At 39.5% G+C, this 140605-nt stretch overlaps 2 long non-coding RNA genes across 5 annotated transcripts; one reads left to right on the top strand and one right to left on the bottom strand.

Moving 5' to 3' along the window:
* Positions 1–19391: 19391 nt before the first annotated feature.
* On the bottom strand, positions 19392–74195 carry LOC112987886 (uncharacterized). 4 transcript variants are annotated; one of them, XR_010392324.1, is made up of 5 exons: positions 74134–74195; positions 47069–47214; positions 31251–31363; positions 23109–23592; positions 19392–19850 (listed from the first exon to the last, which is right to left on the bottom strand). It is a non-coding gene; the product is annotated as an uncharacterized LOC112987886 (long non-coding RNA). The 4 variants fall into 4 exon arrangements; XR_010392323.1 differs by lacking the exons at positions 19392–19850; positions 23109–23592 and adding an exon at positions 28512–29561; XR_003260402.2 differs by lacking the exons at positions 19392–19850; positions 23109–23592; positions 74134–74195 and adding exons at positions 28512–29561; positions 48597–48737.
* A 1207-nt stretch (positions 74196–75402) lies between these two features.
* Positions 75403–76570, top strand: LOC135329331 (uncharacterized). The gene is made up of 2 exons (XR_010390699.1): positions 75403–75669; positions 76370–76570. It is a non-coding gene; the product is annotated as an uncharacterized LOC135329331 (long non-coding RNA).
* The last annotated feature ends 64035 nt before the right edge of the window (positions 76571–140605 follow it).

Genomic DNA, 140605 nt, shown 5'->3' with positions numbered 1-140605 from the left:
GGAGAGAGGTTACAAGGATGAAAAATTATTAAGTGACATCTTGCACATCATTTTTAGGATTCAGCAAGTTTTTAGTTTCCAGAACCATCTCTTTCCCTTTTTCATAAATGCCAAAAACTTTATCATTTTGTACTCATCTTGTACCTAATTTCCTCTTTACCTGTGCATTATTTCTTCCCTTTTTCTGAGTATTTGTAAAACACAACTTCACAAAAGCTCACTTTTTTATACACACCAGATAGATTGTAAAATACAAGAGACAATTGTAGATTGTTTTCACAGATACAAAGATTGACCTAAAATTGAAGTAGAAAATATTGAATGGCTGAGTTGATTTTACATGTATAGGAAAATCTCATTAGACTAGAACTCCGATGAAAAATTGTCCTGCTGTCCTTCGTAGATATATATTGTAATTAATACAGCATATATTTAGTTTTCAAAATACTTTTCCTATGTACAAAAACCAAGGTAGAATATGAATATTCAGTTGCTACATAATGGGGTGACATGATTATAAAATTTTATAAATATAAAACAAAAAAGCTACATTCAGAAAAGTATTGTTCATCTAAATGGATGAGTTGATAGATATTATTAAGGCTAACTTTAATGTGAACTGGTATGTGTATGATTAAGAACCCATACAAATAGCCAAATTAGATTTTTAACATGACTATGCAGAGTTTGTAACCTGATTGTTTTGGTAAACAGTGCAGGCCTGGTTTTACTAGTCTGTTGGCTGTACAGCTCCACTGCTCACCACAGGTTTACATGGGGTAGAAGGGAGGCAGTATCTGCGTTCTTTTATATGACTAAGCTATTCTGTCATGAACCTAGTATACACAAAGGTGAAGGACAAGATTTTTCATTCCACCCACAAGAAGGAGTAACTCATTTGCAGCAGAGAAGTATTTCAGACATAGCTTGAAGGGGATTCTGAACTAGCACAGACATGTCCATTTGGTGACAAGCAGTCCTTTAAGGTCTACACACTCTTGCAAAGGAGAGAATTCTGTCTGCTTGATTTGGCAGACTGGATTTCTTCTTCAGCCTACACAGTGATGGGAACTGCAATGATATGGCACAAAAAATCTGCTTCACCAGGAAGCAGATCAAAATCTCTGCAGAAAAAAGAAACCTGGCCACTAGATGATTGTTGCAGTCAAAGAGCAGTGCAATGCTGTAGTGCAACTAGTCTTTTTTATTTCATGTTTTAGTCTCTCATCATAGAAAAAAGAGCTAATGAATGGGCTCTGCCGCCTTCAGACAAATAGGGTCAGCCCCCACCAAAACTATTCCCATTTATGAACGTGTTCTTTCTAACAATATGATTTCCCAAATTTCTTCTGCTATCAGCATCCAGCTCCGTCTGACCTATGCCATGACATTCTGTGGCCATATATGGGATGTGGTAACAGCTCATCTGACATGTTCTTTTTCCTTCAAAAGTAATACCCAATTTAAATATACAGAGGCCAACTCGAACTCACAAGTTGTCAGCAGCCAGCAAATGAATAGCAACCTACACTTCAGCTAATTGACAGTCTTATGCTTTGCAAAAGCATAATTAGTCTGAGACCACTAATGCCTACAGCTAGGGAAAATAACCACTTCAGAGTGCTTTTAAAGAGGGATGCCAATAGCTTCTGTAGAAAGGCACTCATGTGAGGAACATGTGGAACAGGGTTTCCACACTAGGTTCAGCCACCCCCAATAAAGTAGCACCCCCAAAAGCTGCTTGGGAAAGTCAGCCTGATTTTAATCTGCATTTGTGAGTTAACATTTAAGACTTTTTTTTCCTCTCTCTCTCCCTCTAAAACCATTAATAAAAAGTATTTACAGTTTTAGGAAATAGCCAATAAACAGACGAGGCCAGGAATGGGGTTTTTCCATTTCACAGAAAAATTCATGTAAACTTTCTTCCCATTTCAACATGATACATTCTCTTTTTCTGAACTGCAATACATTTCATACAGACCTCAAATTTCTTTGATTTTTTTTAAATAAAAGCATGATTTAAAAATTTCTTAAAATGGTCCAAATATTCTTTTAAATGATTTAGTTTTCCTTCAAACAGATTTCCATCAACTTATTTTTCAAAGCATTTCAATTTTGACAGAGATAATGCTGCATTAAAACAATAGCTTAACGAAAAAGAACCTCTAAACAAGCTACACTAAAGATCACATCCATTGTATTTTGGCATACATCCTTCTATTTCTTTTCCTAAATTTGCAATTCTTAGATGGTCTCATCTGGAATAGTAGCATAAAACAGTAATGGCAGTCATTCTGGAGGGCCTTAGTTCAAGTGTTTTCTTATGGCTTCAGCAGTTATTTCTTTAAAAAGATTCTTGGTAATGTTACTCTAGTACCTATTTATATCTGAATGAAAGATGCCAGGAAAAAAAAATGCCCCAGCTGCGCTTGAGTGAATGTTAAAATCCATAGCATTTTAGACAGTCAGGGGAGAATGGTGAACCTCTGAAAGGAATCACTAATACACTAATATACTGAAGGTCTTTCACATGTGCTAAACCAAATGTGCTGTGAGTAAGATCCACCACTGGATACAGACACACCTCTGATTAGCATTGTAAATTCAGCTTCAAACCCTTAATATGCCAGCCTTTTCTTTAGAGCATTAGATTCCATCTCTGTGAGAAGGGTGGTACTGAAATTCTTGATGCAGCAAATTTTCCTTAATTGAGAAACTAAATTCATGAGATGAGTCAAAACACAGAGCTCTAAAATGATTGCCAATGTATACATATTTATTGTTCCTTAAAAGGATAGCTGTTGAACTTCAGTCTTGTATTTTACCTTGAGGAATGGTTGATCATTTTCTGACTTGGTCCAGGGACTAGCCTTGCTGAATAAACTGCAAATCTCTCAACTTAGTGGGCTCAGTTAAAAAAGGTGCATGTCCAGCATTTATGCAGTGTTTTGACAGACTTAATTTTCTGCTTTTGTGATTCAATTTCTGCTGGATACATACGACCTTCCTTTTGTTATGCACAGCTGTAATTGCCCAGAAAAGTGATTAGGTCATCAGGTAAGTTGTGATACATTCAAAAACAAGTCAGTTCAAATAGCCTTAAATAAATAAAATATTCTGTAAATAAAATCAGATTCTCACCTACTTTAAAAGTTTGTACTTAGGCTGCCAGGCTGACTGAGCAAATAATATAGTATCTTTTAATAAAAAGATACATTGATAACAGCAACCAAAAGAACTTAGCCATTACATTCAGAATAGCCAGAAGCTTTCAGACTTTCATACCAGCTGAAGTTTTCAGACCTGCAGAAGTTTTTTTTTCTTCTCTTCTTTGTGTCTTAATCGCTGTAGGACATTTTATTGGATGAAGAAGATGAGTGCTGAAGAATATCAAGGTCCAGATACTTAAAACACTCTGTTGCAATGAAAGTTCGTTATTGAATAAAATGATACACCAGTGCAGTACAAATCAAAAAGAAAAAAAGTTACAGGACTTCTTAACAGAGACTCTCCAGCACAGAGATGCAGAAAGTCAGCTCTCGCCTAGAGAATTACCTAAAGTAAATCACGGTCAGCGGGTGTACTATCTTTCAAAGCTGTTGGTGACTTCTCTAAAGTCCAATTTTCAGCCTGCCCAAACTGTGAACTTGGAAGGACAATCCCAGATATGGGGGAAGGTGCACCGACAACTTCATATGCCTGAGCAAGCCCAGTGGTGTACATACCAACAGGCACAAGTGAACAGGCTCCCGGAGGAGAGCCGAGGGTATTCATGCCTTCTCCCGAGATCACTCTTCAAGCCTACAGGCACAGTCAATGATTTCTGAATATAAAGCTTATCATCCACAGCTGACATCCAAAACCAGAACAAAACACTATTCAGAACTTACTATCATATAACTTGACTGGCATAAGCATGAGCAAGGCGACCAAAGTACCTTAGCCCAAAATGTCTGATACATCATGTCCAATAGTCTTGAAAAACAGAAGTCAGGTATAACAGAACCAGAGAGGGAAGAGAAAAGAAGGACTGATATACCTGAGACTAGCTGGCTTGACTGGGGACCTGCAAGCCAGGTATTTGGCCCACAAGATGGTTCTGTCTAACCTACCATCTTTCCTGCAGCAATTCTAAGGAGACAGGGAATGACAGCAGGTGAAAACTGATACCTCCTTCCGTGCCTATGCCTGGCACCCTGTAAGGAAAGTCCCAGACCTGGTAGCCAGCCTCTAACACTGAAAAGCTTGGATCACCATATGCAAGTCGACCCCTCACACACTACCATGGGTATTGATCTTGTCTCTCTCACAAGCCTCCTCTGAAGGGTAATACAGAGCATCTGAGTTAGATGTCAGGTCTGGAATTCCCTGGAAGATCCTATTTCTCTCTGTTGACTACAGAGGGAGTTTTGGGAAACTGAGTCCTAATTTAGTTGACCAAAATTAGTCACCTGAAACTAGGGAATGTGAAGTCCCTACCTCTTCCTCATGACACTTCCCTTGGGCAAGGCAGAAAAAATCTCAATGTTTTTTAAAAAAGTAATGTTTTCTGATAAATCAGTATTTGCGATCAGCCAGCTACCTTTACGTAATTTCCAAAAATGTTGATCGACAAAAACTTCTGTTAGCAGGAGTGGAAGATACAAGCAACCCAAAACTCTTGTGCTGAGCAAGCAAGCTATAACCTCTGGTCATTTCTTAAGTCTTTGCCATGACCCTGTATCTCTTGGTGTAAGCATTTTTCTCTGCTGATGTTGATAAAACACTTAGCGAAAATTATTTATGCTCTTTATTATTGGAATTGTAGCAGCCCCATTCTATGTGGATGCAAGAAAAGGCTATCATCTCTGCACGAGGTTAGATTTCAAATAAAGTGGGCTAAAAAAGCAAAACACTACCATGGTTAACCAGTTTTTTAATATTATCATGGCTTTACTGTATTATGCTACACAGAGGCTATAGTAACACAGTTGCTGAACGCAGCTTTGTTTATTGTTGACCAATGAACTTAGTAATGGGGGGGTGGATTTCTGTCACAAGGCAGGATATAAGGAAGGAAAAATAACAATGTATATTTGTTGTTGTTTTCTGTAATATTCTGTATTATCCAAGTAGCTGGTGATGCTTTTTTCTTGGCAAGAGAACAAGGAGCTATTGTAATTAGAAACTAGTCAATTTTCATAACAAACGTGCAGTATATGTTACAGCTTTATGAAAGACTGCTGCAAGATTCAAGGTTATAAAAGAATACTGTAGAGAAAGTATATACCAATGAAACAAGGAAGAAGGACATACTGATAATTTCTTCAGCTTTCTCATGGACAAAGTCAGCCAAGTGACTTTTGGTGGTCTTATACATTGTGCTCTGATGATGGTGGTGGTGTTATGACTCAGAGTCACCACAGGACAATTTTAAACTTGACATGGCTTGATCATGAGATCAGCCATGTCTCCTCCTGGCATCCGTATAAGCTCCTCAGTCTGTGAAGGGTCATAGCAATGCTAGACCTTGGCAGTCTTTACAACAGTATTTTTTATTTCCCAGCAGTCTGACATTTCAAATGTATCTTCTGCCCTCTCTTTTGTCATTCTCTCTCTTTCTTCTGTCCCCACCCTCTCTGAAAATGGATACTTTGCAACATATTTAAAAGGGAAAGTGGGAATGACAGTTGAAAGGTTCTTCTGTAACTGTGGAGTTGAAATGAAAAAGACTTATCTTTGTAAACTTTTTGCTTAAGCATACAGCTTACAGCACAGAAGAATATATCAAAAACAAGAGTTTGAAATGTTTTCTTTTTTTTTTTTAATTGTAGAGTTATGTCATGGTTTCTTAAGAGGGCTGTGTATCTCCCATACTCTAGAAACAGTATCTAGCTAGCTAGATCCTGCTACAGAGTAGAAAGATAGCGTTCTTCAGGAGCACTAGTCTTAGCCCATCCAGAGCATCATGCTCTTTGCTAGGAACTACAGAAGATTAGCTGGCAAGCTTACAGTGCTTAGACCAGATATCTGAAGCCATCTAGAGTTAGTACATACCTTTAGAATCAAAGCAGGCATTATATGTTCTAGCTTCATACCAGCAAACTGGACAATTCATTCCCAGATAGTTCAGATTCATCTCTAAAGCAGTGAACACACTAATAATTTATGGCCCAAACACTCTGAGTTTTTCAGCAACCTTCATCATATCCATTCAATATTTATGGAAAAAAAGCCCGATACCTTCCATTCTAACTCCCAAGTACTTTATCATTAACATGATCATTAGCAACATGAGCATTAGCAACTAGAGATCCAGTTCTAACCTCTGAGGGCAAAACAGCCACAACCAATCAAGATTATCATCCAGATGTTAAACTGCAAAAGTAGCCTCTGTAAGAAAATCTCTTCTCCCCAAGCTGGGCTACATACTACCCTGAATTACACAGCAATGGATCCTGTAAGTGTGTATACATTCGATTATTTTTACAACACCTAGATGTTGCTACAGGGCAGCTTTTTCTTTGCTCTTTTCCTCTGATTTTCACTAACAAGCACAGCTTCCTATTGGTCCACCAAATCAGATTTTGGGATACAAATAATGTTTTTTTCTGAAAGTAGATCGACTACCTGACCATTTTAAAAATCTAGTTACTAGGTGATGGAGAACGTATATTTCCAGCTCCTTTTAATGCTTCCTTTACTTAGGACTTTTGGAGAGGAATATGTTTGATAGCTCTCCAGAACGATCTTCTAAGTAGTAAGAACAGGCTCCTTTGTCACTGTAAGATGGAAGCGCTGGGAAAAGTAGAGCACTTGTCTGTGCCCCCCATTTAGTAACAGATTTCTGATACACTGAAACTGTTATTTTATAGGAAGGATGTTGCAATGGTGACAGCAAACAGAACCTTTTCAGGAGTAGGATTCACACTAGGAAAGTCTCTTCCTCAAGAGATGATGACTATAAATCTCACTGCATGCAAAAGACACACTTAAATTCTCTCATTAAGATCTTAGTCCTTTGAATAAGGTTTCTACTAAGCTGTTCCAGACACACACAAATGAACACACACTATATAAAGTTATTTCCTCACTCCTGTACAAAGGAAAAGGAAAGTGATATATCAAGAATTTAGAAATAGCACTAAGATGATGTGACAGTAAATCATGCTACCTGAATAGATATAGCTAAGATTGGTCCATTCGCTCCTCAAACAGATCTGTAGGCTGCCCTTCCATACATACCACCGCTCAAAATGTGAACTCTACTTAAACCTTAATCACGTATTATCTATCAAATCTATACATTTCAGCTATTGCAAAAAACATTTTTGAATAAATCTTATTCTTTCCTTCTCTTCGCCATCAGTTTCCAGGACCCTGTCAATGTATGCCAGAAACTACAGAATCTTTGGCAACAGATGGAACAGCAAATAAAAATCTGGACTTTTTTTTTACATGAATGTTTATTTCTGGAGTTATTTTCTAAGCATACAGAATAGGAACCACCACATACTGCAATATAGTAACACTCCTGATAGTAATAACTTAGGAATGAATATTACTTGACCATAATGTGAAATGTCATTTGACTTAAAAGAAATTTAAAGCAGGTTATTTACCTTGACACCATACTTAACTCATTCTACTTCATACGCCATACTAAGAGATCCATCTACCTTTTTTTAAGATATCTTCAATGGTGGTGATCAAGGTGGTGATCTAAAGGATGAAACATTCAAAGTCAGTCCTGTCAGCTGAAAGGAAGGGGTAGGTAGTCTCTGGGAATAGAATTTTTACACAAGATGGACTTGGGCTATAGAAATTAAATTCTATGCTCCTAAAAGAAAAATATGCCTTATTAATGAGCATTTACTATTATTAATTTGTAGCAAAGGAAGAAAGAGGATTCAGACAGACAAGTTTTAGGTCAGCAAGCCACACTAATTATTAAATGAAGACATAGTAGCTACTGCAGCATTGGAAAAAGATAGCCAAGTTAATTTTAAGCTGGACAGTCAGGTATTAGAAGTTCATACTAGGAGTCTATTCAAAGCATCATGAAACTTAAGTGTTAACCAGTTTACCTGCCGAGAAACAGTCAATGACCCCATGTCAGGATCTTGTATTGCCACTTCTGATAGCATAGAGGCTTATTTAAAGTTAGTTCAACTACTGATAACTCCAGTTTATTATTATAAATAATCTTTTAATTGCAGTTTTTGAGATGGTAATGCATCTGCACTAACAGAACTCCTACACATTCTCTCTCTTGTTTTGAAATAGGTCCCCCAAATTAGGAGGTATCAATTGCTGCAGAGCAAGAAGCATTTAAAAAAACTCTAAGAAAATCAGATTATTCAATCTTTCAAGTTTTGAATTATGGTTTTTGAAGGGTTTGTTATGAAATGTATTATATTTGCATTTAAACAATCTCTTTATATTTTAAGTTATTTTCACACTGCACCTGCCAAGTTAATTCCTGGTGTTAGTGTAATTTAGTCTATGGTGCAGCTATCACTGGATGCTTTTTTCCCTTTTAATCTAAGAGAACTCAGAACTACTTGCAAGTCATGGGATATATAAAAAATTGTTTCCAACTGTCCAGTCCAACTAAATCTGAACTTCCTCAGAAAGAGGAATCGTCATATTGTTGCGTCTGCATAGCACTAAAAACAAGAGTGTCCTAATTCTTGTCAGAGATCCTTAGAGTAATGCTACTGAACACATACGTTATATTATAAAAAAGGACAACATTCCAAATCTCCAAGTCAGATGTTACCAGTAACTGGAAAAGCAAATAAAATTTTAAGAAACAGAAAAATAGGAAATTCCTTCTGAGATTCCTTCTTTGTACCAGTATGCTTCCAGTTTCTCTTGTGCAGTTAAAGCTGAGCATACATCTACTGCTTACCTATTCTTCTAACCTAACACAAGTCATTTAATATATCTCATAAGGTTAATATAGTTTGGATACGATTTTTGCAAGTGATCACTACCTGCCATTCCTCTAAAACACAGATCTCCAGTATGTGAGATTTCTAAGGAACCAGTCTGTGACATGATACAATTCTTGCTGTAGGCTGTAGAAGTGGAAGTTACAGCGGTATAAAGAAGACAGGACTTGTTCCTAAAACATTAAACCCTAAAATAAAGCAAGGACAAGAGCAGAGACATTCTGGTGAATCAGAACATCTGGAAATGTTGTCAAAGTACTGCAAAGTAGACACAAATGCCTGCAGCATCCAACAAGTCTCATATACTCCCCAAAATAAAACCTGGGCAGTTCTAGAGGTCTTCTAAAAAGCAAGCCTTCACTACAAGGTACTTATTGCCAAATTAGTTGTCCCTTGAGGAATCAAATTATATGCCTAAAGATCTATATTTAAACCCTTGCTGCTACATAATCAGGCTATTAACACCATCCACTCACACATTCTTTGAGATTTGGGACAATTCCACAATTACTACAATCTGACTCGTGCTGAATTTAGGAGTCATTTACTGTGTATTAATTGGTCATGCCATACTCTCACATGATGTAATCACTTACTAACATTACCCATAGTACATGCATAGGACATGAGTGACAGATTTTGTTTTTCACGCCATACTCTGTCTGATAGCTAACACTGCTACAGTTCTGGTGATTTCTAAGTCAGGAAAGAGCAGTCAGGCAAGAGCAGTTAGTTTACAGTGAGCATTAATTTTAGCTTTAAGAAGTATTCAAGATAAAGAACATCATATCAAATCTCATTATTACTCTACCTCTGGCTTTTACATTCAACTTCTGTTCCATTTATTATCTGTTCCACGCTGCCCGTGCTGTACATTTCTCCTTTTCTTCTCTTCTGTAGGGGACAGTAAGAACAACGAAGAGTGACTGGGAATGACATGGAGTATACAGTATATAAAAAGGGGGATCTTGAATAAACCCCGGCCTAAAATTCCTCTTCATTGGTGTCTTGCACATCTTTGCATCTTCTCATATTTTAAGCAGCCAATGCAAGCACTTAATCATGTCTCTCAGCTCCTTGCCACTGAATTTAATAAGAATACTGGAGTCCCTTAATTTGATTCACTGAGAGGATACGAAATGGAAACACTAAAAAAAGGAAAAGTGTAATGACTTTTTCCTCTCTATGTCACATTCATAACAGCATGTCCTTACCTGTGAAAGGCTTCAATATTAATGTCATATTTTAATAATCAAAAGGAACTCTTTACACTGTCAATGATTTTTTTTTATTAAGATGAAAATCAAGAATAATCTCTGATCTTCTAGCAGAGCCTGAAAGCACTTTGTTAATTAGTCAAGCTCCATCTAACATCTGAAAAGACTTCCCTCATCATAGAAAAACCGACTTTAAAATTATCTTCTGAATTCACATTCGTGGTCAGCAATGAGGAGCCTGAATTATATATAAGCCATCAAAATCATAACATAATTTCTAATTGTTGCTAAAAATCAGCATATGTTCTCTTTAAAAATACAGAAGTTGAATTCTTTGGTTTAGTAGTTTAATCAGTATTTCATAAACCAGTTCTGACACCTGAATTCCATTAGAAGCTAAAAAGAAATATCCTCTGCTAGACAAGCAAAACAGTATTTCACTGACTCATGAGTCTTTCCTAACTGCTCTTTAGATGAATTTTTCTTCATGCTTTCTCCCTCACCACTTTATAGGTTTGACAGTATCTTCCTTCATCTTTTAAAAATATCCTTTAGAAAATATGAGTCAATAAAGCACCTATGGTGATTATGTGATTACCACACCCCCCTTCACCTGTTGCTGACATCTTGTCCATAATTAACCTTTAAAGTGTGTTATTGCTATCTCAGCTCAAGTAATAAAATTCTTAAGACAAGCACCATGGCTTGTCTTCACTTTTACAGAGCTTGCTTTTCTAGCAACCAATAACAGACTAATAATAAATTGTTAATATTTATGTCCCTTTAAGACATTCAGTTATATTGGGCAGAACTTTGTTATAGCCAACAGATGTCTACCATTCAAGCTGAAGAATAACTGCTTCTCATAGTAGCAGCTTTAAGGTCGTCTTCATGCATTTTGTCAGGCTGACCAAGCATGCCATAATTACAAGCACGATGGGAAGACCTGACCAACATAAAATAGATGTCCATGTTTTCCACCCACATTCAAAAAAGCAAACTCTCCAAAGTTGTTGAACACATGCTGGTCTTGATTCAATAGAGAGTTCTCTTCCATACCAAATTTTCAATTTCCACAGATTCACTGGGACTGCTCAGTATCTTAATTTAAAGCTGGAGCCTGAGGAGATTTGTTTAAAGGACCTAATCCAGCGAAACAATCTTTCAGCTGAATGCGCTGATGTGTGGAATTTACACAACCTAGCTCTCTAAATTTACATCTCCCACAGGCAGTCTTCTAATAGTACCATAGTGTAAGATTATATGGCATTACTAGAGTATTGCCTCACAAATCTGATGCATTTAATCTTTTGAATTAAATAAAGTAATTACAGGTCAACAACTAGCTGATTGAAGCTTATGTTGGAACAACCACCTCCATCTAAATTTTAATAATTTTTATTTCCATGGCTTAGATACCTAAAAGATAACAGATTATAATCTGGCCATAACAGTCCATTTAGCAGTGCTCTGTCATCTCTGCTCACTACCCAGACACCAGAAAGTATGTGGGGTTTTTTGTTATTTCTTAGGGGTTTGAATTTGAATTTCCTTTCAGATTTCTTTTTTTTTTTGGTACCACCAGGTATGCTTCTCTTCCTACAGAGGAGTGTCTCTAACCCCAGCCTTTCCATAGTGAAATGGATAAACTAAAGTTGCCCATTTCACTTTTTTCAGGCAGATTTGTGGTGATGCGCAGCCCAATAGATATCTTACCACCAGCTGCACTTCCCTGACTGGAGGCAAGATACTGATGAAACATTGCAGCTCCTCCTGAACAGGATTTGAACAATTCTGCCTCATGTAATCCATTTCTGTATTTCTGTCTCCTTTCCTTTTTTTTTTTTCCAGACCCCACCATATACACTGAACTTTTAAACTGCTCCCTTACAACTTCAGAACTTTCCATACTCTAGTCTTACCTCAGACTGCATTCTTCCCAGGTTTATCTCCAATCTTGTTAAAAAAATAAAAAATTAAATTAAATTAAAAAAAAAACCACCAAACCTCCAGCTTCACAGCAACTGCAAACCTGCTAATCTTGGGGGGGGGGGGGGGGGAAATGTTGCTCAGGGTTGGTTGTTTTTGTTGTTGGGACCAGGAAGGTTTCTGAAACCGTTACTAGCAATTTCCCCTCTTTCAAGTACTGCTGAGATCTCTGTAGCCTTCAAAAATCTGTATAATTCCATCCAAGGTCATATTGACAGCTCTAAAATACATGCTCTTAACTCTACCTAACGTGCATTTAAAAATGTATGGTATTTTGCTGTTTATAGTTTGGAAACATAGTTGGTCTGTAAAAAATACAGAGCAAGCACTGCATTATCGATTAGATTTGCTTCCATTTTGTAACTGCCCAAAAGGCTCTCACCAGAATATGAACTGTTACAGTTCTTATGCGCCACTTTGAATTTATAATGCATGCAGCTATAGCGGCCTGTTTCCTATCACAAAATTTGCGACAGCTGGCGTTTTGCTTTACCCCCTCTCCCTCCTCTAGGAGGGCAAAAAACTCCCGCACCGAGGAAGGGATTGGTGCCCCCATCCCGTCCTGGCCGCTGCCGCCCCCGCGGCCGGATAATGGCCAGGTCGGGCCCGGGGCGGGGGGGAAGGAGCGGCCCCCGGGCAGTCATCGCCCCGACACAGGAACGGCCCCCGGCTGCTTCAGGGAAGGGGATGGCTGCGGCGACCTGCCCCCTGAAACCCCGCACACGAGCGAGCACCTCCCGCTCTCCGCCGACACCCTGTCAGGCCGCAGCTAAAAGCTGCCCCGCGGCCGCGGCGCGGCAGCGGCACCTGCCGGGCGGCCGCGGGCACCGCCCCTCGCCTACCGCTGCCGTTTCCCGCGCGCGCGCGCGGAGCAGCAGCTCGCGCCGTTAAAGCGGCTGCTGCTGGCGCCCTTGCCGCCACTGCGCAACGTTTGGAGGTGGGCTGCTGCGTTGTGCAGCCGTGCCGTTAGTGGCCCCCGCAGTGCAGGAACCTAACAGGAGTGCTAGTGCGGTCTGCACAGTGTTGGTTAGCATCACCATGGGGCTTTCCAATGTGCTGTAAAGAGGGAACAGGTTTCTCATCACCCAACCAGCAAGGGACAGGCCTTTCAAAAACTCCTGGGCACCAGACTCAGCACCAAGCTGGCCTGGTACTTCTCATTGCACTTCTAGAAACCCATCTCTGCTTTGTGCACATCAAAGTGCAGCCTTTAGCCTCGCCACATGCTCCTCAGGTGAGCATCAGCGCTTCCCTGATGAGGTGGTGGGTCTGTCAAGCCTGCAAAATAATTATGAATGTAGAAGCTTCCAGGAGATGAGTCCTGATTTAGAGGTAGAGCCAACAGAGAAAGGACATTTTTTGGAAGAAAACTTAGAAAAAATCCACTCATTCAGGAGAATCATGTTAGTAGAGTGGTCATGTGCGTAGTTGATCATTTTCATGAAGTTGGGAGAAAGCTTATGGAAATGGCTGCTTGCATTGGTACCTTTACATTTCCAGTGAGGTTAGTAAAACCTAAGAACTGCATGTGTGGAGGAAGGTCAGTATGGATTGAACCCAGCATATTTTTCTTTGAGAAGCATTCACCTATCTGTCATCAAACATAATAGTTTCTAGGGAACTGTTGAGACCCTTGAGAGTCAAATACATTTATAGATAATTCCAGTAAGTCAATCCACCTATTCCAGAAGTGAAGGAAATATTTCTTAACACAAATTTAAGACTTTCATAAGTCAAATAAGATTTACAGCCTGCCTTACAGATCATAAGGGCAAAAGTGACGGTTGATCAGCTAGTCTCAGGTGAAAATTTACTGAACCCAAAGGGAAGAAGAGAGCAACAATTTAGTCTACGTCCTACCTTCCTGACACAGGGCTGGCATTACTAATAATCCTTATGTGGTGCTGCAGCTTCTTGCCAGCTCAGCAAGTGAAATACAAGCACTGCCAGTAACATAGCAAGGAAGGATGTGGTAGAAGGCAATAAAGACCGAGCTGAAACCTTTACTTGTGGCTGGAGCGGTCTATGGTTGCCTGCTTCTCTCATGTCCAGGTTTGCCCCTAGCGCCATGTACTAGCAACAGTCCTGTGCTTGGTAATGTTACAGCACAGAGGCAAGTGCTAGGGATCTTGCTGTGCCCCATCGCTGACCTTGTATGAACTACTCCAAGCCACCTGTTGACACCACAGTGCAGCCCAGGAGTTTGACCTTCTACAAAACACACTCTTCTTGGGTCTCACCCCAGGGTATTTGTTCACAAAACTACAGTTTTCACTTAAGCTAACACAATGTCTTCAAAAATACAGAATTTTTACTTGGGATGGGGAATCCTACGTAAGTTGTTTTTCTTCCTGTAAAGATAAGCAAAACAAACTCTTATTTTTGTTTATCAATATGCATCCTAGCTCCCACTGCATTTTATTTCACTTTTTCCCTCTGGAATTCCTCTGCAACCTCAGCAAAGTTTTCTGTGGGCAAATTCAGCATACACTCATTGATACAGTTTTTCTTTCTTTCTTGGGCCTTTCCAGATACATAGTCATTCTCACCACTGTTTTCTGAGGCCTTCCCAAATTTTTCACTATCTTTTCTGAAGCATTGATGTCAGAATTGGACATGACATCCGACAGTGATCTCGCTATTGGTGCAGGAAGAAACAACGTCACCTCCTGAATCCTCTCTTTCTTAGGGCAGCATGGAGTGAGATTGACTATCCACTCACAGGGAAGGTATGCTCCCTGTCAATTTTCAACTTACTGACCAGCGCAAGATTGCCTTGTTTAATGTAAAACCAACTCAGTCCCAAAAAAGAGCCCTTTCTTCTAAAGCCCTCCCCGTAGTCTTGATATAGAAAACCGTAATCCTTTCTCTCACAGTGACCTAACCATATGGCCCTCTAGCAGAGTTCAAATTTTGATCCCTAACTCACCATACAACAGAGAACTTGCCAGTGTGCCTGACTTCCTCCAATAGCTTCTTAAGCCTTTCCTCTCCTGAGGTTTTAGACACTGCTAGAGACTACACTGATTCTCACAGTGCTAGTTAAACCATAGCATACACCTGAGATGAACACTTTACAGAACACTATTTCATTAACATGCCTTTTTCTAACTAAGCTGGTGACCTTGTCAAAAAAGTTGTATAATGTTTGAGTGACCAGATCAAATTTTCATTTCAAATTTTATATTTATTGCCAGTTATTTTTCTCTAATGCCTCGTATAGGCTAGAGTTACTATGATTTTGACCAGGATTTGTGGCAATTAGACTTCTTAGCAACAGCCTCCTTGTCCTCTTTAGCTGTTAGACAACTTGCTTTTCTCCTTGTCCATAGCTATATATTAACTTAATAGGGGCCTGATTTTGCTACGCAAGTGCTTAACATTCCTTTGTGCATCACAACAAGAGCTATGAGGAGAAATAATTGATCATAAATGTAGACATCTGGTGTAACTTCATATGCCCTAGGCTGTCTGACATCTACACATAGCTGATAGATGTAACATGGTTCTGGTGGGAAACCTTCCAAGTGACAGCAGAGGCCACACAGGATACCACAGGGCATTTAAAATGGCAGTAAATTCCTGAGTTTAAGCCCCTGAATCTTTCCATGGTGTGGTATAGAGACATGTGGACACTTTTAAGAGAGGTCTGCTCAGTCTTCTGCACTTCACTGCTTGCAAAGCATCTCCATTCACAAAGAGACAAAAGGCAAAGGCTTAGGGAAATCTATTAATCTGTCTAAACTAAGACTGCAATGAGCTTGTCGAGTGTATTAATCTCCTAGCTTTTGCTCTCATTCCTTAACGTCTGCAATTGTGTGATGAAGCTTATCAACCAGTGCGAGTTTTGTTGGGACCAACACAGAATAGCCTCCATTTGTAGACATCCTGTCAATCATAAGAAAAGATGTAGTTCAAGGTAATCAAAACTAAGGAAAGACGCAACACTTCAGTAAATAGCCTTCAAAGGCCATGCTGGAAATACTTACACACTGTCCAGAAAGAAAAACCATACCAAACCTAGCGGTCAATAATAGGGCATTCACTTGATGGAATAGGAAGAGAGCCTATGTATTTGTACATACGCATCTGTATATAGCAGACAGCTGATGAGAATGTGTCCTCCTTGGGAAACAAAAGAATCATACTCATTTTTATTACGCCGAAAGTCATTCCTTAAGAGAGCAAGTTTTCTGCTTTGACAAGATAGGAGGCTAGGAGATTCTCTCTCTCTTTCTTTCAACTTAGTGGCAAAAATGTAGCAAGAAGCCTAGGTAGCACTTTATATTTCTGCACATGCCAAAATACAAAGACAGAACATTCTGGAGAATCCAAGCCTTGCTTACAAGCAGGAACTATCTAGCATGAGTACTGCTTAAAAAGAACCTAAAACACAAAGAGAAAGGCAGACAAAAGAAGAAAACAATAGTGAAAAGTCTGTCCTAGGGTGCATTAATCTTCAGGAATTGGAACTGGATCTTTTTGTTTCTTTTCTGGATGAGCAACCAAGCTATGCTATTTCATCTTTGCCCTTGCCTTAAGCTCTTTGATTAGTATTATACTTTAAGGAAGATCATCAACAATTTCAATTATTTATGAATGCTACAAAAAAAAGAAACATCAAATAAAACATGGAATGCAGGCAGTAAGATGACGCACTCACAGCTTCAATAATTAAGAGACAGGGTATTTCATCGGATTTTTTTTTAAAACAAGAAAGATTTTTCTTGGCAAGTCACTACCCAGTAGAAAGGCTGAACTGGGACCTTTCAAACTTTGTATAACAGACATTATCCAAAGCAACTTTATAAAAATCTTCAGTAGTCTGGTTCAGTTTCCTGGTGGTAGAAAAATAATCACCAATAGTAGAACTCATTTTTTCATAATGCCCTAGACCTTATGCATGGTGGATCTTAACTCTTAATTTTAATTTCATCAGTCCTTTGAGAATAAGATACCAAGTAAGAGTACAGTATATGTAATCTTCTTCTCATTTCTGTATTTTGGCTAAAGCTATCATATGGAATGGTCAGATGAGCTGTGCTGCACGCAGTGGATCCAGGGCAAGATGTTATCTCCTCATCCTCCCCCTCCATCCACACTGCAAGCCCAGTGGAGATTTCACCTCTCAGTATTACTGCTTTAGTTGTCTTCCTGATACCAATCCTAACTTATAGGTTAAACCAGATTGAAAACTGCTTTTCTCATAAAAGATAGCTTTTCAGTTTGTCATTTTTTTAGAACTAATTTAGACCCCGGTCAAATAAACCTGAACAACCCAGAACAAAACAGAACATCCTCCAATGACAGGGATCTCTGGCAGAGGTAGTAGAGGTAGGAACAAGCAGCTGTGTGTGGGATGGTGTCAATAAAGTCTCAGTTCAGCTCTGCTGTAACCAGAATAGTTCTTCTGACCATGCTTATAGTCCTTATCTCCTACTCCATCATATTGTCTGTACATGACAAGTGATATATCTTTTGGGTTACTTTCCTTGTGTTAGTGTATGATGAAAGACTAACAGTCAACTGAGGGAGGAGACAGAAAGGAGCAGCTGTTACACCTTACATTCACCCTGGTAATATATGACTGGAAGACATCTGGAGGCACAACTCAAGCAAACATCAAAACAGCCATTATACAAATGTGTTAAAACATCAAAGCTAAAGCTCATGTACCATAGTTGATTTCCATTGCAAATACAAAGCTTACTTATTTATTTTCCAGTTTGAATTCATGATTACTTGAATTTACCATGTTTGTTCTGAAGCAGCTGCCATGTTGATACCATGGTGCTGTGTCACACAAACTGTGGCCTGAGACACCCCAGCCAGGCATCTCAGTGTCAGGAGAATTTATTCATACCTCATGCAAGATGTAATGTAAGGGAAAACTTACAGTGGTATTTTGGAAAATAGCAGTATCTGCTACCCTGGAACGTTACAGATACTTTAAGAATCACATATGGGCATATCTAGTCTACTTTTTCTGAAAGTGGTCAGAATATACCTTAGTGGCAGATGCAGAAATCTCAGAATGCACTTACTGGTGTTAAAGGCAGACTGTCTGTAGAACCAGTTATCCTCCCACATGAAAAGAAGCTGAAAGGAAGCCCCTGGGTTACTGCTGGAACCAGCATTGGTGCTAAGGTTGATGTCTCACTGAAATTTTATAAGAGCAGTTACAAGTCTGTTCCAGAGCAGCAGTTCTACTGGGTTCTTGAAGAGGAGGTCACTATCAGCTATAATCATGAAGGACCATGCAAATATACCTTAGAGTAAGACACCCCCTTAGCTTTATAACCACTGATTTAACTTCAGCTGTTGGCTGTTTACAAGCACCTCACAGGTTCACGGAAATTAGAATTGGAAGGGGCTTTAAGAGGACAGCTGCACCAATGATGGGTCCTGGCAGACCTACCTCTCATCTGTTCCTAAAAAAAAAATGTATTTAATGATGGAGAGAACACAACATCTCTTACCAATATATTCTGCTATTGGAACAAATTACACCTGAGAAGTTTTCCTACTGGTTATTCTAAGTCTTATAATGTGGCAGTTTCAATAAATTCTTGCCCTATGTGTCAGGGAGCAGGGAAAGTGGGGCCGCTCTCCAGGAAAGGATGACTGCTGCCAAGGGTGACTGCAGCAGAGGCAGTGCCCTCACCAACCAGGGCACAGCCTCACAGCCACTAAGCAGAGCAGGCAGGGCTGGAGGCTGTTAACAGGGTCCATCAACAGCCCCAGACACAGCAAGGGGATGAACCAGGGCTGGGCTCCATGTGGGGCCCCATCCAGGGGCAGTGGGAGATGGGGCAGAGCCTGGGGCTGAAGACAGTACTGGAGACAAGGCTACAGCGTGAGCCTGATGTCCACCCAGGAAGCCCTGTCAGTGAGCCAGGGCAGGATGGTTCTGGGTGGTGGGGGTTCCAGGTAAGGCTGGTCAGGGCAAACAAGACATATTAGTGCCCCTAGGGTCCTGACGCTGTTCACAGTGCACATGGTCATCAGTTATATTCTTTTCTTTTCTGTGGAAGATGCATCAGTTGTTTTTATCCTTTCCTTTGAAGTGGCCTTCTTACACTCATAGAAGGAAAACGGAGAATGGTAAAAATGTATCATCTAAGATCATCTAATTCAAAAATTCAGAAATGTAAGATCATCTAATTCGGTTCTGGTGTTTGGTGCTGTTCTATCGCAATACCTTCAAGAGTGAGGAAAATACTGATCTCTTTTTCTTCTTTGTCTCATGTCAAGAACAAGAAATAAATTCTCTTTTTGTTTTAAACACTTTACTCTCAATTCAGATGTATGAAAATTTTCAAAACACAGTCCATGAGAACTGTGCACATGCTCACAGCTTCCAGTGATATTACTTTTATCAAAACAACTGTATAAAGACTATTTTTTCCCAGAAGGCATTATCAAACAACTTGAGGTTAAAATATGGGAAATGTGCAACATCCTACACTACACTTGGCCACAGTTCCAGTTAAGATAGTTGAAAACCCAGACCTCTGTCATCTCCTTCAGCTTATGCACTAAACTATTGTAGCATGAGAAATGTCAATACTGCATCTGAACAGTATATCATCTTCCATATTTTTAATATATTCCAGGACCAACTGCTTTCTATTTGCTCAGTGCTATAAGTGCTCATCCCATCATCTTCCAAGCCAGCAAATTGTTCCACTTTTCTTCCAGACATTACCTGTGGAAAATTTAACAGAGGATAGAAGACTCTTTAAATGCTGAAAATGTGAGAACCATTATAACATGCTGAACTGAATAGCAAAATATTTTTTTCAAATATTTCAAGTAAGTGAAACACCTTGTAATTTGTAGTTTGCAGTATGTTTCCTTGCATTTTCTTTTCCTCTTTCAAAGACTACACAGAGCTATACCTAGACTCACTATGGGATATTTCACATATTGTGTGAACAGTGCACACACTGAGGTATTTAATAAAGGTATTTTGACAAGGAATAGCTGTGTACAGAGAAAATGCATATATTTGGGGAACAGATCCATTTACTGTGCTAAATCTCAGCTATTTGCCACATTTTCTGCCATATGTTTTATTAAGCCGGGAACTTTTGAACCCTTGTTCTACTTTGATACTACTACATAATGGATGCATACTTTACTTTCCAGAGTGTGTTTTTTAGCTAATACACTTTTCAAGCACTGTAGAAAAATCATCTAAAAATTAAAATGTGTGTCAGTCAAAATGGTAGAGATTAATAAAAAATGCTGCCTGCATGAAAAGCCTAAACTAGGTTTCCAGCAAGAAGATACTTTATTAGCGGAAATAAGTTCTTTTCTGAATTCATTCTCATATGATAAATTAACTTCTCTCTTACAGCACAGACATTAAATCATTCTAAGTTACCTTAGCACAGCTCTCAAAATCTGTGCCTTTACTGAGCTTCCTTCAGTGCCCAGCAGCAGGAGCACTCAGCTAGCTGGCAATGAAAATGAGTTGATTTATATAAAAATACCGAACCACCTTTGAACTGAGTAAAAGTCTCCCTGTACACTGCATATATCATCTGGATCATTGTCTGTTATTATTTGTTTTGTGAACCCCTCACCTCCACTAGTTTTTGTCTCATAACTTTTAAGACCCATAACATTTTTCTGTGACACTTTCCAAACCCAGATTGCTTACCTATGTATTTCTTCTTTTTTTTTTTTTAAGACTAAACATTCATATTTTGCTCAGAGCATGTATACCATCAAAGTTTTCTCTGTCATTGTAACTAAATAAGACCATCCAAACAGAAAAGAAGATGATCAAATTCATCTTGCCTACTCCAAAAGTTCAACTTTCATTGATTTTTGTGCAGGGGGGAACATTTCCTCATTTGTTGCCAGGGATTGAATCTTGGGTTTGCATCACTTTTCAGCAAGTGATCTGAGGATGATAGGACATTCTCATTCTCTTTTCTTTATAAAATAAATAAGTAACCAAACTGTTGATGATGCATGTTCAGAACCCCGCTCTTAATGCATGTATTTTACTTACATATTGCAAATGGTTGATGTACTTTATGATCTGATAATCAGATTCATCTGATGCATGAAATTTTTTCTCATTATATACACCTCATCTTGTCCAAACTGCATTATTTATTAATCATATCACTGTACTTTGTCAGAACCTTGTTGTATAAGACTGATGTGCAGTTTAAACAGAAAATCAACTGAAAAAGCAATTCCTTCCTCAATCTCAGTTTAAAAAGAATTACAAGTTTTTATGGGCAGTCAGACTAGCGAAAGCAAAGAATGAACATAGAGCTGGTCAGCATGATTAGCAGTGATCCGATGCTTCAGGCCAAAGAAGGTTTCATTATTTACTTTGCAGTAAGCTCATACTTCTTCCTCTTAAATCTAGAGGAAAAATTCCTATAACTGTGATCTTTATAGATCCTCTCAGCAGGGGCTGCAAGTTAAGAACATGAGATCTGCCATAGGAGGATCTTCCATTTTTCCTTCCAGTGCAACATAAAATAGTTTGGAAAAGTGCAGCCCCACTTCAGAAAGAAATAAATTACTGGAGGGGGCTCCCCAGACAGTACATTCTCCCAACACTAAGTACAGAGACACATGCTCAAACCATTTAATATTTTTTGCACTTACTCTGAGCAACTGAACTGGAACTGCCTTATGAGGAAAGATTAAAAAGAACTAAAACATACATAATTGGCCAGAAGTGACTTATGTACAGATATAATTATGGGCTGCAACTATCAAGGAAAGGTGCTGTTTAGCATGGTCAAAGGGGCAATTTCAATAAAGAGGTGATAATATTTTACTTAGAAATTCTGTGTTACTAATAAGCTAATCTTTGTCACTGTATAATTTTTTCCAAATGCTGTGATATAAAGCACTAAATAGTTTTAACAATTACATTGAAATGTGTGAAGTTTAATGTACTTTATATTTTTTCTGAGTTTATGGGTCCATTTGGATACATAAGGTTTTATTAACTTTTGGATACTAGATCACGTATTGAGAGAATCTGCAAAAGGAAAAGACAGAACAGACAAAAATCGTTTATGTTAAGCATTTCTGAAGAAGTTAACCTTAAATTATTTCTGTTTTAGAAATGTACTTCAGTAATATTTTAAAGACTGACTAATTACACTGTTTCCAAAAGCTCCTTCTTCAGGTTTTCTGGTGTTTTCAGACTTTATGTGGTGAGGGCCTAACATTTAGGGAATAAATTAAATTAAAATTTATGAATTGTTTGCAACTATGATACATTAAGTCTGTTTTATTTTGTAACTAGTGAAATCCAGTGCCCTCTCCACAGAAAAAGAGACTGTCCTTCCCATCCCTGTCCTAATCACAAGTTTTCTCACCAGTTAGCTGGCACTCACAATTGCACAGATTGTGCAGATGAAGGAGGCTAGTGCTCTGTATTCTTCAGAGAACACCTATACAAACATATACACAAGCACTGTCTGCACAAGACAGTGCAATCAAATAGAATTAGAAATGCATTTAACAGATCAGCACAATCTTTAGTATATTGAGTACCATTAGTATCATCATGCAGTTTACTGGTGTTTTGTGTAAGGATGGATTGGGTAAACTTAGCTTAAGCTGATTCCTTACCAGTTTAAACTAAGTCATTATGAAACCTCAAATACATCTCTGCATCAGGGTGTTGCCATGATTTAACAAAATCAATTTCTAAACTGATCTTCTCATGCAGCCAAAATCCAAGCTTGGAAATAGCCCAATTTTCCAACTCGACTATCAATTGACATATTAAAAATTTTTCTACACCATCATAAAAACCTTAATCTGCTCTCATTTATAGTGTTGGGGAAGAAGAAAACTGACATCCACATAACAGGTAAAACTGTGCTCAGCAGAAGAGCCAGGATTCATTGCATGTGGACTAAAAGGACTCTCTAAGACATGATTACATACTGAAGGGTGTTCCAGTGATACATACCACACAATTACTTTGTAGCATGTAGTGTCTCCTGAAGGCCTCATCCAAATCCCTCTGAAATTTAGATTGCTCAGTCTTGAAGACATGCATAACATGGGCTGTTCTTCTCTGACTTCAGTAGTTGCTAATCCACAGACTAATACTGGGACTGCTGAAAGGAGGTGTGTAGCAGCAACATCAGCCTGTCTTCTTTCTGAGGAGAAAGTGGACTGGAGTAGGAGTGATGAGGGGCACATAAGTGTCATCGGCAAATCTCCCACTGAAGCTCAGTCATCTATAGTCAGTTCTCCTTGATACTGAAAATTGATTTTCCCTTCCTGGGCCTCAGTCTAGGAGCATTTGTAGAAAAGTTGTCGTTCCAGGAGATGATGGCAGGAGCAATACAAAGTGTGAAAACAGAGCTGATCGCCTCTGCTTCTAGGACATGAGCAGTCAAAGCTGGTATAATGCTTATCTTTCACCTGGGAAAACCCTTCCCATAAAACTGAAAGAGAGACCAGAAATCAGCTTTGCTGTCTCTAGATAACTTGGTCCTCTGTTTCTAATACTGCCTGTGACAATGCTGGGTTCATAGCTTGCTCCTTCTTGTCCAAACCTCTGGTACATGTAACAAGCAATCCCAAAGCCCCAAGTGCAGGCTACACTTTATGCTGTAATCTAATTTAGTCTCTTTTTCGTGGTCAGTTCTTCAGGGAATCTGTGGTAAAAAGCTCTTAAAGTCTCTTAGAAGCAGAGCACAACTGTTGCTCACTGGACTTCAAAAAAATTGTGATACATTTTCTATAATTTATTCAAAGCATTTGAAGGTTTTTTTCCAATCTGCTTATGTAAGTTAGATATACCTTCCATTTCTAATGAAATGTTAAGCTTGGCATAAGCTTAGTAAATTAAGCTAATGATGGGTCAGTGAAGAATTGCTGTTATTCCTACTTTCCAAATGGGGAGGTGAGGCCCAGTAAAGATAGTATTTTTAGAGAAGCTTGAATGAGTGAAAACCCGTGAATTGAAAACCCAGTGAGAATCCATGAGGATAGTACTGTGATTTGTTACCAACTAGAAGTTAATCTGAAAAGGCCCCGTAATTTATGGTAGGTTTCTGTTTTCTGATTGGCTGAATTTTAACCCTAATGAGAATACTCAGGACAACAAATGAGACTGAATGCACATTACCTCTGTCTCTGCACAGCCATCCAGAAATGCCATCTGCTAGAATATTGAGAGAAGTGAATGCAAAATATTGGGAATATAGTTGAAGGAAAATCATGTAAAGAGTGTAGTTATATATTAATGGATTTATCTTTGACAGTATTTAATATTGAATAAAAATTTTCCAGTCTGTACTTATTCTGACATTGTATTTTCAATTGTTCAGATGCTTTTGCTCAGATGTACAAGTACAAATAGCTAGCCCAGACGAAAATGGAAGGGGGAAATAACATAGGTATAAAACTAGAAAGCAAACACACGGGAACACCATTAAAGATTATGTCTCCTAGTACTTCAGCATTTGAGAAATGAAAGAGAGTGCAGTGAAAATTCCATCTTCATATTCAATTTGTATAATTAAACAGTGCTCTACAAGCAGTATAACATCCTCCACACTGCAGTTCAGGCTTTGTTTACTCCCAAAACATCTGAATGTAATGAATAAGGAGAGACATTTTAGTAAGCGTGATTGACGCACACAGACAGATCTTGCTGTTTGCCAAATTCACTTTATGCCCTGTAACTGAAAAGTGGCCAGAGCTGCATGGTAGGGAATATACTCTCTGCCTCAGAAATTTTCATTGGCACAGTGCTGCCAGCTCAGACATTCAGAAATCACAGCTCAGGCCTCAAAAGGAGGAACTGGCTTAAAAAGTATGAGATATATTTAAAGTAACACATTTTGTGTCTTTGCATTTGCCTTTTGGATTTGGAGACTTCACCTTCTGCAAGCTTTCTTCTCCAAGCATGTGGTGGCTTAGGATGTTATTTTTTCTTAAAAGAAAGCTGAGATTCTTTCAATGTTTTATGGTCCAGCAGCTTGTCTCTATGAATACTTCTAGAAATCATGAGGCTTAGGGTAAAGTTGCACGAGTTGGCAGTATGTCTGGCACAGTAAGAGCTGCACACCACACAGGAAATCCCCTATCAGGTGTGAGATAGATAGAAGACAGGTAACAATATCAGAATGAGGAGAAATATGCCAGAGATTAAGAAGGGAGAGGATGAACTGAACTGGTTTGGCTTTTCTATTGACATGAGCATGAGTGCTGCCTCCTGAACCCTGTAACTCCCAGAGGGCTTCCACAAGGGGAGGGCATTCCTGCACCAAATCAGGCTTTTGCCATCTGTCCTGATCCCCCTATCCCCCACCTCTGTGCAATGCAAACAGGAAGGGTGAATGTAAAAGCCACTGACACATTATTAAATGAAAAATGTTCAGGAGAGGTCAGGAACAAAATCTCAGGGCTGTTTAAAGTTGCTCGATTGCTGCCTGTGTAGCAAATAAGGCAACCATACAAAGGTCACTGTGTCTCATCCTATTACATCAGTGCCCTTTCAAAGTACATTGTGTCCCTTCAAGTTGAGTCACATCAAGAGTTGGTTGAGTGCTTCATTGTGACTAATATTCATTGCTAATTTAACTTTCTGTTACTGGTACATTATTTGCGAACCAATTCTTGTTCCTGGAAACACATTATTTGTTATTTGCAGGAGTGTTTGAACAATTTGCAGATGTTACATCTGATCGTTCATGCTATTAAGGATGGTCACCTAAAACACGTGATTGCTTCTCTTTCTTGATTAGATGACTATTTTTTCAGAGTAGAAGAATAAGATTACCAAAGCATTCATGTATTTATTCACTCCTAAGTAGCCTTAATCTCTTTTAAAAAATATTTGTAAAAAGAGTCAAAAACATTGTCAAACCAATCTGTAGGAATTGTAGCTGACAATGAACATGAACATGAAGGATTTTAAATATCAACTGTACTTTCAGTACATGTTTGTGACTTGTTTTTTTTATTATTTTGCATTATGAAACCAGTTAAAGTCAAATCCTTCCAGATCTCACGTTAGGAGTAGAACTCAGAATTCTCCGCTAGAGGACTCCCTCTTCTTTTAAATGAGATGTTCAACTCTCAAATAAGGAATACAAGCCCCATATCCTTTGGTCCTAGCTATCCAAGTGGTTAGCTTATAAAAATGTGTGAATGAGGTCAATGCTGAGGGACTTGTGTGAAGTCTCAAACGTTCAGCCTTTAGCTTAAAATGGAAGAAGTTTTTTAAAGCAGCAACCAATTCAGTTAACCAAGCTGTGAGACTGAACTGAAGTGCATCAAAAATCTCACTCTGTTCTGACATAGGCATAATATTGTATACATACTGTTGGATGCTCAAAAATATCTTCACCTCTTTCTATCATTCACACTCCAAAATTTATCAAACATGCTTCTCACCTACCACCTGGGCACTTCTGTGAATGTGGTAAGGTGTGAGGGCTTAACATAACCTATTGAAACATCAGGGAAATAAAGGGTTGTTTTTTCTTAGGGTCCATTTTCAAGTTAAACCTACCCCAGTTTAATGGGTATATGCTAATGAAAGGTCTAATGGCCTCTATCAGTCTGTTTGTACCTGACTGTGTGTTCCTGCTGCCTTCCCTCTATCAGAGGTAATGATTGTGCAGCTGCAAGGTGAGCTGGATTAATCAGCTGGCTTGACAGAAAACAAAACCACCAAAATAGTCAGATAGGCAAATAGTGTCACATCACAAGGTCTAGCAAGGGAGCTGGAGGTGCATAACAGCTGGCAGAAGGATGGCTGGGAGGGAGTAAGACTTTCAGCAGCAGTTTGCAGTTGCACCAGATAAGGTGCAGCATGAAACCACAGATTTTCAGGCTACTGAAAATGTCATGCAAACACCACTTTCGTTTTTATTTGTTTTGCTTCTGAAACTGAAGTTAGGTCAGATCCTGGCTTCTGATTTGTAAGGTTGAATTCATGCACTTTCCTGGAGTTCACTGGGTTCACAGCTGCTCTGTTTAGAGGCAGATACAGAACAGGTGGCCTGAGAGAATTAGGCCAATAAAATGTGTGTAAATAAACTTCAGTTTACTTTTATTATTATTATTATTATTATTATTATTATTATTATTCATTCCTCCCCCTAGTATTGTAGTGGCATGACTTTCTCTAGGACAGTACAAACTCTATTACTGAAGTGATATAGTCATTGAAAATAACAAAGACAATTTATTAGGAGTCTATTGGTTCACAAAAACAACTTTTGTAGTGCCTGATGGATAGATCTGAGACTTACTTGGACAATATCTACTATCTGTGTTCAAGCTATAACATATTCTTAAATATTCAGTACACATGTTAAAAGCGAGATCTTCTCTCACTAAGAATAGATGTTGAGAACACAAATGTGGTATGATGATTTGATGTTTTTCCTGTGTCTAACAGATTTGTCATTATGCCCTACCTGGAATCAATAAGAAAAAATGATAATTATTAAAATAAAACATCTGAAACTAAAAACCATTGATGGTTTAGCATACTGTACTTTTTTGCCATTGAAGGGTTATATTTTATATTAGTATACTTTGCAGATGTTTATTCATTTGGTAATATAATCAAATGTTTAAAATATTTACTACCAAACATAATTTTCTGGCTCTTTGTGCTTGCTTTTGAGACATACTAATAAAAAGCATACAGGCCTTTGGTAGACAGACCTAAATCCAGGGATGGCAAACAAGTATGCAGAACATACTACACTTGTTAAAGCATCTTGCCTTTCTTCTTGATGGATTTATGAACAGCACATCTTTCATTGTAAAAGGAGACTGTTTAACTCAGTGTTAGCTACTGGATGCTGAATGACATTTATGGTTTTAATATACAATGGCCTATATCTTAAAAAAGACAGTTTGTACGGACAAATTTTATGAAATCACAGAAGAAAAGAGACAGAACAATGAACCCAGTTTTAAGACTTTTTGAGGGTGAAACCTAAGAACCACATGTACGAAAACAATTCTATTATCTACCTTCTTTTGTATCAGCAGAGAGTAACCTAAATTTAACATTCTCAATTTCAAGATAGACATCTCAAGGACATAGAATATGATGTGGGCTGTCTACCCATGCAAGGGAGTGGAAACCCTTTTATTTGTATTTGGGATGGCTCTTATGAACTTTGATCCAGGCACAGAGTTTTTGCCTCTTTCTCTTTTGCTGGATGAGAATGAGGAAGGAAAGGAGAGCAGCAAGTCTGAGCTGTAAACTTCCATTTGGTGGCCAGCACAGCTGATACAAGGAGAGAAGGCATCATGATGAACTGCTAACATAGGCCCACAGCAGGGATGTGTCTTAGTAATTCTTCCTGTGTGACTCAAGGGAAAGTATAATTAGTAATTCTTTCACTAGCTCCCTTTATCTAGCTTTAAAGCTCCATACATTGCCACAGTAACGATAGGTTACGTCTATTCACTCCATGATGAAAGGTTCTAAAAACATAACTTTTTTGGTGATGATTTGAGCTGGAATGCAGGTAGAAATAATCACAGCTCCTGAGTGCTAAATTAAGATAGCAATAATGAAAATTAATTAATATAAAGCAAACTATTTACACATAACAGACCATTCAGTATTATCAAAGTACACTTCAGCTAGATAGCTTATACTCAAAACTGCAGTCTTCTAAGGAGATGTCTGCCAGGTATGGATGATATTTTTATTATGGAGTAAAACCCAAGCAGTTCAGCAAGTATAAAGGAATGACTGAAATTAAGAGAAGCATGAAGAACCATCAGTGGTTTAACAGCAACCTCTAGAATTAGATACAGACACAAAAAACATATAAGCAGAACTTAAAAGATGCCAGTATTTTGGAGGAAGGTGTGTCTTTTGTTAGGTGAAGTGATGTAGTTGGATAAAATGGACACGCTTTTGGGCTTGGCATCCCCTTATCAAAGGTGCCAAATTCCAAACATAATCTTTTTCTCAGTATATTAGTTGACCTAATAAAAGACATGTCCTCTCCCTTGCCTCATTCATGTCCTTAAATCATCATGGTTATAAGGAACACTATTCCTTTTTGGTAAAATACTACAAAGTAGAACAAAGATATCTTCTACAGTGATAGGTATCAGAATCAAAATAAGAATGCACATTCCTGCAGGAAGTAATCTGGTCATGAGCTAAGATTTTATTTCCTCATCTGTTTTTCTTCTCTTTATTTTTTGAGATGAAGGCATCTTTGTTTCTGCAAGGCATGTACATGGATAGCAAATGAAGCTCTTTCCTGACTATAGTAAATGGTATTGGTTCCCAAGGGAAAGTTTCCGTTCTTCCTTTAGCTTTGGAAGCAATGGTCAGTGTCAGGCCTCAGCTGGCAGTGGGCTGACTTTAACTATGGTAACTTGTTCTTATCTACCAGTATGATAGTCTTGAGGTCTACAAAAGGTAAAACAGAAACAAAGGAAAAGAACAATTATGACATCTAACAATAAGTACCAGCAAAAGGTCAGCTTGTCTTCTGCTGTCTGTGCTGACCTCCAGTAGAATTTTGGGTGTCAAATTCAAAGTCTTGTTCTTTTTCATTGATGGTAATCCCAGGGATTGGCTCATGATATGTAAACAATAATCCAATATACCAAGATAAAGACAGATTGGCAACTTCAAGCGTCCGGCACAATGGTGATGAGAGCAAAGCTTTCTTGCAAGGCACACCAGCTTAGGAAAGTGCAATTCCCCAGAGTCTATGAACCATCATATTCCTTCATCACCTTCTGCTCTAAGTGCATTTCTTTGACCTTCCTCCCCTCCCCCATATAAATTTATAACAACATGTACACTAATAAACATTTTAAAAGCAATCCTCCTCCTCTATCTTGCTCTCTATTAAATCCCTCTATTAAAGGCTCCTCTCTCCACAGGCTCCTCTCCCTAGGGGCAGGTTGAAAGGAGAAACAAGTGACAGATGTTAGCTGTTTTGGTTAATGCACTATTGGAAAGCACTCAGAAACTATGGTGATGAGGGCAGTATAAAAATCTATGTGGAAAGGAACGGAATAGGTGCATCACATGTAACATCAAAAGCACAATTGGTATAACAACTCCATACTGCTTGTTTTCTGCAACTCGCTGAAGAATTGTGTATGTTTGCCAAACCATACCATTTGTTCTCTCCCACTGTTGACAATGGGATGGAGAAACATTCAGGGTGAGCACTCTTTCAGAGAATGTATATTCTGTCTTGCATGTCCTAAAGCACTCAAGGGATTAAACAATAGGAATCACAGGCAGAATTAGCATTTTAATGGGAACAACAAGTTTGAAAATTCCCATAATTTGGCCTTTGAGCACCATCTAAAAAAAACCTGCAGGCACAGGGAGAGAGAAAGAGACAGAGAATGTATTCTGACCAGACTTACAAGAAATTCAGAGTGTGTTTTAATGAGGGATGGGTTAAAGTAAGTCAGTGCAGATGACCTTGCTGGAGACACATTTTCCTCATGCAAAATCCTGACATTTCAGACCTGCTTTCACACATTCCATGAATAGATGTCATTACTCATTATCACATTTATCATTACAAGTATAAAACAATGAGGTGTCAATGAGGGGAAAGATTAAAATAGATTTTAAAACCTTTTTTTTAAAGTACCTGGCACAGGTTATTATGTGGCAACATGTTGTAAGAGGGGAAAAAGAACCTAAAGTTCTGACACTGAAAAGCATTCCTCAGAGAAGTTATACTACTGAGACCAAAACTTTTCATTTTCTTAGTCCTTTCCAGACTGGCATAAGACATCAAGACAAGACATAAGACTCAGAGAGTTAATAGTTGTCCTTCTCTTTATTGGGATTTTATTCTCTACTTCAGTGTAGGTAGAATCAAGTGCACAGTGCACATCTTTCCTCGAGTTTTAGAGGAAAGTCAATGCTGTTTCATGTATGGCAATAAAACACGGTATAAAGAACAACTTGACAGTCAATTTCTGAATCTATATGTGGCAAACCATCATGGGATAGCTAGAGTGAATGGAAAATGACATAGTGACTGAGGTGTAACTGGGTGACTACCTGACATGCAAAACTAGAGAGATTGAAATTAACTCCTTACAGACATCACTTACTAACCTTAAAGAGAGTCCAACAGCCTTCTTTCCAAAATGTGGTGATGCCCAAACCATGGTTTCACAACCCATGCCAGATGGCAGAATTTCTGCCCACCCTGCCTTATGTCCATTGCCCTGCCAGAAAACAGATCATGGAAAAGAATTTAGAAAAGAACACTTCTTTTTGGGTACTTTTTTTCTTTAAAGCCTGGTGAGTTCAGCAATTCATTTCACAACGTGGCAACCCGAAACAGCCATGCCAGCGCACATGGAGAAGGCAGAGCACCGTGGCACCAGGCAGAAATGAGCAGGGACTACGAGAGAAGAGGGTAGTTAAGAAAGATCAGAGAGATATTGCAGTTGTATGGTTTGTGTAGTGAAGCCAGCTCCTAAGTGTATTCGAGGATCCTAAGTTTGTTGATATATGCCATGTGCTGGGAATGGGAATCATGCATTTAGAACAGCTTTAATTATTTTCTTTTTTTTAATAGAAAGAAAACTGACATTTCACAAAAGACAAACCTTGCTATTTGCAAATGAACTTTTCAAAAAAAGACATCAGTTAATAGAAGTCTCTGTCATTTAGCCAAATGTAAACTCAAGTGAATAAGATTGCCAATTATTAGTAGAATTTTGAAAGAAAGGTATGCAGAGCTAATGGTATGCTTCACTTGGATATCCAGCTTCTATTGATTTATGTTTGCAGTGCCATTTTCTATTTAATTGACAGTATTATGGCTTTTCTACCAAATCTTCTCATTTGAAAAAATTAAAGCCCTAGTAAAAAAAGTATAGACTCCCCAAGTTAAATCTGCCAATTACCTTTTGACACCACTCTGTAGTGACCAACGGAACAGTTGGAATGACTGGAAAACAGCCCTGTTGGAGATGGTACGAAAATTGCTAGTTCTGTACGTGCGTATAGTCTTCGTGTCCAGTGGGGAAAATATTACTAACTTGCTTATTTCAGTGAAGCAAAGAGCCTGATCCTGCTGACATCAAAGTGAGTGGTAAAACTTCTCTAGCTATGTGAAAGCTGAATTAAAGGGTCATAACATTGCCTTTACTCATGTACTCCTCAAGTGCAAGCCTAGAATCCACAAAGCACTGAAGGATCTGTTTTGCTTTCTCTAGGCCTTGTGTTACTCAAGTGATAAAGTGCTATATGCTATACTGATAGTGGAAGGATATCTAAGATAGGTTATGTGATGCAAATACGATACGATATGCCTGGGATGCAAAAAGCTTTCTGTGGAAATGGATAGTGCCTACACACATACAGAATGCCATATTAACCTCTGTATATTTTACAAAATAAAATGTCAAACGCGCATGCCACAATGTAGACGAAATGAAAAGACACATTGCCTGATTTTGAAAACAATTTCATTTCCATTTGCTGATCACAGATTCATAGATTTAAAAGTCCAGAGGGACCATCACGATCATTTTGTCTGACCTCTTGTATCACACAGGCCAAAGAACCTCACCCATTAATTTCTGCCTCAAGACCATAACTCCTACTTGTGTGAAAGCAATTCTTTTAGAGACAGATTGTTTGAGTGCCTAGTCCCATCACTGTAAGTAAACAAGGACTGGGTAATTATGTGCAAATGCTGTAACCATACAGTGTGGGATATATTTTTTTTCTGAGCTTTGTTTAAAACTTCTGAATGGTTTTGCCATCATCTCTGACAAATGAAGTCCTCCACTTAGTCTGTCAGCAACTAAAAGCACAGCAATACTTGCTTCTTCAACACCCACCTAACCCTTGGCCTCTGCCAATGAAGGTGCCAGGCTTGGTGGCAGTTTCTGTAATATGGAGAGTTTTCAGCTCCAAACTGGACAGACTAGTTAATTCCCTTCACATGGACCGCTGCACAGCCATCAGGTGATGATAAATTTCAGCTGCTGTTCACCTGGACTGGGTTCACTTTTGTAATTGTAAGTAACTGAAATATTGTAATGTTCTGCTCTCAGCTTCCTTGCTGATATTTTTTAACAACTCATTTTCCCCTTCTAAATTATAAGCATAATTTAGTATTCTAGATATTTGTTAAAATAGAATTGAGATGTTCTTTACCATTTGACACAATATACTTATGTTATTTCACAGTAGCACCAAGAATAGGTAACTTAATAGCTAAACTGCATAGCATATGCCATGGCATAGATCTTGCAGTACATTATATGATATAGCTCTTAAGATAACTCCTGTCACTATGCTTTGATACTTTATTTACATTTCCTGTAAATTAATCTTTAGTTTCCAACTGTTAATCTATGGAACTGTAATGTACAAAATAAATGGGATCTTTTAAAAATAGCACAGTAATATAATGAATTAAAATGACAGTAAAGAAAAAAAAATGTTACTGTTGTGCCAGAAATCAGTTCAATATGCTGGCTTAGTCTTTTTTAAATGAAATTGAGTTGATGAAGCTAAATGCAGTTCTTGCACAGAAAAATTTGTATGATAAATATTTATGTGGTCAGCACTTTGGAAATAACATATGTTCACTATATATACCTTTATGGTCAAACTTGGGGTATCCTTATTATTTTTTTGCAGGATAAAGATGAGCATAGAATTACAATGATGTGAAAAATAGAAGAGTTTTGTCCCATATGAAGCCATATTTATTAGAACATAACTCGTTACCTCTTTTGTCTGAAAGACTAGTTAGTTCTCAGGGCTGTGGCTCGATTTAATTAGATAGTAGAATAGTTATCTTTGCTGTTAATTTTGTTTATTTGTGTATTTTACACAAAGCGTGTACCATAGCCATGTGCTTGCACAGAGGAGAATTCAAACAGGTGATCTTTCTTCACGTTCTTAGCCCTCTGCTGCTTAGCTCTCAGCCTAGAAGTCTCTCCGAAAACCTTTCTGAAGGCCATGTTCCCAGTGCTTATTTAAGCTATCTCTTTGTATTTTCTGCTGCTGCTTTCTCAGTTTCTCTGCCTCTCTTCTAATTAAAACGTTACTCAGCAAAATCTTCCTGATCATTTCTGCTCTTGTTTTGAGGAATGGTAGCACTAGCATTTGCTTAACTGCCTCCCTCAGCACTGGGGTTCCATGCTGGAAAGCAATGATTTCTGTCTACCCCTGTAAGCAAAGACAGTGCTACATCCTAAGATTTTCAATGAAGTGTGAGAGACTCTATATTAATATTTAACACTTGTTCACCACTTTACATTGTGCCCATGAAAGGAAGTAGAGAAAAGAAGAATGAGAAACAGCGCTAGACAATAAGGCATAGAACAAACACCACACAGAGCCTTCCACAACACTTTATTTCTGTACCTACTAACGTTTTCCCTTTATTTGCCACTGTTCTCGTTTAGTTGCTGGCTGAACAACTTTAGCAAAAAAATGACTCAGTGCCCTCTAATACCAATGTTCAAAAACATGGATACTAGTCCTTACAAATCCTAATGACCTTTCTCAGAATAAAAGGCCATAGGACTGAACCTTTGAATATGGATGCCATGTATATGCTTAGCTGGGTTTCTTTATTACTAGCATCCTCCCAGGAATTTTGTTTCATTCCTGACATAGCTGTCCACCCCAGGTGCAGGTGTTGTGTTTGGGCTCTGATGCTGCAGGGAGTTCAACTCCACAGGCTTTTGAAGAACCAAGGAACAGTTCCCAGCAAAAAATGTGCTTGGGAGGACCCTCCTTTGCCTGTTAACAGGTTCAGGGACCTGCCTGGGATGGGTGGGATCCCTCTGTAGGATCTAGCCCATAAATCATGAGTTCAGTTTTTGGAGCTGTAGAAGACCCCTCACCTTAGAGGCCAGGATACTTTGAAGAGGAAGACCCTGTGAATATTAGATGTTTTGTGCTTGAATTTGCACATTTGAGGCCACATGTGCTATGAAAATTTTGAATCAGTGACAACTGCATTAATCCCACCCCAGAGGGAGTGTGTATAGGAAACACTGGCAGAAAATAAATCTGTCTGTGTATTTTTCTAAGTACATTACAATTGGGAAAATGTTGAAAGTGCTAAAGTCACTGAGGAGCACGATACCCATTGAAAGCTGGACACTTTGGCTTTCTGAGGCGGGAAATGAGAATTTTCACTTAGGTTAACTGAAATGTGGTAAATAACACAAAGTAATACCCAAATGAAGAGAAGGTAGTTTGTAAATGTGTCACAAGTTAGGAAGATTAGGTAAATTACAGTTGGAAGACTGTGTTAATTATCTTGATCAGCTGAAAGTAGAAGTCTGAAATCTTCCATGCTTACAAAGATCTCATCTTGGATCAGCAACACAGTATTAGCTAAAAAAAAAAACACTTTTAAAAGTTTATGTGGTCTTTGGATGGAATTCATCTAAATTTAACTGTCTAAAAATTAACTGTCTATTTTAAGCGAGGCTCAGCAGAGACAACAGTACCTTCAGCAATGACATACCTCTCTAAACAGCACCTGTTTTTAAGAATGAATTGCCCTGTGGAAGTGCCTCTATAACTCCCTTACCTATAGAGTGGAGCCTAATATACTAGCTTAGACTACATGCTTAACTTTGAGAAGATAAGATGAGATGTATACCAAAGTTGGTGTATATTTTCATTGCGGTCACAAAAGCAAGTTCACTCGGGTCTGCGAGTAGTCTGCATGTGTCGTGCATTTCTGATATTCTGAATTTGAAGACTTAGAAGGGTAAAATTCTACTTACCTTGGATGAGAGGCTGCGCCCAGGAGTGGCTTTAAGCCACTAATAGTTATTGCAATAGCAGGGAGTGAATCTGCAGTCTGTATTAATTTGAAAACATTGCCTTTGATTTTGGTTGCAAGTTGCTATATCATTCAAAGCCACTACTGGTCAAAAATATAACTTCTGGAAACAGTTTTGATATTACTGAGATAACAATTAGCTTAGGAATAACAGCCAACTGTAGGCAAAAGTCAGGAGGAAGACTTTAGAGTAGAGTCATTATTTTCTGAGAATTTTCTTAGCATTTCATGCGACTGATCATAGTTTTGCCCATATTTTAGGGAAAGCACCTATTTAAACACCTCATCTACAACAGGGCATTTTTCCTCGTTCTTATAACAACTCTTAAGTTATTTGTTTGTAGTCATAAGAATTGGTAAAAAGAGGAGGGCAGCAGGCATCAGAGCTGATATATGAATTGTCAATCAGCTTTCAGATAATTATTTTCTATGACAGCAGTGGGAAGGAAGAAGAATGGCGGTCGCAAATTTATTTTAATGTGTCCTGGAACCTTGTGATTGATTAGAGGAAAAACAGATTGTTTCATCCTTTTTCCACAATTGGATTTTCTGGTTAAATCCAGAACTGCCGAAGTGCAATAAAACAGTCTCATGAATGCAGTAATCTCCCTAAATCTTCAAATTCTCCCCAACCCCCACACACCTCATTTCATACACAAACACGGAACAAAATGATGCATAAAAGCAGCAAAACTGATTAGCATCAGCAGAGTTTCCTTTTTAATGTATTAGACCTTTAATCTTTTCTTAAGTGTTGGCCATTAAAATTATTAAACTACTTCTCCGCCTCCTGCCAATGTATATTTTTTGAATGAATTGACTAAGGTATTTAAAAAATATTACTGCATTATTTCCACAGTTCTCCTGGTCTGCCTTTCAGAGTAAATTTTGCATGGTTTAATGAAGTGCCCTCATCACTTTCTGCAAAGCCAGTGGCTCCTGTCAGCTGCAGGAACTGTTTCTCCCCTCAGTTCTTACTGGGAGCCTAGGGATTCCAGGAGCACCTCCAGACCATGTTGAACAGACAAAAAGACCCTCCTCTCAGAAGTCTTCTGCTGGGAGTGGATATGCACACTTTTTGTGGCCACCTTTTACTTCCCTTCCAAGCCCATGAATTGAGTAAATATTGGTTTTAAGAATGTCCACACCCAATAGGTTAACTACTGGCTAAATAAACATTATGACAGCTAGTAATATAATTATTTACACACTATTTGCAGAACTACAGCACTGCAAGTCCCATGGGGCAGTAGAAAACAGTAGCAGATGAGGCAGGTCCTTTTCTCTACAGGATAAATAAAAAGATTGGCCAAGATGTTCAAGAGTGCTGAGGGGTCTAAGGAAACCATTCTGAAATATCGCAGGGAGGCACTGGCTTTTCATAAGGGCTGAGGACCTACTCTGAATATCAGGCTGCCTGAGGGAATCTCCTTGATGAGGGTAACCCAAGTGATTTGTAATGTTCAAAAATATTGGCCATTAATAAACTTCTTAATACTATTGATCTGAAATACGCTGTAAAATTAGTGAGGTTGAGGATCTCCAGTGCCAGACTTGAGAGCAACTGACAAGCCTTTCTTCAGCTTTTCATTTAGTATAAATCTAGTGCTTATGACTGATACATTAATAATACTTTCTTGAAATATGAATAATAGAAAATGAGTAGGATATTCTTTTACTAAATAGACCTTACACTAACCACAATGACATCTGCTCTGTGCTGTCTTCTCTCCCTGAACAGTGGTGACTAAGATTTGAATACTGTGGGAAAAATGTCTGGGTGTAGCACCTGAATTTCTGGATATTGTGTTCTGATCTTGCGAATGAGTAACTTTCTGCATATGAGTAGCCCCACTGAACAGAAGTCATTTCATCCTTATATGTGTGCAAAATCAGGGGCATAGAGGTACTCAGCTTTCTCTACAAACAAAATTTAGCCATTTACTTTTCATTTGTTACTTTACATTTGTTACTGTTCATTTGTTTATCTTTAATTTCACTTAAAACAAGTAATGTTCTTATTTAAACAGTAACTGAGAGTGTGCCACATCAGTACATTGACAATTAGCCAATCCAGCTAACACAGTGCATGAGTTACAGTAAGCATACATGAAAAGTTGCATCGGTCATTTATTTTGAGCAAGTTCGCCAACTTGGCCCATCTTCCTGCATAGTTCACTTGTTTGATACAAGCAATGAAAGACATTCCACTTATCTTAATTGCTTTACTCGTGTCTTGTCTTCCATATTCCTTTAATGGTACTTGATTGTTCAGCCTTAGAAATTAAGTGTATTGTCTGCGGTTATTTCTACAGTTACCAAATATGAGCAGTTAGGTAGTATCACTGGTAGATATATGTTATCCTTTCACTTTTAAAAGCCTGAAATTCAGTTTTTGCATTAGATCAAAACTACAAGCAATGTTGGCTAGATTAGTTTAGTTGCTGGTTGGCTCTTATAACAAAGCAACCGAACTAAACAGGCAGTATAATCAGGTAGTATTAACTATATTGATAACTGCAGTCATTGTGCGTAACTTTTATGTAGATGCCTTATGTAATGGGAGAAAGTTTATTTTCAGTTCCTTTCCCTTAATCTGAGCCACTTTGTTTTAGATCTTTCTAAAACAGGCAGGCATTGCTGATAAAGTTATTCTAAAGCAGAAGGACTAGGTGATTTAAGTATAGCTAAAAAACCCTCCAGCAGCCCCCATGAAAGTATGTCATGGTTGCTAAGGCAAACTCAGAAAAGGTAGGAGAGGCTAGAATTAAGACTGATCATGTAGCCTTACTATGGCATTTTGTACATACACCTCAATTATATCGGCCTTTGGTACCTGAGCAGGGTGACTAAATAGAATTGTGTAGGGCAGGGGAGTTTTGATTTTTATAGCCTTTCTCAAAGAAAAGGTTGCCAGGCCATTTTAACAAGATTAAAACAATGCATTGCATTTGGAAACCCCCATGTTATTTTAGCTGACTTTTTTCAGATCAGGCATACTTCCAGCATCTGAACTCCTATCCTGCCTGATGGAAGCCCAGTGATGTTATTAACAACATAAAACTGGGATTTGTAATGGAAAGTCTGTGGCATCCGTAATGACATGATGATCAGGAGGAATTTCTGTCAGGCGCTGTGCTAACTTGGGTGTTTCCATGCTAGATTACTCCAGGATCAAGGCTTATGGAAGGGTTTTCCAGTTGTTTGTTCTCATCTGTTTCCCCTGTGCCACAGTTTATTAAGTGCTCAGTTGTACTGTGTGTGCAACTATGCTTGAAATTGTACCATTTTTTTTCTGTTTTTTTTTAAAAAGACTGATTTCACTGATTGATTGGGTTCAGACAGTGCCTCCACAATGGTTTACAATATCTCAGCTGAGAGGCCAGTAAATTGTGGTGATAGTTGGCATAGCGAGTGTGAGACAAGGAGGAGATCAGGAATCTGTTAAGCTGGCTTTTCTGCTGGAAAAAAATATAATGTGGAACAAAACATTCATTTTTACTTGTGCTTTCACCTGTAACTTGAATTTATATCTCCAAAGATACAGTACTCTGCTGCTACTCAAATAGCAGTCTCTCATCTAGCTCATGAGCAGATTTCACCTGGACCTCACCTTACCTACAGGCAATCCTGTATTTTTTACTACTAGCCTGGTCTCTCAGAAAGTGGCTGAAAGTCAAGCAGGCAGAGCTGAAACCAGTGCATTGCTTCCTGCTGATCACATCTCAGCAAGAATTAACAGACCTTAGAAAAATTTCCCAGCAGACCTCAGTAGAAATTAATTAAGCACCCCTTCTCTACTAGATTAACCAAAACATACTATTTCATTTAATAATAGGATGGTATTGTGGTAGGCAGATGAGGTGCCACAGCCCTGGGCCCCACTGAGCCAGGCCACATCCCTGTCCCACCCCGGGGGCTGCCTCCCCATCTGGCTCCACAGCCCCAGGGCAAAGCCTTCTGCAGTGAGCCCTCGTATGTCCGATTTCATTAAGAAACAAGTCCATTTTGCTTTAAGATCAAACTGTGGCTGAAGCGCTAAAAAGTGCACAATGCTAGCAAACCACTTCTACAGCTAATATTCCATTTGAATGATGTTTTCCATAAAAATGGGGACAGAGCTAAATGAGTTTGACTTCAGGAAGTGTGAAGAAGGCAAATACTGTGAGCAGTGACAGGTATCAGCTCGGTAGGTGACATTTGCCAGCTTTTGGAGAGTAACAAAAATCAAAGTCAACCTTGTGACTTCCTAGAGTTTGTGGATCAGCAAAAATAGATTCTGACTCCTCATCCTCATCCTCATGTCCTTTGCGTCATGGACATCAATTCTCTCCTTGATTTCCAATGCCATAATGGCACTTCAATCTCTCACAAGTCTCCTGCTGAGCAGAAGCCAGAATTGAAGGGAACCTGGAGGAATAACACTAATTTTCACTCCCTTTTCTGGAGGGTTGCTACCAGGGAATTATGCACTGCAAAATGTTTCCTTCTTAGACTTAGCTAACCCTCTCTAGTCCTTTGAGCCCCGAGCACACAATATCAGTACCAAGAGACTTTCATGGGAAGGTGAGAGGAGGGCAGGAGGTTTCTCTCTGAGGTTTTACCTTTCCTTTCGGCTCCTATTCATTCTCATCTGTATTACAGCGTAAGGGAACACAGAGGTCTCTTAAAACACTACCTAGAAAATTCACTATTGTACACTGGCAACTAGAGAAAAGAATGCCTGATTCATCACTGCAGTGATGACAGGTGTAGGACAATATAACACCATTGAAATCAGCTGGGATAAAGCTGGATTAGAGCTGTGGTGAATCAATGCAGAGAATAAGCAGTGATCTTGTTATATTTATGCTTGCAGCCCTTGTGCAGCAAATGTGCTCCTTGTACTGCAAAGCAGCAGCATGACACTTTTAAGTACAAATAAAACACCTCTTTGGACCGCATGACCTGCTTATAACAAAAAATACAGTAGTCTAGTTTTGTGTAAACAGGCTGGTTTTCCTTTTCAGAGCTGTGGGCTTGTAACACATTGCTGATGACTGTCTTTATTCAACAAGAATAATGTCAAAAGCTCTTCTGGCAGAAAAAAATGCAGACTTTGACCACACATTAACCCCATTAGTATGGTGTTAACTTTTGACTTTAGTTCTGGCACAATGTTAGAGATATTTAAAAGCAGAACAAAATGAAAGGAAATGTTAAACACATTCCTCTCTCTGTTGAAAACTAGAATGATAATTCAATGCTAATGTCATGAGATGGCTGAAAGGGTTTCATGGCTCTCTGTCTTGCATGGAGTGTTACTGGAGGTAACCCGGGCAACTTGCAAACAACAGCCGAAAAAAAAGAAACCCGTAACACAGCTTTTAGAGGAATTACGTGTGTACTTTACCCAATGCAGTCATTTTAGATGCATATCTTATGAGGAGTAAAGCTATTACTTCAGTAACACGTGTATACTAATTGATGAAAATATGGTGATCAAAATGATATAATGAAAGAATCACATTAATTATTAAATTTCCTATATTGTAATATATGCCAACACTTTACATACAAAGAAATCTTGCTTAATCAACATTTGTTAGGGAAGTAAACCTCTTAAAGAGATATAATTTTGGTCTTTGAAAGGCTACATACGCTGCCTCCAAAAGTTTAATATTTGGCATAATGTAATTTGCAACTTCAGCTGCAAAAAGTTCTCTGAGAAAATTAGAGGCCATAAATTACTAATTATATAAAACTTACAATAGCCAAATGACGACTGCTTCCAACAGTGAGATTACTATAACAAAAGCCAATACTCTGATTTCCCAAGATTGCAGGATTCTAGATGGATAAACATGAGGCATACAAAGAGAGATGTGCTCAGCACTCTCTTAAGGTAAACCTGAATTTTATTTTTCAATGGTTGCATATATTTACTGAAGGAGAAATGTAGAGTCAGCTGTAATTGCATGGAGAAACCGTTATATCCTATGGCTAGTAAACTCCAAATACACCCCAGGGGACTGAATGGAAGTTACCTACAATTCTCTCATTATCACAGCACTTTGCATCTCCTGTGACTTTTGTCATGGTAAGCAGATTGCAGAGGAGTGAGCGCAGGATGAAAAAATCAGAGCACATGAGAATATTTTATAAGATACCCATACTTCATCTACCACAATGAAACACAGGCGAAAGCAATCTGAACTCATCTGACATAGCTCTGACTATTTTTTCTTCCTGTAGTGGTAATGATAGCTAGTTTTGACAGCATTACCCCACTACGTATATTCGTAGGTGCTTTACAAATGTAAAAAAATGATCTGTGCAGAAGATCTTCTCATTTCCTTTAGTAATTGAATGAGGGTGGGCTTGAGTTTTCTGAATAATGTACACATGGACAACACATACACAATCCAACAGATTGAAAGATAAGGCAGTCCAGCTCTTTGAGCCCATTACTGAGATATGAGAATGTTTCCATTGACCACCAAACTAACTGCTTTGGTCATACTGTCTAGTCCAGGCTGAAAGCTGTGCAGATGGCATGTCCATGTTGCAGTGCACTGGGGCACTGACGGCTTGCCGCTTTTGCATGTTGCTGAAGGCAAAGCTCAATTAGGCCTACAGGAAGGGCAAGTAAATGAATGATCGATGTGGGTATTATAAGACTGAGGTTTCTGAGATACGCAAGCCCTATTTTTGTGAAAGGAGAATATCTAGCCACTATTCTTTTCTTTTTTTTCTTTTTAATTGTATGAAGAGAACCATTTGTTTGAGCTTTTTTATGCACTAGGAGCAGGCCATGGTACTTGGATGTTAAAATTAATGCAGTTCTGTTCTTTGCTGTCAGCCAACATAAACTGCATTGAGATTTTTCTGAAGTTTTGCATCACTTTTGTTGTAAATTATTTTAAATAGCAGAGATAAGAAATACGGTATAATGCAGCACAAGAATCTTAGAGGAGACAACACAAAAATAATGAATGTTTCTTCATGTTCACAAAATTTGTTACAGTAGTATAATTTATACTCTAGTAAATGAAATATTATGTTATATTCAGAATATCATTGCATTAGGCAGTGTACCAATATACTACAACAGATTTTCTGTGTCTTCTTGAGCTATGAACTAAAAGACTTAACAGATAGATTAAAAAACAGTGCAGGAGGGAGAAAAGGCTGACAAAAATATCTCAACAACTGAAGTGCAGTTCATAGCCAAGCATTAAAAGCAAGTATCTCATCATTTCTGATGTCTTCCTCTCTTCATGGGTGCCAAATCAATGTGGTCAGTAAGAATTCCCTCTGCTCCCTTTTCTCTGGCCAGAACTGAATCATGTACTATCAGCACATGCCTGCCTGACAGCTGAGAGTGCTTGCTAGGTACAAACCAGCAAACTTTTCATTACTTTCTTCTATCAATGACTTCTGCTACAGTCACTTTCAAAGACCGAACATCATAGTCCATCATCCAGTACCTGCAATATTTCAAAAGATTTTTAGAAACTAGACCAATATTTATAAATTATTGATTGGTTCAGAAATGGAGGTAGTCCAACTGCTCAGTTCTTTGAAAATCCCTAGATAGCAAATGTTGACTACAGAAGAAACATTTGCAAGCAGTTAATCCCTAACATGGGCACCTCCCTTAGGGGCTAGGGAAAATGGCTATAGTAATTGGATACAGTAAAAACAGTAAACATGGTATAAATTGCAGCTACCTTTCCTAAAGACATGTATTTCCTGTTTTTTTGCCCTAGCTTTCTTTTCTTTTACTTGCATTTATAAAAGAGCAAGTAAATATTATTTAGCATTCATATAATAAATAAAAGGCATTGTGGTTAAAACCTCTAGATAAATACATGTTCTAGAAATAAGCTTTCATAGAGAAGCAATTCCAATATATAAAATGATATTTCTTCCAAAGAGACAGTTAGTATGTGTCTTTCATATGATTGTTTAACCCTAGCATTTTTTTCCCCAAAGGTTAATATTTTATTCCATTTTACCTTCCATAAATTCTTAAGGAGCACACCATAAATAAGTGACAAGAGGTATCCAATTTCCTAGTAAGAAGTCATGGAAATCTTTGCAGGTCTGTTGAATTAGCTCCCAAGCACTGATTTTCTAATCATACTTGGAAGCATATCCTCATTCTCTTCATTAGCATGAGTAATTAGCAATTAATAGAAATATGCAGCCTCTAAGAAGGAGGTGGAGAGGACTAGTCTTTCGCAGCGTTTAACTGTCTGGAGAGCTCCTCAATGCAAATATAAATACTGATTAATGCAGTCTCCCTTCTGGTTCTCCCCTGCCCTCTTTTCCGCAAGTGCTTTTCATGTGGCTGCTCTCCGAATCCACAACTTCACCAGCTAGTCACATCCGTGCCTGTTCCGCAGAAAAAAAGTTACTCACATTGACTGTACATCAATCTCCTAGCAATAAATGTGTCAGAGCCTGCTGCTAGTAGCCCCATGCACTGCCTGACACAGAGCCTTTCCTGGTCCCAGGGATTCTCAAGGGCATGTGTTAGAGCAGCCCCCAGGCCGTGGTATGATACAATGCGTTGTCACCGTAATGTTTATGCCTTCACAAGAGGATGCTGCTTAGCGGGGATGCTGCCAATTCTCCAGCACAATGTGTACTCTTAATCACAGCACACAGGTCCGTTCTCCTCTAAAATATGAATGTAAGAACATACACTAAATACAATGCAATAAGCTGAAAGCAGCATTTATTTTCTCTCGTTTTTTTTTTCTTTTTCCTATTCTTTTATTGTCTTTCACCAGGATCTCCCTACTTCATCTCTGCTACCATGCTCTTTGATCTCTATCATTTCTCCTGCAAAGATTTTCATGTCATATGAAATTCCACTGTACAAAGTGTTGGTCCATAAAAATAATTCAGGTAAGCTGGCAACTAATCTATGGGTCAGTTGCCAGGGAACTATGATTACGTAACACAGCTGATTAGGAGTCAAATTACCAGTAAGAGAAGGAGACTGGCAGCTATCAAAGAAAGCTTGAGAAGCCATTTTAGAGAGCTGAAGAAGAGATAATAAGGCAAGTGCCTGAATGAGAGGCGATTCCATGGTCTGGAAGAGAAGCCATGTGCAAGAAGGAAAGGGGAAACCTCTCCTGGAAAATCCTGGAAAATCTGGCCTCAGCCCAAAGCGTTCTTCACAAAGTGAGGGAATGGAGGCATGGGAATACACAGAGAACCTGCATTATCTTATCTGGATTTATTCTCTGTCTCTTGTGGTGCTAAAAGAACAATCAGTCAAGAATCTCTTTTGAAAGGCCTTTGTGTTACGATCTTTAACTGCTATGTATCCATAGAGAGACCAATGCAAACTCAGACTGCTCACGTGGCTGGAGATTTGGGACAGGGAAACCCTGGATTTAGCACCTCTTCATGGGACTCCACTCGTGCAGGGGACCCACTACCAAGAAACTGCACATTGGAGAAGATAACGAATTGGGGTCTATGATAAAAGTCAGTGCAAGTTCAGAGTGGCTTAGATGCAAATAACCAATGGCTTGCTGGCCCTACTACAGCCAGTGGCTGTGTGGATGGAAATTAGAAGCAAAAGTAGGTCAGGACCTTCCAAATAGTCAGTAGCATGCAAATGGTACTGCAAGACTAAAACTTGTTATGGATTCATTTAGCATTTTGAACAAGCTGCTAGTTAGTAACTGTTCAACCCTTTGAACAGGCTATGAAGAGATATTGGAGAAACCTTTGCCCCCATTGTTCTTCCCATTTCTCGTTTGGTAGATTGCTTTCCAAGCATCTCCATCCATAAAAATCTGTTTTCCTGCTGATATTTTCCAGATGTGCATTTCAGACTTTTCAAATCCAGTTTAAATACTTGCTGAACTAATGCTCTTATCTTGTTATAATGAACTGCAAGGTTGATGTATCAGCCTCACAGAGTTCCAGCTGAAGTTAGATCCTCTCAGATGTGTCTGTGTACAGGATAGAAATTCAAATTCTTTAACCTCAAGAGTGGTCTTTCCTGAATTAAAGGGTTGTGCAGCTGACTTTTTCTTCATTACCAATAGGCCAGGTTCATCTAGCTGATTGAATCTGGCAACACCTCTTCTCAGTATCTTTATGACTATTGTTATTTACCACTTAATGTTCCTTCTGCCAGATTTGTCTCCATGTGATCAAACTTCATGCCAACATGAAATATTTTGTTAGGAATTCACAAGTACTGCAGCCAATACACTCCTAAATCCAGATATACTACTTTCATATTTCTTGTCTCGGCTCTCTGCATCTTGTATCTCAATTACTGCAACACCACCTCCTTCAGCCTTGACAAATGTGATCTTGCCCACTGATTTTCACTTGGGATGCTTCTCTTCATCCTAACTTCCGTCACCACTTCCTCCAGTGTTCTTTCCCGCTCTGTTAAAAAGCAGATATTTGTCCCTGTTCTCAAAGGGCTTCCTAGCATGTGTACGCTCTACCTACGACCTCCTCTTAGTACTAAGATAATGATGTGGCACCCCCACCCCCAATACACACCTCCCCTCTTCAGTCAACCATGTTGCCAGTCTAGTTCACCTTGTTCGGTGAATTTGTAGACCTACACATTTTTACTTTTATAACTGCCACTTGTATTTCAGAGGAGCTTCTCATAAACACATCTCTGAAGACATCTTGTCTCTAACCACCCTCTTGTCATTACTGTTACCTTGGTATTCATTACATTATTAATGTGTTATGACCATTGCCTAGCAAGATTTCCTTGTTCTCTCTTGAGTCTGTATATTATCTGTTGTCAGACACTTGCCATAAGCTGTTTGCATCACAGAGTAGCTTTTTGCCTGTTGGTGTGGCATATAAACCTAGGAAAATCTTGTCTCATACTTGTGGAAATAACGAAATCAGCTACAACATATGTACCTGTTCTGTACTTTGGTTAAAAAGCAGTGGCTAAAACTGGTCGATATGATTTGTTTTATGCTGTCTTGGTGCCTGGTGGAAGCTCAAGTACAGAGGTTCAAAGCCTTAGTAACATTTGATAGCAATTATTGAACACTAAGGATTTTCCTATTTGGACTAGCAAAACAGATTTTCTCCACACACTTACCCATCATCTTTCATAATGAAACAATCCTTATTGCATTGCATTTGGCCAACAGTTTCTGAGACATCTTGATCTTCTTTTTATTCATTGGTCATCACTTTATTTTCACCGTGACAATACTTCTTTTTCATTCCTGGAACACAGCCATACTGAAAATTTGATACATAAATTTATTTTCACCTGTTCAAAATATTTTAATTCCTAATTACCTTTGAGACTTAGTATTCTTCAAGGTACATAATAAACCTGATTCTCAGTTATGCTAAGGCTTCTTTTCCACCACTCTTCTATCTAAAAGCATCTTAAAATTCGTGGAAACAGTCCCTTGAGAATAGCTCCTGCACAGAAAGCCCTGTAAGCAGCACAAGAGCTCTAACTCCTTGGCTCTGCTGTCAGGGAGAAAATACGAAGACAGGAATTTGTTGTGCTGTACAAGTTCTTTGCTTTGCATGACTGTTAGTAGGTCATGGGAATCAGAGCCCTTGGGTGCCTCATATTTATGGCACAAGTGTATTGACTTGAATGCAGAAAGTACAAATGTTTCACATTCAGAAACAAGCACATGTTGCTGTCAGGTCCCAAGTTAGCTGCTGCAGACTTTTCTTCTTATCTTTTTTCTGAAAAAGCTGTCATTTGTAGGATGATTTTCATAATCCTAAGACTGTCAACACAGAGGTATCCCCTTATTTGTATTCTAAAAACATGGAAATGCCTGCTTTTATTCCTCAGATTGGTTTGCTGGCTGTAAGGCATCCAAACCATCTATTCAGAACACCGTTATTTTCTAAGAAGCAATCACAGTCCTTAAAGTTTAATAAGAAATGGAAGACTAATGGCTTAAGGTATGCCCAAGTTTGTTTCTGTGACTGCAACTGTCCTAAGGATATGAACATGGTCTACATTTATTTTCTCTTGATTTCAAACTCTTTGATTTGGAAGCAGCTTTGCCAGGCTTTAAAATTCCTATTGGCTGTCATGCATTTTGCCAGCATGCCTGGCTTAAAAGACCATCACCCTATCAAAAAATCTACAAACATAACAAATTTAAAACATAGAAATTTGTCTTGGCTGCTCCATCATATTCCCTCTGGACCTACTTGGATTCTTTGCTAGCTGAGAATAGCACTGTCATGCATCCAAATACCATGATGATAGGTGCATACAAATATTTTAAATGAAAACAGCCAATACCTGTAGCCAGTGGTAGAAAAATATTGAAAAAGAATGATATGCTTTGGCCAATGATCACAGGAAAAATTCTACTGAAATGTTATGCAATTTCTAAGATCAGTGGAGAACAGGGAGAGGGAGTCAGTGTTGGGGGGGGGGGGTGTTTTAAAATTTTGCCTAAAGGATGAGTATTGCAGCTGTCAAGACAGAGCTTACAGTTTGTGGGCAGACAAGTTAGTGTGGCTGAGACTGAAACCTCTTGGTCCACAGCAATGACATGTTTCAAAGCTATATTATTCTACCCCCCAGCAGGGTAATTAATATTACCTATAACAGAAGCAAACAAAAATTCAAAACTTACTTCTTTTAGTGCCTTCCCCGCCAAAACTTTTGAACCACACTTGAAGATTAAGAGATCATTGCATTCTTATTTCCCAAGCAAATTCTATTTTGAGCTGTAAGCAACCCAGTTCAGGTGATTCTGCTGTCACGAAAAAGATCAACAATTTCAGACAGCTTTTTCAAACAGTACTAGAATGCATATTTACTAGGGAGGCAAACTGTGATTGCACAGCCAACCTTGATTGTGTCGTTTTCCAACTTTTGAGTACTTGACTTTGCAGCTTCAATTTTAATTACACTTAAATTATATAATTTGGGTGTGTTATTTCTTAGCAATTTTTAAAGGTAAGGTTAAAATAAATTATAATTTGTATGTGATGTACATGCGCAAGAAAAGGAAGTAGGTTAACTTTAACAGGTTTTGCTCAGCTGTAGTAGAAGAAAGTTTTACAGAAGACACTTCTGAAGCTTGAGGGCATTTCTTTTGCAGTATATCAAAGACTTGTGGCAAACAGTGAAGCAGTGAGAGATTCTTAACAGAAAAATCACAAGACTCCTTTATCATGGACAGTATTAACTAACTTAACCTAAATACTAGGGAGGATACCCATTTCTCTATAATAGTCCTATGAAGGATACCTGAAGAAAGAGTATCAGCCTAGTACATATATCATGCATATGAAAAAGTTACTGAGCTTCTGAAAGTCAGTATATCAGTTCTGTTGGGAGAAAAAAGCTCTCAGAGCCCTTGCAGGCCTTATCAGGCCTGATGCATTTCATTCCATGAAATAAATATCAGATTTTTAACCTGCTGGATCATCAGGCGATGCAGATTTAAGCCAATTCAGAAATCAGCATAAGGCATAACCAAACTAGCAGGAGCATGCAGTGGTGATTTTCTGCCAGCACGTGTCACTGGTATCCTAGACAGCTCTCTGCTTGCCTGCCCTGTGCATACCAGGACACCAGCCCTGCTGCACAGCAGGAATATTTTGGGGCAGTTCTCTTAGACAGGGCCAGCTTTCTATTTCCAAGGTCAACTGTTGACTCAGGAAACAGCTTCATAAAAAGTACCATGCCACTGTCAGGCCAAACTGTCCCAGGAATCTTGGCACTACAAGCACCATGCACTATTTTTGCCTCTCCCTTGAACAACAGAAATAACAGCAGCAGTGTGTATCCATGCCTGGCAGGAGTGGGCAAATGATGTAGCTGTATCGAGGCTCCCCAGGCTTTCTGCTCACTCTGGACCATATAGAGGTGGCTGGGGTAAGGGGCAGAGAATGGGAGGCATTGACCAACAAAATAGAGCACAGTGAACAGCTGGCATTTGTGAGAACTTCTCCAAGGCAACAAAGGCAGATGTTAAGCTTTTGCCTGCAGAACTGATGCGTATAGGCATCTGATATGGCTCTTTCTGGCCTGGGGCTTGGTTCTGGCTGGACAGCAAAGGCATCTGCTATAACCCCGCATGTGGAGATAATGGCAAAGTCCAGTGCCAAGGTACAAAAAGAAAAAGATGCCACAGGGCCCTGAGCCTGCATTGAAAGGAAGGCAACAACTTTGGATAAAAAGGGGATAAGGATGGAAGGCCAAAAAGGCTGGTGAGCTTGTTGTGGGAGTACTGATAGAGCAAGTTAGTGTGTCAATGTCCTCTGAGCACATCTGACCTGCCAGTATGAGTTTGTACAGGATAAGTGCCTTCTTTCATGGTATTTTTGGCATGATAGTAGGCACCCTAAAACTGCGTTTATGTATTAGTGGAATCAAAGCTGTAGCTGAGCTGTCAGTGCTCAGTGCTGCTTGCTTCCTGAATGCTGGGCTGGGAACTCATACTGATGGAGAACTTCCAAATATTTGTTTCTGCACCCTTTGCTATAAGAGCGTTAAGTTAAGGCAGAAGGCTGGGGGTACAGTTGGGCTGCCATGGCTCAAACCACTGATCTGACAGAGCTCACATGTATACCCTCTGCTACAAGCAATGCAGGAATATCTGATGTGGATTTGTTCCCATAAATATGAAAGCCTAGGAAAAATAGGAATAAGAACTGTTCCAAATCAGCTGTTCCCATTGAAGAATAATAAACCCACCAATCCTGATCACAGGATCAAAGATCCTATGTAGACTATTAATATGGCTAGAATATGAAAACATTAAAGTTACTGAAGACAAGCAGAGTCCATTTCTCCCAGATTTACAAAACAGAGCAGCTTAATTATGAGCTTTCTGAAGCCTAAATGTCTGGAAATTTCAAAATTAGAGACATTAAAGTTGTGTGCAAAATATTTAGAATTGTTGTAGGAATACCAGTGTTTACAGGTCCTATTTCTGATTTAAATAATATTTAACCATAAAGCAGGGCAACACCAAGTATGACTAGAGTGAAAGTCTATGGTCCGACGCCATTGTGGGTCTACTGTCCTTGTAGTATGGCACCCTGGAGAAGCATGGGCAGAAGAGACATTGAGGGGGAGGAGAGAATGTGAAATGCTAAACTCTGCTTTGCATGCTATGCCTTGTAGAAAGCCTGTGACATTATACAAGAGTTGGGGACCTGGCAAAGTTTTCAGGAAAGAGTTAAGAGCTATTTTTGTATGTGAAACAGCCAGCAGGGGACTTAAAGAAGGGACTCACTTTTCTGAAGAGTTAAGAAAATCAAAGGGGGAAAAAAATCCGTGCCAGAGTGGACAGGTAAAGGTCTTTCCTTTTTGATGCTTATGCCCAGAGGTGTCTGGACTGTTAAGAGTTTTTGTTTACTTGATGGTCATTTTCACTCTTAAGGTTTTTTTAGATCTAAAATCATTAATTTCCTGTCAAATTATACCCTTTTTTTTACTCAATCAAAAATATCTTTGCATTTCTGACATTGTTATAAACAAATTTTTTTTTTGGAAAACAAAGGGCTAGGTCTGTAAAAAGTTAGAGGAAGCAGTGGTCGTCCTTGTAACTAGTTACAATAGTTATGGTAAGGATATATTCCTAAATATATACACATACAGTTAGGCTATTCCCTGGACTAGAGGTGATTCAGGTTTAGATTCTTATCTAAGCAGGTGCCAGGACTAGGATCTCCTTCTCCTGTACAGGAGCTTCTAACTAGCAGGACGCAGAGTGTTTCTCTCAATCTTTAATGTCAAAGCTGTTTCACTTTGTGTGCAAAACGCAATTTTTTGTCAAGAGAGTTACTGATTCCTTATCTTGGATTTTATGGTGCTCAAGTAGGAGCTCACACTGAAGTTTTACCCCTGAATCTCCCCAGAGGTCCTGATGGTTCAGCTATTTCTAGACTGTAGCACATCAGCTAGCCCCAATTGCCTGCCTCCGGGACCTGACCAGGGCAAGCTAAGCACCCTCATAGCCTGTGTGCCTGAGTTTCCTTCTTGTGGAAACAGGCCATGGGGACAGAGATGGAGAGCAAATGCTAGCATTTCACCACAATACTTGGAATATAGCTGGGGGCATGCCTGGGGCTAGGAAGGAGTCCTGAATCCCACCGAGCTCACTGTCTTTGAGCCCGTTCCTCATCTAATCTCAGTCCTCAACGTAGACATCAGGAATGTATAACAACATTTCAAGGGCAGACGCAGCCTGATCTGAACAGGAGAGTTAAGCCCTGGATCCCTCCTCTTCCCCTTTAGCCCCTTTGCCACACTACATGACTCACAGCAGGGCTGCCCGGGTGACCAGACCGTCCCAGCGTGGACCTGCTAGCAGCAGCCCCTGTTTCTGGTGCTAACACAGGGCCAGGCTTCAGACCACCAGCAGGCAGCTGTGCGTGAAGGGAAACAGGAGGAAAGTGGGAGAGAAAGGGGACCACGGTAGAGAGGCAGAGAAGGAGGGAAAAGGAGGTTGCATCCCCCTCAGCCATCTTGGTAAATCCACACCTGAGTTTCATTACATTATTGCCATACAGCTGACATCTAATTATGCAAGCTCACAAAAGGGCTGGACTTTTGAACTGAAGAGCAAAGGTCACTTCTTGCTACTAAATCAAGGTGGCAGAGAAAACATGTGTTCCATTTTTTTTTTTTTTTTTTTTTTTTTTTCCCCCTCCTGAGATTTACTGAAAAACATGAATTGCTGTTCCAATTTTGGGGAGCAACTGTCTTTGCATTTACTTTCTCTGTATCTGGTATCAGTTAGATTTCTCTTTAAAAAAAAAAAAGCTTTTATACACATTCTTCTATTTAGATAGCTGTATTCTGATTTTTTTTACTTCAGAGTGTCTTTTAAGGCATAGTCTCTGAAATTGTCTTCTGTTGACCTCTGCCACTGTCCTTCCCTGCAAGGCTTTGGGGATTTAGTAAGTTTTCATCCTCTTTCCATATTCAGGTGTGATTACTTTTAGTTCAGATCCTGCACTGACATGGTCAGGAGATGAAAACATGTGAGGGAAAAAAAAATGTAGGTGAGCTAAAAGTCCCCTTCTAAGTAATTTGTATGCTCTTTCCAATTAGCTGTAATAGCATCAACTCTAAGTGATATGGATACTGCTAAATTTGCTTTAATTAATGTCAGCTTTCTGAGTAATAAATCATTATTAATTCTGAACTTGTTTTTTTGAAAATGGCCTAGACTTTTTGGGCATTGCTGCAGTCTGTCTGGAAATTCTCCCACCTGTGGAGTTTTGCCTACTCTTCTAATGGCTGTTCTGATATTTTCTTTGTCAAGGTGAGCACCCATCTGGCTTGAAGGTACGTATAAAGTTAGTCTCACTTCCTTGACAATGACCTAACTACACTTCCTGCTGTGCCTAGTCTTCTAATTCCAAAGGTAGATGCGATGTTGGAAATTGTTGCAGCAGAGCCTTTCAAAAGACAGGATCATTGATTAATTATTGTTTTCTCATATTAGTGCATTACTGCAATTCAACAATACTATTGATATCTATGGAGAAAGGCCAAGCAAATCACTAATTACGTCTTCATAGCTTAAGCTGTTCCTTTTAAATGAAATACAGCCACTGATTTCACTGGGACACTGGCTTCCAAAAGGTAATGAAGGTGAATAAAATATTCAAATTACTTAGCAGCCCGTACATTTTACTAGTTGTTGCCTCTCCAGTGGCTGTTTATCAGGCCTGCCTTTAATTTCATTTGGAAGCTTGAACTAGTTTGTCTGCACTGTTTTATATATATTGACAAATTTCACTCTTGCTGGAGGGAATTCATTCTTTAGGAAGGCTGTGATTCTCTTAAGGTTTCAATTTTGATTTCTATTTATACACTTCCCTTAGTTAACATTATTCAGCGGCCCTGTTTGCTGTGTCATTTGTATGCAGATGATATTCAGATATCCTCTCAGTCCCTGCAGAGCCTATGAAGAAGTTTGATGTTTTGTATAATTGCCTTTGTGATATTTAATCATGGGTAGCTTCAAATTTTGTTAAACTTAACACAGACAAAACTGAGTTGCTATTGATTCGTTCACTGGCGTGGAGGTCTCAGGTGTCATCTGTGGTAGTTTCCATTTGTGGTAGTTCTTTTATCCTTCAGATAATGCTTGTGACCTTGGGGTCATTGTGGATTCTGTGCTTTCTTTTGAAGCCCACATCAATCATGTAATTAAAGTGTCTTACTACTGTCTTTGGAATCTAGCCGGGCTGAGACCTATGCTCTTTCTAGCCCGCTTGCTAAAACTTTAATACATATTTTGTTTCCCTGCGTTGACTACTGCAGCTTTTCCTTACGCTCTCCTCTCTTTGCATTAGGGACACAATCTAGCTGTTTAGGAATATGGAGTACCACACTCAGGTATTAACAGATGTTCTTTGACTTCCATCTAAGCAGCAGCTTTATTTTTAAAACTTGGTTAGAGACACTGGGTATCACTTGGCTTCTTTTTAGCTGGGGGCTTTTAATGATATTTCATTTAATGGGATCGTCTTTCTGTACAGACCAGCGGATTTTTTACATGAATCATATCAATTTGCTCTGTTACTTTTCATTCTGTTTCTGAGTGTGAATAGTTCTAAACCATTAGAATTTTAAGATTACTGTCACTTTATATTATTAAATGCTATCTATTTGGCAAGTTTCAGCAATTTCGGTTATGATTCCATTACAATCCTATTTTTACTTACTTTTCACTTGGGGGCTAATATTTTCCAAGACGGTATCTACTGAAAGATGACTTGTTTCAGTTTCAGCAGAATTTATTTGAAACAATCCTTTTCTCAAATAGATGTTTTTGCCAATACAATGTTATAGGGCAAATTCTGCTCTTAGTTATGTCTACAGACTTCAGTGGGATTGTACAGGATTAACAGAAGCCTTGACCATGAAAGAGAGTTGTAAGACTTTTAAAGAATCCAGAGAAACCAATACAAATATCTATGTAAACACTTGCTTAAGTTTAAAATTGGTTTAACTTTATTTAGTTCAGGGTGATTCCCCATAGTCTTAAGCCACACTGAAACAGGTAAAAAATACAAAGCTATTGCAAACTACTGACCTGGTATAAAGATCATGCTATGGGTTTGCATTTTTGAAACTTGTTTGTATAAACATAGCTTAGCAGCAGGCTGTTGCTGCATACATATGATGATAATTGATACCTCTTCCATCAGATGAAGCACATGAGATAAGTATTCTTTTCAGCACTGTGGAAGACATTAGTGCCCCCCAGACCATGTTATCCTACATAAAGTGAGTGCTAAAAAAGGTAATCCATGGAGAAGCAGGACAACTACTATCTATATTTTAAATGACTCCCCTTAAAATGTCCTATCTGGTGAAAGGAAGAGAGTAACATGGAGCACCAAGTGGATTAAAAGCCATGTGCATGCCAGGGGATCAGAGCAATGCACTAACTACCTTTTTGCCCACCTCCACTTCTATTACTTGACACTAAGAGTCATTCCCGAGACTGCGGGAGACAGGAAGTTGTCTAGCATTCAAACACAACAAAAATTACAATGGTACAAACATTTTTTTATTTCAAGCGGATTCTGTAAATAAGCCTGAAACTATTCATTAGTATTTCTACATGCAGACTCAGTGTTTATAGGGCAGCTGAGTGGGTGAGTTACACTGCAGCAAACTGCTACAGGAAGATTCATTTACGAAGAATTAAGTGTTGTAATCTATTGTCTGCCTTTGTTATGATGCTCTTTGTCTACATACCCACCTGTAATCCAAGGCTGTATAGGGTATACTTAGATGTGCAAATCAGATGTATGAGATAAACCTAATGTTTTATTTATAGCAAGAATATTAATAGACAGCACACTATGCACTATGTGAAAGGATGGTCTGATGGTCTAATGGTGTTCTGGAGCAGCTTGTTCCTAGCTGAAATGTGAACTTTCATCTCTGACAAAGAGGTACTGGAACACTACAGCTTTCTGTGAGGTTGGATGCTCTTCCTGAATCATTACAAAATTGTCTGGCAGTCACTGCAAGTGTTAATTGCTGCAATGAGAAGATAACTTCACCTACCTCTGTAATTAGCAAACGCACACTGACCTAATGCCTAAAGCTTTGTCTCATCCTCTAAAATGGATCCCAGCAGTGACTAGACCAAATTTTCAGTACCTGAATGGCACTTCTTGCTTTTCCTTTGTCCCTCTGCAACCTCTGACTAGAGGCTACCAGACTTGGAGAAAAAGCAATGTCCTCAAACTGTAAGGAGTGAAAGAAATCTGAAGTTAAGGAGGAAACTTTTGAGACAAGAACTTGCCTGGGAAGGTTATGCAAAAGTCTCTAGAGAGGTGAAGTTTTTATCAAAGAGGCAGAGCCTCATTTAAGGCTTGCAGAAGCAACCCAACTTTCTGAACTCACGCAGCTAATTCATTTTAATCAGCCACACATTTTCTCCAGGGCATATAACAAAGGAGCAAGCATTGCTCCAAAACATTATTTTAAAGATATTATCCCCTTCAGGAAGTATTGCAAAGTCAGTTTCTTCCCTTTCCGCTTCAGCTCAAAAAGTTTGCAGGAGCCATCTTGAAAACAAAAGAGGAAGTTGCAAACTTTTTCCCACCACATATTGCAAGGGTCAAACACAAAAATAAAGGGGATGTAACATGAAGAAGTATTTGTTCTGCATTATGATGTGCTGCTTTTTGGCAGCAGTGGAAGTTCAAAGAGAATTACTTTATCTCTAATACGGACATGAGTAATAGATGGCAGAATGTACTGAGACTTATATAGGCAGATTTATGAGGCATGCCAGAAAACAGTGGCTTGCTGAGTTTATTTAAAGCCATAGGATCTGAGCAAGTCTGCAGCAAGGACTACAAAATTCATTGCCTTTCTTGCAGTAAAACTGTCTCTAGCTTTCTAAGGTGAGTGTAACACCACTGCCTCCTACCAGAAGAAATTGGACACATTCAGTAGTCTCAGAGGCTCCAACAGCCAAATGAAAGTTCTTTTTTAGTGAGAAAGCAGAGACTCTCCATTTTAAATCTGTGGCAATGTTTTCAAGAGACTGTGGTTGACTGTGCACTGAAACAGAGCTCTGCATAACTACATACTTCATTAAAATAGATTTTTAAGATGGCTTGCTCACTTCCATCCAGTGTAGATACTTGGCATTTAGTCTGTTGGCACTGTGATGTTTGTGTCCTCTAGTTAGCAAAAAAAATTTGTGGGACTCCAGAAAAGCATGCCCCAGGATAGTGTGAGAAAACTTCAGGATCACTAAGGAGGAATCTAATGTTCAGCTGCTGTATAATGAAGAGAAGTGGAACTGGTGGTGGAGTTACCATGCAGTAAAATATTCAGAACTCAATGTTTCATGGAGCCAGTGCCCCTGGGAAGAGAAATAAACTATTTTCTATGGTAAAGCAATAAATATTTATATATCATATTGCCCAAAGACCTCCATCAGAAGGGGGTCTGAGTATGCTGAGCTTGTAGAAAAGAAAAAGGAGCAATCCATCTCCTCTTGCATTTGCAACCTGAAGATGCAGACAGACAGAGAGGAAGAGCTTGTTCATATCACATACAGAGAAACTAGCCCACTGGAGAATTTTCAGAGAAACTGATCACTAACTACAAGCATTACAAGAGCATTGCTTTTCCCTTCCTTTGTCCTAACACTATTTAGGAGCAAATCATACGTGATCTTTGAATCAACACAGCTGAAATATTAGCAAATTTTACTTTTTGATGAGGAAAATCTGATTGTAATTGCACTCTATTCCTGCAGAATCTGAGTTATCTGAGGAACTACTTAACACTTAAGGACAAGAGAGAAGGAATCAAACCCCTCTTCAGAAAAGAACATTAACCTTCCCAGCTTTCACAAATGCCCATTGACACAGTCCCTTCTTAGAAAAACATAATCTGCTGAGAAAAAGAAGAGACTCAAAGATTATAGACAAATCTCCCTCACCCACACAAACTGTGTTAAGGGTACTTTGCAAAAGTACAAACATCATGTACTTAAATATAACACCCACAGCACCTATTCATAAGACACCACATGAAAGAAATGTTTCAACTTGATTTTCTACTTTGGGGAGTTCAAGCTATCTCCCTAAGACATCAAAGCAGCCAAACGACAGCCTGAAGTCAGACAAGAGAGGTTTGGAGATTCACAGAGCATCACAAACAATACATCTCTCATTGCAGGCATGAGAAGAGAAGCTTTACACACATCTAATGACTCTTAAATGCTCCTCAGATATTAATGAGATTGAGAGGTACCATGAGTTATTCATAATTTACAGACAGGGAAACTGAGGCAGCATTATCATGATCCCTATCAGTCTCTGCCTAATACATGCAGGCATTGATATTGGTTTTCCATCCTGAGCCAGCCAGAGTGTAAAGTTGGCTGGGAAATTTCAAACAAAATGGGGTTTATTTTGTTTTGCTTTTCCATTAAGCACATCAAATTGTCAATATCAACATGTTTTGCAGAAATGTATGAATTTAAATGAGCCTCTAAGACAAAGAAGTCCAATAGAAACCACTTTGTTTCCTGCCTATAAGCTCCTAAGGAACACAGCTTTCTAGGGTCCAGACTACTGGGGCAGTCCTTTTATATGGACTACCACAGACCAGCAACCCACAACGTTTTAGGATTCCTGAGGCACGGTTGGGAGCCCAGAAGCCCAGGCAGTAGCAGAAGCTTTTTAAGATCTCAGTTCTCTAGTTTCCCAGAAGCCTGGAAAGGTCTCTGCTTAAACGTCAAAGGCTTTTGGTCTTCTACAGGAAGCTCAGGAAGAACTGGGGAAAGCAACTGCAAGAAAACATTTACTTTAGTTTTTATTAATTAGTTTTGAGGGGATTGGAGAGTGGGAATACATTTTTTCCAGGGGGGGTTAACATGTGCAGGTTTTTTTCCAGTTTGGGACAAAAAATTGTGAAGTATCAGAATTGCTTTGCAGAACAGAAATGTTCCATTTCAATCTGCTATTCCCTGTTGCTGCTTTGCCTTTAGGGGGAACTTGGCTCCCCTGCTTTCTTTGCCTATCCAAGGACTGACTTTGAAAATGCTGGACACTAAAAATGCCGAGTAAAGTCACTAGGATTTCCTGTTCCAGGTCTCTGTGGTATACGTGATACCAGTGCGACAGACTGGGCTGGGAGGCCAGAGGGGGCCCAGTTTGCACTGGGAATATGAGTGGAGGGACTCAGAGAACTGGAGACAAAAGCCCCATTAGCCTCCCTAGTAATCCTGACCCTTCACTGTTTCTAGAAAAGAGAATCAAGAATTGAGTTATCCTCAGATTTGGGCAGGCAGAAATGTGGACTCACTGAAACCGGTGGCTGCTTTTGAGAACGTTCACCTTTGTGACTCACCAAAGTTTACAAATGTCAAAACAAAGCCAGTGGTTTAGTCTACACTAGCACACCCCACCATGTGGGAACAGGTTTCCTCCGAGCAGAGGGCCCCCCAGGCCTCAGGGACATGAGAGGCGCAGCACCCTGCAGGACTTATGGGGTGTGCTGGCTGTCACCTCGGGTGGCCTGGGGTTGCTTGAGGCACTGCAAAAGAGGCTGTCTCTGACATCTGGGGCTTTATCATATGTGTATGAATATTTATCACTCCGAGCAAAGCATTATCCAGTTTTCTTTCTGGCAAGGTGTTATCCTTTTCTGAGGTGTAAGAGAGTGGCTTTCAGCTGGGAGTTGGTGATAAGCAAGTGCAATGCAAAGGAGAACTGTAAATTCTACTTTCTAAAGTCCACTCCAAAACAGTTCCTAAAACCCTGAGTCATTAGTGACTGAATCACATTATTCCTGTCAGTGAGATCTCTTCTCTAACATCATCCTCTATTTACTGTACATTACCTCATGGGCTGCTTCCTGGTCAAGCTGTGCACCTTTACACAACTGTGAGGAATCCTACTCATTAGGATGAGTTTGACATGATGCGAGGTTTATTTTCTGATGCTGATTAGAAAACAGCAACTCAGTTAAAGGATTTACTTAGGCTCACTGTGCACACAAAAGGAGCTCTTCCTAACAAACAGGTCAAATAATAAGCCTTGTTTTCTGTTTTTCACATTTCACTTATTTGCTGAAGCTCACAGCCGTCTGTTACAAGGGCAATTCTAAAAGTCAAAAGGTTACAGAATAAAGCATCACCCTCCAAAATTCATCATTTATCTGTCGAACAGTGACCTCGTGGTGACTCTCTCTCAGCTATAACGCCATTGATTGCATGGCCCTTCATTCTCCTGTAAATCCTATAAACAAGCCCCTCTGAAATGCCAGAAGAAAATTTAACATGCAACTCTTCTCCCATATTAAAATAATGATGCAATATTAGATTAGATATTAGGCTAATTACCACATATTTAGCTCTTTGGCAACAGTTCATCATATAAGATTAGGGGATAAGTTATCAGAAAAAGATATTGTTTGATTAATTTTCAAATGTTTTAAAATTTGCATATAAAAATGTATACAATCTAAGTAAATATAACTGTAGGCTTACTAATATGACAGATATTCTGTCAAGGAAATAAGCTCCTCCCATACAGAGATGAGTATGAATTTTACCTCCTTTAGGCACAGAGATGGTGATGTTGGAAAGGCACAGGATTAGAAAGTTTAAGCAAGATGAAAGATAAAAATCAAAATTAAGTGGAAAGTTACTCTGGTTCATTTGTTTCAGTGATTAGAGAGACCATATTGTTAAAATAGCAATTCAGTTGTTTAGTGCTGCTTATGACACAGCTCCTCAAAGGGCAGAATTAACTACCCCAAATCTAGAAATTAGAGCTCTACTCTTTGCTGAAAGACAACACTCAAACTTGCAATCAAACAACTATATTTATAGTCTCAACCATGGCAAACATCACTGGCAACATGTTTCTCTTCAGTAATACTCCTTAGGGATCTGAAAGTCAAGCTGGTCCCTTCCCCTTCCCCTTCCCCTTCCCCTTCCCCTCCCTTCCCCTCCCTTCCCCTCCCTTTCCTTCCCCTCCCTTTCCTTCCCCTCCCTTTCCTTTCCTTTCCTTTCCTTTCCGTTCCGTTCCGTTCCGTTCCGTTCCGTTCCGTTCCGTTCCTTTCCTTCGCAGACACCACCTTCTGCAGCAAAAGTTCTTTAAACAAAACAGACGCCTACATTACAGAAGTGCAGCCTTATTATTGTTACTACATCCCCTCTCTTTTCTGTAACCTCCTGTTGTTTCTGGGGATGATGAATAAGAGTGAATGCCAAACTCTGAAACAAGTTCATAGGGTTGTTGCTCAGAGTAAAACACAGTTCAGAGCATCACTGAGGCAAAGGCTTAAGTCCCAAGCCAGTTTGCAACCACATTGCTGAGAGACCCTTACTCTAACCAGCCTCTTAACCAAGGATGTTTTTATTGGAGTTGTACTTTTCCCTGATCCCAGTGATAGTGCTCCTGAGGCATCTGGAGGATAATACTGTTAAAAGCAGTCTTGCTGGATCTACAGTTTGGAAATTACAATGCTGGAGCTACTCTATCAGTTCAGACAGCAGCTGGCCTCTGGCAGTATTTTTTTCCTTCAGATTAATTAACATTTTCCCTCAGCCCCTTGGTTACAGGCATGATCCTAAAGTCTGTGCATGTTAGCAGAAGTTGTGTCGGATATGTGCACCCAGCTAGCTTCATGGCACTGTTTTTCTACCCCTGCACAATTTTTCCTGGTGCTTCTGAAGGGTGCGAAACTTTGGTGCTGAACGGGAAAATGGTCAGATCTCAAAGGATTAGGTTGAAAAGCTGTCAGATCTTCCCATTCCTCAAATAATTTGTCCCTTCCTGGATAATTACCCTTTCATAAGAAGGAAAGCTGAATTCCCTGTCATCCTGTGCAGAATCAGGTTTTAATTCTCAGAAGTTAGTAACAACCTCCTATTAACCACGCCACAGTCAGGATTATACAGGTTACTTGAGGTAAACCTTCCCTTCTGTTTTGCCATCTTGTTGACAAAATACATCTCAGCTTTTAAGGCTGACAGAAAATGTCCTACTGACCACTGCTTCAGCAAGGCCTTGCTGGTCTCACTATTCCTCAAAATCCATTTTTCTTATCAAAAAAATCCTATCCCTATGTTACTCAGAAATAATCTTTCGGGAAGGTAGGATATCATGATGCAAGTACATAACCTGTGGTGCACATTTCTGAGTACCTTTTAACCATTAGCTTGCTAATATTAGAAGTTCCAGTGGGAATGCTCATGGATGTGAACTAATATTGCTGGGACTGAGGCTTGCAAATAGCAAAACTGCTGCATCTTACAAATGGTTTGCTTGTCAAATTTCTACAAAGTTGTTGCACGCTTTCACTCTCAACACAACATCAACTACTTGCTCCCTCTCGTCAATACTAAAACCTCCGAAATAAACTAATAATAAAAAACTACGACTAATTTTTTTGCTGTTTTGAATTTTAAACTATTGCTGATTGAAGCTGAGGAGAACCTTGAAAACATAAACTTCTGGCAAAGGAGGGAACAGATCTTGGACATAATAATGATTGCACACATTGCCTCAGTAGTATGATGTTCAGTATGCCCCTAGCATTATACAACTGCCAGTGCTTTGTTCTTTAGATCAAGGTAACAGCCTTCCCTTCCTATTACCATCCTGGAACTTCTAGATGCATTGCTCTGGATCTTGAAGCAAAAAGCACTCATGAAATTAGAAGCAAAAACTGTATCAGGTAGCTTGAAGTGTGAAATCTGGGTACATGGGTATGGTGGCTAGCCTCTGGGCTACAGAGATATCTAAACCAGTTCTTGGAAAATCTCTTGGAGGCCCTTGATAAGTAATAACTGGAGGGTTTGTCAGAGAAGAAGTCATTAGACAAAGCCAGGCTCTTAGTATATTAATGAAATGTTCACACTATTTAGCTGCATTTAAAAAACAGAACACTGAGGGCAACATAAACCCTATATTCGTGAATAGGTCAATATCAAAGATCATCTGTAGATCAAAACCTGAAAAATGCAAAATGTTCAGATTAGTATGCAAAATAAAACATCAATGTGGAGAGTGGATTTATCTGATTATACTATGAATAATTCATTAGCACAAGCAATACAATTAGCTTTTAAAAATGATCTAACTACTACACTCATGTTTAGCAAATCTAACATATAGTAACATCAGGAGGTAAAAGTTCATAATGCAAAAGAAATCAAAACAAATTCCTTTAGGAGCCCAGCTGCCTTATTACTAAGGGGGGAAAGGGCAGTGGATTAGACGGGTTAGATCATGCCCAGAGAGGTTAACTTGCCTGTAGTCAATACCCTTGCATTTGCAGGTGTGCCCTCAACTGACCTTATTAATACGTGCAACCCTTGCTGGAAACCTGATTTCAGAAACATTAGGCTCTGCTTGTTTGAAGTGCCTCTGACTACGGTGAAGTGTTTCTGGAACTTGTAGGGGGGTTTTTTGGTAGGAGGAGGGAGAAGAGACAAAATATTTTTCATGAGAGAGGCTTTTCTGCACTTCCAGTAGATAGAAATCAGAAGGCTGAATCAGACAGAAGATAATGCTATAGCTGGCATACTAAATCAATACATTACTGGCAACTGTAGCTAGTTTTAGCCGAACCTCTGCTTTCCAGAGCAATCACTCCAAGTCCTGACTTAGTCACTTTCAAGATGAAATTGCATTGAGCTCTTAGATCTGTATGGTGCTGATTTGATGGTAGCCAGCCTGATAAGAGAGAGGGATTTCCTGGGTGGCTGACTCCGGCGACTGGTACCCGCTCAAGAGCTGAGGCAGGCGTAGACAGACAGGAACTTGCCATAGCAAAGCCTTCAAGCTGCTGCTTCTTCCCTTTATCCTATTTCTGCAGCTGGTTTATGTAAGGGAACACCGATGATGCTTACCTACCCTTCAGTATCTTAAAATTACTGTGTATTTGTGATAGTTGTACTTTCAAGAATGAAGAGTGCCACCACTAAGTGACATTATGAACAAGAAGCCAAAAGCTGATACAACAATTCAAAAGCATACAAATTAAAGTCGATTGTAAAATGGATTTGCTATTCCATTAAAAATGTCAGGATTGAAAAATTTTGACATATAAAAGTTCATATTAAATATTCATATTAAATTAAATTAAATGGGGACAAAACCAAAAAACACTAAACACTGTGCAAAATTAAATTCTGAAAATAATTGCTAAAATATTTAAATTAAAACAAATACTTTGTTTCCATTTGGTTTCTTCCTTTTATTTTCTATTTTAAAATTAAGAGTAATAGTTGATTCTGAAATAAATCAATTCTTTTTGTGCAGAATATGTCGAAACCAAGGCATTGCAATGCTGTGGTGTTTTGTTCCTTTCAATTGTTACTGTTACTATTATTGTTATTTATTCAAATAACATAATTTGTTTATTGTTATTTATTCAAATAGTTTGTCAAAATAAAATTTCTCTTAGTAAAATACCTTTAATGAAAACTTTCAACCTACTCTAACACTACTTTAAATTAAGCATTACAGCTCTATTGCCTGGATCAGGAATAGGTATAACTATCCATGACTGTTATGGTTGTCTTTTTGAAAATATTATTGCTATCAATCAGCTGTGTGCCTAGCCCCAGATCTGCTCATTTAACAGAGGTAACAGTTATTCCATTGATAGCAGTGGACTGTGAGTTTGGCCTTCAAACAGTTTGGATGCGTCTAGATACCTAAATAAAAAAGGGCCCAGGGAGCAGTACCTGTCCCAAAGGTGGGGTGGTACAGACTGGCTCACACTGGGACTGCTTCGGGCTAATCCCCCCTAGAGCAGACTGGCTGTGCCTTCACTACACCATGCTTGGTCCGCTGTCTCCTACCCCATACGATGCCTCTCATGCCTACTAGTATTTGGGGATGAGGACATCAGTTCAACGTGTATTAAGCAGTGCTGCAGCCCAGCCGGGGTGCCGCCTTTCCCTTGAAACCGGGAGCAGGCTTTGCATGCCTGAGGGTGTACGTAACACACGGGCATACAGGAGGATGGCAGGATGCAGAACCTCTTGGGAGGACTGTGTAGGGTGGAGGAAGGCCAACTGGGAGCAGTCTGGTCCGTGCGTTCTGTCAGGGGAGATCCCTGGAGCGAGCTCCCCCCCCCACCATACCCAAAGTCTTTCTTGGACAGAGCTGGCTAGAGACGTCCCAGGCAGAGCCAGACGTGAGCTAGCAGCGAAGTAGTGTTGCCAGTCTGGAGACTAGGGCTTAGCCTGCTCCCTGGCCCTCTTCTACTCAGTAATATAAACCCTACTTTAATAAGTGAGGAGAAGTGTCTACATGTTTCCTTTCCTCTTAAAGAATAGAGATGGGCCCAGCTGTATCAATATATGCACATCACACTGTGCCTTTATTCTCCAAACTGTTCTTTGTCCGTATTAGAAAGCTCTGTCAACAGGAAGGCAGCCAGCACAGTGTTAGTAGCATTTGTTTGGCAGAAGATGTTCACGTTTGCCTGCCTATTGGTGTTAATGTTTTTGTTCTCACTTGGCTGTGGGATGGTATCTCCATGCTTCCTGCACTTCTGTCCCACACTATGAGCAGATTTTGTTGGGTAAACATGTCTTTCTGCACCCTTTTCTCAAAGAACAGTGGCACTTTTGAGCCAAATTCACAATAGTTTCATCTTTTTCATCCCACCAACTACTCCTTTTCATGCCATTTTCAGACACTGCTGCAAACACAAATACAGCACTATTCAGCAACTGTTTGCCTGTCCATTTTAAAGAATGCTACATACCAAATGCACCTGATTAAAAAATCAAGTTAAACTGCACTAGCTGAATGCCTTTTCTACTCCTTCTTCCACTGCAATGTGTACGACCCATAACTGGACACTACTACCGTAACCGTGCTTCAGCAAGCACATCTTAACAATCCATCTGCAATGGGTTGTAGGTATCTGTGAGCTCATCTGAAGTGCAATTTGTTTTCAGAGGAATAAGAAGTTATCCATAACAGAAGTTTTTACCAGAGCTGCTGACACAGCAGCTTGGAAATGTAGCTGAAGACATGGGACAGAGTTATCCTTAAACACTTCACAGCAACTTCAAGGCTGGAAGAAGGAAGCAACGTGCTATGACCCCAATTTTGAGTCTGAATTACTAAAGACATAAAGACAGTTTTGTAACCTAGCTGTAATGAAGAGAAGGCAGAGCAAGAGAAATTAAGGTGACTTGATCATAATTCACAATCACCCACACAAGGAAGAGACTTCTGATAGCAGCAGCTCTTTTATCTGGTAGGAAAAAAAATCATGAAGACATGCAGTGACTGGAAGGTAAAGCTAGGTGAACATTGGCTGGAAGTAGAAGGCATTTTATTTTATTTATTTTATTTCATTTTATTCATAAGGGGTAATTAACCACCAGCAGAGTTTACACAGCAACATTGTGGATTGTTTGGAGAGTCTGTCCTGGCTGTGACTCATATCATGGTCCCTTCCTCTTGACACATTTTTCCACATCTAGGCTTCTGCCTTCAGTACACTCTGATATGTAAACAATAACTCAACGTTCATCCAGTAACTCAGCTGCACATTTACGAATTTTAATCAACCATTGACACACTTACATGAAGTGAAACAAATGAACAGAGTTGACAAATGGGATTTCTGCCTAGAAAGGATTTTAGATCCATATTAATATTCAATTCCTCTCTAGGACTCTTGACATGAACTGTGTTTCAGTGCTTGTATGGCTGCCTTGAGCCCACATGATTATTTTGTATAGCCCAAACAGGGTGCCCATTGTGCTAAGCATATAATAAAAAGACAGCTGCAGTTTCTGAGCACTCACAATCTAAGGCAGAGAGAACAAATGGCTGGTAGATGATGATAAGGTAAGTTTGAACTACATTCAGGAAGGTAAGCAGCACTGCTGATATACCAGTTAGCTAGCTGCTGGAGCCACGTAATTTAGAATCTGTTCCAAAGATGGAGCAGGTTTCTATATATAACTGAATCCTCACAGTTTGGATCAGATTTTTTACAAGTGGTGCCTGGTTTGTTGGCTAGTGCAGTTTTCCCTCTCCTTTCCCTCTCTGCCTCCCCTGAATTGCTCCCTGACCAAGCTCCCCTCAGGTAAAGGTCTTTGTGCCTTTGATTATTTTATGGCATTTGCTGCAGCCCAGTTTCCATCAGAGGTCTTTCCCAGCAGACTAACAGCCCCGTGAATGAAATCAGCAGGGAGGCTCTTCATTATCGCAATTCTGGCAGTGAAGTCTCTGTACTTTTATCACTGTACTGGTATCAATTATTTGGAGCCACATTAAATAAATGAAGTCAGTAACATGAATATGTCGTGCCCAATTCATACAGAGGCTCATGAACTCTCTCTAAAAAACCCCTCACTTTTATGCCTGCTGCTTTCCTTATGAATTTTTTGTAGGTCCTGACCTTAGACATTTCTCAATCACTACAAGCACACTTAGTTCAAGGCAGAATATACACCCATTTTATATGGGTTGAGGAGGACAAAAATCTTGAGAAAAGCACATGGCATTAGACAAAATGACTTTTCAAAGGAAGTTCAATGACCTCCATATAGACACAACATGTTAAAGTCACTGACTTCTTTTTAACTCAGCACTTGCCTATATATATTTAGTATTATATAATGTACTTGTAAGGGCAAAGACTCTTCGGTGTTAGAACTACAATATTTATTGCAGAGTTCTGACTCACCTTCCTTGGGTGTAGCCCAGAGTTACCGTAATATCAGTAATGACAATGAAATGGGACTGAATTGGCGAGTGCCCTTTCGTTGTTAGATGGGTCACAGCAGTATACTGATGGCAGTTTTCTGCAACTTCAAGAGAACCTTATTTATTTATTGATCCTGCTGAATCAGAATTAGGCTTGGCAAAGCCTGTTCTCCAAAAAAGGAATCGAGAGCTGTCTGGGATTTGTAGAGTATTTTTCTAAGGCATTTCTAACCAAAATATCATATTTTGATCTTAAGTAATACAAAAATTAAAATCTCTCTAATGCATAGACTAATAACTTTCTGAAATCCTTAAGCCAGTTCATTTTGTTTATAATTTCACTGCTCTGTTTAAATAGAGTAGGAAGAAGCAGGACGGTGATGGGAAAGGAAATCTTTTTTTCTTGGACATCACTTTGCACATAGTCAGAATAAAAACTCCCTAGAACCTTTGAGCTTACTGAGAGTAGATTTACACATAGATGGAAAGGGTAATGGCTAAAAGCTTTGTGGGAGTGTTGGCAAACTCTGAAACTCTAATTCAGCCACATTCAAATATGTTTCAGCCACTTTTCCACTAACATTAATCAGAGTGGCTTTTGTTTAAAGGAATGCTAGAGAAAGGGTATTCTAAAACCAAATACTCTTGCAAACACGCTTCATTGAAACCTCTCTGAGAAGTGTTTTCTCTGCCTATAATTCAGACATGCAACCTGGGAGCAGAAAGAAAGGCATGGTTCTTAGGTGGCCAATTACACACCCAAAATAAGGAAGAGTGAATAGATAGAAAACATAATTATAATAAATATAGCATGTAAATAAGCCAAATCTGATGAAATGATTATGCAGTTTGTGCTCCATGTTGCAAAGGTTTGCATAGCTGTTGGTGCTTATGCCCTCCACTTCTATTGACATTTACAAAGAGAAGTCCTGCCCTGTTACAGACAGTGAGAAAACCATTGACCTCAGGATTTTGGAGAAAGCACTCCAAATTAGGTCTATGACTTCACTAGGACTGTTAGTAGTGTGCAAATGCAAATCTGAACAGGTGTTTGCATCTTGGCAACACTAAAGCCTACCTTAAAAGAAAGAAACAAGCAAAAAAGCCAGTTTTTGGGAAGTTATCAGAAAAAAACAGGGGGTGGGACTCAGATAAGAAATACGCAGCCAATGATCAGTAAAAAGAAAATGAGTACAAAGAACCCTCAGGTTTGGGTGTGTTTTTTTGTTTGTTTTATTGTTAACTGATTTCTTAAAAATAAAGTAAACTGGGAAACTACTTAGGTATCACCTTTGCAAAAACCTCTCAACTGCCAACTCAGCAACAGTAATAATTCTGAAGTTACTATCAACTCAGAATTTCAAAACAGACCATAACATATATCCCATATATCTCACTGTGATATGGCAATAAGCAAGAGTGTAAGTATTCTTTGCCCAAAAAGCAGAACTAAAGCATAGAGAGGTTCCTTTTCACACTCTTCTGTCATATGAGGACCAATTGAAAGAGTTTAAAATATGAGGCAAGAGTGGTGTGTTCCAGTTTATCATTCTTCTGTCTCTGGATTACACTCCTACTGTTTTCTGTAATGCAATTTATACATAAAATACTTTCACAAGTGGCATTCTAAGTGGCATTTAACAATGAGATACACCATTTTTGATACTTTTGATACTGCAGAGTTGCTCAACCGTAATGCCTATCACTGATACCTATCAGTGCAAACCTTTGTTTGTTTGTTGTAACACTTTGCATGTGTTGTCCTGGCATCATCATGTTATGAAGTAAGACTGTCAGGTTTACACCCACAATGACAAGAGAAAATGGGATTGTGCTGCTGTTCACGAGAGAATGCAAAGGACAGATAAGCCAGCTATGTAGCCCTCTCACCAGAAATTGCAGGTGTCTCTCATTTTGGATATATTTCTACATATTCCCGAACTGTTCATTATCATTTACTACATGATTGCCATGCAAGTGATTGTCATCACTGCAGGGGCAACCCTAAAGTCAACCTTTTGAAAATGCGTGAATTAAAACAAATAGGTAAATGCAATGCTATGTATTGTACGTGGAGTGACACATCTGTCAGTAAAGGTGAAAAAAATTTCCAAAAGACCTTAGTGCAATGCAGACTGCCACTTCTATTTGTTTCTGATTGCTATCATACTATGCAGATATGATGATTGAGAATGAAACTTGAATTTGGTGCTAGAAGTCCACTGTAACATCAATCACTCAAAATAAAAATGTCATGCTTATGATTCTTTGGAAAATACTGCACTTAACTTCCAAACTGTTGCTTTTAGAAAAGGCTAATTCAGGGTTGGGTACATTAATGTCAATGTCCTATAAAAGTGCCAGCTAAAAAAAAAATGTCAGCAAAGACATTTTTTAAGCCTGTGTCAGCACAAAAGGGTGCCTCAGTTGTTTCATCTCAGAACAGCTGCATGCTTTCATTGACATTCGTTGCCCTTTCTTTGTGCACTCATCCTGACCTCGTAGGTTATTTCCTGGCCTCCCTTCCGTGACCTATGACCGATGTTGACCTTTAGCCAGAGAATGTGACATTTTGTTCTCCTCTGGCTGACATGTGATGCCCTCATTATTCAAAGGTATGTGAAAATAACGACCTGCACTGACCTCTCTGTTTCCTTTCATTTATTGGTCTACACTAGGTGCTTGTTCAGCAGATTGCTATGACTAGGTGGTGGGGCGTACAATTGCTTTGGAAGCAGGAAGATCATGAATTGCACCAACATCTTAGCTTTTTGTGCCCATTGCTCCATTTGACAAGGTGAAGATGAGGTGGTGCAGTTTTGGGAGAGAGGACCTTCAGGGTTCAATTCAGTCCGGGTAGCGGGAGCATCTTTGTAAGGCTGGCAATCTGACCAAGGACTTGTGCCCTTCTGGAGTGGCAGCTGAGTGCCAGGCAGCATAACTACCTTAGGGCATCTCAAATAGTAGCAGATGCCTGTGTGTGGGCCACTGATTCAAGTCTTATGTTCTCAGTCATCTGAGAAAATGAATGACTAAGTAACCTTAGGAATTCAAAACAGAAGTGACTGTAGCTCTCCCACCCCCAAGACTTCTAAACTTTCCCCTCTGTGACCACAGTGGAGATGTAGTCACAGTTACGAGAAATATAACAATATTTGTCTAACACGCCAACAGTGCTTTCTTGGGTAAGTCGCCTTTTGCATTTCAAATGGTGGAAGTTTTAGTGTTCTTCAGAAATGCAAGCCTGAACACATGAAAATTTTTGCAAGAAATAGATTTTATCTCCTGTGAGGTGAGACATGCCCTCATTGACTATCATAAATATTTCAAATGCTGCAAGTCTAAAGGAGAAACAAACCGCTTTCATGTGGGAGATTGTGATACCAATTAACAGTTTATCCAAGACTTAGCCAGCTTGAATATTTAAACCTCCTTTCCTTGCAGAAAGGATGGTTACTTCGGGTCAGGGATAAGGGCATGTATGGAGCAGCATGAGGAACAGATGGTCACTAAAGACACTTTTTGACTATGAATAGTTCATATGAAGAATATAAAAATAATCAATTAAGAACTAAATTTGCTTTCTGTTGCACAAGAACAGAGCAGAAAAAGAAAATGTTAACACGTGTCTGAGTGTGTGTTCCTGGCTGGGAAAGAGGTACTAGGCCCTTTCCCACTGGAAGGTGGGAAGCTCTACTGGGTCTGAAGGTTAAGATGGAAGTTTGTCAACAAGCCTTCTTCCAGGTCTTTAGACAAGCTTTTAGATATTTGGCATGCAGACCAGGAAATGTCTTGAAAATCAGGAGCAAGATTTTGACCTTATCTCAGCACTTTGTGCGAGCTAACGCAGAAACTAGGGGAAAGGTACTAGTAATGGCCTTTATTGGTAAAGAGAGATGCCACAGCATTCTCCACTATCTGGAGTTTCTAAAGAGCTTCATGTAGGAAAAAGTCCAGCTAAAGGTGTGAAAGGTATCAGTAACTGACACTGAGATGTAGACTCACAAACTTCAAGGTATGACCTGGAGAGCTGGAGCTTCAGTCCAGACATTCATCCTGAAGTGTAACTCAGATCATTAGAAGTCCAGGCTGACACCTCCAGGATTGCAGTGGGTTGGAGAGGGGGCTCTAGGCTTAGATTAGGCAAAAAAATGCTGCCTGGCTTTGGGTTCAAATTGAAGGGAAAATTTATCTGATGAATAAAACAAAAAGTCTTTTTTATCTGATGAATAAAAAAAAGAATAAAGTCTTTTACCTATCTCGGTAGAGAGTGCTACCTATGGATACCTCTATGTAAGAAGCCTAACTATGGGTATGACTTACCTGTTGTGGATGTGTGTCATTATCTAAAGGAAGCATAGCTGAAAATTTTATAAGTACTATTTTTCTTTCTACCCACATCATCTTTGCCTTGCTTGAACTTAGTTTTTTTGCCGTCAGTCCCAGCAGCAGGTCTGGGCAGAAGGCTGAAACTCAAGAATGGCGCAATGAAATGGTGCCTGTGATATATTGTTTCTATACTGTTGGTCATTTCACAAATGCCCCTGGTATTATATTTCTGAGAGCAAGCTACAGATGGATTAATTGAAGGAATAACAACAGTATATAAGGGGGTCCCAGCTGGTGCCAAACAATCCTCCTCCCCCTGATCAGACAGTGCTCTAAAACCCTGGCACCAAGCAAGACTGTTACATGAATCCCCATATTCCCCTTTGGCTGACAGCAGCATTCACACAACCCGCACATGGAATGCTTTTAAGAGGATTCAGCTAAGGAGTAAGACATGCTTTTATTTGTGACCCAACCCCAGATCAGATGTCAGACTGCTTATGACCACTTACATAAATGAACTAACCTACCATGACAACATACCTCTGGAAGGTCTCTCAGAGAAACCTTGTAGAAATATTTTGTATTAGGTGCTGAAAAGATTGTGACACATGGAACCATAAGTAGCTCTTAACTATTTAGGCTGAGAAAGCTAACTTGTTTGTGTAACAAGAACATGAGTTTAAGAGAATAGCACTAAGGTAAATTTTTAAACCAAGAGACTTTATTGTCTTTGTTTTTCCCTACAAGCACAGTCTCAGAAATACTCTATTTTTCCTCTCCTCTGTCTCATTTGCCTCTCATTGTTCAGGAGCTCATAGGGTTTTACTCCTCCCAAGATCTATAAATCATATGATTAACTTTCAGTCCAAGACTGTTTTATACGAGCAGAAGAAATCTAATTGGAATACAATCACCCTCCTACTGCTTTTCACAGCTTTCTTTGCATCTCAATGTGATCTGAATTTCAGATATCTCTTTCTGTGAGATATTTATTTTTCCCCATCATGCACTGAACCCAATTGTGCTGCTATCTTTTTCTGCCCTTTTCAGCTCTGGCTGTAAATTTAACCATTATGCACCTGAACTAAGTTCCTTTAGAGTTCATAAACAGTATTTCAGCATGATAGCTTCCTGACTAGTTGCACAGGAACGGACTATCTAATCCCCTAAACATAAGGAGTTAATGCTAGTTTCATTTCCTGCTCTCTCGACATGGATGCTTAGGGGAGAGGCTCTCTTATGAGGTGGGGTACTGGATGGATTGAAGAAGAGGACATCTGTGGAAAAGCAGAATACCATTTGCAGGTGCTGGATGAGCTCCAGGTTGGGCAATCTTTGTGTTATGTTTATTCATTTTGATTTGTGCTAATAGAGATTTAGTACAACCAAAAAATCCTGCTGATTATGGACCAATTATTGCTTGGCAATTTACAGGCTTATATTACTCATTAAAAAAAATCAAAAACTTTTCTTATTAATTTAGTGTCTAAGGAAGCTGGCAGGCCAAGACTCCTGAATACTGAGATGCTCCCTTTAACCATGCAACCCACAAGCAGCACAAGCTTTCCTTCAGTTTCTCCCCTCGTCCACTCCAAGGCCTTCCCCAGACCAAGCAGGACAAGTCAATGAGAGAAGCTAATACTCATGGTTCATGAAAAGCTTGCCTTCTTTTCTCAGACACTGTTGCTGAGGTGATTTTTTTGTGTATGTGCTACAAATAAAGGCCTGAGAAAAAAAAACTTGAGATCTAACTGCTTGTACATGTACAGGTATCAAATGGAAACAACTTACTTATTACCATATGACCATGAACAAAGACAGAGACAAAAGGCATAATTCCTATGACTCCATGAAAACTGCAAGATAATGTATCTTTCTGTCCACCTCCTCCAGTCATTTACGGGGGGGGGGGACTTGTCAGAGAGCATTGCAGCTTCTTCCCTCCCCACTCTCTTCTTTCCAACACACACTAGGGTGCCATGGGGGCCAAAGGAGCATGCCTGGATTTCATGCTAATACAGAGTATAGACATGGAAAGGTGCCAGCTCTACGTCTCACAGTTTAGACATAGCCTATCAATCCATTAAGCAACCTAGTCGCATTTATATAACTACATACCAAGCCTAGTTCTGCTTCTCGTATTTTCAGCAGTCCCACTTGCCTCAGCAGAGCTACTTGTACAAACACCTTGGGGAATTTGACCTGACAAGTGTCTAAAGAAAATCTTGCAATCAGTTACTCCTGAGTTTGAAGTGTAACGTGGAAGTTGAATTGGATTTCCTATGTAAAGTAAAATTAATGATTAAAATGATTAAACCATTAAATAAATACATCTCAATTCGTAGCTGGTTGTGAATCAGTGACAGGCCAATTAATCAAAAAAATAGACATTCTCATTATATGGACCTTCAGCCACATTTGTTTTACAGTGATAGAACTTTTCTAACTTAGGTTTACAGCAGTGTGAGTGAAAGGACGATCAGACTTACTATGTTTAGCAGATGCAGAAAAGATAATTCCACTGAAATGAAATTAAACACTTTTTTGTGCCTGTTCTTGTTCAAAAGATAACTTTTTGTCTCTGGATTTTTGAGTAGTTATTTTCCAACTTCCATCAATAGCAGCAATAAATGCTCTTACACTAAGAAAAGACAGGATCAGAAATACAGTGCAGAATATACAATAGGGACTAAAACAGTATTTATTGCACCTTACTTTAGGTATCTGTAGTGTAAATCTGAACCAGTCACCAAATGCTCCTCTTATAGTTTTCCTTAAGGGGAAATTCATCTGACCATGTGAAGAGTCATATTTCTTCCCACTGCTAAATGGAGCTAAACTTGATTAGCTCAGAGGTAGATGTCTACCTTAAATCAATGGAATTCCATCCACAATGGGATTCCTAGCTTCAAGTCTTTCTTCCCTGCTGACCATAGTAGTACCACATGACGACATCCACACTGGTGCTGTACTAGCTGTACTGGAAGGGACTTTTTGTTCAATATTCTTCTGGTTCTTAGAAATTCATTAAATGGAGTTGCCATGGGGATACAGTCTCAGGGTGGCCTTGCTTTCTTCCTCTCATCCACTTATACACAGTATGCATTGTACAATACTTTATGCAAATAAGTTCCAAGTGGAGTTGCTTGTCATTAGCACAGACAACTCTAGAGGCAAAAACAAATAGAATTTGTCAGTGAGAACTCTGTCATTAAGGAATTTTGTTTGCAGCTCCTGCAGTGATTCATAGTGCACTTCACTGTTTTCTGCCTACTTCTTCATATCTTTTTTTTGTTCACAAAGCATAAAACTGTCATTTTGGGTACCTTTTCTCCAATTACAGGTTTTATTGATATCATACCAGAAAGCTGGTTTCAGCTCTTGGCAAACTGGCAGCATGAGAGAAGGATTTCCTGGATGTCATCTCCATTCAAATGCTGATAAAGTGCAGCCAAAGCAGCTTAGACAAACAGCAGATTTAAAGCTTTGCTGGAGAAGGAAAGAACTAGACAAGAAACTACAGCCTCAATGGAATGGAGAAGTAGAACTGGAGAACTATCAGCACTCATGCTTTGTTCTTGGGACAAAGCAAGAGAAAAAATACCCATAACATTCCTACAGCTCCTACAGAGCATGTCCTGCATGAACCTGAGGGTAAGTTTATATGACACAATATATAGAAATACCTGAGTTAGTCTGGACACCTAGTGCAGCATAGCTGAGGGTTATCCCAGAAATATCAGGACATTGTGCTGATTCATCTGTACTCCTCTGGTATCTGAACTAGCCTGGGTATCTCTACACAAAACTGCTTTGTGCCACTGCACACACTTTGAATGTCTCTCTTAGGTCCCACTATCTTCATTGGAACTGAGGTCTGCTTAATAATTCACTGGTTCAAGCACTGACACCCAGCTAACTTCAATTTAATCTAAGTCATCAGTAAAACTCCCATTGAGCCCAGGCCCTGTCACATATGCTGCCTGAGATGGCTGCATTTTTTTAACTGTGAGCAGTATAAAATCTTTGGTTTTAATTTCAACTACGGAAGGAGAATATCCTATCATCCATGAAAAATTCAAACGCAGCTTTTAAAACATTAGCCACACAGAAATACTTGTGTTACATAAAGTGTTCCTCATGAAACAGTGGGAGATCTGGCTGAAATTAGCAAGAATTACAATACCTCCCACTCTGAAGGTGAAAGGAGGAGCAAGGTTATAATTATATAAATGACTATGGGGGAAACAGTTGCTCTGTATACAGTATGGAAACCAAGCAGTGTGGAACACTACTTAGAGACAGCTTTCCTAAAGCCAATAATTTGTTCTTTTTTTCTTTTTGACTGTTACAGCTCCAGTCACCTCCTTGGCAAAACTGAACCATGGGTACTGCCCACCAGGACTCTCAGAACAACGAATCCACGTGCTCTCTAATCTTAACTTGATTCGGTGGCATCGCTCTCTTTCACCCTGATGTCTTTGGTGTAATTCTGCGATGTGGACCTGTAACACCCCCAAAAGAACTGGAATACAGGGTTTAGATATTTTGAGGCTCCGCAGCCAGTATTTACCCCTGGTAACCTACGATTATAGTTCATTCTTCTGGAACATGTGGCAACAGAGACAAACAGAAATATGATCTTTGAATGGTTCTAAAATCCAATTGTGTCTTAAATTGGTTTGCCTTAACTGACTCAGGAGACACACAAACACATAAAAATATGGCCAACTATGGCCATATGGCATTGTTGATAAAATTTCCTAACCCTCCTGAAGAAACTCCTGAATCTGAATCAACATCTGTCCAGCACATTAAGGTCTCCCTCTTAAATGTGGCTTCCCATACAGATCAGAAGTATCTGTCCACTTGTCTTTCTCTTCTACCCTCTCCACTTTTACAGCTTGTTTCCATTTCCTCAACTGTCCCCAAAGAGGGCACTTCTGTTACAACAGCACTTCCCCCTCTTATCTTCGCTTGCCATTTGCACAGGTCTCTCTAATCAGTTTGCAGTCAGATCAGCTGATCAAACTCATTTTGTGGCTAAAGAATTCCTAGAGCCATGTGAACTGTGGGGATACAGGGACTGGGCTAAGGGAAGGCAACTCTGTCTCTTTCTGTGGGGCTGGCTTAAGTTTACACGGAACATAAAACCACCCTGAGGCTGCATAAGATTCTGCTTCAGAGTATGTGCCTGAATATCTTTGGTGAGGGCGTGTTCACAGTGGCAATTACAGTTGCTATTGGGAATGAAAAATCACATTTTTTCTGGTTTTCCTCTCTCATTTTTGTACTTTTGAAAATTGAACAGTATGATGTTAGCAAATTGGCACAGCTGTGACTTGCACCTTAAATAAACTGTTAGGTGCCTGCAGTCTCAGACCTCAAGAAACACTTCAAAACATAGAGCAGAAGTCAACATTTACTAACCATCATCATGCGTAATATATGGTATCTTTATTGTAAGGAAAATAAGTACAGATCCCAAATACTGCTGTGATAGCTGTTGACAAGTGCTGACATTTAAATGGCAACCAAAACAAGACCTGACCCTGCAATGTCCCCACAAGTATCATTAGTCATCTATTCAAATCAAATGAGATTGCTCTCTCATGACTACAGATTTCAGGATCAAGCCCTTAGTGGGAAAAGTCTTTCCTGAAGTGGGATCCTGCTCCACTCATGTTAACAGGCATTTTCGACTTGCTTTAACTGTATCATGACACAGCTTGTAGAATAAACATGAAGTCTGTAATTTTAACGCACTAAACTATTATTAAGCCAAATATCTAAGGTATTTTCATTTAAAACTTCAAAGAATACCTGTCTGGGCAGTAGGCATTCCTGCTATTAATTAAAATACAGTTGACAAACAAAGCACGAGCCATGAAACCATACCACTGAAAACCTAGCAATGGTGACCTGGCGCTCCCGTACAACAGAGCTAGAGGAATCAAAAAGGCTATAAAGCCAGGTTTTCCAATCTGCCATATTCTTAAAGGTAAATCTGTGTCAAACCACCTCCTTTCTTACTCAAAAACTTGTCAAAAATACTTCTCATCAGTGATGATTTGTCACCACCTCACTGAAGTTTTGTGGCATTAATTTCTTCTGCTTTTAACAGATGTTAATAATGAAAAAGTCCTTCGCAGAAGTGCACAAGACTTGACATAGAGGCCCAAAACAGTTTTAAAGGAGCTATTAAGCTCTCTAGTGTAAATATACGTTTCCTGACCTTTTTTATAATGTGGATTAGATAAATCTGAATTAAGTGACTTTTAAGAACATTGATTATTGATCTGATAAACTATAATGGCTAGTCATTAGGATCTGTTGTGTAAATAACCATTTTTAAAAATTTGTTATGTCATAAAATTTCTTTTGAAAAGTACTTGTGGTACTTTGCATGCTGAGTAACCACTTTTCAACATTAAGTACCTCAGCCAAAAATACATTTTTAAATTAAGCAGCGTTTAATTTATATATGATTAAAACAAAATACTTTTAAACCACTTAGCATATACTTTTTCATACTTGGGTAATTTTAAAATGGCCAAACCAACATTTTTTTTTAATCCCTGAGAATGACGGTAATAGTAAAATAGGTGATCAAGTCATTGTGCTGGGCCCACTAATGGGTCAGTTGCCTTAAAAAGCAACAACTGCCTTTTGCGGCAATACATGCCAACAGATGTGGATAGACTTAAAGAAGAGCCCTTCAGCTCGTATCTCGTTAACATTTTCCCTTGAGAATTTGTTTGTGTCTGTTGATTTACAGCAAAGAGGGAGATACCAGCTATCTACACTCAAATCTAGAAAGGGCTTGTTGAACAGGCTCTATATCATGTAAGTAGTAATGGACGTAGAACAATTCTTTCCTAATGCAGGTGATCTACCATGTCTTACTATAAAAAAAAAAGCAGAGAAGGTGGAATTATTTGAGATGAAAGGTATTGACGTAGGAGAGTCTGCAGGCAAGCTGAATGGGGAACAAGTGAGAGGAGATACAAATGAGGCCAAAGCAGAGAGCCTGAATTCAAGCAAGCAGGTCTGAAATGGGGAAGAATGATGCCCGCAGCTGGAATGCTGTGGATCAGGAGTAGAGCCCACAGAGGAGAAAATGGAGGTAAAAGGGAGATGCAGAAACCACTCACAAAAGTTTGTCCTGTTGATGCATTCACTGGAACAGCAGTACACTGCAAGAGGGATATTAGTTCCCTATGACACAGCCATTTTGTTGAAGTGACTCACCCAAACAGCCTAACTGATATACCAAGAAGTATTTATGGTAGTGGCAAGATAAAATCTAATACCAGAGAATGTGATAGGGAAATCACTTTAGAAAAGATACTGACATGGAACAAAATACAACCAAACACATGTAGGAATGGTCACAGGGGATATTTTCTCCAGATGTTTTGGATGCTGTTGGTCTAACTGGGGCCCCACAGTAACACAGACTCTTCCTCATGTGCCTTCCTCAGCACGTCTGCTTGGGAGGACAAAAGTCCAGACTGTGACCCAGGCTTACCTCGCGTTGCATTTGGGACCTCTGTCCTGTGACAGTGGAATGGTCTTACGCTTGCATATTTGTGAAGAGGTGTAATGTATCTGCTTCTCCCTGCAGTGCCATGGCATGAAGATCTCTTACAGTGAAGCTCTGTGCCACAGTATTGCAGGACCCAGACTGAGGACTATTGCAAAGGGAGCTCAAAGGATATGGGAAAGACCCATGAAAATTGGAACTGACCTCAGCCTTACCCCATTTTCCTCTCTGGCTCTTCCTAAGACTGACTTGAAAGACTCAGCTAACACAAACAAGAATGACAGGGAAGAGTAATGGCACTGTAAATGCATTGTAAATCACTGTAAGGATGAGTTTCATCAGGATAACAAACTCTAAAGTTCATGGAAAGCTGTTCGTTGCAGAGGCCAGCGTGCACAGAATTAAAAGCAAAGCTGACCGCAAGTTCCAATGTCTTAATTGACTGCTTTTATTCCTGTTTTATAAACTTCTTTTCTAGTATTGCTTTTCCCTGTGATGCCACCCATTACCTATACAGGGCATTTTCTATAAAGAGCCAGAAGACACTGCATATTTGTAAAGGGAATACACTTCAATGTAGCTTAATACCGGATGTTTCATAGTACACTCACTACACTCGATTTTTTAATCTCTGGCATACTGAAAACATGTGCCAAACAGCATGTGTACCTTTCAGAGATAACCCAGAGTCAAGGTGTCTCACAGAGAGTTGCCAGTACAAGAACTGTGAACTTTGGTCTCACGTGGCCTGTTCCAATTTGCCCACGCGAGGGTCTCATGTTCTTGCAGCAGATGCCAGTGCCTTGTGTTCGCTGGCTTTGCAGATACTCTGAGGGAGTATTTGGGCATGCAGTTACATACATAGTTGCTTTTGCTCAGATGCTGGTTTTTTTTTGGGGGGGGGGGTTTGAAATCTTAGAAATTCCATTTGTAGTTTTGGTGGGAGTTTAAAGTGCTGGGAATATCTCCCAATATGCTGTGCTATGCTGTTTCAAACTCTCAGAGGAATAAAATGTTGGGAATGTGACTGACTAAATATCAGTGAATGCATCAAAAACTGTTCTGCTGGTATTTGGGGGGAAAAGATAAATATTCCATCTATCTTGTCTACATCCATGCTCTTTTTGTGTTTAGCTTCCCTGAATATTTTAGGAGACAAGTTTCCTAACAGCTTAGCAAAACCTGAAATTATCAGTTTCAATGTTTTTGCAAAAAACTTCAGGAAGTATGGAGGAACAGTAAAGTGAACCTGCTTTTACAAAATGGGCCAGATTCAAAAGAGCTACACATACCCACTCAGAAAGCAAAAGAGGACACTTGGCCTTTCTGTCCAATGGGTTTAAATGCTGAATGCTCATGACAGATGTCTTGCAAACAATCTATCAACCAATACATACTTGTAGCAATTGAATGCTTGATTTCAAGTAGGGAATTCATTTTTTAAAAAGTGCCTGGTTCACAAAAATAAAAGGTCCTATTTGCCAAATAAATTATTCCCTATGAACTATTCACTCATCTGTCATAACAGCAACTTTTTTGTGCATTTTAATAATTGGTCAGGAACATTATTCAGTATTTTTTATGAGTGTCTGACAGATAAAGGGTCTAGTACAGTAAAAAGCATGTTTGATGTCAGCAGGGGTTCATGAGCAACCTAGGAAAAGGTCATCTTGGTGTCAAAGGCTGCAAGAAATGTCACATGCTTTCGCTTAATTAATGCAGGCTAGGAGAGAATCCTTAGGGAGGACCTAAGATCAGAAGGAAGAAGCATATACTGTTGTACCAATTATCACTGCTTATTTTAGCATCCCTCTCTTTGTGATTACCCCAATTTAACCAAACATGTAATTTCTAGGCTGCATCAGTTTCTCATAAATGAATCCACTTGGATGAGTATTCATTCCATATCTAAATATAGGTAGACCCATGCTTGCCAGGTGCTGAGTTTGCTCAACTCCTACTGAAATTAGCAGGGGCTCAGCATCTTGCAGGAATCACTTAGCAGTGCCCAGAATTGGGTTCTTTATGTGTCTTATACATCAGTCCCAAATCTGTGGTCCTCTAATGTCCATTTGCATAGTAATCCATATTTCTTTTCATCCATTTATTAACTAACAGATATATGTCCACTTGCTGTTTCTTCTAAATAAATGTTAGTGGCTGTCACTACCAGATACTTAGGCAAATTGAATGTATTTCTATTCCCTTTTGCACAGGAGCAATATTATACAGCTTTCAGCTTTTCCTTATGTAGACAATATTTATGGTCCATTTTGGAGTTGTCATCCAAGCACTTGGGGTAATTTTCTTATTAAAAAGTGCAGTATTAAAGCAATGGGGCACAGTAGGTGGCGTGTTTCTGGCTATTTTGTCATGCCTCAGGCTGAGTTGCCATCTACCACCAAAAAAAAATCTAACACTGAATGACAGTACAAGAAAATAAATTCCAAGTAAAAAAAATCTTTTTTTTTTTTAATAATGTTTCATCGTAAGTTCCAGACTTACATGGGGGCATTTTTCGTGTGGGAGCTCTTCAGAGAGATTAAGTGATTGATTTTTATAAAAGCTGGCATGCATGACCAAGGGCAGATGGTGCATAAATTTGGGCCCCAGTCTTACATTCTGCTCTGTGTAGGTGGACCATTCAACTGCTGTGACTGAGAAAAAAGAATACAATCATGAACAGATGCAAGACTCTTGGGTACTGTGATCAGACTGTAGGACCAGGACCCAAGCTTCCATTGCAATAATTATTTTACAGTCAGCTTTTAGCAATGCATTCAGTTATATAAACAGGGTGCATTTATATGCTTCTGATAGTGAAAAATTGGTGAGATGTCTCTGCCTCAGATATACTTTGTGCTGTTATAGACTGCATGGTCAATATCCGTTCATACACCTTGCCATCATCACAACTAAGAAGAACATACAAAATACCGTCCCTCGCTAAACCTGCTGCAGTGATGATTAGATTAGAAGGACTACAGAAAGATGAGGAAATGCAGACCTGAGCACTGTAGCAAGACATAGGACATTATTCAGATTTCATCAGAAGAGAACTCACACAGCTCACATGGTCAGGTGGCTATTTATGTGTCCCACGCCTTTTATTTTACAGGATCCCCTGCCTTCTATTTTACATTTCTTGTGTGCAGCTGATTTTCCATCACTAAGCTAACACATTTGTTCAAAGCACACCACCATTTCATGTCTAATGTCACTGAGAATACAGCATGTTCCCAGAATACACGCTGCCGCACTGATAGGTCCCATATGAGCCATATGTGTACACACAGTTTCTTTATCATTTAATAGTACATTTAAATATCTCAAACATATGCTGTCCTCATAGGGTAACAAGCTTAAAAAGCTCCAATTTGTTTAGCATTTTCCCAGTTGGAAAATGCCTGCCATTCTTATCCTCTTCCCTATGAGCAAGTTGAAACAGGGTGAAGAAAGGACAAAGGCAGCAAAGAAGATGGCCACAAAAAAGGGACACACTGACAGGCAAAGATCAGAGGAAAACTTGAGTGTCCTTAGGAAGAGCAAGCTAAGGAATGTTGGGGAGTGAACCTAGCGACCTTGGGAAATGATGAACAGACACCACATACTACAGATCTCACCTTTTACCAACTTTTTTCTAATATCCTCAGTAAGCAATCTACTATTTCAAGCTACAGCAGCAAAGATGTTTCCTTGCTGTCTAATTATCTTGGGATTATCACAGTGCCTCTGCCACAGAGAGTAAATTCTCTGTTTAGGAATGGGGGATAATAGGAGCACACAAAATTAGGCAGCGATGTACTATATCTACTTTTAAAGTGTTGCCTATACCTTACAATTTCTTCAATTTGTTGTGCCGTGGGCAGACTTACAGAGCAGCCACAATTTGGATTTTAGCTTTACAAGATCCTGCGGTTCTTCTGAAACTGCTGAGAAAACCTAGGCTTCACCCTCCCAGCTGAAAGGACTGAAAAGAAATCCCCATCATTTAGCTCATAAATGAAGCAGTGACTGCTGGTTGTAAGCAGCTGGACTGGATAATCAGACAGAGTGAAGGAAACAGGTAGTGAGGATTCCACATATTCCCAGTTACTGTTTTGTTTTACCTGGCTTATGAATATTTACAGTAACAGATTTTGGCTTGCCCTGGGAGACTCTCTCTCATATAAATACGTATAGTAACATAGCAACAAAGGATTTTGTGTACAAAACTAGTTTTCCAACTAATTTCCCTTGATCCCTAAGATGATCAGATCAGCCCTGGTGGAAAAAAGCTGTTACGTAGTTCGTCTTTGGAACATATAGTCATGGTTTCTTAAACATTTTCAGCAGTGTTTCTGTACAATAATTCTGGCTTCATTCTTTAGTTCTAAATGCCTTGAAAATATTTTGCATTTGGCTTTATACTGAAACGATAGCATTGCTAAGATATTCCTCAGGTGGCTGTGCTATGGCATGTCTTTTTCTAGAATTTGTGTTCTAAAATTAATCACGAAATCCCTCCATCATATATTAAATAGGTTAGATAAAGTGTAAAAACAAGGGCTGTACCTGATACTTGAAAGTTGCTATTCCTGACAGCCCTTCATCTTTTTCATACCCATATTGGCTTTTATCCCGGCCCATCTATTCCTTAATGTAAGTGTTATAAATTGCTGTAAAGTGCCATAAAATATAATAAACATGAATCAATATTTCTTGGTTTAAAAACTTAGAAATGCTGATGAAGCTCAGGTTTATTATAGATGTCCTGAACCCACAATGTGCCTTTATTTTTTTTTTTACCTTCATCATTTTTTTCAGGTCTTGAGTTCATGTGTGCATACACATTCATTCTTCACAAATCAAAGAGGCAGTGAAAATTAAAATTACTAATGCAGAGCTAATGAAGCATCTAACATTTTAACCAGTTGTTTTAGGAAGGATATACTGTACGGGGTTGTTATATTTGATAGGTATGACCCAATTCGAGCAAAGTCCTTATGGATCTACTGAATATTAAATGTGTGCATGGCACCAGAAATTTTGGGGATTGCTCAAATATTTAAGTTAAGCATATGCTTAAATGCTTTGCTGAATCAGGGCTTTAATGAAGAAGCATGGCACAGTAGTGCTATTTGCCATAAAAAATCATCATTGCCATGGAACTCAGCTCATTAAAGAAGATGCCATGATTTGTGTTTGGAATATGAAAGAAATATGATGCCTGCATGGTGCATTAAATACCCAAGCATACACACGCATTTAAATTCTTGCTATCTTTTTAAGGATATTGTTGTGAGTTATGTTCTTGTGTACGCAAGAGCATCCTTCACAGTGAAATGACAGTTCGTTTCCACATCCAACTGATGCTCTTTACATATTATTAGTATTATTTATTCTCAGTCTAAAGCTAGTGATGGATTTCTTTGTCCTCGGCTGGTGGTGCGGTTTCTCCACAGCAAGTGCCGTGGGCTGGGATGTGGCATGGGAGGGCTGGCTCAGCCCCATCTCTCCAGGCGAGGAGATGGTGGAGGAGGCCTGGGCGCTGCAGAGACCCCGCTGCTGCGTGTGGCCATGGCTGGGGGGACGCCAGCACCAGCCTGGGCTCCTGGGCTGTGTCACGGAGCCGAGCATCTCGCGGAAACGTGACGAAGGCCAACGCAGGAAAGCAGCGCTGCCAAATCAGTCCCGCTGCATGAGCAGTATGGCCTCGGTAAAGGGAAACGGCTCGGGCTTGTTTCCCTGCAGGTGTCTTAGCAATTTTCTTCCCCTGCGACACCTTCTGGACAACACTTCTTCTCTCCTCACTGAGAAACCGTAACAATCCTCTGATCATCAAGTACCGCTTTAAAACCCGCTTAAAGCCGGACCTTTGCCTGCAAGGAGGAAGCTTGCTGTAACGTCCCCCAGTGCTGCCCCCTTGGCGGCCACCTCTCTGCTCTGGCCTCGCCCTCGGCCCGGCTGCCATGCCGCAGCCCTGGGCCCCACTGGCCTGTCCCCGTCCCCAGCCAGCCCCAGGGCTGCTCCCCGCGGGGCCCGGGGACATCCCTGCTCCCCTCGTCAGGGGCTGCAGGATGGGGCTGGCCAGGGAGGGCGCGTCGCATGGCTCTGCTGCCCCCCCCCCGGCCCGGTGACATTACCGAGCGTGGCGAAAACCCGCCGGATATCGGGTCTGAACGACAGAATTTCCCTTGCGCTCCTTTCTTCCTCTGATGAGGTGGAGGGAAGAGAAGAGGTGCACTGCATCCTGGAGATGCAGTATAGTTATTACGTACTCTGATAAACTGGTGGAGGTTTCCTGGGGCGGGGGCTGGCCACGCTGCGCTCCCCCGCCAGCAAGGACCAGGGCCATGGCTGCTGCCCTGACCGCACCCCTTCGACTGTCTATCCCAGCCTAGAAACAGGCCCACCAAAATGCAAGAAAGATAATATGTCTCTGAATTCTTTTTTTTTTTTTTAATTCAGCTATTTATAAATGTGATAGTCCCCTGTCTTTCCTGCCTCTTTCGTCGCCCCAGTGAGGAATGTGTGAAAAGCTCTGATTTCCCTTGAGGAAAGTTAGTATCTTGTGATTTCTGTGTAAAGCCTCATCCACACTGTGGTCCACAAAATTCCTATAGACAATTTTCCCCCTCTTGGAATTTGTTAGCTTCTTATTTTCCTCGTGTCCGAGAAGAATATTGCAGCTCAACAAAGATCTGATGGAAAGTTGTCCCATTTCTTGCAGGTTGGCTTCAAAATGAGGAGTCCAGAACTTTAATAGACTTTCCTGGCATTACATTTTGCTTTTCTTTCATGAAAACTTAAGTACTCTTGGTTTTCTTCTGACTTGGAGCAAGATCAAATTTCAAAATATCCAAGTCCTCCATGAAACCACATTACATCTCTCTCTAGAGCCCCAGTTACTTCTTGCAGTGACGGATCCCAGCGGTATGATAAAAAGATTTTTTTGTTAAGAAAAAGGTTGATAAGTCTCCCCGGACCAAATTGATAATAATTTGCTTTTTATAGGCAAAAATACAATTTGAAATATTCAAGCTGAAAAGTTCCTGCCTCAGTGGTTAAACTGTTTCTGCATTCACAGTCCACATCTCTGTGAATTCCTTGATGAAAGGAGGCACACTTCAGGGATTACAGCAAAGAAAGGAGCAATTGCAAATCAAGTGTTTTGTGAACTCATGTGCAAAACTGCTAGTCGATAATTCCAAAATAACAGAAAGATCCTGTACCCTCAAGACCAGGGCTTGATCTAATCCTAGCCCCATCTATAAACTCCAGTGTGGATCTGTAGGCAGAATTTTAATTGCTTCCATTACGATATGCCATCCTTTGATTACATTTGAAGACAATATGATTTCTAACAAGGCCAGCAAAGACAAAGTTTGACTATTCTAATCTCTTATTCCAAAGTATTTTTCTCTATGTTTTGAAGACTTTTGTATGTATGACTATTTTTTTTGAACATGTGATTTGTACTGTTAGTGAAGCAGTGCTAGTTTATGCCATTAGAAAGTCGTCTTATTCTTAAATAGTTAGTATGCTTTTCATAAAGTAAATGTATCTGTCAGCACTACCTCACAGCACTGCTGTAAGAACACTATAGCAGTGCCACTAATCTTACTGACAATACACAATGAGAGGGAAAGAAAGACAAAAGAAAGGTGTTAGCCTGATGAGAAGCTGTATTCAGATCTTAGCAAAAAAATCAGAGGAGGAACTGCAGCCATAATGATTAACAAGGAGTTTCCAGAAATTAATATACCAGGCAAAAGGATTGCTCCTTTGGAGGCTGAGCAGTGGAGAGTGGAAGTTAAAATGACTTGTGCACCATTGAGCTGGAACGTGCTGCTCCTGGGTCATTGATCTGCACTGCTCTGGCAGGGCACCACTTTGGCATTGTTCATTTTCAATGACATAAAGTCTTGTGTTACACAGCAAGCAGAATCAAAAGGCCAGAGACTAAAGGGAAGACAAAGGAGAGGCCAGCGGTAAACATGGAGGGTTCCAAAGACTGTGATGCAAAACCAGAAACGAACACAATCCCTGAACAATAATAAATTCATTACTTCATGGATCAAATGGACTAGGCCAGATCCTTAGCTGCTGTAAGTTAGAATTATTCCTTTAGTATCAGAGAAAGTATGCTCACATGAACTGGAAGAAGAGCTGATCCACAGTTTACATTGGCAGTGGAGATGTACATAAGAATGTCATTTTCCCCCTAAAAGGTGAATGCACATGGAATTGTACAATGCATTTTTTATAAATATTTAACATCTAAAGCACACTACCACCACAATCCCTTTTTATGACCCCAACTATAATGATAAGTATGAAAAGGTGCATAAACCTCAAAGAGCTGTTCATTTATCAGGAAGAGGGATGCTCATTCTAAAAACTAGGGGTAATAATTTATCGTTTGGATCTTCTGTAATAAACTTGAAATAATGCCCTTAAATTTCAGAATTTTACTGTCAGTGAGACAGACAGTCATTAGTTCTTATGACTGAATTTCCACACCATAACATTCATCAGCATCTCCAAACAGTCCTCCTGTACTTTTCCCCAAGATCTACACTGCCAGAGTTCAGTGGGCTCACTGCCCTGGGGGTCTCACTGGCAGGGGCACACTTGCAGCTTCTGAATCTTTTTAACAACCAAAGCACTATAATTGCAGATATTTTCCCCTCTCCTTTTTATATATGTGAGAGTCTCATCTTGCCTCTGCCCCAGCTATATCTTGCCTCCATCTCAGCCAACTTGGGAACATAGCCATCACTTTGTCAATAGTATAGCGTAAGCTGGCTGAGTTGTGTACGGGGGAAACAAGTTCTACTGGAAAAGCCCCTGAGGTCATTGTGTCTGATGGCTTTCATGCATACAGAGCAATGGACAGTTAGGAAAGGAATTAAGCTGGTAAACCAAGCTTTAGTCTACATATTCTCTACAATTCTTTATTAGCAAAGCAGAAGAGTTACACTGTCTACTTCCAGTCCTTCAAGATGACAAATGTAGAAAATAAGCTGTCACATTGGGGTGGGAGGTGGGGTCTGTCTGTAAACCTGGCCTGGGCACTGAGTCAGTCAGTTGCTAGGCTCAATATAAAGTAGTAATTATAGAGAGTCAACATTTATTTAAAATATCAACAGTCTTCAATTAACTAGGGAGGATAAAGAAGAGACGGTCAAGTGACGGCATGAGAACAACAGGCGGAGTCAGGCAAACCAGAAGCAAGCAAGAATCCTTGCCTGAATGAACTCGATGGATATAGTGGTGTGTCTGATTACACCAATTGCTTAAGACCAGAACGAAAACCGATAAGCTAAGAAGTGGCAAAATGGACACAGCACCTAGCATTTAAATGCTAACCTCAGATTTTGTTCCCCAAGAGAATCATTAAGTCAAATTTCTCTGGACTTCACAAGAGTGATTTTTTAATCTCTCATTCTCATTTCAGCACTTCCTAATTCCAGACTGGATTCAATGCAAAAAATATTTAAGCATTAAGGCATCACTCCAGTTTTTGTATTAAATAGTTTAGTACCTCATACAGCATCAGGAACAGCGTAAGTCATTAATATCAGCTCAGCTCAACAATAACCTAGCAACGCAGAGTATCTCTCACTTCTAACAGATGCAAAGGAGGTATCTGAGTCTTCAAGTTCATCTGTAGGATGTCTCAGATCTCAAATACTTTCCCATTCTAGGATTGAGAGTGATCTTTTACTTGCTCAGGAATGAATGAGTGTTCAGTGGTGCATAATGAAAAAATAAAGAGATTTTAGATTGAGAAACGACAGTTTTGCTTTGTAGATTTATATGTAAAGCATATTACTTGCTAAAATACAGGCAGTTTTACTGAGATTCTTTTTTTCTTCTTTTTATTGCTATAGCAAAAGAAGCACTCGATTTCAGTGCATGAAAATCAAAAAGCATGACCAATTTGCTTTGTATTTTATTGAGATGTTATTATACCAACACTGTGTTGTGGTTTAAAAATGCTTAAATTTAAAAACACATGCAAAAAAACCCTGTGAGCAACTTGAGTCAATGATACTCTTTGGCTATATCTAGATTACTAAATAAAGTAGTGCCAGGGCATGATCCTAGGCACTGAAACTCAGTTGCCTGTAAAGTTACATAGTTTGAATGTTCCTTGGCATTATTTTGTTCTGAGCCTGCCTACAGCATCCCAGACTATTCCCAGGGAGATTCTGGGGGTTAATGCAGGACAGTTTCTTTTACAGGCTGCCATGTCTGGCTGCTCAGCTTGAAAGCAGCCATCCTGTTTTGAAAGCTATGAGAATGTAATAATATGGATGGAGACCATTCTGTGCTAGTTGGCCTCAGTGCCAGGAACTATACAAGTAATCTTTCTGGCCAAGGGACAACTGAAATTCTGAGGCTTCATTGGATGGTCATAGTAAGCTTTTGGATCCACTGACTATCTGTGATTGATATTGTATATGTAATCAATTCTTTCCTATTCTTTCTTATGTTTCATTGTACCTTCATATAGCTGAAGGTCTATATTTCAAGTCATCAGTTCAAACAAAGTAACTAAAACAAAAGAACAATGTGAAGTCTTGTGAGTATGTTATCCAGAAGGCAGAAGAAGGAAAATTCTTACTAATTCTCATAATAACACTCATCTGTTATTCTAGCTCATCATTTTTCTCATCACCAGTACCAGATTTGAAGTTCTTCAAGACCAAACTTGGCAGTTTTACAACAGAACCTATTGCAATCTTTTCATAGCTGAGAAAGCAAAACCAATCAGTCCAAATCCTTTGTCCTCCCCAAATGTGTAGAGGCCAAGGCAAGATTAATAGCACAAACTGAGATGTGAAAAAGAAAAGTAGAGTGCACATCTCACCAGCATTGCCTAGGGTTGTCTGGAGATATCCTTCCTCCCTTCCTACTACCAGTCCAGAAAGACGCAAGTCTTCTGTAGATCCTCTGTCATATCTGCCAGTCCTGTGAGGAAGCCTCAGATGCCCTTGGGTATCTCAAGTGACACTACAAGCTTATGTCCTCAGTGTTCAGGCAGCAAAAATCTGGATGCAGTGCTGATCACATATGAGGTCTGTAAATACTACAGTGAGATTCACTTTGAAAAAGATATCTTTAGGACAGTTAAGCTAGGAACGAGTAGTAGTGTTGCTCTACAGAACTGGAAAAGTCTAAGCCCTGTTCATTTTTGGATAGATTTTTGAACTCTCACACTGAGTAGTTCTCACTCAGGTCAGTGATTTCCCTGAACACATGGTGAAGGAGAATGCAAGATAAGACATTTCCTATTGTGGCAGCTGGTACGTTGGATCCTTGAAAATGGCAGACACTTGGTAAGACACACCAGCTGTCACATGTGGCTCCAAAGAGCATTGCTCGTGACCATGCTAAGAAGTCATGTATAGATCTAGGTTGTTTCAGGTGCCAGTGATATGTTTCAAGTTTCACAGGCTCTTATTAAAAACTAAAAACCGGTGCACACCATACCATCTAACACCCACACGTTTTACCTGAGATTTATACGCTTAAGACTGATCTACCAAGGTGCTTATTTATATACCTACTGCAGAAATATCTCTGTGTCTGGACCATATTCTTTCCATTCCCAAAGCAACCACTCTACTACCACTGTCAGTAGGCAAGGGATTACATATATAGTAACAAATATAGTAGTACATACACTACTCCATCAGAATTAGATGTAAAGGGGACCTATGGGTGTGTTGGATGCTTCCGACTCTTTCCTTTCATGTTATTGTCACAGGAACTACTCTCCTTGAAAATCTGACCAACTACAGCTGAATTATTTTTTCAGTGAGATTGCAAATGTCAGCAGTGGTCAGTGGAGGAGAGGGGAAGCTGGCATTCTCTGGGTCTTCAAGGACATATGAATTACCCACCCATATGAGTGCAAAATCTTTGGGGTGTGGACTATTTTAGTGTATCTTCATCTATATCATGGAAAGATTGTCACTGCCTAACCAACAGTGAGTAATCCCCCAAATGCAGCATTCAGAGGAGGTGTAACTCATGGTAGTTGACGTCTCCATAAGCAGCAAATTTCCATTGCTTCAGAGGGTATCTCAGATAGTCAATCCCTGGATCTAAAAATAGCAATTTTTGTGGCTGGTGCCAGTAGACCATTTTCAAAACAGGTGTTTCCATCTCTATTTTGAGGCCCCTTGGATAGAACAAAAAATTGGGTTTCGTGTAAGACAGTCCTACTGATTTGCACCAGCTGAGATTATAGCCAAGATGCTAAGATTGCCTGTGGCAGTTCTAAATATTTAAGTTCAAACAACCAGCAGGGACTGGAAATTGATCACAGTCCAAAAGACTTTGCAAAGTACATTATCATTAAGAAAGAAAAAAAAAAAGGGGGGGGGGGAACAGAAAAAAGAAAGGAAAAAAAGGTTGAAAGGCAACAAGATAACCAAATATTAACATCTACCTAGTTTGAAAGTCATATGATTACTGGAACAAATGACAGCTTGCATTTATTTCCTTTGTCTTTCTTTACTGAAGATATATATCTTTTTCCTCATATGTAACTTCAGCAAGGAAGAATCCCAGACAAATATTTGCTAAAAATTCATAATTACATTTGTATTTTTATTGTTTTGCAATCAAGAGTTAAGGTCTACTCAGACATACTAATTTATTTTTTAGAATTTTCAAACACATAAAAGGGTAGGAGATTCTGATAAGGCCCTATTGTAGTTATCATGTGATATAACTACAGCTAAGGTCATGTTGACCTGCTCTGTTAGAGTACATCATCTACTTAGTAGAAAAGAAAACAAATTGTGTCACATTTTATTCCATCAACGGTTGTAAATGAAAAGGATATTTTGAGAAACTGAATTAATAATACATTAAAATAACTAGAAAGAAAGGCTGATAATTAAACATGCTCTGTAATTCAATCCCAGCCTGAACAATGAATCTACTCTTTTGGTAACAGCTCTTTTTAATTACAGAAGTGACAGTTCTGAATGACTCAAACCTTCTCTGTCATCTTGCACACACAGACAAAGCCAATTAAGAAGCGACCAAAGCAAAAATACAGTTCATTCATTTTGCACCCAGTTTACCCAATACTTCACATCTCTTTGAACAATGCAAAAGAGAAGTAGACCCAGATCTGGGATATGTGTGTTGGTTTCTTTCTTTTAAAGGTCGTAACCATTCACTATGTAGGAGCAAGAACATTCAGTAGCATGACTTTCCAAAGGCGGCACAGAAACATGAGATAACCCTTTCATATCACTTTGGGTATTCTTGGAATGATATATAGCTTTATACAAAAAAAACAGGCAAACCAGGGACTAATGGCAATTACAGTAATTTATCAGAAGTAACCAAAACTTCTCCTATCCAGGTTAATTTAACATGGAAGTGTTGTGAGATACGGGAACATTATATAGTAGAGCCATAGAACATTTACCAAAGGTCCTTCTAGTAAAGTTTTGTTTAAAAGACAATCCATCTCTTCATCACTAGAAACCACTGAAAAGAAACTAACTCTCAGTGCAACTCAAACTGGATACATTTACATTAATGATGCTGTATGCAATTACACTGTTGGAGCGTGCGACTCAAAGAATACCAAGGAGAGACAACCACAAGTATATCCTTACTGCTCCCTAGTTGGTATCTAATAATAGCTATTTGCACCTATGTGCATGACCATGTTTGGATTATCATTCTGCTTTTCCGTGCATGCACGTATTAACGCAGCTAGATTCTACCCAGAATTTGACGGCCAGTTCCAAATTCCTAAAATCCTTTCAAAAGGACAGTGCTTCCTGATAGTTATTCTACTGCCTGGCCAAAGAGCATTCTTTCTGGCTGAGGACTTTACTGTAGAAGGGAGGAATTGAGGTTTGCAGCTGAGGAAGGGACAGAGAAATTGAAAAGATGTGGCAAGTCCCTGGTGGTGCTTTCTCGCTTGTATTTGTTCACGTAGGGGATCCCTGAAGAGAGCCTTGCTTAGGACATGCCTAAACTTGACTGTCATCATTAGCTTTAAAGATTAACACCTTATAAAGATTGATAGAATCCATCAAAGTTAATGTGTTAGATTATTTGCACCTTTGAATGGTGACATTTTTCCTGGGTAGGCAGTAGCAATTGCGTCTCCTTCAATGTTTCTTCTACACAATGCTTGGGAACTCTCCTCAGAGCTTGGTGACTGCTCTTTTTCACATGATGCATTGTAGAAATAAATAGCAGGGTGCACATGAAAGCCTGCTCTTCCTATAGGACTCAGGGAGTGTATCTTCTCTCTTCTGAATAATGTAATTTGCCTGAATTATATTATTCACTGTAGTTTTACAGATAAACTTGGATGTGGTGGAAAAAAACCTTACTCTTAATTTTTCTTTCAACGGGGAGAGGAAACTTTGAATGTAATATTCCCTTCTATTCATTTTCAAAGTGTGATCTTACTGTATTGGTCAGGAGACAGGTCCTTTGTTCTCAAGTGAACAGCACTAAGAACTTGCAGATATTTGCAGTTTGCCTTTTACATTGGGAACATGATGTAAAATTAAAGCGCAAAAAGCATTCCGTATTTTCCCTAAGGAGATTTACTCTAATGATAAACAAAATAGAAAGCTTTTAAACCCCAAAAGTCTGGTTGTCTGGGGCTAAGTAAAGGAACAGCACCACTGTCATCAACAACTGTTTGACATAGACCAGGTGAAGTGGATGTTTTATTGCTAAGGAACAGTAGTGCACTCACACTTTAGGAATGCATACAGTATGCTAGACTCAGAAGCTCTGCTGAGCCGTATCCTTCCAGAAACTCTCCAAGACCTGCGGACTGGTCCCAAACCACAGTTTTGGAACTAGATTGTAGCAATAATCATTTCTTGATGTACACACATTCTTGGTGATGCTGATACAAAGAAAAAGCAAACAGGCTTTTAAGAAAGCTCAGAAATAATCTATTTCAGCTGTGATTTGATGGTACTATTTGAGCCCAAGAAAGAGGAAAACCCCCCCTCATCAACACCATACCTTTCTGGTTGACACACTCCATACTCCCTACCCTGCACTTGTCACCAAGAGGACTGATGTTACTGGCATCCTACAAAACATCTTATTTATTGAGATGGTGTGAAGCTGACTAAGCCACCAAATTGCATACAGGTATTCCTCTTTGAAGAGAGGTAGATTCACTGAGGCACATCCTGAGCTTCTGTTGATTTTCTGTATGAATATAGGTCATACTTCGTATAGCTGTTTGAGAGGCAAGTGGCACAATTCTGGCTCTGCAAGAGGAGCCATAGAATATGACCTGTGTGGTCAGGCGTGTGCCATATTGTCTTGGACATGTACTCTATCCAGTTCATAAATACTCCTGGCCAGTTATTGAAATCTTAAGAAACTGTGATTCAGATGTAAAACTGAGTTCTGTTTTTATGTAGTGTTAATAATTCCACTTGCCAGTGAAAATGTAACCCCATATTCAATGCCTCCCTACAGCTGAGAAGAACATAATAAAAATACATCAATTATCATGTTTGCTACGAGGATTTCTTGTATTACTTAAAAATTCTGAAAAATAAAGTAGGATATCTAAGAGGATAAAGCACAGGAAGAATCAACTTAGCTAAATCTTAGCAGGCAAGATAAATAGTATTTTTCAGGTTAACGAGAGGCTGACTTATGTGGGGTCAAACTTTGCAGTAATATAAAAAGCAGTAAAGGACACTGGGAACGATACAAGCTTTCTGCTGTTAGATCACACAATGGAGCATAAATAATGCATATAACACAGGTAAGTACCTGTGATACCTTTAATCTGATTACTAGAATGCATCATTACATGGAATATTTAGTACAGAAAGAATGATAATCAAGAGAATGTTCAGTATACTCCACAATAAATATTACACTTGCTTGATTGATCACTGAAGGCGAAAATTACACTTGCTTGATTGATCACTGAAGGCGAAAATCTTGATTAAATATCTTAGAAAGAATTGCTCATACAAATCCGTGCGCTACTTTGGTAGAAACAGGGAATGATGTAATCTTACAGGCTGAACTGAAAATTCTGAAATGCCTTATGAAGAACATTAAATGGCCAACCGCAAGCATTTAGCAAAAGAATAAAAGTGGCAGAAGAGGAGTAGATTCAAAAGCAAGAGAAAGCAATCCCATAGATGGAGCTACAAACAGAGAAAGAGGAAAAGCTTCTTTGCCTAGAGGAGGCTTTCTAAATCCCCACTTAAACTGAGCTGCTTTAATAATTTATTTGCTAAAGTGTTATTTGCTGGAGACACAGAAACTGTATATTTTATACCAAGCAAAGGAACTTCAGCCCCTTACGTCTGAGATCAACATGTTCAAGGTGGGATTTTTAGAATACTGAACATAACTTTCCCCATGGAAATCAGCATTCTCAAGATGAGAATGTCCCCTAGATAATAAATATTCAGCTGATGATGTCAATAGGCTGTTTTTAAGATTCGGATACTACGTCTGAAACTACTGAACTCAGGGATTTGGTTGTAAAAATGTGCCCCCCCCCCTTCCCTGCCTACTCTGGGTCATGTGTCCTCTCTGAGCACACTGGGCCTTGTGGCTGGAAACTGTGACAAGGGCAGGCTCCCTCCTCCAGGGTCAGTTAGCACGCTGCCACCTCAGCCTGGCACGCTGGCAGCTGGGAAGAGGTATGATCCCCTGTATGCAGCAACACCGCCTCTCCTAGAATTGGGCTTCTAGCCCTGCAATGGAAGAAGCAACAATGAGCGTGGCAAAAGCCACCTCAGCTCTGCAGCCTGCGAACCGCCCCAGCCCGTGACCCACTGCATGACTAGGGCAGCCAAACTGAGCAGCCAAACTGAGCAGCCAAACTTCCCAAGTGTCCGTGACTTGATTCAGCACTCTCAGAGCTTCTGTAGCTCTTCCTGTTTGCAGAGGGCAGAAAGGAAAAATGCTTTGACTCCTTGTGCAGTTGAATGTGACCACATGTGGTGTAACATAACAGAGAGTAAAAGAAATATAATCAGTCACAAGGAACATTCACACGGGAAGAATCTTCGTGTTATTAAGAGTGGATGAAAAACCTTGGCTAGCTTTTGGTATTAAATATCTATATTCAATTCCATTTGTTTGATACATTCCACTTTATACTTCACATCTGCTACTGCTCATGTTATACCAAAGTTATGTCTCCATGCTCCAGGTTTCTAAGTGCCTTTTGCCAGGACACATGCAGAAAAAGAAGGTGGCAGTACTTGACCCTAGGAACTTACACTGAACCTGCAAGCCAATCTTATACCTAAAAATCTTCAAAACTCATGTCAGAGCTTGTAAAATGGCTTTCTATTCCTTAAAATGTTTGAAATTATACAAATATATGCATTTTTTTAAGACCAAATATTCTAATGATACTCCATGGAAAAAATGACAGAGGAACACCTCAGAATTGCCAATGGCTTGGAGATCCTCTGTTGGGACATTAGAAACCCTAGAACTGAACCCTTGGAGTACTAAGGTGTCACTTTTTGGTATACCCTTGGCTACGCTAAGCTCATGCTTTACTGTTGACCAGATATTCTTTCTCACCAAAAACTCAGAAATGATTCCTAAAGAAACTGTCATTGAAACTAATACTTCTTAGCATAAGTTTCTATGACCAGGCACTTTCTACTGAAAAAACAGTCAGACAAAAATTCTCTGTAAGTTTCACATAAATAATCACTGAAATTAGACAAAAGAAAAAAGGACTTGGCATGTTAAATCAGTACTGTTTCCAAGTGCAAAACATGGCAAACAGAAGCCCTTAGAATTGTTTTAAAGTGAAAGTGTAATTGAATGGCATGTATGTTAATCCAAACAGCATTTTTCTTGCTTTTAATCCACTGGAAATGGAAATTTAAATGCACAAGCAGTTCTGCCCAAGCAGCCAACCTTAAAATGCCTTTGTATTTAAATAGAGTGGCATCTGACATTTCTCTGTCCATGTGTTATCAGACCTCTGTTTACCCTTTGGAAAGTGCCAGCATAAGGGGAGAACAACAGAAAGTGAGAATTTGCCTGCTGGTTTGAGGACAGCTGGAACTCTTATTTACTATGAAAGTTCAGGATGTCCCAATTAAATCAGGACACTTGAGAGATATGAAGACTTAAATGTCCCCCCAAAGCTTTGATCTAATGTGATTAAGCTGGCTGGTTTTGCTAATGATAGACACATTCCAAATTGCAAAAACATGGTAAGTAGGTATAATGGGTTTTTACTGTTGTGTTCTTATAAGAATATACCTCAAAAAGGCTTCTAATTTCTGCTTCAATTTTCCATTGAATGTCAATCACTTTTGGCACCTATAATACAATCCTTCTTGAGATACATGATGCCTTTAGCTCCTAGGAACGTCTTGATCTTTTATTTTTACCTCTTGACTCTTCTGCTACCTTTTTTTGAACTTTGCTTGTTGATTTTTAGATTGGTATGCATTTGTGAAATGGCTGTGACTTCTTTTACATGTGGAAAAACACTGTTTATATCGTTGGTACTAACAGAAAACAAAATGTGAAGAAAATGTACCACACTACAGAGTATAATACTGTACAAGAGTGCAGTGCAGCTGGGGTTTTGAATAGGCAAGAAAACATTATGTCCTAAATATCTGAATAGCATTGAGTTGGGACAGCTTAGAAGCTGCTCTCAGCTGTTCTCTCGAGAATTATTGGTGGACTGTAAGCAAATATAACTTTATTGCTTAACTTTCACAAAGACAAATATTCCTCAAAAAGGGGAAGGGCAAATAAAGGAGAACGTGTGTTCTGTAGTGCTAAAACAGTCTAAAAAGGGATGAATAATAGAAAGAAAATCCATTTACAAGCTCATAATTTTCAAATTTCTGTAACTGTCTGATGTTATTTAAACACTAGACACACACACATTTTAAGTCACTGAAAAGTTACCATTCACAGTTTCTCCCCACCATGACAGATTGTATTTAATTGAACAGTTGCTGTTTTAGAACTGCCATTAAAAATGCATATATTCAAATAGTCTTAGTACAGTGTATTGCCCTTTTAGTTCATTTCCTCCTTTTATGTAGCAGTAAATATCCTTTCTTATTCTGGTTCTAATTTATTTAGAAATAATGTGATTCTTACTAAGGGCAAAACCTAGATTTTTTTAAATGCTTGCTAGCATTTTTTTTAGTGACCTAGTGACTTTCAGTCCTTGTACCATTGGACTCCAGGGTCTTTGGGGAGAGGATGCTTTTAGGGGATAAACTTGGATCTAGTTATTATTTTTTTTCAAGAGCCTTTAATAGCAAATTCATGCTGTGAAAATAATTCTGACCTTATAGGAAACAAAAATTTTTGCTTTCAATCAGAGAAAAAGGATCCTGATTGCAGGTAAATGGAAGACAGAGATTTAGCTAAACAAAGTTTTACCAGAAGGAAGAACTAGATGGTATCCATGTTCACTGTGAATGGCTGAAGAGTATGTCTTTGGCTACCTTCCCTCTCAGTTTATACAAACTGTGTTATTCCCTAAATGCAACCACGCACCAAGTGAGAGAGCTAGCTCTTCATACAGATGTTTTCAAATACATGCATATCCACACTTCAGTAATAACCTGGATGGAACTAGCAAGATGAAGTTATGATTAAACATTATTGCCTGCTCTGCAGGATTCAATATTTAAATCTTTCTTAAACATTTTTTAATCTCTTTTTTTTCATCTTTTTCTTTTGGTAGCAAGATGGGTCTAGCTACATAACAAATTAAAATTAGAATAACAAATTCTATAAAACAGGGTAACTACGATATATCATCATTCTGGAAGCACTGGGCCAGACATTTGACGGCAGTAAGCTGTAAAGCTTCATTAACATAAATGGAGCTATGACAAATCTGCATTTACTGAGGATCTGGAGCACTGTTTGTTGATGACAAACTCTCCACAAATGCATGTGACTTTTATATGTTATGTGTGGAGATTGCTCTGAAAGTTTTACAGTCTGTGAAAGAAAGAAATTGTTATCTCCAGTGACAAATCTAATGCTTGGAGAACTCTGACATTTTTCATTATCCAACTGTCTAAATGAGTTTTTACTTTTTGAAATTTTTCCAATAATACTGTTGTGTACAGAGAAAATAAAATCAGCACTTCATTACTATTCATCTTGTGGCACTGGTGACAAACTTGAGAAAATATATATTATTTACAATCACCAAACCAACATTGTTTGAAATGAGTTAAAAACAATGAAAAAAAATGCATCACTAAACTACTTGCTAAGTATTCCTCCAAGACATGGATCTAGAAATGTAGCTGGATGAAACAATGACATATTAATTAGGTAAACCTAAAAAACATCACAATAAAAGTGAAAATTTGGAAGAAAAGTAGAGGAATAAGACATAGAACATTTCTTTTACACTAGGACTTCTCCAAATCTTAAAGTTACCAACAGGGAGAGCAGATCTAAGAAATGAGAGTATAACTGGAGTACTCAGAATCAGAAAGATCCATGATTACAGAAGTTTGCATGAGAGAGATGTGTTTTTTGTAAACATAATTGTTATTTGGAGATGAACAAATTCGACGAAGTGTTTTCAGACAAGTATAGACCAGTTCCTGCCACCTCTGTGTGAAACCAACGCTGTGTGCCTTTGGGGCTATGGTAGAAAGACAAAACCTACAGGCAGAGAGTACTATCTCGACGTCCAGAAAGTTGTTAAAAACTTTGCCAAAAGAATTATATCACACATCTATCACCATATAATATCAAATAGAACATGCAATTGCATGTTTCTCAGCTGTCAGACATATGTATAATGTGTGTCTTTATTTATATTTTACATAGAAATTTAACAACCACCCAGTTCCTTCAACTGATGCCAAAACCTTAGATATCAGGGAGGATTAGCATCCGCCATTTGCATTTACAGTCAAAGTAAGTGAAAGATCATCTGTTCTTCCATGACACTAATGATGAAAACCAGAAAAGAAAGAAGCAGTGCAAAGGCTTACAACTGGTAGCACATTCGTAGTGTAACAATAGACTCATTGAAGGTGCAGATGACACATTAAGCACTTGCAATAATGACATGCTAACACAGGCTCTGTAAGTATAATTATTGGTCAAGGGCAGATTACTGTAAAAGGGGTAATAAAAGAAAATTTTAGATTCCTTTGCAATAAGCCTTCATAAAACCAATATTAGTCATACGTGCTATATATGCATATTTTGTACAAAGCCAATTAACCTCTTTATTTTGAAACAAGAGCTTCGTTATTGTTGAATACAGCAGCTAATCCTTTGCAGCAGATAACTTTTAGCAGGTATGAGTGGAATGAGTTGTACTTGCTTTGCCCACGTTCTGTCACAAGTGAAAGATTAAATGTTTAATTTGCTGAACACTGACATATACAAAGGTTAGGAAACTACTGATATTGGAAAAGTGTATTGGAAAAGTCAAGGTATCACCAGAGGATATAACAAATGTTTGCACTAGATACATTTCTTCATTTCTTCCTTTTCTTAATCAGTTCAGCCACACAGATAAAAACACACCCTTTTTGATCAGCAAAGTTCAGATGTTCAACTTCCATTAAGGCAATCACAATTTTTAGCTAGCTTTAAATTAGTATCACGATTGTGCAGCCAATAAAAATGCTAAGAATACCAGTCCTTTTTATTTAAAAGTGTAATGAAGTTGCATTTATAGACCAATGTAGTTGGGGGTCACATCAATCAGTTAAGATTAATATATTTCTCTGAGATGCTTAAAACAGCATTGTACACATTTGGGATAAAATATTTAATTACGGTACTACCTTTATGATGAGGATGACACAAATTTATGCTACAGTAATTCCTAATTCATAGTAGGATTGATGAAACTAATTAGGAATAAATAGTAAGATGAATTAGGAATGAATAGCATGACAATGCTGTCAGAAGAGTCTTTCAAAAATAAACTCTTGTTATAAGAAGGTAGTAAAATAGGTTATCTATCCCTCTATTCTAGAGTTCAAGCTTAGGATCCATTCTATGACCTGTTTTCAACCTTCTCCTCCAAAAGAAGCCCCAACTTTTGTTCTCCACACAGGAACAGGGAGACACTGAGTAAAACTTAACATTTTGTTCAGTCCAAACCAGACGGCACTACGGCACTGTAGCCTCAACAAGGGACAGGACATTAGAAGTGTCTATTATCTTTCTCTGCTCAAAGAGCAAAAAGCTTTTTATCCAGCTAATATATTTAATTTTGAAAACAGACCTATCTTGCTTACATTTAATTGAATCCAGTTACAGAACACAAAACAGGTAGGGATTTCTCTCATCCACAGTGGAAAGAAGTCACACAAGGACACAAATGTAAGTTCTACTTTATTTTCAAGGGCATATGTTGAATTTTTTTCTTTATGAAAGGCCCTCAGAATAAAAGAACCTCTGCCCTACACCTTCATAAAGTCTAAATACTGTTTCATTGGATTAAGGTACAAGTTGAACCTCTTCTGTATTGCAGAACCCTCTTTTTTTCCTCTTCTTCAAGCATATGTTGCAGTGAGCATGAGTTTTAGTTACCCCTCCGGTCACTCCTTGCTTTGCTTTCTCTTCTCTCACTTTGGTAGGAAATGTTTTTTTTCATTTTGGGAGGCAAGGTTTGGCCTAAACTGTACATGCTTCTCTCAGCTATTGACGGAGGAAGGGCAGGCTGCTAGCATCATGCAAGCATACTCTGCTGCACGAATGGCTATTAAAGAGGGCTGGTTGATTCAGCATGATTTGCAAATCATTCTGGAGTGTCCTTAATAGCATGCTGCTGGTGAGCTAAAAGTAGGATGGTGATGTTAAGGCATAAATATCATTTTTACACTCAGCAGAAAGGAAAAATACCATTAGAATATAAATCCTTAGTGTCAGGTACTAGGAGTTTTTACATCACCAAGGATAGTGAAGAATCAGTTTATGAGTTGCCATGATGCCGTCTCTACTGCTGATAATAATTGAACGGGTGTTGAAAGTGTTGGCTTTTTTTAATAGTTGAAAGAAACTCACAAGTGCTCATATATGTGTCAAGTATTGTGTTGTGAGATGCACTCAGCTTCAAAACAATAGTGTATTTGATCCCCTGAGACTATAAAAGAAGAAAAATGGCCTTTATGCAACTGGGGAGTTCAGACCATGGCACAAAAGTATGTCTCTCCCTTCAAGACATGAGCAGATTGCCTAATTTCTCCACCTACATATTAGTATGTACTTTATCATTCCTGTACCTGATCAATAATAAGTCTTGAATGGACACAGAATTTCAGCCAGCAGTATTCTGAAAACTGTCTCCATTTATACTCAGAATGTATCACTGCAACCTACTGAACCTGATAGTCTACCGTAGCTTTCTTAGAAACATGAGGTGGTAATACGATAACTGTTGCTTCAACTTTTCTTCTTCCTCTCACTTATGAAAAAGTGTCAGCTGGATACCTTCTGCATTTTGCAATGGGAAAGCACTGAGTATTCTTGATATATAACTGCCATACACAAAATACATGCACCGGTGTATATTTTACCTCCTTCTAATTGTATGTTTTAAGGAGCCCTTACTGCAGCTGGACATTATTTATATAACAAAAAATCTAAACCTTCCAAAACTGAGAGAGATAATTGGTATCACCTTGTACTATTTAAAAGGAGTTTCTGGAGAGGAAGTGTTATCATGAGGTTATTTTCTTACCCTCTGCTGAAAGAATGCTTACTATTGAAATTAACTCATGAAATAAACCTAAAGCTAACTAATGCTTACAGCTGTTCTACTAAAAATAAAAGAAATAATGGGAACATGTGATCCTGTCTGCAGTTCCCATCAAAATCACAATGTAAGACAGTTCTGAGGTCATCATGAGGCAGATAGCATTGATTCATGTTCCCATATAGGAATGACACTGTACATTTATGGACAGACTGGTAAACTTTTGCCAAAGTTCACTAAAAGCAGCTGCAAGGCAGGACTGACTTTTAACCTCCTCTGTTTAATACAGGAACTTCTTGGCATAAAAACTGTGCTAGTAGCATATAACCTGCAGGGTTACCATTACAAAAACAGATTTGACCAGCAGGACATCTTTATTTCTTGAATAAACTCCTGACACGTTACATGAAAGTGAAGTTATACCAGCATATCTGGAAACTAGAAGAGAGCAGCAACCAGAAAAAAATAATTCTTAGGCTACTCTAAACAAACATATTTTTACTTCATAACTGATTTAACAATCTCCCTTTTCATTGATTAATAGGGAACATTTTAGTCTGATATAAGAAATAATTACACAGCTATCTTCAGTGGTGAAAGTCATGCAAATGAATCCTTATTTGTACAGAAAAATTGATCCCTGAACAATGAGGTGGAGCTTTTGCTTGTCTCAGGTATATATTGCTAAGGTGCAAGAGAATTGTTCTTGCTTGCCAAGCATAACCATCTGTGGTTAAAGCCAGGGTGCCAAAAGTGGCTTGTCTCTGAGTTGCCAAAGAATACTGTGGGAGAGCAATGGCATTTTCTTTTCCTTTTGGGATAGGCAAACAGGGAATTATTTGGAAAGGCATGCTCATTAGGGAGGGTGCTTTTTACTCCTTAGAAGGTCTTTATCCATGTCAAATTCCACTCTCTGAATTCAGTGATATACTATCAGTGCAATTTTCTGGAACAAATGATACTGCAAATAATTTCAGCAAATGCACTTAATATAGATTTGTTTGCTAAGTGGCAGTATCTCTCCAGGGTTAAAGGTAGAAGAAAATGTTGTTTATTCCACAGGGAAAAGAAATGAGTAGATTTCTTGCTTCCTCCCCTGTTCCTATTTGTGAGCCACTGTGATCCTGGGGCATAAGGTCTATCACATGCTAAAGGAGCGAATTCTTGCAACAAGCCCTTTGTTACAATAGGGTAGTATCAGTGGCCCATTGTACCGTTCATTATTGCACCATCTCTTTTCTTCTTCATTTTTTTTTTAAACAATCCAACTTCCTTCCGAAAAAAGTTGTTCTCAGCTGTGTGACTTTGGATTACAGCCTCCCGAATAGGCAGAAGCAAGATAGCTAAAGTGGATGGAGGCAGTATGTCAGAGCTAGAATAAAAGTTGTTCACAGAGGGGGCTCCCTGTTCTCTCAGAGAAATTGATGTTATCAGCAAGGTACTTTCATTGCAGAGGTCTGACTGTCCCCAGATCATTAGGACTGGACTGCCAGAGGTGATATGGCTATGGTCACACTTGTATTTGTGCCCTTAGAAGCAGACCCATAGCTCAAGTTTCTAGAGCCTGGTGCTTGCATGCCCCCTTTCTTGGGCTCTTCCCAGCCACATCCACTGCTGCCTCTTGCTCATCTTGCCTCTGCAGAGCTGCTGTCTCTTCTGCTCAGCAGCAGCTAGCACAGTGGCTGTGGGAGCTGGCATGTTTGCCTCTATTTAGTGCTTCCTTCAGTAGGGCAGCAAGGGAAGGGCGCACAGGCTTGCAGAAGGACTGGGAAAAGTAACACTACTGGACATCAGAGGTATGAGTTTCCTGTTAGCAGATGTAAATACCATCATTTTTCATATGGGAGTTGTCATAGCTGCGGTGCTGGTCTATAAAGTTTATTTTACTCTTACTCAGTTCTGATCTAAACTTGATATTTCTAAGAAGGAGAGAACTTGTATCATCTTCTGGAAGAAGCCTTATTATTTTCCATTCAACCAAGAGCTTCCAGAAGTCCTTTAAGTCCCAGTCCCACATACATACACTTATGCATATGTGTTTGGTATTTCATTCCGTGAAAGCTGGTAGAACTATCATCATGCAGAAAATCGACATCTGAAAGCAGTTAATTTTCTCCCAAGAATTGTTCTGATATATTGCAAATGCAATCAGACCTAAATGAACAACTTTCAAACAGTGACGCTAGAAACCATCCTCCCTCTCAGCAGGCATGTTTTAATCAAATACCCTCCTATGAGGTGACTGCCATGTAGAAACAGTCAAATGCATTCTTCGTGGAATATGTGTATGAACATTTTGACAACTGTCACTTGAAAAGTCACACAAAACTGCATCTAGCTGTCTACATCTGGTTTATCTTTTCATCTGTCTTATTTTCAAAGGATTCATCCTGAGACTACTAGAACACCTCCTGAAACATCTAAGATTAATCAGTCCTGCAAAGAACTTATGTAAATGCATAACTCTGAGTATCTGAGTTGTGTTATTGACTTACCTGGAACTACACACTGGCTTAAAATTTAGTCAGCCCAAATAAACACAGTACTGAGGTTTTATTTCTGCTCATGACTTCCCCATAGACCAATTGGGTTAATTTTGTTTATGCTTTAATTTTTTTCTGTCTACCCCTTTCAACCACCATATTATCTGTCTTCTCTTCTTTCATCCTTCACTTATTTTTGTTCCTTTTCCATCTTCTCTCTTTTCTCCTTGATGTAAGTATTTACCTTCTCAGGGAAAGTCTTTACACCTTATAGCAGATTTCAGTGAATGGTTTTGACTATTTGAGATAGCCTCTTAATGCACAGTGGGACTCTCAGCTATAACCAGGGCTCATCAATACTATCACAACATAAATAAATAAGTTCAACAGCAATATCCATAATAATGTTGACAGACTATTAACAGTGTCAAACACTGTGATATAACAGGTCAAAGAGGTTGTTTTCTTAATGTCAGCTTCAGAAAGTACATTTTCATTTTAAATGTAATGAGGAATTCCGCACGGTACAAAAAAAGTTAGGAAAATGTGAAGACGTTTCTTATCAGAAATTTAGAAAAATATGTGAGGACTGAATAATCTGACAGCTTTTCCACTTTTCAGCTGAAAGGACATCTCACTTACATGCAGATGCATCAAGAAGCATGTTCTCCTGGAACAGCAAAACTCTGAGAGTGTCTTTTCCCAAGGAAGAGCTGTAAGTATACACTGTATAACTAGAATGTCAATTGGTACATAATTAAAGGCATTACCATGATTTGGAATTGCTCCTGCTCTTCCATTATCAATGGAATTTAACTTCTAAGACATTTCCTAAGTTGATGGCACTGTACTTCAAAACAGACAGACTTTCTATAAAATTACAATTGGAAATACAAGTGGCACTATTTGGCTAGCATATAAGCCTCAACTGATTGCCCTCAATTTGGTTTCACACTGGGTGTGCTTTATTTCTCTCTTAAAAAATGCCAGTTTCCAAGAGGAAAAGAACTGTGGATAATGCACTTTTTACATGAGCATTGCAGTAAGCAGAGCAGAATAAAGATGCCTTCATTCCATTAACAATTATGAAAAGATCATATCAGACAATGACCTTTAGAAATGATTCAGTCATCGCTGTGTTAGGCTGTAAGTCCTAAGTGGGAATTCTTCAGACAAGGTTTGACTTCGCTTTCACTTATGGGCCTAATTTTGCCCCATTCAGGTTAACGGGATTTTTACTATTGACTTCAACAAGGGAAGAACAAAGCCCTGATGTGGAATAACCCCATGGAAATTAATAGCCATATGTGCAATGGAGAACTGAATTTAGCTGTGTAGTTTTGCTTCCTGGCTTCTTGATTTTCCAAGGACATCCTTTAGCATCTGATGTTGGTGCCAATTAGAGAGAAGGTAGAGGTAGAATTTATAGTGCTGCCATAGATAAAACTCTTATTGAAGCAAATGGGAAATATGTGCATGAATTTGGCTGAGTATAACTATGGAAGAAGAGAGCCAACCTACTGATTATTTTCAGTTTGTAGACTGACTAATAACCTCAAGGAAGCAGTGAAAGAGAAATGTCTATTTGGTAAGGCTTTAAAATAACATTCTCAAGTGAACTTCTTATAACAACACTCCGCATAAGATTCAACAATACAAATCCATAATATTCTCCTGCAATTCAAGGTCATGTTAACCTTCTTAAAGAAGAAGCCAAGAACTCCTTAAGTTAATCATCCTCTACATTGAAGCTGGTGCTTATTTGATTCTGAGGTTTTGTTCAAGACGGAACAAGCATGTGAAAAATTGGTGAAATGCAAGATTTCATTTACACAAGGTCAAAGTGACCTAGATTTCAAGTGAGGTCCAAAGTATTATCGGTCCTTCACACGAGAAAAGTTTAGTGCACAGTTCATTTAATATTTAAGATGTCTGTAGAAGAGTATGTGCAGGAGCGTTTTTCTCCTTGCTCTTCCTAGGAAGATCAAATAATTGTTAATATTAGATAAACCCTGCATGAATACTAGCCCCTCGGACAACCTGGATTGTGTTTAGTATTCTCAATGCACAACAGTATATTCAAAGAGGAAATATATAGACAGGGGCCAAATCTTCCACAGATGCAAGCTGTACAGCTCTGCTTCTGCCTGCTGAGGATCTGGGCCCACTGTTTGCTAAGACAAATAAGAGTAATGAAGATAGACAATTTATATTGACTGCAAGACTGGTATAAAGGTTTGAGCTTGCCCAGTACAGAGCTCAAAAATGCAGGTCATTTTATTAAGAAGAGACTCATATTTTAAGCAGAACATATATATGACAATATGGGAAGAAATCTGTGTTCTAATATTAATATCTCACTGATTCAGACCTAAACAGCCAGCATATGCACTGGTGAAAAAGGTACTGGCTTGAAAATTAACAATTAATTTTATATTAAGTTTGGCAGAATGAGAACAGTACAGCCAATAGCCCTAGCAAACAGCATGATTTATATATCACATTTAATTACAAATGAATTCTTTAATGTTATTATTAAAAAAAAGAGCACATTAAACTCAGTTCTATTATAAATATTTTAGCAGTAACATAATGGACTGCGCTGTTATTTGTAGCAAGATTTTTTTCTTCATATTCTCCATTTCTCCTACCTGTCGACATGTCAATAGACAGATCAGGGACATAGACATTGAAGATAAATGGCCAGTATAAGACATGCAGTGTAACTGATAATTGCACATGGCTGATTCAGATTTGAGGTGATCTTTTTGTAAAGAGCATTACATTACATTGAAGTAGTTACTCATTTTCAGCTTTTAAATGTTTGTCAGCTGCTGTAATTGAAACAGGAACACAAATGTTGTGACAAGCTGTGATATTTTTCCTTCAAGCATTTCCTGAAGTTAGAGAGAGATGAGAAATCTTCAGTGAATAGGTCTCCTAATATATTTTTGCTGTCTGCTAACGCTCCTTGTGCTGAAGGTTGGCAGAAAAGTCTGAAATTCTAGTCAGAGGATGGGCTGTATTGTGCCTTGAAGACATATCCTTCACTGGAGGAGGCAGCATCCATCCCCAGCCAGGAGGGAGGCAGTGTTCATCCCTGAGTTCCCCAGGAGTGCAGGTACTCTGGCACATCTGTAAAGAGCACAATGTGACCTTCCCCAGACGCTCAGCCATTTCTACCGGCTAATGCAAGGAGAGAAGAGCCAGTGCCCAATCTAATAGCCCCCTCCCAATCTAATACCACTTGGCAAGGCTTTTGGTGTGAGCCAGAAGCAGCCCTTGTACTCAGAGTACTCAGAGCTTAGCAATTGTACCCATCTGTCTGCTCAGCCATTGCATGAGCTTTTACTCTGATACCCACAGAGAGGCCAGGAATTCACATCATTTGTCTTTAAATCCAGCGCTTGTCTTATGACTGTAAGCCACTGCATTATTTATAAAAGGCATACTGCTCTCTTCTTTTTAAATACAACCTGTCCTATTCTTTACACCTCTTTAAATTGAATATTGTCTTATGCACCTTGATTGTGTGTGGAAATATACTGCTTCAAGGTAAAAGGAGAGGAGTTGAATTATTATCCTGAAGGCTGTTTGTACACTTCCATGATCCACCCACTCATCTTACCTTGAGGGCGATGAGAATTGCATGGGCTGGTCAAGAACAGAGCAAAGTACTTGAATGCTGGCTGACAAGGTTGCCCCTCCTAAGTGTTCGCTCTGAGCTCTGATCTCCGAGCACTATTGATACTCGGCAGTGAAGCAGAACTGCTGACGTCCCCGCTGGGCTCCATGCAGAAACCTGAACATCCCCAGTGCATTCACAAATTGGAGCCAAAGTTCAAGGAAGAAAACTTAAAGCAGGAATTTTCATCTTAAGTGAAAAATGTTTTCACTCTGGTTTCTATTCAATAACGTACATAAACATGCACCTAACTTTAAACATGAAAACCCTATTGTATAATGGAGGGTGAAAAGTCAGCTGCATGATTGAACTTAACTTGCTGAACTTAGGCCTGTATCAAGATAGAAACCTCTGAAGCACCTCTCTTTATTAAAAATATTTTTCTACCAAGCACTGATATGTTCCAGACATGACAGGAGGCTGTATTTCTAAATAGCTACTTCAGTCTTCCTAATGACACTCTAAACCTCTAGTTACCATACCAGATTTAAAGTGTGTACATATAGAATGAAAGCTCCATTACAAAAAGAGCTATCACAATTGGCTTCACAACTCTTGCTTTATTACAGAAGAAAAGAAAATATATGTGTGTGCGTATCTACATATATGTATGTATTAATTTATAAAATACAGAGTGTAAAATCCTGGTTCCGGGATTTCTCCCCGTTTTGCATCAGCAGCTTGATTGCTTACCTAATTTCCCTTAGAATGTGGTTTAAACTTTACACAGTTCATTTTTTTCCTACTTCTTGTTTTTATAAAACAATGTAATTGTGATTATAAAAAAAAGAAAACTGCACATTTACAGAAGTATGATTACTTCCTTTCATCTACTGGAAATGTTTTTTTATAAGTTCTAAAATCACATCAGAATATTAGCTATAACTAAAACAGTTCTTTTGCATGAATCTTTAGGGAGATATACACTGAACATAAAGTGACAATAAAATAGTTTACAAAAGTAATTCTGAAATAGTTAGGCTTCCCTAGGGTGAGGAAAAAGAAAAGAAAAGATTTAATAGTTGTAACTGTTAATAGTGTACTTGATCTTAGAGTTTTTTGGTGCAAGTAATAACACTGCATGGACCAAATCACAGAAGAACACGTGGTAGGTCTTTGTAATGATACTCACTATCACTACCTGCTGCTGCTGCTGAAATTTCAATGGGCAGATCAGGGACAGAGGCACCTACGTTGGTAAATTCAAGGCAATGCTTTAAAAGAAAAGGAGTTTCTTAACATCCAATCGGCATGATGTAGAGCTCTTCCCTGTGTAAATCTTCCCGCCTTGCATCAAACGCTTCTCTTGGAAACCAGAGGTTGCATACGTTTGGTAGGAGTGGGTGACTGGGTCAAGTGTGTTGGAAACGGGTAATAAAGAAGTAAAAATATTATACCCACGGAGATACGGTGGAACAGAAAATCAAGATTGGAACCATATTACTGTAAGTGGGATGCTCTCAAAGGGCTGACCATCACTAGAATATCATCCCCTATACCACTTTACTACAGGTCTTACAAAGTACCATCTACCTTACATGAGATATCTGTGTATATGATATATGTGGCATACAAGTGCATATACTGGATAATGCTGAAAAGCTGTAGGAGTGAAAGCCCTTTGAAAGCTCCAGACTAGGACTAAGCACAGAGGTGGGTCCTTCCTCCCTCACCCCTCTGAACAATTGTTTTAATTCCAGCGTGGACAAATCACCCTGATGTGCTAAATCAGTTAATCAAAAATTGCAGGAGAGGGACCCATGCTTCACCCTTCCCACATTTGCTAAAGTCTCTGCCCGGGAGGGCTCCCTGATCTGCCAGCTAGACCACTCTGCTAACACTTTCAAACAACACACCTTCAAATCCTAGTCTAGACATGGCCTTATGCAAGCGAGAGATAAGAGTCAGACCGCAAATGGGTATTTTGTTACATAACTGATGAAGCACAGTGAGTTACAGATTTGAAGTAGTTTGTAACATTCCTAAAGCATTACGTTTTCAGCAAAGTGGATTATCTCGTCTCATTTTTTTCTGAGGAACAATCAGCTGTGATCTTGACACATGAATTTATTATGCTTGGGTTAGACAAACTAAGCCTTAATAAGCTGTGGTTAAAGACCTCATTTTGTGTTTGTGGAAGGAAAATTTAACAGCTAGGTTGCCTGACAGGGATACAAAAATGAAAGCAGGTTTCTCTACCCTTATCTAGTTTAGATTGGATGTCTATATACCAAAGATGTGATTTTTTTTATAGGTTTTGTTAGATATTTGATTGCTTTGTTGGAACAGCTCCATGGTATCTGACTGAGTTGACCTCCAGTTGTATCTCCTCCGGGGCATTATGTTCTGTTTCAGATTATCAGCTGCATGTTCCAAAGGTTAGGTTGTGAGAGCTGGGTGGGGTTTTTAACTCCTTTTTCCAGCTCCAAAGATTACAGCGCGCCAGCTCGCACATGCTTGTGTGGTTAATTCTACTGAACAGTGAAGAAAAGCAATATAAGCTCAGCTTGATTTAATAATTACAGTCATGATTTATGTATAACAGTGTCACTTTATTGTACATTGATTTGATAGATAATGGAGAGCATGTGGCTGGCTTATTTTGACAGGTTATTCACCACTACATATCCTTTGAGGAATGTGCAGAAACTTCTAAATATATGGAACAAACTCATCTGGTGTAAATCAGGTGTCTGAATTGACAACAGCAGTAATGGCCAATGCAATAATTAGTATGCATAGCTATTTCAAGGTGTGTGAAGTAATATAGTTCCAGTGCCGGAGTTTCATTGATTTACGCCAGCTGAGGATATGGCCCATAGAACTGACAAGGAATGGTTATGCATACTAATTACTGAAGCTGCTAATGTATTTCAACCTGTACAGTTTTTATGTCACTGGAAAATAACAGAAGTGCTAGCTCCTGCAAATCAGACATTTAAAAGTTTTTGTGATTTATCAGTAAAGCAGTCAGAAAACTGAGGCTGTGGATTTTGCATTGTGATGAGCCACATTAACATTAAACCCCAGCTTGACACACTGGTCAGGCTTCTCACTGACTTGGGAATCATAGCTACAATTTGCACTAGCTTCTACCTGGACAAAGGCAGGGTAAAATGTTGATTCTTTACTAACCCTCTAACCTATTATGAAGATGCATTTAGGATGCTTTCAACACTGATACAATCTCAGGTGGTCACACAGAAAGAAGCAGTTAGCCAGCAGAAAACTACCATACCTGGTACTTCCAACAGCAAACCGTTTATAAGCAGTGACAGCTGAAAACGCGTAGGAAGTATTTTAAACCGGATGGCTCAGATAGCTTCTAGTTTCTAATTTATGTAGAGGGTACGGAGGGTTACACTACATGCCATATTTTGTCCTGCCAGATTTATGTCTTGGATCACTTCAGTCACAGGTATGTCTTTTCAAGGATTCAAATCACTGAAGGTAAAAGCCCTCACAAACATGAGGACAACAAAGTCCTTCACAGTGTGGCCACAGCTTAAGCTAGAATTTTTTCAGCTTCTGTTTTGTTCAGTTCAAGGCTTGTGTGTATGATTTTGAAATGAAGGTTTTTGCTATTTCTGGATCAAATTTCCTTGATACGCCATCAGTAACTGCTGACCTGACTGCTGCTGGAACATAAGAATATTGACAGGGATTTTTAACAGAGACTTCTCTGCCCTGGATTTGCTTATTCTGCTGATAACACAACAATAGTGAAGTTCTCTGGAAGTTTTCAGGATGTAACTCAGCCCTCCCCTGTATATTTACATGCCCAACATCGGAAGTGCTACAAGAAATAGCTGCATCTTTCGTGTTCCTCCCCTGAGAGGAGGTTGCCTGTGTACAGTTTGGGGCTGGAAGACAAAAACATGGGCCCAAGACTGCTCATATTGTTCAAGTAACTTGTTTTATTTACACAGTCATTAATCCTGGAGAAGAGATGGTTACAGACAGCATGTAGGCAATTCCTCCACTCTTCATTCCCAGTTCAGCACTTGTGCTAGGGTACTGGAAGCCACTTTCCCTCAGAAGCTGAATGTAGTTCAAATGGTAAGAGACAGGAAGGAAACTTTTCTGCTATTCACTTTCCCCTTAAAGAATTAGAGCTATAAAACTAATGACTGTTATTCCCAAGAGTAAAATCTGGCTCACATGCTAACAAAAAGAATTTATAAGTCTGTGCAGACCAGCACCTTCTTGTGAACTTTGCTAGAAAAATATAAATAAGACAGAGAGCTAATGGTGGTGTGATATTTTCTTGCTTTCACAGTCTAAGCCAAAACCTGATTTTAATTGTGGCAAGTATCTTTGTGTTAACATTTATTTTTCTTCCAAGTGACAGGCTATATCGTGTTACAATGTTAATCCATTTTGACAATATTGACAGGATATCTTCGTAAGAACCAGACCCTAACAAGACTTGTTATTGACCTTTACCACGTAACTAGGTTATTTTCATAATTTCACCTTGATTGTCTTCACTTCACCTATGGGGAATCACAGTACATCAGAAAAAAATTTAAACTAAAAACAAATTGCCCAATACCAAAAATTCTCAGATTTCAGATGCTTCTTGAGCAGATGTTTCAAATTTAAAATGAACGAGTTGGTTTTAGTTTAGTTTTCTTAATATTATTCAATACTGCTGTGCATGCACAGCAGTAACACAACTGCTAAAACATCATTATGAAAGACGAAATAAAATATTATTCAGTGTTAAACCAGATTGCTTTTTCTTTTTATCCATTCCTCTTTCTTCCTTAGGTTTATTAACCACAGGCTTGGCTATGGCAACCTTTAAAAACCTGACCTTTAAACAGCAAATCATGGCCAAGCTGCGCTTGTCCATTAGATCTCTTCTGATTTCCATATTCTCATGTAGCAAATAAATACACCAAGTCTGATTCTTCTTGTCTACACTATGAGTAATCATTATGCCCATGCAAAACAAACACAACATGGAAGGAAAAAATTCTGATTTGGTAGCATAATGGATTTACTTTGCACTCATCACAATAATTACCCAAGGTGATGAGTGATGAAGAACAAGGCTCATTATTTGAAGAAGCAACTGTCTTTTAGCTAGTACTGTTTATCAGAGATACAAAGTTCCTGGTTTATTACAATGGTTATTATTAGTCCACTTGCCAATCCAGAAATCATAGTTGATTGTCTCATATGCAGCAGAATGCTTATCTATTTCCCTTCTCACTTCTTCATCTACGCTTGTATAGACAGGTACATTAATCTATTCTGCCAAGAGCGATCTCTTTATCAGTGCAGAACTAAAATGATTCTTTGCTCTTATCAGTATCAGCATCTACATATACGCAGAGGATAAAACAAAAATGTTCCTTGCCACATTTTCTATCATTTCTCTGCTTAGAGGGTGATCAGATCAGCCTTAATTGCATACTGAGTAGCAAATATCTAACATTTCAGTTTGAGTGAATAAGAACTGTGTTTTTTGACAATATTAATATGATTTTGTGCATTAAGTCTATCTATGTTTAGGAGTTTAAGCAGGTTAATATCTGGCTGAATACCAGGCTGAATACCTGGTGCTGGTCATTCTCCAGATAGCACCAAACTAAATTCCTTAACCTGAAAGGTATTGGATTTGCCACATAATGCATCCTGGGAAGATAAGTGCTAGTGAAAATAGACCCAGTTCTTAGGGAGAGGTTTTCAAAAAATGGGCTGAGCCAACTTAACAGCTCACTGGCAAGAAGAAAAGGTGGTCCTGCTCCTGCCCTTCCCTTTCTTCTGGCACTCGTTTGATCTCCTGTCAAACAGATTAAGCACACTAAAATGGCAGAGTGAATCATCTTCTGAGGGCTTAGTGACCTCACCAGAGGACTTTCACCATCATCTCTTTAGAAGGCAGGATCGAGCCCTTAGAGAGAGTCTGAAGTAATTTAGCCCTGAGAGAAAGGGATCTGAAGTTATATTATGCTCAACTAGGCTACAGGGCTAGGTTTTCCTGAGAAGTTTTCATGAAATGGGAAACCGGTTTAAATTTTATACTATAGTGTTTGGTTGGTTTGTGAGAGGCACGTAGGACCGTAACTGGACGGCAGATACATAGATGAATAAAGAGGATCTTCTTGTCTATTTGTCAGCCCATGAGTCAGCAGGATGAGAACAGGCAAAGTCTGACTCAAGTGCATCTTGTGGATGACACGTTAAAGGAAAGTTCTGACCACTTGTGGTCATTAAAGATCCCACGGCAATAATTATATCTGTAAAGTCTGTTAACTCCGATGACCTGGCCAAATGCCAAGTGTAAGAATTACATTCTCCTTTCCAACATTCCCACTGTTGTTTCAAATGGATACAATTGTCCTCATTTCCTCTCCAAAACAGTTATGTTATTGTAGGCTGCTAAATTCTTCCTGTGTTTCGCCACAAAGAAAGCTTCAGTGCCGAAGTAAATTAAACAATCATTATACGGTTTCTGAATCAGCTTGTAAAGCAAGGCAGCATTTTATGAGATGAAAGGTTATATAAAATGTAAACTACTAATATTTGTGAGCCTGCTCATTGCAATACAAAATCTGGCCAGTAGCAAAAAGCACAGACAGTTGAGACAACACTGAGTGATTCCATTAACCACTGCAACATTTCTCCCAGCATGTTTAGCATCATGAATGAATTAAGCCTGACCTAAAAATCAGATCCTTATATATGTTGTGGTACTGACTGTGCCTCCTTTTTAGGTCAGGTTCTCATCTGATTTATGCTGCTAACAATTAGAAGTCCTACAGGAGATACGCTCGCGTTAAGCACAAAAAAGCAAAGTAGTACTTGGGCTTCTTGTGGGTGTTTAGTAGACTGCTTTGAGGTCAGTCCAAAAAAGGATGCTAGACAAAGCTCATCACTGTATCAAGTTAATGCAATGGAGTAATTTAGCTAAAATAAGAGCAGAGTCATAAAGGACACAAGAGGCACCATCCCTGTTAAATTGAAGTTCTCCCCTGGGTGATGCCAACTCTGGGTGCTTCGAGAGAGAACATAATAAAAGGGCAAACATACAGCTGTATTTCCCCTGGTAGTATCTCCCCAAACTCTCCCAGCTTCCTACAGTCTGCAGGGCTATATACAAAGAAACAATGTGTAGCATGGATAAACCCGTGGCACAGAGAAATGATATAGAGCTGTAGCTGATGCTGAAACTGTAATTTGCATAATATGGTAATGTATGCGATGCAGTTCCAACTACATACATGATCAAAGCATTCATTGTTAGTGATAATGCAAATTAATTTTAGGCTCATTATTATTAATTGAACCTGAATAGAAATGAGATTCAGTAAAAATAGAATAAAGAAACAAACTAAAACTGTGTAGGGAAACATTCATTAATATGATTATTCTCCCTGACTTATAGTCAGATCCATGCTGCTGTCTGTGTCTCTCCCTTGACCCTCTCTGGTATGATTCCAGATACAAATTCCCCATTATTCTGCAGCTCATGCTCTTAGTTTCTCTGTTGATGTTTATGTCACTCCCTCAGCACACTTTCTCAAATGTATCATTAAGGTCTGCATGGTCTAATAGGTTGCCATTACCCTGAGCTTTATTCATCCCTTTTCCAAACTAAATCAAATTTGAGCTTGAATAATGTTGATAGGGACATTTGCCTAAACTAAGTTTGTTACAGCAGTAATGGGGTTGTTTTTGTGAATTAATGGATCATTTGTTTGTAAAAACAGAACACCAGTATGTTCCTGATGTTCCTGCCCTTTCTAATAACTTTTTAATGTTGCTCTTTTGTCCTGTTGTAACAGTTTCTAGTTTCTGCAGTGGCTTATTCCTGGAGATGGTACTAGGATAAAATACCTGGATCGAGCTATTATCCAGCACTGAAGTTTCTGTCCTAAAGTGGGTTTTAAATCATTTAATAACATAATGTAATTATATTCTGATTTTCACTGTGTACTTAAATCTGTTGAGACTACATTTCTTTTTTTTTTCCTAGACAGTGCTAGATAGCGTGATCTTCAGTGACTAGAAAATTATTTAGCATTGGTAACTCATATTAATAACCATGCGAAATGCATAGCTAGTCTCCTTAGAATTAAACCCACCATAAGGATATGAGCAGCTTTTATTTCTCTGGGAATAATTTAACTTTATCATAAGCTTATTTTCAACATAGGATAATGCATTGTGCACAGACTGCACACAGTCGTAGTTGCAAAATAGTATTACATTTCTTCCTAAATTGAGTAAGCAAAAGAGGACAGACAAAATTCATGATCTCACTGTTAGGTACTTTCCTCTCTGTCTGTCTCTTGGTAAGATATTAACAACTTCATCCTGGCATTTTATAGGAAATACTATTTCAAAAAAATATTGTTCTTCATTATTTTTATTTTCATTATTATAATCCTTATGATTTGTTTACATGTAAGAGGTGTTAACAAAACTGCATATCTCATTTTATTTTTTAGAATTTATACCATATTGATACTTATAACTGCAGTGAAGTTGCACAGAGCTTATTATCTTTATATTGCATCACATACTAGTCAAAAAAACAATCATTTTCCCCACGTCATTTTGGAAAATGTGTTGGAATGATGTTGTATTTCTATCACAGTGGTAGCCTCTGAACCAACAGAGCCAATATAACATTGATCTGATACTGCTTGCATCTGTCTACCTGCAGTGAGCAAAGATGGACCGACAATGGGAAGATGAAAGGGAGATATTTTTGTCCCTGTCCCTTGCTGGTTACTCACTCTTTTATCCTGCTGTATTTGAGATGTTAGCCTCTCTCCTTTGAGGGAGGTACAGGCAAGGAAAACCTGACTCTCTTCTGATCTTCAAACATGGAAACATTGTACATGGATAGTCCCCATTATCAAATGTACCTGTAACATGTGCAAACACTGATAGCATTAGAGCATGCTCAAAAGATTTATTAATGATAAACAGCATTTTACTTCATATGTACTCACTGAAATCAGCAGGACTTGGAGCATGGCATGCAGATACTGATTCTGCATCTTGGAATCAGAATCTAGTGCCCTCCACCCCCCAAACACACCCCAGAATTTTATGTTTTTCAGAAATGCTGGTCACTGTTTTAAAAGCTCTCAAACTAAATGTTGCAGGTGTCCCTTACTGACAGCTGCTATTTTACTGATGCTATGCATCACAGGATGTCCAGTCTTACTACATTTCGAGATACAGGAAATGCAACTCAGTATTTGAATGCATAAGAAGGAAGGAACCTTTCAAAGTTCAAGGTAAGTGCCATTATTTTTAGATTGTTGGAGGAGGAGGGATCATCTAATGCTCTAATGCTCTAATTTAAAGACAAAAATGCTTTTCATTTTTAATGTTTCCTACAAAATATAAGAATACTGTGGAAAACAGTATAATGTTGAATACAAATCAATTATAGTCTTTCATACTTATATGGTTCTGCTTCTCCCCAAAAAGCATACAGCAGAGTTAGAAGAGGTTCACAGATGGGAGATGCAGAACTGCCTAAGACTTGGAAACCCTCTGACAAAGACAGGCTGAAGAGAAGACAGCATACGAAATAGAGGATGCTATACAGAACTCTTTGAATCGGAATTAGGAAAAAAGAGGTCATTATATAAAATCCTAAACGAAATAAAAACATTTAAAAGTACATGTTCACTGCACTCAAAATTAGCCTGTTGACCTTATTTCCTGAGTCTATAACTGATTTCAATCATTCAGCAGGATTCCAAAACTGAATAGACATTGATGTGGACAACAACAAACTATAAAAGTAATTTTTATTAAAGTCATATTGGAAAGGATATAGCTTTCCGATGCATATACCATACCTTCTTATGCTGTAAGGCATAAGCCAGTTCCTAATTATCAAAAGCTAGGAGGAAGTTTCCCTGAGAACAGATATTTATGCCTTCCTAGGTTTCTTCTTTAAACTTGTATTCACTAGTGATATGATGATAGAAAACATGGATCACCAGTCTGATCCCTATAGCTCTACTCAGGATGAACACTAAATAAATAAATAAAAGTGCTTGTGATATGCAAAAGGAAGAAAGGAAAAAAGCACTTTGGGCAAAGGACACAGAACCCCTACCATTTCTGTTCTTGATTTCCCACTGTATTTTTTCCTCACATGGCTTATTCTTGCAGACTTTGTCTGTCTAAAGCCTTTCAGTCTCACAGGACTTCTTTCAGATGTTGTCAATAGGTGTCTTGCCTTGGCTGGAAAGACTGACAAACTATAAAGTCACATACTAGATATTTTGGTATGTGTTCATATCCTGGAATGATCTCATTTCAAGGAATGTGATTATGGTTTTCCAGCATTATAAACAGATCAGAATCCAGCTGTAGACTGCTGCATACCATGCAAAATACCATCTCTCTGTGAATTTCAGCTCCTGTCAATACAACTTCATAACCAATGCTGAAAAGCATCACCAATTACTGTAGCTGTTTGCAGAGGAAAAGAAGGGAATATTTAATTTTACCAGCCACTAAGGACAACAAAGCTGAATTTGAGCTCTAGCTAAAGTTTTGCTGATTACTCTTGACCTTTCTGGGATAGAGAGATGAAGGTCACTGGAGTCACGATTTTTTTCACATTCTGCTTGTTTTTGTCATTCCTCTAATAATGCAGGGAACTAGAAACAAGAGCTGGGTGGTGGTTTTTTCCCCCTGCCTGGAAATTTATTTAGATTAGTCACCAGGTTTTCCAGTCTATGGTCATTGAAGGTCATTTGGTTTATAGCTGAAATTCTCAATTGGAACCTCATCTGATAATCAGAACTTAAAGCCCAAGTGAGGCTTTGTATCTCTTCTGAAAGGGTAGGTTGTTGTAGGATTAGCTTGATAATGTTAAATGGACTGTCTGTGTAATGACGCGTAATTTTGGGGGGCTTAAATTGCACTATGAGAAGACCTGTCTTGAATAATAAGTACTGGGCTATATTATAAAGAACAGTATTCTAGGCTTCTCCTAAATGCTAATTCTATTACACATTAACATTTCCTTTGCTGTAAAATGGCAAAAGGCAAGCCAGCATGATTTAAAAATCTTGCAAAGTGCATTCTCCCTTACAGACTCTGTTCCTAAGAGCAAGCTGCTTCCTGAAAATGTCCCTTAAATAAGCACCCACTTGCAGTGGTCATCATTACATAGTCAGCATCTGCTAATAGCTGCTCCACTGTCTTGATTGCTGGCAAATATGGTTTGTTTGTTGTAGTCTAGAGAGTGACGGAACTCGGTATATAATTGTTACACTAGTTTTTGAAAACTACTCTTAACCCTAAGTATATCACCTCTTGCCCCGAGTATGAAGTATCAGTCACACACTTTGGGTGTATTCCTAGAAGCAGCTCGTAAAGGCTGATGTCTCGTGTATTCTTTGAGGCTGCAAGATCAACAGTTAGAGTCTGCAAGTACTTTTTTATTTTAATGTCTCTCTTGCCTGGGTGCAATTCAAACTGAAATACAAACGTGTGTGTGTGTGTGTGGTTTTGTGTGTGTGTGTGTGTGTGTGTGTGTGTGTGTGTGTGTGTGTGTGTAGGAATAAATGCGATCTTGTCATGACATTGCTGAGGAGGTTATTATTTTGCAGTGTCAGGACAAATCAGCTTTTTGTCCAGCATCTCATGACCTAGGAGGTGATCTGTGATTTCTTCATTTTTATTCCTGCTTAGGTTTCTGGCTTAAGAGACCAACTCCTGGATAGCTTTAGCCTCTTCCATCTCTCTATTTACCACAGTAGCTTCCTCCTTTTCTGTGTGCCCATTTGATCTTCGCACAGTTGCTTGGTACTAGTCATCTTGAGTAGGGTTCAGTGTTAGACACTGCCTTGTGTGGTGCCAGCTTGACCAGTGTCTCCAGTTGCTCCATGGATATCACCCCCCAGTCCACCACCATCTCTATCACAACGTGCTGTCAGCCCATCACTTGCCCAGCAGGCATTGTTGTTGCTCTTGCTGGCAAGCTGGGGTTTCGGCACATCTTTGTAGGATCTGGTGGATCCTTGTTCCTTAAGGAGTCTGAACTATGCTTTGGGCACACCTTTTTGGTTCCTCTCTGGGCTTGCAGGAGGTGACATACCCAACTCTTTGGTTTTTCTCCAGATCCGCTAACCAAAGGCCAGATCACCTTTCTGTTTTTATCTTCTTTAACCCCATTCAAACAGAGCTCCTTTTAACTGATTACTTTTACATATTTGCTTTACATAGATTAAAAAGTTCAATGGACTTTAAAACACCTAATTCCAGTGTATTCCAGGCCAGCAAGGCAGCTGACTTCCCTGCAGTGTGGCATGTTCTGGGATCCAAATTATGCCACTGTCGCTTTATACCTCTCTGATCCAAAGATGTTGGAAAACTGCTATAACTGAACATCTGAAAGAACCCCTTATCAGGAGGAATCAATACAGTTTAGAGTTATCTGAGATTTTCAATCTTCATTAGCCAAACCAGTCCCTGGCTGCTCTGGAGAACAGGAGAAGGCAAAGTAGCTGAACTTTGAGTCTCTTACTCAAATTCATTTCAGAATTCAGACATATCCCAGGGATCTGGGCCTACATTTCTAAAGTAGGTTATGTGGCTGAGGCCAGACTGACTTTCTCAGCTAGCTGACTTTCTCCACAGCTGAGATCTCAGAAGAAAAAATTAGTTTAGCTCACATTAAAAGGGCACCTCTAGCTCTAAGTGCCATTCACAGACAGCCTCCTGCTTTGCTCAGGCTGGCAAACAATCATCAGCATATTACTGAATGCATTTACTTTTTGATGAAGTACAGACCTGAAAGAGCTAAGCTGGATACAAGACTCATGAGAGCACAGTCTTTCACCACCGAGATAAATGTGCAGCCACAGAGAGAGACTGCCTACCATGTATTGTAGAAAGACTACAATTTGAGATATTTTCCTTTTCAATAGGCCAAGTAGTCTCTTGGACATATATGGATACTATGCTGACTACATGATCATCCCTCCAGCAGTAGTATAGGTAGCATTCTCTTTTTGCACATGATTTGGTTAATGTTCCTAAACCTAATGAATTTTGGCGGCAGGAACGATAATAGCAGACAATTGTTTGTCCCCAGTCACTAAATTTTGTTACAAAGTCAAAATAAGCCTGTCTGCTTGACTAGTCTCTTGTGTAACAGAATCAAAATAAGCCTTCACAGAGAATCATTTTGAAGCACCATTTTACTTTTTGTCTTAGGCTTGCAAATGCCTTTTGTGCATTCTGATATGTCAGATATCGTAATGCAAAATGAATAACCAAGAGAAACACACACAGATATTCTCTGGGTGCCTTGTAATGGAGAAAAAGAACCTTCCATTACTTCCCTTACTGCCTTCCTAGTCTTTTTTTCCCTGCTGTTGCAATAGCTGCTTCTTAGTAGCACGTGTGAAACACTGATGATTTTAATGCTGTACCATTTTGCAGCATCTTGGAGCCCGATCACAGCTCAGGACCCCCACTGTGCTAGATATTGTGCAGAGAGAACAAAGTCAGCCCCAGCTCTGGAGACAGACCATCCTGCACTCCACCTCCCATGGCCGCGGGAGACTAACATTGTAAATGTTGATGCATTCAACACATCTGCCATGCATGTAGATCATAGAGACAATGACACTGGGCGAGACATGAGGGGCTTTGCAGAGTTGTCTATTGGTTGCTAACTACATCATTCAAATGTAACATTTTTTTGAAAAAGACTTAAAGTTTGTGTTTGCCACAAGAGGCCTGTGTGAATTCAACTTTGCAGGAAACAGAGGAACATGCAAAGGGAGGACGACCTCTTAGGTCAAATATTTAAAAGTCCCTCAGTAGTTTAGGAACTTATAGCCTTAATTTCAAAAGTCAATTAGAACTGAATTGCAAAGAGCTCTCAGGAAACTAAGAACATATGACATTTTTGCAAAGAGGACTGTCATGTCACTTTTTCCATGTCACTTTTCAAAATATTACCCCTTCTGTTTAAAAACTATGCTGCCACATATGGCCCTGCTAGTGTCATTCCTGAACAACGTAAGAATAGCAATAACTGGCTAGTAGGTTAGCCCTGCGCAGTGCCTGCCCACTAACAATGGCTATATTAGGTTGGCAGAGAAGAAAAATACCTCTGAGGACAGAACCTTTCTTTTTTCTGTCTCTCTCCTTTTTTTGGTAAGTGAATAGCAATTAAATTTTACTGGAGCTGAAGTTAAGCTTGTAAACAAAACTCTATTATTCTGTGATCACTAGCTCTAGGGTTGTAGCTTGACTTTACATCGAAGCCATCAAATAAAACTTCAGAATGACACAAGGACCAGTGACCTATCATTTAGCATCAGTTTGCATTTTTCCATAAAAAGAAACCTGTTTGCATTAGAAATGGCCAAAGGCTTTTGTCTCATTAAATTTTTGTTTGAACGAGTATTTTTCTGATCTATTTAAAAATAAAATTTTATTTGTAGGTTACCAAAAAAAAAAAAAAAAGGAATTGATTAAAGTTCTTTCCTAAAACAAAGCATTCTTTCTCTCTCTTAAAGTAGGGTTCATAATTAAAGGCTGTTACTTCCTTTTCCTATGAAGTTATTTGGGCAATTAAATCTATTCTTAAAAGATTTTTTTCTTTTATAAAACTAATAATTGTGCCCCTTAAAAATAGTAATCATGGAATGGATTAATTCTTTGGAAAAAACATAGCGAGCAGCAGCATAAACAAAATTGCTTCCTTCCCTGTAATTTTTGCTCTTGACCTATAGGATTAGGATAATAATTCCAGATAACATTTACATATAGCTCTTACAGGAAAATATGTTGATAGTGGCAAAAGGATGGGTTAAAAACATGTTCAAACAATGAATGATTCAGCATCCTTACTAAAAATCCCTTTGTCAATCTCTAACTTCCCAGCCTCTAAAATGTCAAGGTCTGTTGCTGAAACTGGCCTCCACATTTCGCTCCTGCTGGGTTTGCACTCCGTTATTGAATCGTGTGCCCCATTCTGCAGGTGATGCTGTTCAGGCAGATTCCCAGCATCTGTACAATACCCTGAAGTTGCTGCTCACTATGTTTTTTCCAAATTGTCTGCCGGTCCATTAAAAACATAATGCAGAACTCTGTACTTTATTAAAAGGCTATTGCAAGTGGGGCCAACTGCAGGGGCATGGTTTTGCTTGGATGAAGTCAATTAGACCTTTGGGTCCAGGTCTTCTAACAGTGACAGTCAACAAGGCTTTGCTGATTTCTTGCAGCTGAGGAACTGGCTGTACATTTTTGGAGGGCCTCAAACTCATCTTTTTGTATTTAATACAACCTGTCATGCTGTTTTCTACTGATTTACCACAGGGCCGCACTCTATACAAAGGACTCAATATGTGTTTTCCCACCGATTTCAGTACTTCCACATATGATAACACTTGCAGCCACAGAAAATCTTGCGGCACTTAATTTGCACATGAAGTAGATTGTGTGGGCCATACATATCCTTAGGTAGTGGAAATTTGGCATAGCTCCCTTGACTGCATTAATGCAAAGCCAATTGGCATCAGCTGAATATCTGGCCCTAGGAGTTGAGTTATCATTTGGCCCTTAATCGAAGTCAGAAACTATCATGCATGTACATGAGTGCATGTGCAGAACAGTTGACATGTAAGGACAGAAAGTGTTTGAAGAAAAAGTAGTATGTTTAGATTTGCTGTTTTTACAGAGCTTATAACGAATTTCTGACATGCTAACCACCTGTGACGGCAATGCTAGTTCCTTTCAGTTAGGAAGGATTCCACTTGGTCCTTGTGTTTACAGCCAAAGATTTCAAGGACACAGCTTGTTGCTTAATTCATTTGATCCTATTGGCTAGCTGTCAACAAAAGTGACAATCCTGTATTTGTAACGTCATAAACTTTCAAGTATGATGTTGTAAACTGAGGACTGTGACTTTGACTTAAGGGCAGAAGTGGATGGCTTGGGCACTTATGATCTTGTTTTCAGGAAGTGAGATCTTGCAATCGTAATATTTAAAAGTTACTTCACTGGAAAATAAGGCAAGAAATCATTTTACTGAAGTGCCCCTACTGTTTCTCCAAGCCTTCCTGAAAAACATAATTGATTTCTAAGATCCGTGCAAGACTGCGTATTTATTGCACTTAATGAAATATGGATTGCATGAATTCTGCTGGTATGACTTTCAACCCACTCGAATATTATGAGTTTGACAGTTTGACTCTAACTCAGTTTATTTCCCACTTGAGAGACTGGAAAGGAACAGATGGGGATGTGAGAACGAACGGGGAGGGGAAGAGCAATGCAGCAGCTTGTGCTGCCCTGCCCCAGTGTCAGTGCACCTCCCCACAGCTAGTCAGAGGTTGTGACCACATCTAGAAGTGGCTTTCCAGGCCTTATTAAAGCTGCAGGAGCACACGTGACTCTCCAAGCAGGAGCTGGGCAGCTCCAGAAGGTAAGAGAAGGTCTGCTGAATACAGGCTGTGCCAAATTTAGAGCTGGAAGAGAAAAGGTGACAGAGGTCAGCTTTACAGGTCTTGTAGGACATTGGCAGTCTCAACTGATTGTCAGTGCCATCAGGCATGGCCTTACATTCATGCTGAGTTAATAGATAACTATCCGCATCATCACAATATTTACTCAACCAGCCAGAACGCCCTTTTTTTTCCCTCCTGTTAATAGTGTCTCTATTTTTTAAGTGTTTTGTGTATTTTCAAGTCTTTTATCTACTTACCACATTTTGTCTCCTTATTACATATACTGCTTAGTCATATATTTACTGAAAATTAATGAAGAAGAACACTTGGCACTTTCCAGAGTCAAAATACTTTGCAAACATTAACTAATTAATAATGTATCCCATATTTTCAGGCATGCTAGCATTCTTGAATGCTGAGAGAAATTCTGCTAAATCATTGTCTCCCTCCATCTCCCCTGCTCTTTTGCTAACCCATTACATGGTTCAAGAGTCCGATTATTGAGTACAGCTATAGACAGCAAGTCTGATCCAAACTTCTGATAAGCACATGATTTCCTAAATGCCTTTATAATCCAGACCAAGCTTCTAAATGGAGCTCACCATGACACACAGCTGTATCTGAATGCGTGAGGTATGATCTGAAAATAAGCTGAGTGTCTTCTATCTGACAAAGTACAACCGCTATTTTAATAATGCATAGCCCCATGTGGCCAGGGGTTTACCTAGGGATCAAACAGGTTTTACTATTGTGCTGTATTTTCTAACAAAGACCCTGAATTCACAAAGTGCTCTGTATGTCAACACCGATACTGCAATAATATCAGCTCTGCATTATGCAGTCGCTGGAGCCAGGGCCTTTCATTTAACTCTTCGCCAGCCAAGAGGACTCTAAAAACGGTTTCTCTCAAGGTAGAAAATCAAGACAGAAGTCTCGTAATTAACATCAGCTATGCCCACGCTTTATAAAGCCTTGTAACCAGTCTGGTTCAACGGTGTTTGTTTTCACTGCAGAGTTTACAGAGGTTGTGCCTTTATTTATCCCAGGATGCCCTTATAAATGTTCGAGTGCAAGGCTCAGTTGCTGCAGTTCCCTCATAGCAGGAATTTGCCATAACTCAGCCTGTTCACGGGGCTCGCTCTCAGGTTTGACAGCCTGAGCGATACTGCTCCCACCTTGCTTTCCTTGATTTTTGCCAGCATTTGTATCATATTCAACTTCTTGTTTTACTGCCTCCCCACTGTTTTAACACATTCCAACACACATTCTTGAAAGAAACAAGGCGTTGCAGAAGGAGTTTAGGGACGTATCCCTTCCCAAAACTTTTAACAGATGGATTAAATCATCTGCAAGTCCTGATGCCTGTTTGAGGGGGGTTTTTTTGGAGGGGAGAACTGTGGGAGAGCAGGGGGGTTGCTTGTTTGTTTTTGTTTGACAAGAATGGTAAGAACACAACAGCTCTCAAAAACGGATTCTCTCCACCACCTCCTTAAATCCGGAGCACTCAACACAGTCATTCACGTACCACATCCCGATGAAATGACTTTGAAAGATTTGCTTCCTAGAATGAGTGATGCCTTTCCATGCTGCATCATCCACTTACCAAACAGAACATAAGGTACGATATGTACATATTCATAGGTAACATTAGTGAGGAAGGAACAACTAGTCTCTCTCTTCATCAGAGGCTTATCTGAATTCAGTACATCAGTTCTTTTGAATTTGTGGTGTTTCAAATTTGGTCAGAAATTTTCTTCTTCATGTTCCACTTCACTTGTGTTTTTCAATGGCCTAATATGAGAGCAAGCAGTGTGCTCTGTCTGGTCAGCAGAAACCAGTACGCCCTAGCTTTTCAATTCCCTTGGAAATTTTTTTCTTCAGATAGTGCTCTGTGGCAATGCAATGAATCCTCCAAACTGCTATTTTATAGCAGACTACACTCCAAAGGTGAACCAATTAATATTCTGTATTAATCATTATATATCTAATTAACTCTTGTTATCCCTGAAAACAGTGTAGAACTTGCACAGAATGGTTGCTCTTTTGATATTCATTGCTCTCTTCATTCTTCAGGTTACATGGAGCAGTTAAAGAGTGAGCCCGAAACCACTAGGATCTAGATAACAAAATACATAATTTCAGAGAACTGCAACAGTGCCCAGTCACTGATACAGAAACAGCACCTCTTCTACATCATGCAGAAATCAAACCGCCTGCCCAAGAACTTATGGCTTCTAGGACTCTCAGACTAGTCCTTATAAATAGCAAACTTGTAAATAGTTTGACAGCCTTCAGGGACTGCTGACCTTGAATTCTCTTCCTATGAGCATACCTAAAGATTGTGCAAGCAATCCATGTTAAGCAACTCCTGTATTTATAAAATTTATAGAAATGAATAATGTAGCAGACCTGGCTTGGAAGCAGTTACTGGTTTGACCGTTTTCCTGTTGTACTGTTTTAACATCATAGGGATGAAGGAACGTACAACCATTAGTTCATCCTTGCCCTTAAGGAACATTACTCTTACAATTAGCTTATTGCTTTGTTTGTAATCCATTCAACCCCCTAGGCCTCCTAATCTAGTTCTCACTTTCATGGCACATGTAAAAATAGCCAGTATACCCAAAAGTGAAGCAATTTTTCATTATTATCCCTGGCCCCAACTCCGTGGACCTCTTATGTCCCAGGACCTTGGAGCTGTTCATCTACCTTAAACATCAAATAAGCCAGTTCCTCTGAATGCCCCCATCATTGATGGTTCTCAGGTGTTGGCTGGACATCTGTGAGCATGGAGGATGGCTCAAGAAAAGGGTTGTGACCAGGGTGTGTTTTCCCCACTTAAAGTGAAGGTAATGTAAAGTGACCCTTTGGTTTTTTTTCACAGGTGCTAAGGATTGGATCAGAGACCATAAAACCTGGGTTTTGGAGCTCACACTGACATCTGTGCTTCTTTCCAAACCTTATATCTTATTATCCATACATGAGGTTCCAGAAACTCTACTGGTGTAAACTGGAACATTTCTATTCAATAAAACTATTGATTTATAGTGGCAGAGAATTTGGTTATTTCTTTTATGGATGCTGTTAAATGGGATATGGTAATATTACATTTGTCTGTTTTGTCAACTGAGGACTGAATTGCTCTGGTGAGATACTTATTACTATTTCTTCAGGGTAACTTTGCAAATGTAGCTTAATAGGAAAATGCATAACATTATTATTCATTTAAAATAGAAATTACGTGTCTTCTGCTTAGACTTGCATTTAAATTTGCCTAATACTCTCTCTTTATAATTTAATGTGTTTTTTCATATATTTAGAGTTGACTGATAAAAGAGTGATATGGGGGGTCATTTAAAATAGCAGTGGTGAAATATCCTTGTTTGTACAACTGAAAGAAATGCACTGGTTAGGTAGAGAATTGGAATTTGCAACCTTTTGCGCTCTTTTGGGTTTAAGTGCTCTGATTATACAACAATAATGCCTCCAGCTTTAACTCAGTTTTCACACTGATACATACAGGCATTGGGGAAATAGAGACCTGCATAGCACTGCCCAGAACTATTGAGTTAAGGCCCTTTTCTGTGGGGTTCACGATAGAAAAAAGCTCTGGGAAATGAGGCACTGGGACAGGGGCTATCTGATTTCCACCAAGGGCTCCTGCTTTCCAGCTGCCCGGATTGGGAGCCTGGCAGGGTTGGATGGCAGCTCCCATGCAGGCCATGCAACTGCATTTCCTTCTCCTGGAAAGCCAGCAGCAACTTCCCAAATCTAATCGCAACACGCAACCAGGCACTCATGCTGGGAATTGCTCCTGGGCCACTCAGTTTAGCCATAGCAGCGGAGGATCAGTAGTCTATTTCTCATCGCTATGTTACAGCAACAAAACACAGGATGGGAAAAAGACAAATAGCCCCTCACCAAAAGAGCTTTGCCAAGGTAAATGGTGCTGTTTGCAGGACTAAAGATTACTCCAAAGAATAAGAAGAATAAGGCTCCAGTTCACAGTTAAAAACTTGTTTTCCCAGTCTTAGAAGTGCACTGCTTTATTGCTAAAGGTAAGAGTGTGTGTGTGGGGGGGGAATTAAAGTTTTAAAAGGCTGCTTAAGTACAGCTGTGCTTCATATACTAAGACAACACAGCCAGAATTCAGCTTGTATTTACACTGCAGATCCAGAGAAACACAGTGGGACTCAGCGATACTTTGCTTCAGAGGTGCAAGTGGTATGCAAAAGTGCAGAATTTACTGGCCTAGATGCAGCCTAAAATATTTTTAAAAGGTGTTGAAACACTAGAAATGCAAGAACTGATTCCTGAATTGCTGTGAGTTCAATTATTTCACTTGTTTGGTTTAACAGGATAGTAAATTTGGCTCTACTTTTTCACCAAACAAGAACTTATCTTCCAGGATGACCATCACTCAAGGATACGTCAAAGATACTGCAAAATGGCCACTTCATTAACAGTTTTGTTTTATTTCACTGAGTGATGCAAAGAAGGCTGGGAGTCACAGTCCAAGTCAGGTGCAGCAGCCTGCCTCTGCCCCCGCAGACACTGCCACCGTTGCACGGCAGAAGGGGCACCACGTCTGCACCTCACCACCCCAGTTCACAACCCAGCACGTTAACTCCATTTGCCACTCACTTCACCTAAATTTGCCAGGTGTGCGATTTGTGCAGCAGGAGCGGCGGCAGCCCCAGCCCACCCCACGGCCCCTGCTGGAAGAGCGGGGCACCCCCATGAGGCCCTGCCAAAGCGAAAATCCCCCATGGATCCCGATTCGGTGTTAAGTCGCCAACTTTTCGACCATCCTCTCAATTATTTCTGGAACTGCCTCTGAGCGCATCTGCAAAGGGTTGGTACCGTGTTGCCTTTTAATTAGAGCTGGGTGTGCATGGGGGGACTTCTACTGGCAAACAGTTTTCACGGATAAGTAATGATTCCTCTTTTTTTGGAGATTCCTCCAAAACGAAGCCGTGGGCAGGAAGCGGTTAATCAGCCTTCTGAGCTGTCAACTTGTCCTGAGGTTGGACGGGCTCCGGGAGGGGGAGAAGGCCACATGAATTTGTCAGAAAGGGTGGCTGGGATGCAGGAGGGAGGGGGCGTTTTGCATCTTGAAAGATCTCGCAGGAGAGGAGAGCTGCTGCTCGCCTGAACCCACCATCAGCGCAATGCAGAAGTAAAGCCAAGGCAGCCCCCGAAATAACTGGCAGCCTCCTGCAGTGCTTCCCTTTGATCACGCCGAGCCCTTGTGGGATAAAGCAGGGTTTCTAATGACACTGTCTGTTCCACTTCCTCCACCTGCTCAGCCACACGCAGCGCTTCCCCAACCTCCCCCAGACTACCCGCTGCCAGCCTGGCTCAGCAGGCGTGTGTTCCCCGCAACATGTCCCGTCAGCATGACTGTGCTTGCTTCATTAGCGCGTGAGCAAGCCTTGCGCCCTCATTTCATATAATCCTTAATTAGATTAAAAAAGAAAAATCAGATGTTTCTTAAGTACTGCAGTGCATTGTGCTACGGAGACACCACAAGTTTGGGTTGCATCGAGATTTGTGCAGCTTTTTTTGTGCGTAATGGGGTGGTTGCCCTCCAGCGTTACAGCACTTACTCTTGAACGTACAGTGACCTTTCCGAGACTGCAGGTAAATCCTTTAATTAAGTGGTTTCTTCTGGAGCCACAGTATCCTCCTGAGGACACAGATGTCCTGCTCCACTTTGATCCCCGTCCTATCCCTGGACCTCCCCCTCTGGCTACCGTGAGCACAGCAGGGCCGTCTCGTGGCTCCTTCGCACCGTGGGTCTGATCCGAAAGCTGGGGCTTGCTTGGGCCTGGAGCTGCAGCAGCTTTGCTGTGCCGAACTGGTGCAGGGCATGCGGCACTGCTGTCCCGGCAGCAACTTGCTCCTGCTGCAGTGAGCTCCTGCTCCCTCCCGCCTCTGCTTTCTGGGTCCCTCTGCGCCCAAAAGCAGGCCCCTCGCACCAAAGCAAGGCCCAGACCTGTGCCGCTGAGCCTACCTTGTGCACACCGGCTAGGCCTATTTTAACGCACAACCAAGCCATGGGTGCAACCAGCAGGGCTTCTCGGATGCCGGGCAGCGCTGCTGCAGCCAGATGCTTGCACAAGCAGGCGTTTCAGGTGAGGACTCGACATCAAAATCAAGCCACTCTGCTGGCTCCGGAGAGGGACGAGGGTGCGAGCCGGTCCTCCTGAGGCTGCCACATGTCAGGGTCCGGCCCAGCTCCCCGGGAAGCCTGGTTATCTCCCTGCACGCTTCGTGGATGACGCTGGAGTCATCTGGGGTGAACGAGACCTCCTTGCATGACAGGTGATTAATTCTCGCCTTGGAGCAGGATTAGCCTGGAGAAATGAGGCTATCTTGCCTGCCTGTTACCGAGAAATTCAGCAAAGTTTATCCATTCAGGAAGGAGACTGATTATTTAAAAAATTTTTTTTTTACTTCGAAATGTATATGCCATTTCGTTTCTAAAATACACGCAATATGTGCAAGATTTATTTTCAAGCAATGGTATGAATGAGATTGTGAAATGTTAGCTACTATTAAATAAATACATTTTTGTACCGCATGAGCTTGTATTTGGTTTTCCCTTTCCTTTTTTTCCTCTTTAACACAATTTAGCAATTCTGCTACTCTGCAGAGGGCTACAAAAATTATTCTGCAAAGCCATCTGAGTAATTTTTAACCTTCCAAAAAAGAAGAAAAAAAGAAAAGTAGTTTAGAACTTTCTTTTGTAAAACTTTTCAGCATATATAAATGTATTGCCAGGCTCTGTTAATATTCAAAATCCTACTTAAAATAGTAAAAATATTTTGACATATTTCTGGGAGCAGTCAACCCTGTTAACTTCCACTTAAAGTGCAATTATTCAGGAATATTATAGATCATTATGTGGCTTTGGGGAAAAATCAGTACGACATAAGTGCCCATTAGTGAAAGTGAAATGATAGTACAACACCTATGAAAGCGCATGTGGTGTTCCCATGAATACCAAATTCATTCATTATGATAGCACTGGTAAAGTGTTAAATTATTTCCTATTTCAAGACACAAGATTTTTTTTCCCGAAGGACAAAATATAAACACTGTCTGGTAAGGGCATAAGAAAGGGCTTGTCATGGAAAGCTTTACATAGAAGATGGCCTTGGGTGTCCATACCATGGTTTTGATGGTGGCTCATTTCTTTTGTCTCCTTTTCCCAAGTATAAAATTCAAATACCCCAGGGGAGATAATGCCTCATGCAACAAAGACATTTTCCCTTTCAAAATTCTGCTTGGATTCAAGGAGGAGCAACTCTTTCCCTTTTGAAGAAAACTGTCCCCTGTTTTGGAGGTTAGAGCATGCTTATTTTCATACACGAAACAAAACCACATACTAACAGGAGGTGGGAAACTGGCTCCCCCATTGCCAAGCACGGGCCAGGCTCTGCCTCTCCCCTTCCCGGCATGCTCCAAGGAGACAAGCGAGGTGGCAGCACCCTCCGCGCTTCCCCGGAGCAGGCGCTCCCCTGCATCCCCCATCCCAGGCTTTCAGCAGGACTCGTACAACTGGCTGCAGCCTCCAGCATTCCCACGAGCTGGGGATGTGTTATGCCTTCCCACGGCTCAGCACATCGGCATCTTTATTGCGTCGGGTCCCCGCAAAGCAGAAGCTGTTCACCAGCTATCTGGATTTTCTGAGCAGTTGTATTCCTATGCCTGACACAGTGTGGGAGTGAGCAGAGATTATGGCAGGTCAGAGTGAAGGGAATAAAGAAGTCTGGACATGGACAGGCTGCTCTGAGGTGTCACAAGTAGGAGAGAACTACAAAAAGAAAAAAAGAAGAAAAAAAAAAGCGGGGTCAGAGAAGAAGCGGGGGGGGGCGTGTGTGTGAGGATGATGACCTCCTGCCCAGGTCTCTCAAAGGACCCCACATGGAGCAGGGTGGATGCTTCCTCTCTCAGGTGGGTTCTTCTACGGTGCCTCTTGCTTCCCGAGGCACAGAAAAAAATGCAGCATGCACCTCCGGTTCTCTTAAGGTACCTTCGTACTTTCTGAAGTTTGCCTTGAAGGCTTCAGCTGTGTGAAAATTAAAACATGCTTCCAGTCTCACATCATACAGGTGGGGCAAACAGTGACATTTGGTTGAAAAGAATGGTCATCTTCTAGACCTAGGACCAGCATTTGCACTGTGATCATGATCATTACAGGGAGGGAGGGGAATGATTTTGCAAAGTACTTTGACCTCAAAATGTTATTTGTACCACACAGTGTTCAAGATTGGGTCGATTTATAGTGTTTTCTGCACTGTTTTAATAAACACTTTTTAACCAAAGAATCAACTTTTTTGCATTTCTCCTCCAGCCTCCTAATTTGTATTACCTAAACTGTGGTCTTACTCGAGAAAAACAACAAAAACCATAATCTTTGAATGCACAGTAGGATTTAAAAATATATTTCCAAAATGTTTGCAAAGAATACAATCTTTAATAAGAAAAGCATGGAGGGCTTCCTAAGAAAATTTTTTTCAAAGAGCTTCAGAGGAGAAATCTCAACAAATTCCATATAAAAGGAAACAACATACTCAGGAATTAAAGCTTCTTGGAGCATCACACTTCAAGGCACTAGTGATTTAATTGTCACAGTGTGTATCCCATTCTTAGGAAAAGGTCTACAGACTGTCCTTCGCTCTCATTTCCCCTTCAGTCCATCACCCTTCATTCAGTGACCCATTTAGCTGATCAAAGTCACTCATCTAGTCTTTTAGGAAATGTCTCCCAACTGCCAGGACATTTCACACCTATCACCTGTTGTCACCTCATCTGACATGTATTTAGTCACCCAGAAAGATCCCCAGTCAAGTGACACCCAACTGATTCATCCCTTCAATTTTGTAATTAAAGGCCTGCCTGCCCTGCAGGGCGTTGGGAGTGCCTTTTGTTTACTTAGGAGCTCAGAGCAATTTCCCCTGCAGAGCCCCAAGACTCTCCAACAACAGTGGTCTGCAGGCCTGATGTCCTCCTGGGGGACAGTGCTCTGAAAAAGGAATATACACTTGGGGGTGTTTAAACCGGGGATTTCTTCTCTGGGGAAATCTGGTAACTAACACCCAGGGAAACTAACCCTGGAGAACGTTTAAGAAAACTTAATTACTGTCACAGCAAAGCCAGTGTGTCCCAGACCAATAAAACAGAAAAAATTAGGAAATGGAAGGGAAAACAACTACGGGTTAAAACAACATGGTGCACATTTGTTCTTTGCAAAGCAGTGTTAAGCTCTCAGAGTATACCTTTGGCCAGGAGAGCTCAGCAGAGACTGAGAATCTTTCTAAAAAACACATATAGCTCAAAAAAAAAAAAAAAAAAAAAAAAAAAAGAAGAGAAATTAAGCACATGAAGTAACCCACCAAGTAAGGCTTTTTAAAAATAAATCTACCAAACTGCTGATGGCACTGTAGAATTAGAGGCATTAGTATTCCCTCAGTAATTTCTAAGAGTTTTTTGAGGGGTAACAGAGAAATGTAAGAGTAATTATAAATGGGAGAGAAAAATGTCCCAAATGTAGATCATGAGAAGCACACCTGCCATCTTTCCTTGTTAAATTACCTTGATACTTTAGACAGGGAAAATACAGATCTCATCCATCTAGATTTTAACAATGAATTTCATATGTTGCCACATGAAAAGTTAATCAGAATAAAGCCTGCATTAGTATGAAGGTTGAACTTGTATTAAGGACCTTTCTAATGAATATGGTAACAGAAAGTACAAGATTGCAGAGAGGCTACTAGGAGAACGATGCAACGAAAGGTCATGAAACGTACCAATCTTTCTTTAAGGATCTTGGCACAAAAGATAGGAAAGCACAAAATTTGCTGATGACAAAGTTAATATACAGGACTATTAGGATATCACATGGGAAGAAACAAATGACAACTGGAATAACAGAAATCAGATTAAATTTGATTACAGCAAATGCAAGGTCACACGCTTAGGGACAAAAAGCAAAAATCTCATAAATTGGGAAGTTTCAAGTGGAAACCAGCTGAGTATCCAATAGACTTAGATATAATTATTCTTTTGGCATAAATACCAAGTACTAATAAAACATAATCATGAAAAAGGGAAAGGCAATCCTATACTAGACTAAGCAGGTAGAAAAGAAAGGAATATAAAAGTTCACTTGGGATTCTGTGCATCTGATCATCCATGATCAAGAAAGATTATTTCAGATGAAACAGACACAGACAAGGATCAGGGAAAGAGAAGAGTCACGAGTAGGCTGGAAAGAAAAAAAAAATTTTTGAATACAGAGCACCGAGATTCTAGAAGAACCCAGGCAAAAATTGTACCTACCATTAAATTAGCGATCAACTGTCTTATGAAAAGGATTGTATGGTGTAATTGTGGTGATAAAGGATTTGAGCATAGGACACACATAATAAAATCCCTGAATTTAATCAACTGAGCAGGAGAAAATGAGGTCAAAGAGGAGAAAGAACTCACAGAGGTTGCCAAATAGTTTTTGCATGGGTCTCTACTCTGAGGAGAATGGGGAAATACCTATCTTTGGTTTGTGAAGGTGAACTGCTGTCAGAGCCGTGTAAGAAAAAGTGCTGAAACAACTTGACAAATTAAATTGCAATAAATCACTGTGACTGGAGCCTATTCATCTGAAGTTCTGAAGGAACTAAACAAAATAGCTGAGCTATTAAACATATGTAATTTATCATTAAAAACAGCTACTAGATCAGAGATTTGGAGGGGAGCCAGCAATATTCTAGATCTATAATTTAAATAGGTACTTGGGGTGAGCTTAACTACTGAGGCTGAGAAACATTACTGCAGCACCAATCCAGTTAGCTGCGGGGAGGAGGAATGACACCTTTGGCAACCACAGCTGTTTCCAAAGGGCTGTCATGGGACATGCCTCACGTGAACTAAAACACCTTGGTGGGGGACAGGGGGAAGGTTTTGTCCAGCTTAGATTTTGGGCTGTGTTGTATTGAAATATGCTAGCTCAAAAGCCAGGGTGGGAAGCAACCATGCTTGTGGAGATGACCCCATACTAGCCCATGGCCTCATGCCACTCCACATTGTGTCAAGGCATGTCATAAAGACTAACGCATGTGTTACTCCTACATATTGACTTCAGCGAGCCTACTCACCACTAAAAGATTTATTTTTTTTTATGCTTTACTGTTGTCCCTTTTATGGATCAGGATTCCATTATGCAAAATGTCATACAAGAAGAGAACAGAAAATACAAGAGAACACAATCCAATGACACAGCAGGGACAAAAGAGGCCTGGCAGTCAGACAGAGATGGGACCACAAGAAAACACTGCCACAGCACGGATGAAGAGGATGAGCAGACAGCCCTGGCTACCCACAGCCAGTGTTCACTGAGAGTTTTTAAGAGGGCTTCAAGGAGAGCATGGCAGCTGTGCCCAGGTGCGTCAAGTGTGAGGAGCCCAATGAGTGACAGTGTTAACATGCTTATTTGAAAGTTTAGCGTCTTGCAAGTGAAGGCTGTTACGATGAGCCAATAGACAGCAGAAGTCTTTCCAGGATCAGACACCATCACCTTATTTTTGGTACAACAGAAGTACCATTCTGAACTGATGATTTTGAGCCTTTTCTGTTTTTCAGACCCTTTAAACATTTCCTTGTAGAGATGCAAATCACCATATAACAAATTTGATCCTAATGACAACAGGCTTGCATGCCAGTGAGGAGTGGTTAACAGAACGCAATTTGAAAGCTACTTTTTTACACACTCACACATGTTAAAGAATGGAAGATTGAACCATTGAAAATAATCTAAATTCTGAGAACTCATGTTATAAACATTTGAACGTATGCATACCTATATTCATAGGCAAATTACAGGTCATCTGTTTATACTGATGAACCCATAAAAGTTGTCTCCTCTTAGTCCACTTTTTAAGGACTTAGTCCAAGGAATGCCAATTTTTTATACATACACAGCCTCATGCAGATATTATCTGAGCAAGGTGCATTTAAGTAAGGTCAGGAAGAGATATCTTAAGTGGCACAAGTTATAAAAAAAATTGGACTACCAGAATTTGAATGCAGGACTAGAAGTTAGACAGACTTATCCTGAAGGCTTATCCTGAATCTCTTTAGCAAGAGATGTATTGAAATGAATGCAAAATAAGGACTGTAAACAAAAAAAACTGACTTTATCCTTCAAATATGGGCAATTTCAGAACTCTTGCCACTCCCCAAAACATACAGGAAGAAGCAGACCTAACAAAGAGTTTAACCGATGGAAGTACACCACACTGGCGTATTCACAACTATAATTATGTATTTAGAAATCCAAAATAGACTGTAGCATTTTAAAAACTCTCATACAATGGCAGCAGGGACTAACAGTTGAGGAATGGAGCTGGAAGTCAGAAATATATTCCCATAGCTGCCACTGATCTATTTTCTGAACGCCAGAGCAATTGCAGGTGTAGACCACAAAACTGCGCCACTACAGACGTGTCAGCTAACAACAAGGAAACAAAAATCATTCACCCTAGATACACTCACAGACCCGTGGTGTAGGCACAGCTACGGCAACAGAAGGGTGCTTTTGTCAGCTCTGCTAACATCACGGAGGGAGATAGCGGGGCTGTGCCGCCAGGAAGTCTCCTCTCACTGGCATAGGATGCGTTTCCATTAGTGGCTTTTGCCAAGGTGTCTATCCCAGCACAAATAAAGTGACAGACTCTCCTACTGCAGACAGGTCCTCAGGCAGTACTTCTCCCTCTGTACTCCCCCCACCAAGTTGTCCCTTGCCTTCACTCCTAGCTATGCACTTTAGCTATAGATACAGATTGCTAATGTCTAGGGTTGAGAGTCTCCTGTTATATGTTTCTGGCCTCTTTTGGGGCTTCCAGAAATTGCCTTAACAGACACAATCTACAGGAAATCTAAAAGGATAGGAAAAGTGTTCCATTTTCAATTTGATTAGCTTCGTAATACAACATTTCATCGTATTTCAATCACCAAAAAGACATGAGGCTAAAATAAGGACGAAGAACTACATCTGCAGTTTGGGAGATGGGAGATTAGATAAGCACCCTTTCAGCTCTAACAGGATTGTACAGTGACTTTCAAATATATTACTTTTGTATATGAAGAAAAAAGTCAAAAATAAAGAGTCTTTTATTCCAATTAAAAAGACCCCAACAACCCAGAAAGGTAAAACACCATGGTTTAAATGTAAATGAAATGTTATTTGCTACTCCAGTGGTGTCAATGAACTTTTGCTTGAAAGAGAATTTATCCCCAGACTGCAAGTTCTGCAGTGCTGATAATTCCTGATGCACAGACTTGTAAGATTCATTGACCTATTTAAATGTATTTTCCTGTTAAGAGGCCTGATTACCCAGGACTGGCCAAACTAGCCCCACTCAGTATCTAAATGTGACATCGTAACTCCAGGGTGATTCATTATTATATGATAAGGATGCCAGGAAGTAGCAAACATACGAAGTGGGGAGGGAATGCAAGCGGGAAATATCTGACATTCAAAGAGGGTGCTTGAAGCCGACTTAGTGAATGTTAATGAACAGTGAGTTTGGACCATTTCCTGCTTATGCTAATAATAGAGTTGCTTTATCAGAAATTAACCCAGTTTAAATCCAAGACCTGTGTAATGCATTAACATGGCTCAAGAATACACCTAAAATCTCTTCTGCTTTAAAAAAAAAATAGTGCTATTTTGGAACCAGGTCAGGAGACAAGTCTGTTGTAACTGACTCAGCTATAATTATAGTACAGATCAGGCCCTGACTCCACTGTAATTGTATAGTGTGACAGGCTCGTGCATGAACTAAGAGTAGGAGTCTTGGCTAGAGCGAGACAAATTCTAATATCACAAACATAACAGCGAAAATCATAATTACAGATACGTCGCCGAAGATCTGGAACGTAACAGGCACAGGCTGATTCCCGATGACCTGGGAGCGACCGACTTGGCTCCCCAGGGCTTGGTGAAGCAGCCGGGCTATATCTGCTGCGCTCGGCCAGCAGCGAAAATGACTGCCGGGGTGGATATTTCTTGTAGGTAGCTGCCAGCTGATGGTGATGCAGTGACCCTGGTTGTTAACCTTACCCCCGGTGGAGCATGGGGAGAGGCAGGGCTTGGGGAAGCAGCCGCAGCAAACCTCTCTGGGGGACTCACAGAAGATCACCGTCCTCCCCGCTGCACTGCTCCTCTGCCTCTCCGGCGGCACAGCTAGCGGGTGAATAGCAGGGTCTGCAAAGCCAGCACTGGCTCACACCTCTGCGGCATGAAAGGTAGCCTACAGCAAGGGGGTGGCGTAGACCACTGGCAGTTATAACGTTTCCCCCACCAGATTCACCAGCCTCCATCTACTGAAGTGCTTTAATACCTCAGAATTGGGTCCAAAGCAGTCACCACACCAACGGGGGAGCAGAGCGCGGAAGGCCACCAAGAGGAGGTGTCCTCAGCACCTTACCTCTTGGGCATCTCAGGCACCAAGCATCAGGCTGCAGGGAGGTCTGGAGTATTTTCACTGGTGTACATACTCCTGTTACACCTTTCTTTTAGGATTTGGTGATGATATCAGTGCCTTTTATAGAACAGGTCAGTGGTTAAGCACTTAGATGGGCTTCAGGAAACAGAAGTTCAGG

This window comes from Dromaius novaehollandiae, chromosome 1, assembly GCF_036370855.1.
Source record: "Dromaius novaehollandiae isolate bDroNov1 chromosome 1, bDroNov1.hap1, whole genome shotgun sequence".
NCBI classification, from domain to species: domain Eukaryota; kingdom Metazoa; phylum Chordata; class Aves; order Casuariiformes; family Dromaiidae; genus Dromaius; species Dromaius novaehollandiae.
The sequence above is the reverse complement of the archived record's forward strand: the minus strand, read 5'-3'. Positions and strand labels throughout refer to the sequence as shown.